Source organism: Cricetulus griseus, chromosome 2, assembly GCF_003668045.3.
Source record: "Cricetulus griseus strain 17A/GY chromosome 2, alternate assembly CriGri-PICRH-1.0, whole genome shotgun sequence".
NCBI classification, from domain to species: Eukaryota; Metazoa; Chordata; class Mammalia; order Rodentia; family Cricetidae; genus Cricetulus; species Cricetulus griseus.
This window is the reverse complement of record NC_048595.1, coordinates 341,873,609-341,983,777: the sequence shown is the minus strand read 5'-3', so window position 1 is coordinate 341,983,777 and position 110,169 is coordinate 341,873,609. Positions and strand designations below refer to the sequence as shown.

At 39.8% G+C, this 110,169-nt stretch overlaps 2 protein-coding genes across 19 annotated transcripts; both read right to left on the bottom strand.

Annotated features, from left to right (window-relative positions):
• Nucleotides 1-309: 309 nt before the first annotated feature.
• Cplane1 (ciliogenesis and planar polarity effector 1) lies at nt 310-99,543 on the bottom strand. 18 transcript variants are annotated; one of them, XM_027401317.2, is made up of 54 exons: nt 99,429-99,534; nt 99,088-99,283; nt 96,435-96,563; nt 92,956-93,091; nt 92,734-92,853; nt 91,624-91,856; nt 89,715-89,821; nt 88,208-88,364; nt 87,603-87,706; nt 86,245-86,427; nt 83,106-83,355; nt 82,814-82,966; nt 81,915-82,669; nt 80,815-81,023; nt 80,538-80,618; nt 76,405-76,569; nt 73,727-73,900; nt 71,934-72,162; nt 70,874-71,013; nt 70,114-70,331; nt 69,595-69,759; nt 64,613-64,751; nt 62,447-62,556; nt 62,139-62,297; nt 61,122-61,230; nt 58,583-58,874; nt 55,368-56,304; nt 52,734-52,879; nt 51,841-52,007; nt 51,055-51,125; nt 48,783-48,862; nt 45,910-45,987; nt 43,074-43,278; nt 32,752-33,033; nt 31,137-31,883; nt 29,070-29,227; nt 27,944-28,169; nt 27,121-27,175; nt 24,570-24,674; nt 21,819-21,890; nt 20,704-20,813; nt 20,188-20,383; nt 19,855-20,004; nt 17,297-17,550; nt 15,508-15,595; nt 14,140-14,304; nt 12,409-12,439; nt 11,022-11,153; nt 8,606-8,771; nt 6,208-6,266; nt 5,355-5,522; nt 4,263-4,387; nt 1,747-1,916; nt 310-767 (listed from the first exon to the last, which is right to left on the bottom strand). In XM_027401317.2, the coding sequence occupies exons 3-54, from the start codon at nt 96,513-96,515 to the stop codon at nt 591-593; spliced, it is 9,789 nt and encodes a 3,262-aa protein (XP_027257118.1). In that variant the 5' UTR covers nt 96,516-96,563; nt 99,088-99,283; nt 99,429-99,534; the 3' UTR covers nt 310-590. The 18 variants fall into 18 exon arrangements, 15 of the variants coding, with proteins under 15 accessions (XP_027257118.1, XP_027257117.1, XP_035296489.1 ...); XM_027401316.2 differs by having other exon boundaries at nt 99,088-99,542; XM_035440598.1 differs by having other exon boundaries at nt 28,040-28,169; nt 99,088-99,542.
• LOC103163795 (myosin light polypeptide 6) lies at nt 94,719-95,605 on the bottom strand. Its single transcript, XM_027401328.2, has one exon. The coding sequence runs from the start codon at nt 95,352-95,354 to the stop codon at nt 94,896-94,898; it is 459 nt and encodes a 152-aa protein (XP_027257129.1). The 5' UTR covers nt 95,355-95,605; the 3' UTR covers nt 94,719-94,895.
• Nucleotides 99,544-110,169: the final 10,626 nt, after the last annotated feature.

The window sequence follows — 110,169 nt, the reverse complement described above, 5'->3', positions numbered from 1 at the left end:
TGGAGAGAGAACCAATTCCTGCATGTGGTCCTGTGACCTCCACACATAATACCTAAGACTAGTGTTGGACTGCCAAGATTCCCATTCTCTGCTGCCTCTGAAGCCCATATCCTTGTCTCTACCCAGCCTATCAAGCCACAGAGCACAAGACAAAGTTCTGTTTGAAGTGGCCGACTCCTATTATGTGGCCAGAGCCTGCTCAGCTGAACTGTAGGCTAAGACTGCCCTTTCAAGAAGACAGTGATGTTCTCCCAGTGACAGGAGGTTCCTGTTAGGTCACCCACATAAGCAGTGTCTGGAAACAGAGGGTAGTAAAGGAGGAAGCAAATACAAGATTTTTTTAATTCAAAGTAATTTAAATATTGTGACAACATGGCTTTCCATGTATGTATTGTTTAAATTATATCTGAAGATGAATCACATGCAAAACATAATACTTTTCTCTAGTTAAACAACCCTTCCCTATAAGGCAATGTTACTGATACATGTTTATTTTCCCCAGGAACCCTGTGGCTGCAGGCTGTAAATTCCCATTATTTCTAGCCTTCGACCCACAAAGTTCTCAGAACCACACTAGTACTTTCCAGGCCCTACTGGTCTGAGGCCCAGTGAACGGGTAAGTTCTTGTCCTCCACGTCGGCCACCATGTCTTCAATGGCTCTCCAGTCAAGTTTACTGAGGATGCTGCCAGTGCTCTCAGACACGCTGTCCATGCCAGCCACCAAAACAGAGGACTCAGGCTCTTCCTCTTCAGCTGGTGATATGTCCTGTGGGATTGGAAAGACAGTTGTGTCTCAGTATAGAGGTAAAAGGGATGTGGGAACTGAGTGGTGGTTTCCAAGGTCTACACTGACAAGGCACTGACACCGATGTGGGCCTCGATCTGATGGACAGTCAAGATGGGTTCTGATACCTACAGTGCAGTAATCTGTTCTTCTATGCTGGTTTTTAATTAAAAACAAAAGGAGAATTCTGCTAAATGGGAGGATAGAGTTTGAAACCCTAGAAGCTGAGTGTAGGGGGTATGCCTACAATTCTAGAACTCCAGCAGTGGAGGATCAGGAGTTCAAGCAGAGCTTCAAATTGACATCAAGTTTGAACCAAGTCTGGACTTCTCAAAGGGGGCTGGGAGTGACACACCAGGGCCAGAGAGATGGCTCAGTGGTTAAAAGTGCTTGCTGTCAAGTATGAGGAACTGTGTTTCAATCCCAGTACCTGGAGAAAAACTGCATGTAGCTGCATGCACTTTTAACCCCAGCAGAGAAAGGATGAGGGAGGGGACTTGCTAGCCTGCCAATACAGCAGAGAAACTGTCTCGTAGCCTGTGTATACACACCACATATTCACAAACACACAACTAAGAAGAAACAAAAAGGAACAGGGGTTATCCAACATAGAAGGAAAATTAGACTCCCTAAAATAGTGATGAATTCAGAGGTAATAGATATATAGAGGTCTAGAGATCCAGACCAGAAGCAACAGAGGGACCAAGATACTTATTTTAAGAGGAGGAGAAAGGCACTAGAAAATGTTGGAAATTTACCACTGGGTTCAAAGAAAATGAAAAACAAAACAATAATAACAACAACAAAAACAATAGAGGTCACATGAGATCCTATCTCAAGCAAAACATAATACATACAAAGAAAGAAGAAAAATGAGACAGGCAATTTCAAAATGGCCAAAGTGATTATTTTCAAATCTTACCAAAAGGCAGGAACCCTAAAGAACTTGGTGCAGACTCACCTGGAGAAGGGTCTTGGGCCTGTCGTGAAGAATCCTGTGGATTTCTGAAGGCAGAGTCCAGGGACTCACTACCGTGTCTTCTCTCTCATACTCTATGCACACCTGCTTCTTTGGAGGAGCCACCCCACGGCTGTTCGTATGCAGCAAGCTCTGACATGAAGTATTAGAACCTTTATAAGGAAAACAAAACACACAGGACCTGACCAATTCATTCATTCATGTGTCGACTGTGACCTTGATACTTTGTGTGTCAATGAATGCTTTCCAATGTGAAAGGTAAATGACAGGCCAACAAGAAACCCCACCAAGGGACTATAGAGATGGCTCAGTGGTTAACAGCACTTGCTGCTCTTCCAAGGGACACAGGAGATCCAATGCCCTCTTCTAGAGTAGATGGATTCTCAGTACTCATACAACATAGACTGCTAAACAATGTCTGCAATCTAGCATGATCAGCCTCAACTACCCCATATCACCTCCATGTCCCCTAAAAAAACAGAAACAACAACAAACCTCTCTGTCATTTGTCCTGCTAGCTGGAGTCACCCCCAACTTCTTACTCTGAGTTGGGCTGCTGCATCCTCACAAGTGCAGTCAGTTTGATCTAGAATCCCCAATAATTAGCAGCTGATTTGAAATGAGAAAGCAGGCCTTTAAAGAAGATGGAAACCCCTTTAAACTAAGTGTCCTCTAGAGGACACCACCTCTAGCAGCTGGAAATCCAGGGACACAGAAGTCTGTTATCAGTAGAGTTCCTAGATAAAACAGCAAGCTAAATTTTATCAAGACGAGGTATAGAGCTTTGTGAGTTCAAAGATTATTAACAACCATGCTTTATGCCATACTTAAAATCCTCAGCAATGTTATGATGTGTGTATTTATGTATGTGGATGAGCTCCTGCCATAGAGAAAGACAACTTGCAGGATTGGTTCTCTTCCACATTTACAGAGGTTCCAGAGATTGAACTTAGATCACTGGGCTTGGCAGGAGCCATCCTTACCTGCTGAGCCATCTTGCCAGCAGATGATTTTAAAAATAACTTATTAGCCTGTGTATTAAGAGACAGACTCTCAGGATGTTGCTTAGGTTAGTCTTGAACTCCTGGGCTCAAGTGATCACTCTTGCCTTAACCTCCCAGTAGGTGGGACTTCCATGTGTGCCTCACCAGAAGAGCTTTACTGTTTACTTATCGGTACTTTTGAGACAGTCGAAAGTAGTCCAGCCTGGCCTGAAGCACAGTAGGTAATCAAGGATGGCCTTGAACTCTTGATCCTTCCATGTTTCTATCTCCAAATGCTAGGACTCTGACTGTATGCCTCCACACCAGTGTGAGAGTTAGGTTTTAATAATAGACCTGAAGGCCCAAAGTAGAATGTTTGAAACAAAGACAATGACCAGGCATTTGGTGGTAGTATTTGACAGGGGATGTATTTATATGCAATAATACTTCCCTGTTAATATTGTTAAAAGCAAATCTATACATTTTTTAGGCAAAAAAAAAAAAGTTAAATAGCCACATGGAACTTTCTTAGCTAGTTATTCAAGTACTTCATTTGTTCCATGTAAGAGGTAATACAAAGAAGAAGAAAAGTGGTGGTACAGTCAAAGTGTTAGTCTACTATAGACAATGGAAATTCTACAACTAACTAGAGCCTCTTTATAGCAACTATGCAAGTATTAACTTCCATTCAGAATGAGGACATAAATTTAAAACTGATTATATCATATTGGAATACCTAAAGGATAAGATTAGGGCTGAGCCAGGCATTGGTGGCACATGCCTTTAATCCCAGCACTTGGGAGGCAGAGGCACTGGGATCTCTGAGTTCGAGACCAGCCTGGTCTACAAGAGCTAGTTCCAGGACAGTCTCCAAAGCCACAGAGAAACCCTGTCTTGAAAAACCAAAAAGATTAGGGCTGTCTACAATCCTAGCTATTTATAAGGCTGATTAGAAGACTGAATTTGAGGCCACTCTGGGCTCAGTAGCAAGACCCAATCTTAAAAGGATAAGGATATAAGGATGTCTTCAAAGACACACAAGGTGGAAGAGAGGATTTCAACTAAGGAACAGAGCACAAAAAGCTGTTATACGGATAGAAAACCAGCTGTTACAAAAGCAGGGAGGTTGTAGAAGGTGCCCTGGGGCTGTGAAGAGGGTTTGAGTGCCTCTGTATGGATGTGTGAGCTACTGCAGGAGCCAGGTGAGATAGACCAAAACAGAGCAGGGATGACAGCCAATGAAGGCTTACAATGGACAATGAATAGTATTTTCCATGGACTCTAAGGCTTTTTCCTCAGACATCAAGAAGCCACAAGGCAGGAGTGGTGGCTCAGGCTAGTAATCTTAGCACTTTACTGTCCCATTTCAAAGCAAGAGAACAAAATCCTGCGATAGCTAAATGTTTCTCAATAACATGCTCTTTTGGAATTAGAGTTTCTTTTTACAAAGAAAATAACTTTGGAGACCCCAAGAGCACAGTCAAATCACAAAAGACAAGGGGCTTCAAGTCTTACCTTGACGCCGAGATGAGCCTTTGGACTGCTCCAAGGGTTTCCCCTTTTGTAAACGACTCGATCTGGAAATATGTCTGCCTCGCCCAGGCCGATTTATTAGGAAATTCTGCCCATGTGGATTCTCTCTAAAGTAGAAATCACAAGATTATTAAAAATTCCAAATAACACTGCTTATGCTGTACTGTAGTGTTACCTTAGACATAAAACACATTATTCTTTGAAAAATCTGAATTTTGACAGGCAAATTTTAATATTATCTACCCATTTCAAATTCTCCACATATGAGGCAGCTTACTTATGTACTTAATCTGTTTGAAGAAAATTCTTGGTGCCTTTGATATTCTGAATAAGAACTATATAAATAACTAACATATCTATATGTTTGTTAGCCACATGTAAGAAAATTTACACCTGGGGCATTAGCAGCATTCTCTACTTAATAAAGCTTTGGATTCATATCTAAAACCACTGCAGGCGGTTAATTTATGGAGAGCTCTGCAGTAGCTGCAGCTGGATGGGCACAACTGGACAGGGTGGAGAAGTGCAGATGGTGAGGCGGGGCTGGCTGCTCCTGCCTGAATAAAAATGGCAAGGAGAGGAATTAAGAGGCAAATTCCAGAAGCAATTCTTCATGGAAACCAAGAAGAAAAGGCTGAGTAAATACCAAACACCCCTTTTCAGGTATTCCAAAATGCTTTGTAGCTTATTTAGAATTTAACACAATTTTTGCCTTTTTCTTGGCTATTCTATAAATTTATAGGAGCTCATAAATATGACACTAATTTTTTTCTTTATTATAACTCAAGGTAGCATAGATGAAGAGACACGGACATGCTACATTTCCGGCCAGGGATGTGGCTTAGTGAGTGTCTACCATGCATAAGGCTCTGGGTTTAACGCAGCGCTGCATTAGCAGGGTGTATAGTGCACACCTGTAATCTTAGCCATCATCAGGAGGGAGAGGCTGGAGGATCAGACATTCAAGGCCAACCTGGGATACAGGATACCCTGTCTGAAAACAAACTAACCTCAATGCTATATTTTATGGGTCCTGAGGTTTTTTTGCCAAGTGACAGTCCAAACTTGTGTTACCTCCTTGGAGAAGAGCAATGTTGCTGTCTGTAATGCTGAGCGGTGGGGGGTCTGTTAGGTAAGGGCTGATCTGCAGGTGCTGTTAGCTGTACTGAGTCAGACAGCAGTTCATTCATCAGATGGTATGCTTCCGAGATCCGCTGACTATAGTGGTTAGACAGCAGCAATCTGTAGACAGGAAACTAAATGTCATTTTCCTGTTCATTTCTAGAGGGAACACAGGCTTACAAATCTTTTTGCCTTACCAGATGTCTCAATCACTGGACAGCATAGTGTGCTACTATGACCCTGTAGAGGCAAAACACTATAATAGCGCACACTTTATAATCTCTGCATTTGGGAGACTGAGGCAGGAAGATGGCGACTTTAAGGCCAGCCTGGGTACACATTGACACCCTGGCTTAAAGAATAAGCATGATGCTGATAACAAAATAAAGATGCTTGTACTTTAGGCTTTTGAGGTATTTCAGACACATACAGATATGAAACAAAGTTGGGTGGGGGAAGGCAGCAGAAAAATTGAATGCCACAAGTAATATCTGAAAGTAAATTCCTAAGCAGCTTTTTTTCTTTCTTTCTTTCTTTTTTTCAAGACAGGGATTCTCTGTGTAGCTTTGGAGCCTGTCCTGGAACTTGCTCTGAAGACCAGGCTGGCCTCGAACTCACAGAGATCCACCTGCCTCTGCCTCCCAAGAGTGCAGGGATGAAAGGCTTGCAGCACCACCGCCAAGCCACACCAAGCTTTTCTTTTAATGTTGTCTCCAATAACATTGTTTACTGACAGGAAATTTATGTAATTCCCAATGTCCCAGCACACTAGAGAGCATGGTGAGGGCACAGCTCCCAGACTTACCTATCTTTTTCATGTTTCATCTTCTGTCTTTGCCTGATCTGCCTTGAAGTCATATAAAACTGCACAGGAAATGTCCAGTTAGTTCACTATTGTTGAATCCAAACAATTACAGCACTAGACACTCTTCTGGCATTTACAAAGGTGCAAAACAGTCATATTTGAGAAAGCTTTTTCTCAGTGTAAAATGTAATCTTAGATTAAAACACCATGAACTTAGCACTTAGCTGGCTGAGGCAGGAGGATCATGAATTTCAGGACAGCCTGGACTAAAAGAGACCTTGTCTCCAAAAACCTAGTGCAATGAGTTCATTATGACTTATTTTTCAAGCTTTATGCATTAGGACCAGCTAGATGGCTGAGCAAGGAAAGGTACCTCCTGCCAAATCTGAAGACCCAAGTTTGACTCCTGGGTATCCTATGATGGGAAGAGAAAACTGACTCTCAAAAGTGGTGCGCGCGCGTGCGCGCGTGTGTATGTGTGTGTGTGTGTGTGTGTGTGTGTGTGTGTGTGTGTGTGCGCGCGTGTATTATTGATTCCCATCAAACTTTGTCTTTGAGAATGCCACAAAAGTATTTCCCATATTAGACAAGAAACTCTTGATAAGTCAAAAGTGGTTCTTATACCTTAACAACTAGTTTATTCTAAATTTATATAACGTTTGGTTTTTATATTTGACTGATAGTGAAGGTGATATTAGAGCCCATCCTTTAGTGGGAGAAAGAACACATACACACATGTATCCCTCCCTACACATGTCAAGATTCTGGTTATAAACGTCAATAGACTTGAAAGTTCCAATTCTGCCTGCCAATTTCATTAAGAAAGTGTTAGTAGGTTGGAGATGGCTCAGTGATTAAGAGCACTGGCTGGACTCCCGGAAAATCCAGGTATGGTTGTTCCAAGTACCCACACAGCAGCTTTCAACCATCAATAACTCCAGTTCTAGAGGACTCAAAGCCCTGTTCCGGCCTCAGTGGGCACCAGGCATGCACATGATGCACAGACATTGATGCAGGCAAAATGGTCATACACATAAAACAATTTAAAAAAGAAAATGTTACATTAACAGCAGTAGGTTTTCCTTATTCATTTCTAAGTATTTGTGTGTGGATATGTGCACATCGTGCTATGGGTATGGAGATCAGAAGACACCCAGTAGGAATCGGTTCTCTCTGTCCACCATGTAGGTTCTTGGGACCAAATATCTTTGTCATGTTGCTGATCCAAATTACAAATTTTAGATGTGAGTTTCACCTACTTTTGCACCATAACATTAGTTTAAACATGACAACCATCTTAAAAATTCACTTACATAATTTGCTCTAACAATGCTTTTTTATAACAATCCTTTAAAAATATTTTTTATTTGAGATTACAAAGGAATAGACTATTCACTCTAATACTGTAAATCTAATACTCAAAATTAACTAAATCCTCATGTTGCCTTCATAGTGATCTGATTATCAAAGCAATACTATTTTGTTTCACCTTCGAAGCTCTAATTTGTTTTGGTGAAGTATGAGGTGTTGAGCCCACTCATCCCTGAAATAAATTCTCCTGGATCTAGCCATTAGAACTATCAAGTGCTCAAGGCTATATTAACTAACATTGTTCAAAGAGCAGCAAAACCCCACCCCCACCCCACTGTTCTTCTAATTTTAGAAAATTCTTTGTAGAGCTGGATATAGTGGGTGTACTAAAAGTACATGCTTTTAGTTCCAACATTTGGGAGACAGAGACAGCTGCATCTGTGCATTTGAGGCCAGCCTGGCCTAAATTACAGAGTTGTAGGTTAGTTAGGGGCCATGGCTCAAAAAAAATTCTTTGTAGATAACTTACATATATAAAAATCAAGTTTAAAATATTTATTATGTGTATTTGTTTGTTTGAATGGGTACATAGGAGTGTAGGTGCCCAAAGAGTTCAGAAGAGGGTGTTGGGTCCCCTGGAGCTGAATTACCGGCAATTGTGATCTGCCTGATGAATGTTAACAACCAAACTTGAGTTTTCTGCAAGAGCAGTACCTACAGTAATTACTGAGCCATTTCTCTAGCCCCCAAAACTAAGCTTCAAAAATGTCTTTAATATGCCCATGGCTGATTCAGCTACCAATGAGTCTCACTGAAAATGAAAGAAACAATTCCAACTAGCCACCCATTCAACCTCATTTGCTTATAATGACAGAGCCTTAATAAGCCTGACAGAGAAAAACATATTTAAAGTCAATAGATAGAACATAGTTTGCACAATATCCTAACACACTTTGTTCAGGTAACTCATTAACATATGCTCAATAAAAAGGCATCCGAATTAGATTAATTTCTTTCTTGAATATCTGCCAGGAAATACCTGCACCTATCCAGTGAGAACCTCTTTCCTGGGGCAGCACAGACTTACTGGACTGTTTCTGGGGCAGAAAGGATCACGTTCCTGTCCCCTCTTTTCTGCCAGCTGATTTAAATATTCTGCCATTCTCTCTTTTCGCTTTCTTTTCATCCAGATTTTAATCTCTCTTCTCTCCTCCTCAGTTCTTTGGGGGCATCTGCCAGAAGATTGCTGAATCCTAAAAAATATGAAAGGATCACTGGCTTTTCCATATGTTTTGTAGAAGAGAAATACCTAATACTGTTGCTCTGGAAGGAGAACACTGTACCATTTTGAAGCACACTACATACTAATGCTCTCTAGTCAGCCTTCTCTGATCTGTCCCCAGAAAGGTGGTCATCAGTGGAGTATGGTGGCATCTGCCTTTAGTTACAGCATTTAGGAAGCAGAGGCAGGTGGATTTCTATAAACTGAAGGCCTGCCTGGTCTACACAATGAGTTTTAGGCCAAACAAAGATATGTAGTAAGACCTTGTCTCAAAACAAAACAAATGGGGTAGGGGAGGAAAAAAAGAAAAATTTTGAGAGTGCTCTTAGCAAATATGCATCCTGGGGCCACACTGGGAACTCCAAGAGTATGATCCATATGCTTCACATCAGCACTGTGGTTTGATAATTGGTCCCCACCTTTTACTCCTCTCTCCCAGGTATTTCTCCAAATCAAACTCTTCTCCATCTAAATCCTACTGTGGCATCTGCTTTTCAGAGGACTCAAAGTTAATGCACAGTGACAGTCTCTACAGAGTCACTGTTCTGTGGAGACACCCCATGAGCTCTCTGAAATACAGACCAGGTCTGCACCTGCTCAAGCTGCATTAGTAAACTGCCTTCCCTCCCTTGAGCTCCCTCAGCACAAAGACACAACTTATAATTTCACCATTCAAGACTAGAAATCAAATTCTATCTTTAGTTAACATTTAATAGACCACTGATGAGATGTTCATAACATACTCATTAACTTCAAGGGATACAAGAACAAATGAAGGCAATTAAGTAAGTTTGGGTTTATTCTCTTGATAGAGACAATTCTCTCTCACTCTTTTTTGTGGGGTATCTTAGTTAGGGTTTTATTGGTGTGAAGAGATACCATGACCACAGCAGCTCTCATAAGGAAAACATTGGGGTGGCTCCCTTACAGTTCAGAAGTTCAGTCCATTATCATTGTGGGGAGCATGGCAGCCTGTAGGCTGCATCTTGATCAGAAGGTAATAGAAAGTGGACTGTTGCATTGGAGTAGCTTGAGCATGAGACCTCAAAGCCCACCCCCACAGTGATACAAGGCCACAGCTCCTAATAGTGCCATCCTTTTGGGGCCATTTGCTTTCAAACCACCACAGAGGGGCTGGAGAAATGGATCCAAGATTAAGAGCATGCAGAGGACCCAAGTTTGGCTTGCAGCAACTGGGTCGGGTGGCTCACAACCATCTGTAATTCTAGTTCCAGGGGACCTGAAGGCTCTGGCCTCCTTAAGCATCTGCATGCACATACCCAACCCCCGACACCCATAATTTCAAAAATTTAAGTATTTTGTGCTTTATTTTCTGGTTCCACCTTTTTTTTGTTTGTTTTTCAAGACAGGGTTTCTCTGTGTAGCTTTGGAGCCTATCCTGGCACTCGCTCTGGAGACCAGGCTGGACTCGAACTCACAGAGATTCTGCCTGCCTCCCAATTGTTGGGATTGATTTAAAGGCGTGCGCCACCAACACCCAGTTGGTACCACCTTTTGAGTTTGATTAAAATGTACTAAATTTTCAATGAGTTAATAATGGAATTTAATTGAACTAGGAAATTTGGTTAAATTCTACTTTGTGATTGAATCTATGTAGCCCAGATTGGACTCAAGCTTGACATCTTCCTGTCTCCACCTTCCTGGTATTCTATACCACCATGCTTGACAGGCTTGCCTGTCTTATACACCCAAGTCTAGAAGTATATGTAACTAAGGGAAACATGAATGGGACAGTCAGCCTTGTAGAAAAGAAAAACTGAGAGGAAAACATACTTTAACGTTCCACAGAAATGCTATTAGGTTTCTAAGGGTTAGCAGTTAGGATAAGTACCATGAGTTAATAATTAATGATTTCTATTAGGAAACAGAATTCATCATATGTTTACCACAGTGAGTCCAGGGGAAAGCTCCCAGAACACAAATGTACTGAGTTAAATATAGCAGTGAGTATGTTGTTAGAGAAGACAAAGAGTGACGCATATATACAAGCATTTATGAGGAAAACATCTATTCTGAGTTTCAACTGTTTCATAAAACTAAATTAAAATCTGGCAAACTTTAAATATTCTTGAATCTGCATTATTTTAAGTGGATTAGATTCTTCTGAGGCTGGGAATTAATTCAATGGTAGACTGTGTACTTAGTACCAGCAAGACCCCGGATCTTGTCTCAGACGCACGCACACATTTTCAATGATTACCTGGATATATTTCTAGCTTGTTTTTTTGTTAAGCCAAGCTCTTCACTGGAAACTCCACTCTTAGTTATGAGGTCATCAATAATGTCAGCAATATCAGTCAATCCAGTCACCTGGAGTTGATCTTCTGAAACACTTGAAAATAAAATTTCAGGAATATGAGTTTGTATCTATGATTTCATCACATTAAGCAGAATATGTAACACTTTTCCTAGAACATAAACTAGGGACACCTAGTCTTTTATTTCTAAGTTCTGGGATCACTCAGCATAAAAGCCTACTTATCAATGACTTTACAGATACTCTCAGAAAATGAGCTCTAAGCGCAGGCGAAAAATTTAACAGTTCATTAGAAATAGTTTCAGACTTTAAGAAAGCAGCAAAATGGGCTGGAGAGATGGGTCAGTGGTTAAGGGTGCTCACTGCGCCAACTATCAGGTGGCTCACAGCAAACACAAGGGATCCAATGCCTCTTGCCTCAGTGGGCATCTGTGCTCATTTGCACATATCCACATTTTCTTGTAAATATTTTATTTATATGAGTCCCCTATCTGCATGTATGACTTTATGCCAGAAAAGGGCATAGATGGTTGTGAGTCACCATGTGGGTGCTGGGAATTGAACTCAGGACCTCTGAAGGAGCAGCCAGTGCTCTCAAACACTAAGCCATCTCTCCTGACCCCACAAACACATATTAAAACAAAACTTGGGCTAGAAAGATGGCTCAGCAATTAAGAGCACTGGCTGCTCTTTTAGAGGACTAGGTTCAAGTCCCAGCATCTACTCATGGCTCACAACTGTCTAACTCCAGTTCCAGGGATCTGATGCTGCCTTTGGGCTCCTGGGACACAATTTGTACATAGATACACATGCAGGCAAAAAACTCCTACACATAATTTTTAAAAAACGTTTTAAATAGCAAAACTCCAACATACCCTTACTAAGCTTCCTCAGATGTGATCATCTGACGTAATCTTCATCTTATATCAAAATTGGGGAATTGACCTATTACTAATTTATGGACTATGCCATTTTTCTAATTGTTCCACTAATGTCCTTTTTCTGCTCAGAATCCACTTTGGTATTGTATATTTAGTTGTCATGACATCTGTCTTCTCAAATCTAAAACGATGTCTACCTTTGTATTTTGTATGACCTCGATGCTTTTGAGATATCTTAGCTGGTCATTTTATAAAATATTCTTGGGTGTAACTCCATTCTGATCATGGTCAAAATCAGGCTGCATTTCGTCAAGACTGTCACAATAGAAATGCTATGCTCACACAGAGGCACATAGTATTGCTATGTCTCAGGCTAGAGAGATGGTTCAGTCATTAAAGGCTAGGTTCACAACCAAAAATATAAAACCATGAATTCTTAAATGATTTACCTTTCAAATAATTCATTGTTGTTATTCACACCTAAAAACAAAAAGAACCATTGTTAATGAAAAGATATAGGTCAATGATCAGAATATATTGCATGAAAAACTGTTAAATAAAAAACAACTTTAAGAATTTTAGGTCATTGCTAGTTGGTGGTGACGCATGCCTCTAATCCCAGCACTCGGGAGGCAGAGGCAGGCTGATCTGAGATTGAGGCCAGCCTGGTCTACAAAGCGAGTGTCAGGACAGGTTCCAAAGCTATAGAGAAACCCTATCTCGAAAAACAAACAAACCAAACAAACAAAATCTAGATCAGTAATTTTTTTTTTTTTTTTCACCAGATAGGGTTTCTCTATGTAGCCCTGGCTGTTCTGGAACCTGATCTGTACACCAGGATGGCCTCAAACTCACAGAGATCCTCCCATCCCTGCCTCCTGAGTGAAGCAATAAAGCCCATGCATCACCACCACCTGGCTTTAGGTAGGTATTTTTGTGTGTGTTCCAAAGTGGGTGCAAGTATATGCTCATATATATGTGCATGTGTAGAGGTTGACATGAAGTGCCTTCTATTACTCTCTGACTTTTTGAGACAAGGTCTCTTATTGAAGCTGGCTGATTTGACTACAGAGAGCAAGCAAGCCCCAGGAATGCTCTCATCTGTCTCCAGCACAGGTGAGCCCAGATTTTATGTGGATATCACAGATCCAAACTAGCATGATTGTAGAGCAAGCCTTATACCAACTGAGCCATTTTCCCCAGCCCCATGGTCAACTCTTTTCAAACTTCAATTATTAACCAGAGATTTAGAAATGCCTTCATGGTGTCAAGTCCCCCGGAACTGGAGTTCCAAAACCCTATTTTGGAACTCTTCCTTTGGGATGGCCTCAGGGGTAATTCAGCAGTTAGTCAGTGTAATTCTCCATTCACAATGTGAAGCAGTCATACTCAGCTCGGCATCTTTCTGCACAAACAAGAGTCTCTGGGAATCTTATGGCTGTTTCCAAGATTTAAATCCAACCTCAGCTGATCAATTATTTGCCAGTAACCTTTTTTTAAAAAAAGAAATGGAAGTTGTAGAGGAGAACGCTATTCTGACTGCAAAAGTGAGGTAATGACACTACCTACCCCTTTCCAAGAAGCCAGACTGGAAGGAGAAACCTACTTAAGGCATCAAAATTCTTATTTTGCTTAAAAAATGATTTCTTTTCACGCATACAAATTATACATTAAATACTAGAGGAAAACACTTCAATGTATCCCTGTTTACATAGGTTACACAAGAAATGCTATGCCTACTGTTCATATTTCTATATTTCCTCAGGACCCAAGAACAGCACTTGTACTAAAAATGAGTCTCCAACTGGAATCAAACAGAGGAATCTAACCTCAGTCTCAACTCTGGAGTGAGAATAATGAAGTTCCTACATAAGCCAACCTTAAAAAGGGCCCATGCATGAAATACAGCAATGTACGTGGCAGGGACCCAACAAATAACCAAAAGTACTACTACTGATTAGAATTTAAAATTCTAATAATTAGCATTTTGAATTTTTCAATTTTTATAAAAATCAAATATAATTCTAATTACTACAAATTTAATGCTAAAATGTTATAGAGGTGTAATACATGGTTGAAGTGTATTTACTTCACACACCTTCACCACTATATCCTCCCAGGTATAGTTAGTTCAGTTACACTCTAATCAACATGTAAACCTAAGAAATAAAGAGCAGTACCAGGAGAAGTGATACTCCAGTCCACGGGAGAACAGATGGCTGAGCCTGCAGAAGGGCATGCGTAGGTTTTCTGGCTAGAATGATTTTCTGTAACTGAAACTTCTGTCTCTGAAGTTTCCTCTGTATCGTTTTGATCTTCCACATCTTCATGAGTCTGGAAGCACACTAATCCAAGACATACAAGTGATTAAGAGAAAAACAAAGGGAAAGTGTAGCAACTACCCATGCTTCCGCATGAAATACTCATGTATGGATGCTTGCAATACAACCTAAAAGCTTTCTACAGTACAGTGAACTAATTTAATAAAAAAAAAAATATAGTGGAAAGAGCAATTGTGTTCAAGAAATGATAGCAAACTGTAACAGGAACAGTCAGATTTTAAAACAAAGATTTAAATATTGAAAATAGCCACCCAAGCTAAAATAGTAGTGAGTAGGTTGGAACAACAAATGACAGAAAGCAGATTTAGTAAATTAAAAGACAGATTTAAAGACACACTCATCAATATAGTACTGAGCCCTAAAGATGAAGAAATCATGAAACATTAAATACACACACATACACCCCAAACAAACAGAAAAACACAACAGCGACTGGTAAGATGGTTTAGCAGATATTTTTGCTGCCAAGACTGACAACCTCAGTTTGACCTAAAAGACTCACATAGGAGGAAGAGAACCAACTCCCTCAACTTGTCCTGTATCTTCCAGGCATGTATTGCCCTCCTCCCTGCCACCAAGCAAATAAATAAACAAACACGTAGGTTTAAAACATTACATTAACAAGGTCCAAACATACTTAATAGAACAGAGGGATAAAAAAGGGCAACGGAAACAACAAACTTCCCAATGTTAAACCTTTAAACTGGAGAATCTACTTAGGTGTAAGATAGAAATTCATACTTAAAAAATCTCTAGCTGCTTTAAAGTTTAAGACAGTAATGAGACTAACAGCATATAGGCAGGATAAACTCCATCAATAAATACTGGGATAATGTCTTTCAAATAACGAGGAAAACACTACAATCAGAAAACACAATTCTCCCACCAGCTAAACACTATGACCTGAAAATCGCAGTAAAGATATGTTATTTTTATAGACAAAGATAGCTGACCACTCACAGACTTGGAAAGAACTAATAAAGGAAAGGGAAGATGGAATAATTAAAGAAACAGATACAGGATGCACACATGTGGCACACACATATACATGCAGGAAAAATACCCATATAACATGAAAATAAAAATAAATGAAAGATTGGGAATAGGGTGGAGAGCAATGGCTTCACCTCACATGAAAAAAGTATTTCTAGTTTGTTTTTTTTTTTGAAGCCAGGCTTCAATACCAGCCAGGTACCCAACACAAACCTTCTTCAGAAATGCTAATGGCTTTTGAAGCTGGTGGTTTTTCAATTTCAGGACCAGAAGACAATTCAACGTGATGTACCTTTCCAGCCTATGAAAGAAAACAAACACAGCAAAACAATTGCTGTAAAAGTTATGCTTTTTGATAATGTCAAAATAGCAAATAATTTTATGTATATCTTAATCATTTTAAATAATACAACAAAAATGAAAGAAATAGGATAAAAGCTAGTATGAGCTTATTGTCAGGGATAATGAAAAGGAAGTTTTACAATTTGTAGCCAAACTGATAAGATTTTTCACAAGAAATAGGAAATGACTTCATGTGTTTCTGCAGTGGGGGAAAGGTTAGCCTACATTGTGACCAAGTCCTCTACATCCAGATGAGGAAGCCAGGCCCAGAGGGTAAGTGATTTCCACAGTGTCAGGTCATGGAATTCAACTCATGTTCTGAAGCTTCCAAGTTAGTACTTGTTCACAGTGTCCTGGTAGTCCTATATCTCTAGGCCTGCAAACTCTTGTTAAATTTGGCAAATGAAAGTGTTGGAAATTGGAGGTGAAGGAGGAAGGGGAGATAACATGGATATTTGAAAAAGTCCTAGGGAAAACTTTTATAGACTGTGTATGTGGGGGGGGGGGGTAGTGTTTGAAGAAAAGGCCATCAAGAATTACTTTGATGCTCAAGACTCATTTGGCCATGTCTAAGTCTGTGGTAAAAACAAACAAAAAAACCCCATAAAACAACTACCACATAAGCTGGGAGGTGGTGTCATACACATTTAATCCCAGCACTCATGAGGCAGAAGCAGGCGGATCTCTGAGTTCAAGGCCAGTCTGGTCTACAAAATGAGTTCCAGGACAGCCAGGACTATGCAGAGAAACCCTGTCTCAAAAAAAAAAAAAAAAAAAAAAAGTCTTTGGGAAGAAAATGACACTGAACACAGTGTTTTCAAGTCACATTCTGGTTTGTAGCTCACACACTTCTCTCGCTGTGGGAGCTCGGGCTCCCTACTTAAAAGCTTATGGCAGTTGTTCTCAGCTGGGGGTGATTTGAGTGTCATTTCACAATGTCTGGGAAACATCATCTGATTGTTGTAACTTGGATTGTGCTATGGGCAGGCACCTAGTGAGTAAAGACCATGATGCTGCAAATGCATGGGAAGACAAAGAATTATGTGGAGCTGGGAGTGTGACTCACTGGTAGAGCACTTGCCTAGTATGTGAAGAAAAATAATTACCTGCACCAGTTATTCTCAACTTTCCTAATGCTGCCATCCTTTAATACAGTTCCTCATGTTGTGGTGTCCCCCAAACATAAAATTATTTTCCTTGCAACTTTATTACTGTAATGTTGCTACTGTTATGAATCATAATGTAAATATTTGCATTTTCTGATGGTCTTAGGAGAACCCTGTGAAAGGGTCAGAACTGTTGATCTAGCCTATTAATAATGCTGATTTAAAAAATTCAGGCTTAAGCCAGGTGGTGGTGGCACACGTCTTTAATCCAACATTTAGGAGGCAGAGGTAGGCAGATCTCTGTGAGTTACAGACCAGCCTGGTCTACAAAAGCTAGTTCCAGGACAGCCTCCAAAGCCACAGAGAAACCCTATCTCAAAAAAACAAAACAACAACAAAATCCAAAGCTTATTTAACATTATTTAACAAAGTTGTCAGGTATCTAAAATTATTTCATACTAATCATACTATATATATACTGACTTGAGACCATCACCACAGGCTCACACACAAAACAAATAGACAAAAAACCACTAGAAAATAAGAACGGATACCTCTTCCCAGTGTAGATTCAGCACTTCTGGTGCAGGGAAGTCCTGCTCTATATTCTCTGCAATGGCCTGCACTGTTAACAGCTGCTCATCCATCTTCTGAAGCTTGGCAGTAAGATGCTCTAACTTTTGTGCAGCAGGGCTTGGAGTGGGACAATCAGTATGGACATCTTGTAGCAGTGTCCAAAGCAGAGATTGTTCCCCAGAATCCAGTTTTGTGTTCTGTTCCTTGAACTGTAAGTTTGGTTCTAGCAGATCTAAGCATTAATCAAAGAAATATCAGCATTAGTTTTACTTCAGGGAAAAGTAGATAAGGACAATCTCATTTTAAGTCAATATGCCATTAGTTTTCAAATCTCTAAATAGTTAAGAAACTTACAAATTCATTTCAGTTTCTAGATGGCTGAAATTTATCTCTGTAGTGAATTAAAGACCTGAACAATGTAGTACCACAAAGCTCTACACACATAGCAATTTGAATGTCACCTTTATCCCCTTCTTATAAACTGCTACTGCATCAAAATGCAAGTCTTGAAAACCAATGACATTACACAGTAAAAGCCAGATTCAGTGTTGGCTGCTACAGACTCCAGGCAGAATGTGAGCCAAGCAGAAAACATCAGAACACCAACTCATTGCTTCTCTTCTAGCTGGCTGCCTCTTGCTTGGTCCCCAGCTCAGGGAACAGCACTAATATTCACCATGTTTCCCAGCTAGAAGCCTGAGAGTAAGTGAGGATTGCTCTCCTTCATATTCCAAAGTAACATCAAGTATTGGTGATTCTCCCTCCTCCATGTCTCCATTTCTATGCTACTTTACTGTTGTGTTCAGAATCTAGACCTCAAATAATATCTTATTTTTCTCTGTGTAGTGTATCTTCCACAGTGCCTACTAGGAGGAGTTAGAAACACAAATTTGACATTGTTACTTTGTCTCCAAAACCTTTCCACATGTCTCTAATGCCTCACCTTCAAGGTCTAAATGTCTGAGGATGTCTAACAATGGCACAATCTTACCTCCACCTCCAAGACTTCAGCTCTTGCTACTGCTTTCAACAAATCCCAACTTCAGCCACAAAACTGCACTACTGCAGTCAATCCCCAGTCTGATTACACTTTCTCCCTTCATCCAAGTCCCCCGAAACAATCACTGTTGCTACCTCTCCTTAATGGCCTGTCTCCTCAAGTAGATTACATGCTGTGTTGCTCAGTCATCATCCAGCCCTTGTAGCATTTACAAGCTGCATCCCAATGATCCCTTTATTCATCTGTCTTCCTTTCCCCAGTCACTGCCCACAGGCTGACAACCTGCAACTACTTTTTCACTCCTAGTATTGGGTCCCTAAAAGTTTACAGAATGAGAAATCCATCAAAAATAGTTTATTTGCCTACTATACTTAGCTCATAAAAGTTGTATGAAGATCAACTAATGCCACAAAGTGCTCTGAAATATGAGAGCTTTTTGGTAGTTTCTGGTCCTGGTGAGCCTTCCCAGGAGAAGATGGTGTCAGTGTTGACACTGCCTTACCCTGTTTCAGCTTTCTCTCATATGTCTTTATGATCTGTCTATTGGTCCTGTTTCTCAGCAGCCTGAAGTGTCTCCTTTAACCACCCTCAGAAAAGGTCTGGTGCACATAGGTTTAAAGGAGCAAGTACAGTAGAAACCCAGATGGCCTTGGCATGTAAGGGAAGGAGCAAGTTGTGTTTAGGAATATATATGCTTTTACATACATACACAGGCATGAACAATTAATGAAAAAAGAAGTCATAAATTTGAAAAAGAGCCAAGAAGGGTATATGGGAGTATTTGGAGGGAGAAAAGTGATAGGAAGAAAAAGCATATAATTATAATCTCAAAAGTAAAACAGTCAGGTGTTGGTGGCGCAGACCTTTAATCCCAGCACTGGGGAGGCAGAGGCAGGTGGATCTCTGAGTTCGAGGCCAGCCTGGTCTCCAGAGCGAGTGCCAGGATAGGCTCCAAAGCTACACAGAGAAACCCTGTCTCGAAAAACCAAATAAATAAATAAATAAATACAAAACCCCAAGTTACTAGTTGGCTACCGTGCTCATGTATTTACTATGTGCTACTACAGAATTTCCCACACACACATTTTATCATCTCTGTGTGTATGTGGTGGGCAGGACAGAGTGTGTGTGTGCCACCATGTGAGTGTGGAAGTCAGAGGACAATTTCAGAGAGCTGGTTCTCTCCTATCATGGGATCTGGGATTGAACTAGGGTTATCAGGCTTAAGAGTAAAAGTGCTTTTACTGGCCCTGAATTTTCCTTCTTTTCAAAGATGAGAATTCCTTTTAGACATCAGAATACTAAAAGACTCTGACAAGACGTTTGTTTTCAGGCTTATTACCTGGGGAAAGACGTGCACAAGTAGATCTGAAGTCTTCTTGCAAACGAGTGTGGGCCCCAGGCCTGAAGCCATGGCTGTACCTCATTTATACACCTTTCCCCTTTCAAGTGCTTTTGAAATGACCAAGTAGCAACACTTCTTACACAACAGGAATCTAGGGAGGGAGTGTCAGGCAGCACATCCTGGCTGTTTACCTCTGTCCTGCTGCCTGTCCAATGATATTACTGAGGGAATCCCAGGTTCCTTCACTTCCATAGTACTTGCTCTCCTGCTCTTCCCATCCAGACAGGGCTGAGTCACTTTTGCAGGTTCCGAAATTAAACTCAGAGTAGAACCTGCAGATTCTATCAAGAGCATAAAAGATACACAAATACGTATTGTAAATGTCCAAGCCAGGCAACTGAGAGGCTAATAGAACATTTCTAAATATTAACACAAGCATTTATCTAGAGATCTAGGAGACTGTAAGGATAACAGTGCTAAATACATCGTTAGTGTGTTTATTTTAATGTAGAAAAAAATATTACCTTGAGTTTCAAAAGCATGAGGGGGAATGGCATTAACAATTGAAGCTGCCATACAATGCAACTCTGCAGATGATGGTACTTCTGGAGGATGGCTCTGTTGCTTGGTAACATTCTCATCTATAGGCTCTTCACTAGCAGGTAATTCCAATAGATCATCAGCTTCAATGTCAATCACATCTATGTAAGTGTGTCTAGCCTGAGTTAAACATATAGTAATAATTTTTCTTTAATTTTAGATGACTATAAAAGGGGTGGGGGTGTTAATTTGTCATCCTTCTTGTTACTAACAAGCAAGCATCTGCATGCCTAACTTGGAGAAAGCAGCAGCATGTCTGTGCTTTCTACTTTACAGCACTATAGGGCAGAGCACCCAAGTAACTTCTGTCCTTTCTTACAAAGCTATGTGCATCTTTACATTCATGTCACCCACAAAATGGGGTACTATATGGATGACCATAGGAAGTTTGACACAAGGTTATTATTAAAATTCAATGCACAATCCAAGGCTATTATTACCAAATGAGGTGAGGAAGGAGACAAAGGCTTCTCTGATATTTCAGTGGGAACTTTGACATTTAGATATATATCTGGAATCAAGAGCTGAGAAACAGTCAAAGGTTCATGACCTGGAAATTAAGGAAAGAAAATCAGAAATGTTAAACATGTATTAGTCATTAATTTTCTAAGAACAAGTTTGCAACAAAACAACATAAAATAAATGGAAGCATCTTAGATATAAATATATTAAATAAAATTCAACCAATTCTAGTCTAAGGGTGATTTTTCTATAGGACTACTCTTTTATGAACAGCACATGGACAATAAGGTATGCAAATTTTGTAAAAAATATTCTAATTTCCTGTTTCTATTTTAAACATATTAAAGTATTTTACTTAAGAAAAAAACACATATTAGCTACATTTTAAAAACTTTCAGTATTTAAGTTTCACTGAGATATAATTCATACTCTTAAAATGGATTTAGGATAACCACAGAGCTCACTGCTAACTTTTACAGCTTAAAATGCTGGGGCTGGAGAAGATGGCTCAGCAGTTAAGAGCACTGGCTGCTCTTCCAGAGGATTCAGTTCCCAGTACCCACATGGCAGCTCACAACTGTCTGTAACTCCAGTTCCAGGGGATCTGACACTCTCATACAGACATACATGCAGGCAAAACACCAATGCACATAGAATAAGAATAAATCATTCTTTAAAGTTAAAAATAAACAAACAAATGTTTTAGCATCTAAATTTCATTAGTTATTTGCCTCTTACTCAGCAGTAAATAACTTAGAGAGGTAAGCACACAGTTGAACTCTATGCTTTTGTTCTAGGACTCAAATCTACTTTTCTAGCATTTTGTTTTTAATAAAATATTACTCTAAAATTCATATGTAAAATATAATTCATGTCATATTGACTATACTGAGAAACTGCTAACAAAGCTTGAACTTAAATCACAGGTTAGCTTTAAAATCTGAGAGAAAAACATTTGAATTGTCATCCTGTCTCTATGAAGACACTTTCTTGGTTAAACTAATTTCTAAGGGAGAGAGTGACTTTGGCTTTCACATTATGCCAACTAGCTTTAATGAATCAAACTTAATCTCAGAGAACAAAGAACTCACACCTGAAGTTGCAGAAACGACTTGTTGATTTTTACCACTTTCAGAATCAAGTTCTTGGGAAGTACCTTCCTTATCTTGTAAATTCGAATATATGAGGGAAAAGGAAAAAATAGAAAAATAATTTTACAAACACAGGAAATTAAATATATAAATACAGATAATTAGATAGTGTATGTAAAAGGTGGAAAGAAAATAGATTACCAGCTTAATTTGATCTTTAAATAATATGACTATAGATTTTATTTTATTTAACTTTGAGACATAGTCCTGGCTGACCTGGAACTCATTATGGTGATCAGGCTGGCTTCAAACTCACAGAGATCCCCTGCCTCCTGAGCTTTGGGTTTAAAAGCATGAACCACCATGCTAGCTAAAATCCTAATCCTGAAAAAAGCAAAAAAACAACCCATCAGAGTGGTGCGTATGCCTTTAATCCCAGCACTGAAGAGGCAGAGGCAGGGGGATCTCTGAATACAAGGCTATCTGTGTCTACACAGCCAGTTCTGGGCCAGCCAGAGAAGAAAGAAAACAACTCTAAGAACTGTCTAACCCAGTGCACTCAACAATCAGAAGCTGGTTAAATATTTTATGGCAAAAATGCAAAAGGAATATCCTTATAGAATACTCTTGGTAATAGAAGGGTAATGGGGGAAGTCGTTCTGTGTGTATGTTTGTCTTACTGGTTGATAAATAAAGCACTGTTGGCCAATAAGGAAGCAAGATAGGTGGGACTAGGAGAGGATTTTTTGTTTGTTTGTTTGTCATTTTCAAAATCATTTTCTTTTAGTTTCAAATATCACACTCTTTAAGGACAGGTAGTGTATATCTTACAGACAAATTAGATGTGACAAGTTGTTTCTGAAATGTTTTGTCTCAGGAAAAACAAATCAGGTATCAAAGCTGTTACCAGAATGAACAGGATTGCCTGATAATAGGCTTTTCATTTTTTTCTTTCTGGTTTGAACGAACTTCGAGCAACATTTTAAAAAGGCAACATTTTGTTATAATGAATGTCACAATCATCACATGGGCCATCAGGACCTAAAACACATCTAGAGTGGTATTGAAACTAGGAGGAGAGAAGGATTCTGGGAAATGTAGTAGAGAGACGGTCGCCATGTGATCTTGTGAAGAGAGATAGCATGCCATCCTCAATAAGATAAGTCTTTGTAAAATATATAGATTAATGGTTATGGTTGAAACTTAAGACAGAGCTAGCAAATACGAAATCCTAGTCATTGGCCTGAAACATTGTAAATAATATAAGACTCTGTATGTTGTTTGGGGGCCCTAGTGTGTTGGCGGGGCTCAGGTGTCTGGCGGAAATAGTTATCGTTACAGAAGGGAATGTTTAATATAAGTAGAAGTCAAAGGAAATGAAAAGGACATAAACCCAATGCAGTTCTGAAAACAGACTAGTTGGTAATTTTCAGATATGAGGTAACATTTTACATGACAAAAAAAGGTGTTCCATGCCATCTAATTTTTTCAGACTTAAACAACATATTAAGGATTATTACATAATATAAAGTATTTTAAATACCACTGAACTAGCATTTATTAGTATGCATGAACTATGCAATAATATTGACTACACATAAGCATCACCTTCAACACTGCTGTAAATGTATTGTGATGTAAATACAGTATAAAGAAATAGCCGGGGGCTGGAGAGATGGCTCAGAGGTTAAGAACACTGGCTGCTCTTCCAGAGGTCCTGAGTGCAATTCCCAGCAACCACATGGTGGCTCACAACCATCCCTTATGAGATCTGGTGCCCTCTTCTTGTGTGCAGATATACATGGAAGCAGAATGTTGTATACATAATAAATAAATAAAATCTTAAAAAAAAATAGCCTGTTAAGATACATTATAAGAGTATCTAAAGATAACTGGAAAAAACAACAGTGGGACATGACAGTTAAATTCTCAGGGAAAAGCTAGGAATATGGGAATACCCAGAGACCAGGAGTTCAGATAATATGAAAGGACATTTTTACTATGCTCTGCACCTAGTTATGTGAAATGTATGCTTTCATATTTGTCATAGCTTGCTATATTATATCAATGAGTATTTGTGTATTTTGTAAGAGGACAAAATCAGAGGATGCATAATGAATACTTGGAAAAGTTCTATACACCTCTGCTCAAGGACAGTCACTTGCCCTCACAGACTAACCAAAATCTAGTCTTCTTCTCCCTTCAACTTCACTAGTTAGAACCCAAGCCTGTCACTCTAGGTCTACATTTCCAGTGAAGGAAACCCAGGGCCTAGGGAGTCTAATTCAAAACATTCTTTATACTCACTTGAGATCTTTAAAATGTTTGTAATCAAAATATCTACTTTATGTTTTACTTAAATTACAAGTTCAGGCTATCGTAAATGCTATTTTTAATTTTTCCTAGGAAGAAATTAAGGAGAATAACTTGGGATAAATAACTAATATCACCTAACTTAAAATTCCCTTTAAATCACTGCCTTAAAGAAAAAATATAAATACCTTACCAACGTTATAAAAGATGTTATTTTTTAACTATGTGTATGTGTTAGTATATATGCTAAATACAGATACCCAGAGGCCAGAAGACTACATCAGATCCCCTGCAGTTGGAATTACAGTCACTTGTGAAATTGCCAACATGGATGCTAGAAACTGAACTTGGATCTCTGGAGGATAGCAAGTACTCTTAACCACTGAGCTATGTATGTCTCAGCTATAATATATGAACTTTTTAATTTTTTAAGTATTTACCTGGGTCTGTGTTTGTACTCGCATCCTGAATTCCTACAGCTTTCTTTCGTACAGAGGCCAAGAAGTGCAGTCCAGCCGCGGTATTAACATCATCTTCTAACATTTCTTAAATATAACAAAATACTGAAAGCAATCACTGAGAGCCAACATGTTACTGGAAGCACAGTAACTAGAGGTGTGTGTTGGGTTGTTATCAAAGTGCATTTTCTACATGAGGTGCTGTATAAAGTACATCTTAAAGACACAGTGAATCAAACCTACATTTGTAGAGGACACTGTATGACAGGCCCAGAAACCTAGAACCTTCTCTAGCTAATGAAGATCCAGTGGAAGCAATATGATCAGATCAATATTGTAGAAAAACCACCCCACAAGTGGAAAGTAGAGTTGAATGAACAAAACTGAAGATAATCAGGTAAGGCTTCTGTAGCCATGTTACAAAGGAGGTAAGAAAGGCTAGGTTGGGCTAGTGGCTGGGTAAGAAGGGAGAGTAAAAGGCAGAATTTGGGGGCTGTTTTTTCATTGACATTAATATGAATGGAGAGAGATAACATAAAAGGGGGGAAAAACCAGTTTGGGCAGGAAAGACAATGACTTACAAGCGGTCTTTCCCCCAAGCAGAGAAGCTCTACGAGAGCAGAATCAAAGTCCTAAGTATTTTATGGCAGTCTGAGTTAGACTGAGATTCTACAGGAAGATGGCCTAGGAAGACTAGCTGGAATAAGAGAATAACAATTACAATTAATAAATAAGGTATAATTAGATAGACATAAAACAATTGGGCATAATAAACACATATTTGGTCTTTGGTTCCAGGCAGTTTTCTACACCTTTAGAAGTTCTTAAGTAAGATTGAGCTTTTTATTCATAGGGACCAGAGTTTATGCTAATGAGGTAACTCCTAGAAGATTCCTAAACAGCTTCAGGGTCAAGGTTGGTCACCAGAGGAACCAATTACATTGTTAAAGGGTTAGTACCTACCATACCCCCACCTGTGGGAGGTGAAGGCATTGAAGATTGAGTTCAATGAATGATTTACTAAGTATGCAGAGAATCACAGAAGTGTTGTTTGGTATAACACAATGCACACCCACTGGTATACTACATAGTCATTAAAAATAACATCATAAAGCTGGGTAGTGGTGGTACATGCCTTTAATCCCATCTCTGGGGAGGCAGAGGCAGGCAGATCTCTGTGAGTTCAAGGCCAGCCTGGTCTACAAAGCTACACACAGAGAAACCCTGTCTTGGAAAAAAAATAGCATCATACAAACAACACTGTTCTGAACTGACTCTTGCATTTTTAACAAATATGTATTTTCTATGACAAACCAAATGCTAGGCATGGTTGCCCATAATTTCTGTATTTAGACCATTTTTATTTGAAAAAATTCTAATTCACTACATCATTTTACTGCAGAGCTTGGCAAACTTTCTCTGTACAGTGCCAGGTAGGTGTACATAAGTCTTTGTAGCAACTCCTTTACTTTGCTGTGGTCTGAAAGCCTTGAGAGGTATGTTACAGTAAAACTCTATTCATAAGAGCACACATGGTCTCGATCAGACCTATGTCAACCACTACTCTACTGGATAAAAAAAAAAGTACAAAGACCCTCCACCTTCTCAAACAGAATAAGAAAGTAATTGTAGTGGTTTGACTAAGAACGGCCCCCATAGGCTTATATATTTGAATGTTTAGTCATCAGGGAGCAGAACTGTTTGAAAGGACTGGGAAGTGTGGCCTTGTTAGAGGAAGTGTGTCACCTAGGGTAGGCTTTGAGGTTTTAAAAGCCCAAGCCATGCCCAGTCTTCTCTCTTTCTCTGCCACCCTCTCTCTGCTTGTAGATCAGGATGTGGCTCTCGGTTACTGTTCCAAAACTATGTTTGCCACCATACTCCCTGCCATGATGACAATGGACTAACCCTCTGAAACTGTAAGCAAGCCCCAATTAAATACTTTTTTTCATAAGAGTTGCTTTGCCGGGTTGGTGCGAGCACATGCCTATAATCCCAGCACTTGGGAGGCATAGGCCAGCAGATATCTGATTTCAAGACCCGACTTGTCTACAGAGCCAGTTCCAGGACAGCCCCACCTCAAAAAGGGTTCTGTGGTCATAGTGTCTCTTCACAGCAATAGAACACTAACTAAGACAGTAATTTAGTCTCAGTTTTTTGTTTGTTTTTTGAGACAGGGTTTCTCTGTGGCTTTGGAGGCTGTCCTGGAAGTAGCTCTTATAGACCAGGCTGGTCTCGAACTCACAGAGATCTGCCTGCCTCTGTCTACTGAGTGCTAGGATTAAAGGCATGGGCCACCACCACCCAGCTGCTTTTCTTGTTTTTATTTCTTCCCTCTCCCATCCCAAGACAAGAATTTCTCTGCATAGCCCTGGCTATCTTGGATCTTGATTCATAAACTAGTCTCGCCTCAAACTCAGAGATCCTCCTGAGCACTGGATGAAAGGTATGCGTCACCACCACCCAGCCTTATTATATTTATTTCTAAACAGCTGACTTAACACTAAACTTAGACATTAATCCTGTATATACATACCAAAAGGAATGTCAAATTTCTCCAAAGGCTGAGAACCACAATGTTCTAGTTGTTCCTAAATGGAGCCAAACAATCAATCTATTAATAATTCAAAAGCATTTATTATTTTGGAAAAAAAATCTAAGAGCTATGAAGATTAAATTCTTAGTTACAGGTTGCATTTCCATCATTTTAGGCCTGTTTACTCTGATAAAGCAACTGTATAAGAGTTCATGAAATCCAAAAGTCAAGCAATAAAAAAGTGGTATTACCAATTTAATACCAACTTACTAGTTACTATGAACAAGTCTCCATAGCAAGGCAGACTTGACACTCAAACTGTACCCCTATCCTGCTAAAGTCTTTAATGGACTCAAAAGACATTTAGTGCCTCTAGACACATTCATGAGGACTAAATGAAAAATCAAGGCTTTAAAACATACATGAATGAAATTATGCATCTCTTTAATTTTTTTTTGCAAACGCAGAATGAATGCTTAAAGAGTTATGATTTATAATATGTTATATAGAAAATCTACCTGGATAACCCTTAACAGGAAATGACATCATGTACCATGTCATTAAGACAGAGAAAAACCCAGGGTGACTTTATACACATCAGTCAACAGGCAGATGCTCTAATCTGCAGTTTTCAATTTGCCACCCAGTGGTTTTTCACATCCATAACTGAGTGTGTCCATCTGTGGAGGGAATCAGCAGAGTTCTTGTGTCTTACAATGGCCAGACCCTCCAAACCATAGCCAGAAACTTCCAGCAACCAGGGCTTCACAGCCCAAAGTGTTCCATGAAAGTTAGGGAAGAATCTACTGTAGTTGTTCTGTACCTTGGGTTCCATGACGACTTCGGACCCATTACTAACGAGGGAATCCTCTGGTTGGAAACTAACACTTTGCTTTCTTCTTGGCTTCTGAGCTCCAACCTTGGGTTCCATGATGACTTCTGACCCATTACTAATGAGGGAATCATCTGGTCGGAAACTAACACTTTGCTTTCTTCTTGGCTTCTGAGCTCTTTCTTCTTGTAGCTCTCGTTCAGCTCGTCTGCTTTGCCTGTAGAAGACAATAGCATAGAACATGGTTTCCCTTATAGTAACTTTAGGTTCTCATTTGTGTCTTGCTACTTGAAAACAATTGCTGAAAATCCATCTCACAAGATTTAATTAACAAGATCTTCTGCTAGAATACAAACAGTTATAGGTAACACTGAATTAAGTATTCTGATTTGGTCACTAGAATGTGGGGATAGATATACCTTTCAAGCAGTTTTCAAACTCTCTCTGTTGCATATTAGAAGCTGGTGCCAGAAACCCAAGAAAACCTCCATTAAGCTCCTTGAAGAGACTAAATAAAAACCTCAGCAAGGAGACTTCAACAGTGGAAAGGATAGCACTGGTAACTTTAAACACATGCTCTATACACATAACGTACTAATCATCACGTCTTGGACACACATACACACCCCAAAGGTCAAAGGCTGTAATAATAGGTGCTCTCCAGTTAGTCTTAAGCAGTCTTGCTTCTACACTCATATTTGTTTGTGCCCTGGAACACTTCCTGTCATCACCAACTCTCCTGCTGCCTTGTAACAGTTTGGAGGATATATGGTAAAGCGAGTAAAAATAAATACTGGTTCAAAGTGTTGAACTGCTTATGGAATTTTGCCTGATCAAAAATATTAGTGCTATAGAACATAACTGTTCATTCTGTCACAGAAACATGGAGAAAAACGCTCCAGCCCACAAAAGAAAGAAAACCTTACGAAAAATGGAGAGGGGGAAAAAGATAGCATTTCTCACAACAGGAGAAATCTTTCCTCACTATGAGATTAGTTAAATACATGGTAGCAGACACGGAAACTACTAATTACATTACTATGAAGGGACCGAAGCAGAACAATCTTTACAACCTTGGCATACCACGTTAACAGATAACATTTTATTCAGAACTTGCCTCTTCTTTCCTTGTGTTATTTTGGATGGTTCCACATTGACCTTTAGAAGCTGAAGATGACCAGAATCGCCTTGTTCAAATACATCATGTGCTTGTTTTTGTTGGCGCCTTTTAAATGCCATGAGGTTTTCAAGTGGGATAAGCTGGGGCTTCTTGTACTACAGAAAGAAAGCAGAACAATTCAAATACACAACCATGTTGAAAAACCAAAGGAAATGTTTGTTTAAATTAAACTAAGACACATAAGAGACAGAACACATCAAACTCAACAAAGAATGAATATCCACAGTTTAGATAGTTAGAGAGGGCCGTTAAAGTTTCACATAGGTCTTTTTTTACTTTCTCCCCTGGAGACCGGCTCAGGGCCTTAAGCACACTAAGTCAGTACTCGACCACTCAGATGCAACCTTTGCCCTCAAATAAGTCACCTTGTTTCAAAAGTAAAGTTCCCATCTTCTAAACTCCATTTCCATATAAAATCTTCCTCCCTGTGAGGGAACTATATGTATGGCATTTAACTGACTATAAACACAAGAGGCAGGATGTGGTGGTTGAAGACTATAGTTGGAGTGAGCATTATCAGCATATATTGATAATCCCTAAACAGGATAAGGAGAACTTAGGGTTCAGCACCTTATTCTAACAAAAACAAACAAACAAACAAACAAAAACTCTAAAATTCTACATCTTCAATCCCCTCTTCTGTTTATAGTATGTTCAGAAAACGAGGCATGACTAACACTTCTGCTAATGAATAAACATTTCTCTCCATAGTAGCACCTGTGAGTAGTTAAGTATAGCAGAGAATAAGTTACTCAATTACTATCCTAATATGCTACTACAGAGTTACAAAGTTAGAAGCTAAATCTGAATTTCATACATCAAAGATAGTATCATTGAAGAGGATTTGATGTATTTATAAAGCTACTGACTTGTTACATGGAAAGCTAATGACAAACTGGCATGTGCTTAAAAACTTTTATCTGGAGCTGGAGAGATGGCCCAGAGGTTAAGAACACTGGCTGCTCTTCCAGAGATCCTGATTTCAATTCCCAGCAACCACATGGTGGCTCACAACTATCTGTAATGAGATCTGATGCCCTCTCCTGACATAAAATCATACATGTAGACAGAACACTGTATACATAATAATTAAAATAAATCTAAACAAAAGCCTTTTATCCGAAACAGATTTGAAGATGATCATATCCCAACTGCTTGAAACTTCAAGCACACCACGTGCACTTGCTACACATACAACACGCTACCTAGTAAATTTATTTATATCTTATATATGTATGATAGAGTATAAATTCTGATATTTATATAAAATACCTAAAATACTTAAAATGTAAAACCATTTTATCCCTAAATTATATGCTATTGTCGCAAGAGAATTATCCTAAGAAATAGGCTGACAAACCACTCAGCAGGCAAAGGGCTTGCTGCTGAGCTGATGATTTGGTTCCCAGAGCCCACAAGGTAGGAGAGAACTAGCCTACACAAGCTGCCCTCTAACATTCAACCGTGGTATGAATGGTATGCACATGTGTGCTGGACAGTTTTATGTCAACTTGACACAATATTAAATCATCTCAGAGAACCTCAATTAAGAAAATGCCTCTATAGGATCAGGCTGTAGGCAGGCCTGTAGGGCATTTTCTTAATTAATGATTGATGTGGAAGGGCCCAGCCCATTGTGGCTGGTGCCATCCCTGAGGAGGTGGTCCTAGCTTCTATAAGAAAGCAGATTGAGCAAGCTATAGGGAACAAGACAGGAAGCAGCACCCTTCCATGGCCTCTGCATTAGCTGCCTTCAGGTTCCTGCCCTGACTTCCTGTAATGGTGAACTTTCAGTGATAGGGAAGTGTAGGCCAAATAAAACCTTTCCTCCTTCAGTGCTTTTGGTCATGGTGTTTCATTCCAGCAATAGTAGCCCTAACAAAGACATATACCCATGTTCTTGTATATGGTCAAGACACATTCTCAAGCTGTCACAGAACATAACAGTATTTACAGCATGGGAAAACAAAACAGCTTTTCAATCACCACACAAAAAGTCATTACCATATTCTCCGGGGGCAGACATGAATGAAGTAATGATAGTTGTGGATATTTTCTTCCTTCTGTGCCAGATTGAGGAGGTACTGAGGGCAATCTACTTGCTGCTTTCGATGGTGATGAGAACATATAAGGAGGCTTAAACTGCAGGTGTAGTAAAGGAAGTCCAACAGAATTCTGAAGAGCTGTCTCAGGGGGCCCTGGTTTAACATCAAACACACTTTCTGGCTTTATAAATACTGAAGAATCCTGCTGAGGTGCCAAGTACTGTTGTCCAACATACTGACCCAAGTTCACATTCTTAGGGATGTCTCTGAGGAGAGAGTCTGCCTTTTTCATGGCTTCTACATTATGGTGGCTTGAATCTAAATGACATGAAGTGCTGTGCACTATTCTCTGAGACAGAGGAAGTTGGCAAGAATCAGATAATCCCCATGCCTCTTTTGGTTGGGCCTGAGGCCTGAAAGGAACTTCTGGAATTCTTTCTAGAGGTAAGGAAAGGGGCTTGAATTCATGCTTGGGCTGAAAATGAAGCAAAGGAAAACCACTCCCAGGAGTGATTGTTCTGGCAGGTGGGATCAGCTGAGGAGCCCTCTGGACAGCATCAGGTGGGAACAGAAGCTGCAGGCCAGGATCTCCAGCAGGAGTGTGAGAACATGAGGTGGGTGGAAAGCTTTGAGATGTTCCAGTTTGACCTCTCATCTTAGGCTGGCCATCTAATTGGCACAAAGGAATACTCCCATGTGGAATATCCTGAAAGAAAAATAGTATTATATAAATTTAGGATATATTACAAATTTCTTTTTGAAAATGATATTCAGCATGAAGTGAACAGATAGCATGTAAAAAAACTGCTAAATACATTTATTCAAACAACAAAAATCCACCAATCAACTGAGTAGGACACAAATGCTACCTATCCTGTGTGTGTGTGTGTGTGTGTGTGTGTGTGTGTGTGTGTATGTGTGTATGTGATTGGCTTTTATTGTTAACTTGACACAACCTAGAATCACAAGGGAAAACAGTTTCAATAAGAGATTGTCTATACTAGGTTGGTCTGTGACATGTGGAAGATTCTTTAAGTTAATTCACATGGGAAGACCCAGCCCATAGTGTGTGGCACCATTCTCTAGGCATGGGGGTTCCCAACTGTGCAAAAGTGGAGAAATGGCACTGAGCATAAGCAAGCAAACAAGGCTCATATTCATTTCTCTCTGCTTTTGACTATGGATGTGAGATGACTAGCTGCTTCAAGTTCCTTCTACTTTGACCTGAATAATGGACTATAGCCTGGAACTGAAAGGTGAAATAAACCCTTTCTCCTCCAAGTTGCTTTTTGTCTGGTTATTTTATGACAGGAACAGAAATAAAACCAGAGTGCATGTGCAGGTAGAGACCATAGAACCACCTTGGCTGTCAATCTTCAGGTGCCATCTACTGTTTTTTGTCTTGTTTTATTGTTTTAAAACAGGTTCTCTCATTGGCCAAGAACACACCAAGTAGGTTAAGTGAGCTTGATGGTGAGTCCAGGGATCTGTTGCTACCACCATGCCTCAAGCCTTCAAGCATTTTGCCAAATAAGCTGTTTTCTAAGTTCTATTGGTATCTTTGTGTGAATTACCTGTGTGTTTCCATTACTGTCTTGATCAGGCTGACTGATTCCTCCATGGTCCAGAAGGCTGTTCTTGCCAGGCTCCCTGCTGCACTCTCCCATGGACTCTGGGTTAGCAAAACATTTCTGTCTGCTGTTGACTTCAGTACAACTACTCCTTCTAGGCTTTGGTATTTGGCTTTCCACAGAATGCACAGGCTGAAGCTGCTGAAGAAGTCGATGCATGTCTGGGAGATTAGCAACAGATGGCCCCACTATTTGCATTAGGCTCAGGAAATTGATCTGTTGCAGCTAGAATAAAACAAACAATACCTTAAAAACAATGAAAAGGCAGGACAGTGGTGGCACATGCCTTAAATCCCAGTACTTGGGAGGCAGAGGCAGGTAGATCTCCGAGCTCAAGGCCAGCCTAGTCTATGGAGTGAGTTCGAAGACAACCTGGGCTACACAAAGAAAACAGTCTTGAAAAACCAAAAACCAAAACAAAACTCCAATGAAAGGAAGGTTAACATATCAGCAAAAGCCACATTGTCAAATGCTTTAGTGAAAAACTAAAGCAGGAAGGCTTTTTTAAAAGAGACAGAATATAACTTCCTGTCATCTTGGGACATGAATTCTAACTCAGGAAAGAGAGGGGACTATTTGCACAAGTAACTCACATAAGATATCCAGGGGGAACCTTACTGGAATGAGATGATGCTTCAGGGAAAGTATGTTTTGAAAAGAGCAGAGCAGCACAAGGGAAGAGTATGGATTGACTGGATGAAAGGTAAAGGCAGGCACCAGTGCTTCCAGACTTTTCTGAACACAACAATCACCTCAGTGGCATTAAAAATTCCTGAAGACCATGTCACATCTCATCCGGTGTCAGGAGTCTGAAGATCAGAGCTAGGGTCAGCATGTGCTGAGATGTAAGTTTTCTACGTGCAAGAAAGCTTGACAAGAACTAGCACTCATATCAGCTCAGCTGGGCAAAAGGCAGATAGCAGGTTTGCTGAGAAGCAGACTACTGCCACACTTCTCAGACTGAAGCATGTGTGTCTTTGAGGACCTGCCAAACCACTTTTCAGCTTGTCCTCCACAGTTGCTGATTCAACAGGTCTAGGCTGGAAGCCTAACTTTCTTTCTTTTAGGATTTTTTAGTTTTATTATGTGTATGGGTGTTTTGCCTACATGTATATCTGAATACCATGTGTGTGTCTGGTGCCCTCAGAAGGCAGAAGAGGACATTAGCTCCCTGCAACTGGGACTAGGGATAGTTGTGAGCTACCACTTGGGTTTTGGTTGTCAAAGCCGGGTCTTCTGAAAGAGCAGCAATTTCTTCAGCTTCTAGAATTTTTATTTCTAATATCTAAATGGTGTTCATGTTATGGTCCAAGAATCAACTCTGGAAAATACTGGACTTGCAAGAGTACAGGGGAAAAATACTAAAGAAAAAGATTGGTAGTGGGGTTTTCTAGGCCAACAGAAGAATTCCTACTTGATGAAACAAAGCAACAGGGCAGCATAACAAGTTTTAAAAATGTATGGTTTCCATCGAATTATAAACAATACTGAGCTGGACAGAACACTCACCTGGCATCCACAAAGCCCCAAGTTTGATCCCCAGTGAAGACAGGGAAGAAGAAAAAGAGGAGGAGGGGGAGGAAGCAAAAGAGGAAGGAGGAGAAAGAAAAAGCAAGCAGGCAGGCAAGCAAGATAGTTCAGCAGGTAGAGGTGCTTGTTGCCAAGCCTGACAACCTCAGTTTTATCTCTGGGACTGTCTTGTTACAGTGTCTATTGCTGTGAAGAGACACCTTGACTACAGCAACTCTTATAAAGGAAACACTTAACTGGGCTAGCTTACATTTACAGAGGTTTAACCCATTATCATCATGGCAGGGAACATGGTGGCATGCAGACAGACATGGTGCTGGAGAAGTAGTTGATAGTTCTACATCTTGTAGGCAACAGGAAGTGGTCTGAGACACTGGGTGTATCTTGAGCAAAGGAGACCTCAAAGCCCACCTCCACAGTGACACACTTTCTCCAACAAGGCCATACCTCCTAATAGTGCCACTCCTTTTGTGGATCTTTTTTTTCCAAGCCACCAAAGGGACCCACAAGGCAACCAACTCCTGCAAGCTGTCCTCTGAACTTCACATGCATAGAGATATGCGCGCGCGCGCGCGCGCACACACACACACACACACACACACACACACACACACACACACAAAGTTTAAAAAAAAAAAAAGAGGAACATATTATAAGAAAATAATTAAGTCTAAAAAGAAAATATCTGAAGCTGGGCAGTGGTGGTGCATGCATTTAATCCCAGCACTAGGAAGGCAGAGGCAGGAGGGTCTCTGTGAGTTCAAGGCCAGTCTGTTCTACAGTTAGTTCCAGGACAGCCACAGCTATTAAACAGAGAAGCTCTGTAGAGAAAAAATAAAAAGAAGAAAATATCTGATGAAATACATTATGTGGAATGCTAACTTGAAAATTAATAGAAAATAACATTTATAATCTGGTCTTCAAAGATAATAGCATTAACCTTATTGTGTATGTCTTTTCAATCTGTCTCCATACTGAGTGATCTGTCTATCCATGTACATGTGTGTGTTGTATGTGGTGTGTGCAGATGCAGGTAGACCTGTCCCTGTAAGCATGTGTAAAGGCTGAGGGTCAACATCCAGTATCTCCCTTGACCTCTCTCCACCTTTTTTGAGACAGGCTCTTTCACTGAACCTGACGCTTGTAGATTCAGATAGACTGGCTGGTCAGTGAGACCCTGGGATCTGATGGTCCTACGCCTCTGAGAGCACTGGGGTTACAGATGTGTGCTGGAGAACTAAACTTAGGTCCTCATGCTGATACAGAAGGACTTCACTCACTGAACCATCCTGGCAGGTCACATTCTTTATGCTTTTAAAACAAGACTGACAGCATATGATATTTGTAAAATTTATGTGAAAAGTGAAGATTTTAAAGTGAAACCAGGATTATATCAAAATAATGTCCTAAAAAACACACACCCATATATAAGACAATGGAAGTATGAAATCCTAAGAATCTAAGGTTGGTAATGCCGCAACCCTTTAATACAGTTCCTCATGTTGTGGTGATGCCCAACCATAAAATTATGTTTGTTACTACTTCATAACTAATTATGTTGAAAAAAAAGGAATCTAAGTTTGGCTAGAGATACAGAAATAAGAGACTATAGTCTCATATAATATGTGGGGTCAAACAATCAAGAGGATAAACACAGTGAATGAAGAACTTGTCTAAACAAGAACAAGAACAAAAGAAATTGGGGTGGGGAGATTGCGACAAAAGGACATAGAGCAGTTGAAAAAATACTTTGCATACTTGAAGCTGGTAGAGCAGGTAGCATTCCTAAATGGAGGGGTAGGAAGGAACTGGGGAGAATCTGGACCAAGTCGGCTTCATGGGACTGTGCATGTGCTAAAAGAGTATTTTCACCAAGACTCCTAAGGTTCAATGAGAGAAATTAGCGCCTAGAATTATTACTATAAAATGGCATATAAGATATAAAAATAGCATTCCGCCGCCACCGACTGACCTGGAACTAGGTGAGTGAGTTTCTGCCCGCTCCCAACCCCAGGCCAGAACAGCACACACCCTGCCCATCCCCATCCCCCCACCCCCGCCTGTGCCTGCCAGCTTGGGCCAGACACGCCCAGGCAGGGAGGAGCTCCCTGTGCCCCAAATCTGCTAGCACCCCACTCTTCCATTCTGCCGAACGACCGAGGAACTAGGAACTAGTGAGGAGACTACCAGGAGCGTCAAGATCATCTAGAGTTGTGGACATTGAATTCCTAGCCCTCACACACCACTGGGCCACAAGAGGAGATAGAGAGAACCCACCTGCACCCACTAAAAGAAGATATGGGGAGAAGACAGAATAAGATTTCACTCAACAACAGAAAGACCAATATGACACCACCAGAATCTAGGGACTCCACTCCAGCAAGAGCTGAAAAGCCCAACACAGAGCATGAAGATGAGATGGACCTCAAAAATTATCTCAGCAAGTTGATAGAGACCTTTAAAGAGGAAACAAGAAAATCCCTTAAAGAAATAGAAGAGAAAGCAAACAAAAAATTAAACGAATTGGAGGAAAAGACAAACCAAAAAATTCAAGAAATAAATAAATCTCTTAAAGAATCTAAAGAAAGCCAAGAAAAAACATCCAAGCAAGTGAAGGAAGCTCTTGAAATAGTTCAAAGCATGAAAGCTGAAATACACACAATAAAGAAAACACAGAATGAGACCATGTTGGAAATGGAAAGGTTGGATAAACGATCAGGAACTAAAGATGTAAGTATATCCAACAGGATTCAAGAGATGGAAGAGAGAATCTCAGCTACTGAAGACTCGCTAGAGGATATACATTCATCAACCAAAGAGAACCTCAAGTCCAACAAAACCCTAACACAAAATATCCAGGAAATATGGGACACCGTAAAAAGGCCAAACCTAAGAATAATAGGTGTAGAAGAAGGTGAAGAAACACTGCTCAAAGGTACAGAAAACATATTCAACAAAATCATAGAAGAAAACTTCCCCAACCTACAGAAGGATATGCCTATGAAAGTACAAGAAGCTTACAGGACACCAAACAGACTGGACCACAAAAAGAAGTCGCCCCGACACATAATAATCAAAACACCAAATCTACAGAGTAAAGAGAAAATATTAAGAGCAGCAAAGGAAAAAGGCCAAGTAACATATAAAGGCAAACCAATCAGAATCACACCCGACTTCTCAAAGGAAACTCTGAAAGCCAGAAGGTCTTGGATAGATACCCTACAAGCACTGGAATATTTTCCAATCAAATGGGCTCAAGAAACAAGCTGGGGTAGCAATCCTAATATCTAACAAATTAGACTTTAAAATCAAAAGAGATAAAGAAGGGCATTTCATACTCATCACAGGAAAAGTCCATCAAGATGAAGTCTCAATCCTGAACATCTATGCCCCTAATACGAAAGCACCCACTTTTGTAAAAGAAACATTACTAAAGCTCAAACCACACGTAAAACCGCACACACTTATAGTAGGAGACTTCAACACCCCCCTTACACCATTGGACAGAACTACTAGACAGAAACTTAACAAAGAAACAAAGGATCTGAAAGAAGTTATGACACAACTGGGTTTAACAGATATCTATAGAACATTCCATCCAAACACAAAAGAATATACCTTCTTCTCAGCGCCACATGGAACCTTCTCAAAAATTGACCACATAGTTGGCAGCAAAGCAAACCTCCACAGGTACAAAAGTATTGAAATAACCCCCTGTATCTTATCAGACCACCATGCATTAAAGCTAGAATTCAACAGCAATACGAATTGCAGAAAACCTACATTTGCGTGGAAAATGAATAACTCCCAATTGCACCATTCCTGGGTTGAGGAAGAAATAAAAAAAGAAATTAAAGACTTCCTAGAATTTAATGAGAATGTAGACACAACATACCCGAACTTATGGGACACCCTGAAAGCAGTGCTAAGAGGGAAGTTCATAGCACTAAGTGCTCACATGAAGAAACTGGAGGAAAGTCACATTAGAGAATTGACAGAACAACTGAAAGCTTTAGAGCAAAAAGAAGCAAACACACCAAGGAGGAGTAGATGCCAGGAAATAATCAACCTGAGAGCCGAAATCAACAAAGTAGAAACTAGGAAAACAGTACAAAGAATCAATGAAACAAAGAGTTGGTTCTTTGAGAAGATCAATAAGATAGACAAACCTCTAGCCAAACTAACCAAAAGGCAGAGAGAGAGCATGCTAATTAACAAAATCAGAAATGAAAAGGGAGATATAACAACGGACACTGAGGAAATCCAGAGAATCTTTAGGTCATACTTTGAAAACCTGTATTCCACAAAATTGGAAAATCTAAAGGAAATGGACAGCTTTCTGGATAAATATCACTTACCAAAATTAAATCAAGATCAGATAAACAGTTTAAATCGACCTATAACCCCTAATGAGATAGAAGCAGTAATCAAAAGCCTCCCAACCAAAAAAAGCCCAGGGCCAGATGGCTTCACTGCAGAATTCTACCAGAAATTCAAACAAGAGCTAATTCCAGTATTCCTCAAACTGTTCCACACAATAGAAGCAGATGGGATATTGCCAAACTCTTTCTACGAGGCTACAATCACTTTGATACCCAAGCCACACAAAGATATGACTAAGAAAGAGAACTACAGACCGATATCCCTCATGAACATCGATGCTAAAATACTCAATAAAATATTGGCCAACCGAATCCAAGAACATATCAGAAAAATCATCCACCATGATCAAGTAGGCTTCATCCCAGGGATGCAAGGATGGTTCAACATACGAAAATCCATCAATGTAATCCACTATATAAACAAACTGAAAAAGAAAAACCACATGATCATCTCACTAGATGCTGAAAAAGCCTTTGACAAAATCCAACATCCCTTCATGATAAAGATCTTGGAGAGAACAGGAATAACAGGAACATATCTAAACATGATCAACGCAATATACACCAAACCAATAGCCAATATCAAACTAAATGGAGAGAAACTCAAAGCGTTTCCTCTAAAATCAGGAACAGGACAAGGCTGTCCACTCTCTCCATATCTCTTCAATATTGTACTTGAAGTTCTGGCTATAGCAATAAGACAAGAAAAGGGGATCAAAGGGATACAAATTGGAAAGGATGAAGTAAAACTTTCACTATTTGCAGACGACATGATAGTCTACATTAGTGACCCGAAAAACTCTACCAGGGAACTCCTACGGCTGATAAACACCTTCAGCAAGGTAGCAGGATACAAAATTAACTCAAAAAAATCAGTAGCCCTACTATATACAGATGATAAATCCAATGAGAAAGAAATCAGGGAAACATCACCTTTCACAATATCCACAAGCAACATAAAATATCTGGGGTAACACTAACCAAAAAAGTGAAAGACCTGTACAATAAGAACTTTGAGACTTTAAAGAAAGAAATTAAAGAAGATACCAGAAAATGGAAAGATCTCCCATGCTCTTGGATAGGTAGAATTAACATAGTAAAAATGGCAATCCTGCCAAAAGCAATCTACAGATTCAATGCAATCCCCATCAAAATCCCAACACAGTTTTTCACAGACATTGAAAGAACAATACTCAACTTTATATGGAAAAATAAAAAGCCCAGGATAGCCAAAACAACTCTTTACAATAAAGGATCTTCTGGAGGCATCACCATCCCCGACTTCAAGCTCTACTATAGAGCCATAGTTCTGAAAACAGCTTGGTATTGGCACAAAAATAGACTGATAGACCAATGGAATCGAATTGAAAACCCTGATATTAACCTACACACCTACCAACACCTGATTTTTGACAAAGAAGCTAAAGTTATACAGTGGAATAAAGAAAGCATCTTCAACAAATGGTGCTGGTACAATTGGATTCAGACATGCAGAAAATTGCAGATAGATCCATACCTGTCACCATGCACAAAACTTAAGTGCAAATGGATCAAAGATCTCAGCATAAATCCAGCCACACTGAATCTTCTAGAAGAGAAAGTGGGAACTACCCTTGAACAAATTGGCACAGGAGACTGCTTCCTGAACATTACGCCAGTAGCACAGACACTGAGGTCTGCAATTAATAAATGGGACCTCCTGAAACTGAGAAGCTTCTGCAAGGCAAAGGACACAGTCAGTAGGATAAAATGACCACGCACAGAATGGGAAAAGATCTTCACCAATCCCACATCTGACAGAGGACTGATTTCCAAAATATATAAGGAGCTCAAGAAGCTAGCCACCAAAACACCAAACAATGAAATTAAAAAGTGGGGTGCAGAACTAAATAGGGAATTCTCAACAGAGGAATCTGAAATGGCTGAAAGACACTTAACAAAGTGCTCAAAATCATTGGCCATCAGAGAAATGCAACTCAAAACAACTCTGAGATACCATCTCACGCCTGTCAGAATGGCTAAAATCAAAAATACCAATGACAATCTATGCTGGAGAGGATGTGGAGAAAAAGGAACACTCCTCCATTGCTGGTGGGAGTGCGAACTTGTAAGACCACTCTGGAAATCAGTATGGCGGTTGCTCAGAAAAATGGGAATCAGTCTACCTCAAGATCCAGCCATTCCTCTCTTGGGTATATACCCAAATAGGGCATGTACTTACAACAAGGACATATGTTCAACCATGTTCATAGCAGCATTGTTTGTAATAGCCAGAACCTGGAAGCAACCTAGATGCCCCTCTACTGAAGAATGGATTGAGAAAATGTGGCACATCTATACAATGGAGTACTACTCAGCAGAAAAAAGCAATGGAATCTTGAAATTCCAGGCAAATGGATGGAACTAGAGGAAACCATCCTGAGTGAGGTAACCCAGTCACAAAAAGACAAACATGGTATGCACTCACTGATATATGAATTTTAGACATAGAGCAAAAGATTACCAGTATATAATGCTCTTCACCAAAGAAACTAGGAAACATGAAGGACTCTAAGGGATAAATGGTCCCCAGGAATGGAAGTGGCATGAACTCCTGAACTAATTGGGGGCATGAGGTTGGGGGGAAAGGAGCTGCTACAATAAGAGCAAGAGAAGAGGAGAAGAGGAGAGGAAATGGAGGGGCAGAAACTGAGTTGGGGGAAGAATAGAGGAAAGAGAGCAGGATGAGAGATATGATATCAGAGGGAGCCACTATAGGCCCGAGAAGGGATCTGGAACCAGGGAGATCTCCAGAGACCTACAAGGATGACACGATCTGACAATCCAGGCAACGGTGGAGAGGATAACCTAAAAACCCTCCCCCTAAAATGAGATTGATGACTTCTCTTTATGCCATCCTAGAGCCCTCACCCAGTGGCTGATGGAAACAGAGACAGACATCCACAGATATACAATGAGCCGAAATCGGGAATTTAGTTGAAGAGAGGGAGGAATGAAGAACGAAGGGGTCTGTACCAGGTTGGAGAAACCCACAGGAACAGTTGACCTGAACAAGGGAGAGCACATCGACCCCAGATGCTGTCTGGGAGGCCCGTACAAGACTGATCCAGACCCCTGAACATGGATGTCAATAAGGAGGCCTCTGCACTCCAGGGAGCCTCTGGTGGTGGATTAGTATTTTTCCCTGGTGCAAGAAGGGACTTTGAGAGCCCATCCCATATGAAGGGTTACACTCTGGCCCTGGACACATGGGGAAGGGCCCAGGACCAGCATAGGAAGACTTGGTGGACTTTGCAGAGCCCCAGTTGAGGGCCCTACCCTGCCTGGGGAGTGGTGGGTGGATGGGGTGGGGGGTAGACTGGGGGTGGGAGGAGGGTTGGGGTGAGGGGAGGGAGAGGGAGAAGGGACTTGAAATAAGCTTGTTCCCTAACTAGAACTAATAAAATAATTAAAAAAAAAGAAGCCCATTAAAAAAAAAAAGATATAAAAATATGTGCTGAAGAGATGGTACAATGGTCAAGAGCACTGGCTGCTCTTCCAGAGGACACAGGTCCAATAACCAGCACCCACATAGCAACTCACAACTGTCTGCAACTCCAGTTCCAGGGAATTTGATACCTTCATACCAACACACATAAAATAAAGATAAATAATTTTTTAAAAAAGATATAAAGATATCTAAGTGAACATAGACCTGAGTAGAAGATTAGGTATGAGGGAAATTAATGTTTTAAGAGGAAAAAAGGAGAGGCTGGAGAGATGGTTCAGTGGTGAAGAACATATGCTGCTCTTGCAGAGGCCCTGAGGTGGCTCCCAACACCCATGTCAGGCAACTCACAGCTGACCTATAACCCCAGCTCTAAGGGATCTGATGCTCTCTTCTGGCCTCCACAGGCAACTACACTCACATGCACATACTTCCACATAGACACACATACATACACATAATTAAAGATAAAAATAAAGATATACCATTTAAAACTATTTATTGGTTGAAAGAAAACAATGTGCACAGAAAGATAGTGAAAGTCAAAGTGAACAGGCATTTGAAATGCCACAGAAACTTTCAGTCCAAGCCAAAATTTGGTCTGAAAGCTTGTCTAGAAAATACATTTGGAGGCTTTCAGGGATCTGATTTCATCTACCCAACACCTTACCCAAAATGCCCAGAAAAATAAGTTACTGAACTATATGTATATGTAGATGTATCTAGACTATAGGTCCAGAGCAGGAATTTTGAATGACATACAATGACTCATAAGAACAGAGAAATGCATGGAATTTCATTCTGACTAGTCTGCTATTTTAAACTACGTTTCACATGTAGACTTACTTCCATAGCCATACACTCACCTGAACTAATTTAAACATCTCTTCTTGGAGCATCTGCCGAACAGAACCAGAAGAGTCTGGAAACTGAACCCCATGTTCATTTCTGTGAGGTGGCTGAGGTGTTAGAACAGGTGTTTGTGAAGTAGCATGGACTCCATGCGACAAGAGAGGTAGCACTGAGGAAGATTCATCACGTTCAGAATTCTGTGCACTGTGGGAAAACATTCTAATAAAAAACGCATTCATTAACAACAAAAAATCCCCAAACAATTAGATGCCTATCATCTAAATATGCAACACTCTGTCTTTGGATTATTCTGGGCTATCCACCCATCATCTGAATGTCTGCACGGATCCTTCCCACCAGTGATGTTACAGCCCAGAACAGCTAGCCCAACCTGGCTCCTGAAGGATCTGAGCCAGACACTGCACAATCATCCTTATTAACTGTACAGACTTAGAATAAAATGTTGACTAAAATTAACAATTGAAAATAGACTTAAGAAAACAAAAAAGGATAAAAAGTGTTTAATTCTGGCCGGGCGTTGGTGGCGCATGCCTTTAATCCCAGCACTCTGGAGGCAGAGGCATGTGGATGTCTGTGAGTAGACGATGATGTCTACAAGAGCTAGTTCCAGGACAGCCTCCAAAGCCACAGAGAAACCCTGTCTCGAAAAACTAAAAAAAAAAAAAAATTTAATTCTAAATTTATCAACACAAATGACTTATGATCATTAAGCATGAAACCACAGAACTGTGAACATTTCATTTCCAAACAAACCAGAGTTTCCATTTATAATAAATCATAACAAAATACTTATTAAGCTAAAACTTAAAGACCAAACCAAGCTCTTTGGTCTCCTTTGAACAAAACAATTACTGGAAAATGATTCCTTTATTCTCTCTTGCTCTCTGTTTCCCTCCCTCCCTCTTTCTCCTTTCTTTCAATAGGGCCTCTCTATGTAGCCCTAGCTGACAGGGAACTCATTATGTAGACCAGCCTGGTCTTGACCTCACAGAGCTCTGCCTGCCTGCCTCTGCACCAAGTGCTAGGATTAAGGAAGCATGCACCACCACACCTGGCCTTCCCAGTATTTTCTAAGCAAAGACATTTTATAAACTAAATAAGGGAATAAGTATAATATTCAAATAAATTAGTCATTCTTTCCAAACCAAAAAGAACATACAAAATTGTATGTAGATTTGAACTTACATTCATTCCCTTTCATTAATGAGCATTCTTAAAATCAAAACTTTGGGGTGGTAAGAGGGGTGGGAGGGAGAACTGTGGTTGGAATAGAAAATGAAATAAAAAAAAAGCAGAAAAAACCCCCACAAAACTGCATTTATATGATAAGTCTATGAAAACAGACATCACAATTGATGTGACAATTTTAATACAACTTCATTGGGCTGACAATTTTAATACAACTTCATTGGGCTTTACTTTCAACAACTAGCAAGATCAATCCTAATTATGTGAGTTCTTTTCTATAGCAAAATTGTACTGAAGTTTCCTTCTAATTCAGCAAAATTTCTTAAGCATTCAGTTTAACCCTTATGGAAGAATTAAAAAGACAAACTGGATAAATCTGAAGATAACTGAATCTTAAAGCCCCGAAGCCTGGTCTCTCAACTTGGTCTCAGAAGCTCATCTGGGTTGGCCCAGCATAATACTGAGCTAAAGATATAGCTCAGTAGTAGACAGCTTATCTAGCCTGCCTGAGGCTCTAGGTTAAACACCCAGTAGTGCAAAATGAAGGAAAGAATACTAAAATGAGCTAAAAGCATTTCTTATGCTATGAGGGGTCAGAAGATGAGCAGGAACAATAATATTTCAATAATATATCTAATACTGATATTTTTGTGCCTGAAATGATTGTCCCAACATAGTTCCCTATGTCTTTAAAAGACAGATGGTATAAGAAAATCTGTAATAATTAATTGATATGTCAAAACTGTGTGCCTGTAGGCCTTTTGGATGGCTCGGAATCACAGAATAAGTGTTATACAGTTTTTGGAAAGGTATCCTGGAGCTCAGGAGCCAAGGAATACCACAGGTCACAGTAAACACAGCAGCTTACAGCCCTGTTTCAAGAGGGGCTTCCCCAGTGTATCAACTCTGCTCTGGCAGAAAAGGGCTTCTCCTGCGGCTCCAGCCCCCCAGAGTGTAACAACTCTGCTCCGTCAAGGGAATGTTTTCCCTGACAGAATGTTACAACGTTGCTTGCTCTGTTCTGCCATTGTCCCTCTGCCAGTCCGCCCCCCTCTCTCTGCTGTTGCTCTGCAGCAAAGGAAGTTCTTTACTCAAAGCTCCTTCAGGGATTTTTATTCTCTCTCCTCCTAACAGTTCCAAGTGGACACAGGGTTTATAAAGTTTTTCCAGGGGGCGGGGATTGGTCAAATTTGAATCCCTGAACTGACTGGCTAGTTCTCTGTTCAGGGATTGGTTAGTTTTCTGCATGGGCTTAGGGCCAGATTGGGCTGTGGTTTCAGGGCCAAAGTGTGTTTCTTTTACTGGTCTTTTTGACTTTCTGGCTTTAGTTTTAGGACCAGGGTGTATTTCTTTCACTGGCTCTGATTCTAGGGACAAAGTATGCTTCTTTGGCACTAGTTTCAGAGTCAGGGTACATTTCTTTGGTTCTGGTTGCTGGGTCAAAGTGTGTCTCTTTGGCTCCGCTCAGAGTGTATTTCTTTGGCTAGATCCTTTTCCCTACAGTGCCTATGCTGCTCTTTGCTTATTTCCTGGGCTTTTAGTACAGTTAGTAATCATTTCAGACTGGCACAGGAGGTATCAACTCATTCTCTTATTTTTAAAACATGATTTCAAAATGGTACAGTAAATAGAAATCCTTACCTAGAAGTTTCTGAATTTGCATCTTTACAAAGTGAATGAGGAATGGTATGTTCAGAATATGACAAGGCTTCGATCATACTACAAATAAAAATAAGTGATTAGGAGCAAGAGATTCTTCACATTTCTATGGTGCAGGTGAACTACTGTTCCGCCAACTAAGAACCCAATTGTCTAATAGTGCTGCAATGCCTAGCTCATAATCACAATCTGTTTACATTGGTCTCCATAGTAATTAGATTCAAAACAATAGCAAAGACTCCATAACTCAATACACAACTTGAACAGCACTGATAGCTTAGCAACGAAATACAATTTGAACCTAGGGAACATGAGGTTAGCTATGGCCCACAGTTCTACAGAATAAGGAACACTTTACCCAGACCAAAGAATCTATTAATATACTTGAAACTGTCAAGATTAATGTTAAGAATACAAATATCTCTAATATTTATTATAATGGCATCAGAGCTCATTAAATTTATTCTTTAGTGAAGAAGAGATGGCTCATTTGTAAAGAGCTTGTCCAGCATGTATAAGGCCCTAGAAACAATCCATAGCACCTCAAGGGCAGACTGCCTCATCTGGGGGTGATGCACATGCTTTGATTCCAGCACTTGAGAGGTGGAAGCATGGAGATTGTGAATTTGAGGCTAGCATGGACCACACAATAAAGTTCTAGGACAGCAGGTATGCATAGTGAGGCCCTATCTCAAAAGCAAAAAGGTTTGTATTAACTATTCAAAAAAGAAATAAATCTGTGATCTGAGAAGAATAAAAGAGTATAATGTTACCTCTCTTGTCAAGTGTTTTAGTTAGGTTTCTACTGCTGTGATAAAAACTGACCAAACCAACTTAGCAAGGAAAAGGTTCATTTTACCTCACAGGGTTACAGTCATAGAAGAAAGCCAGGGCAGGAACTGAACAGAGATGAAGGAGTCAAACTGCTTACTGACTTGCTCCTCCTGGTCTACTCAGTTTGCTTTCTTCAGGGCCAAATGCTCAGAAGTGGTACCCTCCCACCCCCACCCCCAGGCAGTACTCTAGCCCTTCCTGCATCAAACACTGATCAATAAAATGCCCTACACATTTATCTACAAGCAATCTGATAAGAGTTTTCTCAACTGAGGTTCCTCTTCCCAGAAAGAGAGAGAGAGACAGAGACACACAGAGATATTAAGGCAATCCTAAAATTCTTTGTGTGTTTGTGTGTAGTTTGTACATCATGGTATGTGAGCAGGGGTGTGGGTATGTATGGAGGCCAAAAGTCAACCTTGGGTGTCTTCTTCAGGAGGTGTCCTGATGGGGAATGTACTTCTGTGTATGTTCATCTTATTGATTGCTGAAGAAAGTACTGTTTGGCCAATGAGGCATCAAGTTAGACGGGACTAGGAGTCAAAGAGGATTCTGGGAAATGTAGTAGGAGAAGTGGTGATCCAGGCAGGAAGTGACATAGCAAGGAAACTCATATTTAAGCAAGGACAAGCAGGAAGGGAGTCCCTTTTCCCCTCCGCTCTTCCTCCAGATTCACAATGTGATCCACCAGCAAGGAAGGATGCCAATGGAAGGTGTCCGATAAGTCTTAAAAATTTACAGATTTATGATAATTAAGACTGAACTAGCAGATGAGAAATCCTAGTCATTGGCTAAGCAGCATTTGTACCTAATAAAAGTCTCTGCTTTATTTTGTCCATCCATGTGATGGGCACAACTCTGGTGGGCGGCTGGCATAAAGCACGCACGTGGCGGTGGGGCTCGGCAGCTTTTGGCAGAAAAGATTTATCGTAACAGTGTCCCTTCTGCTTTTGGGGGCAGGGTCTCCACAATTAGGTTAGGCTGGTTGCCCACTAGATACTAGGGATCTGCCTATTTAGCCAGCACTAGTATTGTGAGCACCCACCACCATACCCTGCTTCTCACATGGCACTAGCGATGAACTTCAGGTCCTGTGCTCATATCCCCCAAGCCCCTAAATTTTCAAAAATTCTAAAAATTTAAAAGTCATGTTCAAGTTACAACTTATGAAAACTGCTATCGCTTTCACCTCTCCCTGAAACAGTCCTGTGCCAGCAGCAAAGTATGCACATCAGATCCCTAATAGACAGAATACAGTGACTAAAACCCAACAGTGAAGGTCATATGTATGAAGATGCACAATGCTTTTGTATTTAATTCAATAAAAAAAATGTAATCAGTGTGGACAAACAGTTCCCCACTTAACAGGTGAATAAACTCTTATCTATTTATAGATACAATTTATTTTGGTAAGGCTGACAGTGATAAGAGGACAAAGGTAAAAAAGAAATTACTTCTATGAGAAATGTAACATTTACCGAAAAAAACTCACTGCTATTGTAAATTAAAGCTATGATACTAACATAAAATATATATTACAAGTTATGAAAAATGTCTGAAACCTTTGTTTTTTTTTTAAAGGCGATAATCGTGTTGCTATGGTTTGAATGAGAATGGTCCCCACAGGCTGCTATGTTTGGATGATTTGTCTCCAGTCAGTGGAACTGTAAGAAGGAGTGGTCTTATTGGAGAAGTGTGGCCTTGAAGGAGGTATCTCACTGGAGGCACACTTTGAGGTTTCAAAGTCCACACCAGGCACAGTGTCTCTCTCTCTCCCTCTCCCTCTCTCTCTCTCTCTCTCTCTCTCTCTCTCTCTCTCTCTCTCTCTCTGCCTGCTGCCTGTGGATCAGGATATGAAGCTCTTACTACTGCTCCAGTGCCATGGTGATCATGGACTCTGAAACAGTAAGCAACATCCAGTTAAGTGCTTTTGTTTTTAAATAGGAGTTGCCTTGGTCATGGCATCTCTTCACAGCAATAGAACAATGACAAAAACACACATCATACTTTCTTTTCCTTACCCTTTCTGCTCTGTCAATTTTGTATCCGCATTCATCGTCAATGGTTCTCCTCTGGAACATTGAACCTCTTCTACCGAATGCTGTTAAAAATCAATAGTGCCCATACCCACAATGAAAAGAGATGAAACACATAGGCATGACCATTGGGTATTTTGAATTTCACATTAAGTATCAATCTAAAAAGCAAGTGACAAAATGAACCAGAAAAGGTTCAGTCCTGCTCTGACCAGGTCCTTATACATATGAACCGCCTTTAGTCCATCAATATGGGCTACTAAGTCTATTAAAATAGAAGATGAGTTGTTGCCTGTAGACTAAGGTTTTACAAATCACATGTAAATTAACCTGTGAAAACTACTACAAAATGAGGGAAAACTAATGCTTTTGAAACAAATGTTAAAATAGCAGAAAGAGGGCTGAAGAGATGGCTCAGAGGTTAAGAGCACTGGCTGCTCTTCCAGAGGTCCTGAGTTCAATTCCCAGCAACCACATGGTGGCTCACAACCATCCGTTATGAGATCTGGTGCCCTCTTCTGGTGTGCAGATATACATGGAAGCAGAATGCTGTATGCACAATAAATAAAAAATCTTTAAAACAAAACAACGAAAAAACACACCATAAAAAAATAGCAGAAGGAGCTCCCTTCTGCCCCGAATCTGCTAGCACCCCACTCTTCCAATATTGAGTTGGGGGAAGAATAGAGGAGAGAGAGCAGGATGAGAGATACCATATCAGAGGGAGCCACTATAGGTCCGAGAAGAATCTGGAACCAGGGAGATCTCCAGAGACCTACAAGGATGACACGATCTGACAATCCAGGCAATGGTGGAGAGGATAACCTAAAAGCCCTTCCCCTAAAATGAGATTGATGACTTCTCTTTATGCCATCCTAGAGCCCTCACCCAGTGGCTGATGGAAACAGAGACAGACATCCACAGATATACACTGAGCCGAAATCGGGAATTTAGTTGAAGAGAGGGAGGAATGAAGAACGAAGGGGTCTGTACCAGGTTGGAGAAACCCACAGGAACAGTTGACCTGAACAAGGGAGAGCACATCCACCCCAGATGCTGTCGGGGAGGCCAGTACAAGACTGATCCCTGAACATGGATGTCAATAAGGAGGCCTCTGCACTCCAGGGAGGCCTCTGGTGGTGGATTAGTATTTTTCCCTGGTGCAAGAAGGGACTTTGAGAGCCCATCCCATATGAAGGGTTACACTCTGGCCCTGGACACATGGGGAAGGGCCCAGGACCAGCACAGGAAGATTTGGTGGACTTTGCAGAGCCCCCGTTGAGGGCCCTACCCTGCCTGGGGAGTGGTGGGTGGATGGGGTGGGGGGTAGGCTGGGGTGGGGGAGGAGGGTTGGGGGTGAGGGGAGGGAGAGGGAGAAGGGACTTGAAACAAACTTGTTCCCTAACTAGAACTAATAAATAAATTTAAAAAAAAAAAAGAAAAAAAAATAGCAGAAAGACCTATGTTCCACCTTAGTTGGTTGCTTTTACTCTTTACTTTTTGGGGGGCCTGCCACCCAGCTCCCAAATAAATCACACAGAGGTTTATTCTTTCTTATGAATGCCTGGCCTTAGCTTGGCTTATTTCTTGCCATTTTTTCTACCTTTTGCCTCTGGGCTTTTACCTTTCTCTATTTCTGTATATCTTTTCTGTCCTTATCCTGTGTCCAGGTGTGTGGCTGTGTGGTTGGCCCCTTCTTTTCTCAATCCCAGATTTCTCCTCCTATTTATTCTCTCTGCCTGCCAGTCCTGCCTATCCTTTCTCCTGCCTTGCTATTGGACGCTCATCTCTTTATTAGACCAACCAGATGTTTTAGATAGATAAAGTAACACAGCTTCACAGAGTTAAACAAATGCAACATAAAAGAATGCAGCACATCTTTGCATCATTAAACAAATATTCCACAGCATAAACAAATGTAACACATCTCAAAATAATATTCTATAACATTCCACATGGAAATTTGATAATACATAGAAACTGCAAACTACACAGAACTATATTTCATAACCAAGGACACTTTCACCACTCTTGACTAACTTGCTGAAGTCCTTCAGGAAATGGAACATTTCAATGTCAGAAAGCACTGTGCACCCAATATAATCTCAGAGAAAAACAATTCAGTATATAGTCTACAAGTCGGCACACCTATGGCAGACAGCAGCTTTGCCTTACCATACTGTACAGTGGGGTAGGCAACTTAGGTGCAATTTCACCACTAAAGTTGCATGGTCATGTATGCTGTTCACTGGCTTACCTCTAGTAAGAGCTTTGACGCTGGCATGCAGATGGCAGCACTGGGACCTCTAAGACTCCCAAAAGGTTCTTCTAGAAGGATTAGAAAGGAATAGAATGCCAACCTTTAAAGATAATCTTTTCGCTTTTTCTCTCTCTAAGGTTTAGGGGATATTACAGAAAACACAATGCAACAAAACTATTTTCTAACCCCTTACAAATACATTTCAAAAAACGCCTAAAGACTAATTCCTCTTCATCAGTATGTCCCAGGAGAGCCCTGAGAGACCTTCTTTCCGAGAGAGGCTAACAGCTAGGGAGAGGCTGATGGAGAGACTCACAGCTGGGAAGAAGCTCAAGCTGGGGAGAGGTTCACAGCTGGGGAAGAGGCTCAGAGCTGGGGAGAAGGTCAGTTGGTTCACAGGTATCAAAAGGCTAAATCACTACCTAGGCATGGCAAGAGGTTCAGCTACCAACATTAAAATGTCTTGCACATTCTTGGTTTTATCTGAAAACCAAGGTACAAGTTAATATGCTCAGCATTTCAAAAAATACCACTTAAATTTTAGTTCTACCAGGGCATGGTGGCACGTGCCTTAATCTCATTATTACGAAGGCAGAGGCAGGAAGATCTCTGTGAGTTCTACAGACCCAGTTCCAGGGCAGCCAGGGCTGTTGCACAAAGAAACCCTGTCTTGAAAAATAAAATATATTTTTTAGTTCTAGCCATATTAAAACATATTAAAGAATAAAAGAGTTATTTTAGTATTAGTCACACCAAAGGAAATTATGATCTACATGAACTGACCTTCACAGTCTGAGATGTGCATATCCATTTCATCCCGTGTAAATGTGTCTACTTCTGAATGATTCTCGACAACATCTACAAACTCTTTCTCAGCCTTATGAGTGACGGGAATAATCTCATCATCAATTTCTTTCACTTCAGGATTTTCTGCTTCAGCTGGCATTCTGCTAACAAAAATGCAGTGCTGAAAATTACAACCCATTCTTGGAAACAAACAGCTTCCTTTCATTTAATTTGTTCTTCAGCAATAAACAAATGTCATTTTAATATTTTCTAAGTCTTTTTAAAAATACATGTCTTACATTTCTGCTTCCATTAGTTACTGGACGTAGGTTCTATGATGAAAATTAGAGCAGTCACTAATCTGATTATAAGGGAAGGCCCGTTCAGACACCTTCTCAACTATTGCTAAGAGTCTTAACTGGGATCATCCTTGTGAATTCCTAGGAATTTCTCTAGCACAAGGCTTCTCCCTAACCCCATAATGGCTCCCTCTATGGAGCTATCTCTTTCATTGCTCTCCTCCTCCATCCCTCCCTCAGGGCCTTTTCAGTTCCCCATGCTCCCATTCCCCATGCCCTCTCTTCTACTCCCCCCACCCCAGTTTACCCAAGAGATCTTAACTATTTTCCCTTCCTGGGGCCTTCCATGTGTGTCCCTTTTAGGGACCCAATAAGGGGTCTTTCAGGAGGAAGCCTCCCTCAGAAGATATATGCTAGGTCAATAAGGAAGAAACACAGTTAACAATGAATTAACTGCCACAGTACTTCAGGAAGCTTGCTTTCTGTTCCTCTACTTCAAAGAAATGGTTATTCCTTTCATTTTTAAGAGCCCAAGTCTTCCTCTTAAGCCAATAGACTTTGTTGAAAAGGAGGGTACACATAGTGACTTACTTCCAGATGCTTTGATAACATTCATTCTGGTCATTTCTCTCATCAGCTCCAGCCTGAACTGCTACTGCAACTGGGGAGTCAACATTATTAGCATTGCTCTCCTCCTCAGCTGCCACTTGAGACTCAGGGTAATGATTTTCTAGCACCTAAAGAAACCATTTATAGAATTATGTAAGGAGTATTGAACCACGTTTTAAAATATACTTTTAAATCATTCATATTTTATAGAGCTGATAAACTCTCTTCAACATTCATTAAGTATTTACTGCATTTGTATAGCCAATTATTTGTTTCTAGAAGCATTGGCCAATTCTTTAATCTACCTGGAAAAAGTAAATTTGACTTCCTAAATAAAGCACAGAAACCATTCTTCAGCCAGGCAGTGGTGGGGCACACCTTTAATCCTAGCACTTGGGAGGCATAAGCAGGTGGATCTCTGAATTCAAGGCCAGCCTGGTCTATAGTGAGTTCCTAGATAGCCAGGGTTACACAGAGAAACCCTATCTTGAAAACACAAAACAAAAGCAAAGAAGAAACCATTCTTCCACACATTTAAGCTATGATAACTCTGCTTTTGGTTCACAAAACAACAGTAGTTAAAGCAGGACATACTCATTTCCCTCGGTTTGCCATTATAATGACATTTGAAAACTGAGGAGGTAGCTCTGTCCTCAGATTCCTTGCCATGTAAGCACAAGGACCCAAGTGTGATCCCTAGAACTCATGAAACAAAGCCAGGTATGATGGCACACAGCTATAATCCCAGCTGTGAGCAGACAGAGAGAATCCCTGGGTTCACTGGTCAGCCAGCCAATTTTCCCAGGCCAGTGAGACATCGTCTAAAAAAACTATGTGGACAGCATTTGAGAAATGACACCTAAGGTTGACCTCAGGCCTCTGCACACATAAACACAGAGTGAAAGATATTTCATAATTACATCGTGTTAGAAACACATGCACCTAAAAATACAAGTGCTGGGGCTAAAGAAATGGCTCAGTTGTAAAGAGCATGGCTGCTCTTCCAGAAGACCTGGGACTGATGTAACTGCAGTTCAAAGATCTACCACCTTTTGGTCTCCTCGGGTGCTGCATGTATGTAGTACACAGACATATATGCAGGCAAAACAACCATACACATAAGAAAAATTAAAAAAAAATACAAGTAATGTATTTATTTTCTCTAACTCAGATATCTTACCTACAAATACAAGTTGCATGAAAAAAGTACCTTCATTTCACATAAACTTCATACCTTAAAATAACATAAACTGATATTAAAAAGGAAAGAAAAAATCCACTAAAAAACACAAAACTTAATGTATCCACATGTGTGCGCGCACACACACATTTCTTCAGCACTGTTTTAGAAATGAAGGTCTTTGCCATTAACAATCAAAAGATGAACTAATTAATTGATCAGCATCACTCCTCCACAGATGTTTTTCTAGGTCAGGTTTTCCAACCTTTTCTGTCTCAAGAATGTAAGTAAAAACATCCCCTTCAAGCACTTAATGAAAACTTCAGTAATAAATACAGGGTAACCCAGTCTTTTATCAACTAACACATGAAACCTTTTTAAAAGAAAAAATACAAATATAACTGAAGGGACTCTGGCCAGCCTGAGTGTGGCCAGCATGGCTCTAGCAGGCCTTGCTAAAAATCCCTTAGATTACATTTCTAAAGCTAGCCACTTGGCCACTTCCTCCTCCTGAGGCTGACTACTGAAGTCCAGCAATCATAAGTCCCCCTTGATTAACGCACCCAATTAAAATTTAACACCGTATCCTAAAGGGGTTTCCCCTTTACCCTTATAAACCACCATTTTCCTATGTGCCACATCTGTCTCCTCTTTATCCAGAGGAAGTCCTTTGTTCCTCCTGAACAAATAGCCCTGTCCCATTTCCCTTATCCCCTTCTCCCTTGTCATTCCCTGTCTCCTTTACAACCACATTCTAGCCCATTCTGACAGACTTCCCCTTCTTAAGAATGTCACCTGCAAGGTCATTTGCTGCTGTTTTTTGCTTGAGTCAGAAAGCTACCACTTCAACCTACCATGCTTAATAAAGGATCACTCTATGAAAACAGGTGTTTAGGTGTGGTTTTTGTGCCTAACCCGGGGTCTGGTAGTAAAGCCCTACTGTTTAGGAGTCTCCTTCAGCAATAGCATGTTACCAATAATGTCACCAAATCATTTTTTCCCCTTTATATTATGTACAAACAACATAAAACCTAAAACCTTCACAGCCTCCCTAAAAGAACTTTCATTGTCATTTTCCTTTTTTGTTGTTGTCAATGTTTTGAAGTTTTTGTTTGTTTTGTCTGTGTAGCCCTGGCTGTCCTGGAACTCATTTTGTAGACCAAGCCGGCCTCAAACTCAGAGATCTACCTGCCTCCACCTCCTAAGTGCTGGGATTAAAGGTGTGCACTGCCACTGGCCAGGCCACTGTAATTTTATTAAAGAGTGAAAGGAATCTCTTTAAGAAAAAGATACTCTGTATTACACTGGGTGATACAGAGTATAACCAATACTGTCATTAATTTTCTATTACTTTAATAGATTCTTTAAAGTACAAACAACAGTTTTAAACTAAAATGGTCCTTTCTTCATTTGTAGTAAGTGGTTAATGTAATCACCTTAATAATGCCATTTTTTGTCCTATATGCAGCACAGTAGGGTTGCTCCAGAAGCCATAATGAGGTAAGAATAGCAGCTGTCGAGGTCTTTACACGAATGACTGGACTGTATTTACAGGATGACTGAGTAACTCCAGAGTCACAGAGGAGTCTTCGGTCAGACCATCGTACCATCCACTCCACCAGTCTCCCAACATGGCGGAACATGTTCTCAAGTGCCAGAGGAACATCTTCCTGAAGGCTGGCAGCACTGTACTCAACTGCTTGGAAACGGTATCCTCCAGTGTCAATGGACTTGGGAATGGAAAAGGATTGGTTTGATGGTCTCTGCATTAAAGGTTTCTCTCTTTTATCATCCTGAATTCTATAAATTGGCTTTTGTTTTAAGCCAAACAATCCCGCCTTTCTTTCATTTCCTGTGACTTCAGGTAGAAGGTTGTCTGAAGTGCTCGCTGACTGGTTAACTAGTTCTGAAGCTGAAAGCACCTGGCTTTCTACATTTTGGGCACATGTGCTGTTTAGAGAGAACAGTTTTTCACATTCATGTGACTCAGGAATAACAGCAAAGCAAGAACCAGCTCTATACACACTCTCGCTTCTGGTTTTGCTCTGGCGTCGTTTTAATGATGTATGCATATCAAAAAGTAAGGAATTAAGTTCGTGTTCTCTGAGGTGCCCAGAAAAACTTGTCAGAAATGGAATGCCAGGATCACTGGAACAAAGATCTCTTTCAAGAACGTAACTCAAGAAGAGCTCAAGGAAGTTAATGTATTCATCATCATCACGCTCAAATTCCCAAGCACCAACTGTTGGAAGTACTTTTTTCCGTAACGTTTCATGATCTTCTTTCCTTTGGGAGCTTTCTTTCTGATTACATGTTTTCTTTTTATCACTGGGCTTACCAACCAATGTTAATTCCATATGACTTGGGGCATGTCTATGGTTTAAAAAAAAAAGAACAAGATAAATTCAGCCATTGTTTATTAAAATTGATCTTATAAAGATTTTAAAAACATTTTCTGTATTGATCAAGTCATATATTTTTTTGTGTGTTTCAATTACCTATACTTCAAATGAAGTATGATCAACTAACATAATCTCTAAGACACAGACAAATCTATAAATTCAAAAGAACAGTGGACTGGAGAGATGGCTCCACAGCTGAGAGTATTGCTGCTCCTAACACCCATATGTCAGCAGCTCAAAACTACCTGTAATTTCAGTTTCAGGAGATCAAATGCCTTATCTCCATAGGAACCAGGCACACACATGGTACACTTACATACACATGAAGTAAAAACAAATAGTTTCAAAAGTACAATATGCAAAGAGAAATTAGGCATTAAAAGAAATCAAAATATATTCATGTAAAGTTCACTAAAGAAAGAACAAGAGGGCTGGGATGATGGCTCAGTGGGTAAAAGCATTTACAACCAAATCTCATGTCCTGACTTTGATCCCTGAAATCCATACAGTGGAAGGAGAGAGCCAATTCTCTCAAGTTGTCCTCTGACCTCCACAGGAATGCCATGACATTCCCCCATACACACACACACACACACACACACAAATATAAAAAGCATAAACGTTCATTCAGAAGGTGAAAAATGGTCCTAGAACAAAATTTTAGAAAAATCAAAGTCAACAAAAATCACAAGCCACCAATATACATCTAGTGTTCCATGCTTCTCCTTCCACTGCCTGTCAACCCCTGCCCCCACCCATACAGTATGAACAAGTAGTTCAATTTCGTAAGTTCCACTACACAAATACTTGGAGACTCTCCAAACTACAACAATGAAAACAAACGGTTGCTATGAAACTTGTTGGCAGGCACCTTAGCTGTCAGTCACAACTGTCAAATGACTTTTCAGCACAGTTGCTAGATTCTCAGCTCTCTTGGTAAAAGGGAAAGCTGTGAGGTACCTGGGCTCAGGTGAATGCATGTCTGTGTACCCAGAATGCACAAAAGCAGACTGCAAAGTATGCCTATGTATTTAAGTACAGTTGCTTTGTTAAATAAGCAGTTAAAATGTTATTAGACTTCATTCATGTGTGTTTGCACTAGACATGATAATTTAACTTAAGATGAAATTTATTACTGATTATATGGTTTTTAAGTCCCAAGAGGACATATTTCATTGTAGTTACTAGAATTTTAATCAAAACAAACAAAATCCAATGGCTTAAATCACAGATTTATACAACAAGTAAAGAATTTATGAACAAGTTCTAAAGACAAGCATGCAAGGTCCCTCCTTTGGGTCCTCAAACCATTATATGGCTAACCCAATCATGTCAAACTATAGGTGAGTATCCCTTATTTGAAATTCTTGGGACTAGAAGTATTTTGACTGTGGGTAGGTTTGGGGGGGGGCACTAATATTTGCATGTATATAATGAGATATCTTGTGCCTAAGGTCCAAGTATGGTAATTTAGTGATGTAACAATTATCTGTAATGTTCAAGGGCCTGGCTTCTAGCTCCAGCACTAAAAACAAAACAAACACAAGATTCATTTACATTTCAAATAATCCCATAATTCTTACACCTAATGGCCCAAAGGAACATTTATATAGTATTCTTAGTGTGCCTCCATTTTGACTTTGGCTTGTCTTAGGAAATCAGGTGTGAATTTTCAACTTTCAGTATTTTACTGGATTTCAAAGCAGAATTCCATATTTTAGGTTTTTAAATTAAGTATGTTCAACTTGTATTTAAATCGAAAGATTAAGTTGGACACGGTGGTCAGACCTTTAATCCCAGTACTAAGGATGCAGAGGCAGGCAGATCTTTGAGTTCCAGGCCTGCTAGGGCTACATAATAAGATACTGTCTCAAACAAACAAAAAAAAAATATATATATATATATATATATATATATGTATGTATGTATGTATGTGTGTGTGTGTGTGTGTATGTATGTATGTATGTATATGTGTGTGTATACACACACATATACATACACACACACTAAATCTAAAGATTATTAAAAAATAAAGAACTCAAAATCCTCCATTGAATTTTGTCTATTCATTTGATTGTTATCTTAGATGTCAAAATCATTCAGTAATGTCAGTAATGTTTACAATAAATTCTTAAGTTTCTAAACTTGTAATACCCTTGTGAGTATAGAATCTGACACTTGTCTACTTTTTATTTTGTTGAGGTCTCTGGAATGGAGATCAGCTCATCACTTTCACTCTCAAGGTATACCTCTGATATAAGTGTATCCAAGGTTTTTCTTCAAAAGACAAGGTTTCAGAGAATGTGTCTGCGTCACTGTGTACCAAGGAACTGCCCAGTTCTGTGAGTGTACTTCTGCTCAAACTAGTCCCCAGGGAGAACCTATCAGAGGCAGGAGCAGCATCTGGTTTTTCCTCTTCATCAGGTTCCCAGATGTTCATCTCAGAAGCACCTATGTTCCTCTGCACACGTTTCAGGGCTTTCACCCTCACTTTATGGACAGAACGCATGACCACAGACATCAGTTCTTCAGTCTGAGGACCTAGGGGAAAAAGGACCAAAGACCTTAGGGGTCATTAAAATGTTTTAACTCAAGATTTAAGGCCAAGTACAGTGTAGCACATGCCTATAATCCCAGCACTTAGGGGGCAAAGACAAGAGGATCAGAACGGTCCTGGACAGCTTTGTCTACACACTAAGTTCTAGGCCATCCACAGCTACATAGCAAGCCTGTATCGAAGGAAGAAGAGGAGGAAGAGAGGGAGGAAGGAAGAGAGGGACCTAAGTCTGTCAGGGAACATGGAATCTACTAAGGCTGATTTCCACATTCTTACAGATTGGGTTTTTTTTATTATTTATTTATTTATTTATTTGTATTTGTTGGAAAGCTATGGCCCATAAAAAAAAAGAAAAAAACAAAACAGGACTTTGAAAGCTGAATAAGTTTCATTAAGGAACAAGAAAAGGCAAGGAACTAAGATTACCTCTCTACCCCTTTTTAAAAAGTATATCCTCAGGGAAAATAATTTTAGGGTAATCTTGCACCAATTCAGGAGGCAACAACAGAATGTCAGCCACATCTAAAAACCAAACAAACAAAACCCACCACAGCTGAAGAAGGTATTTCTGATGCAGGTGTAATGGATGTTCATATGACTTTCTAAAAGGTTCTGAAAAACTCATACAGCCTGATGGCCTAACTCACAAAGCTGTGGAAAGCCAGACAGGCACCAAGCCCATCTTTGTGTGCTGGCATCCCTCCATGGGAAGCTACTGTGTGAAGACAGGTGAGGCCCTTTTTACAGAGCACCAAATCATCCTACTGAAGGTTGATGACAAAGAGAAATTAAGGGATAGGTCTCTGCAAAACTGATTTAAAGGAAAAGAAAAGGCCCATAAAATGACTGGTTGCAATTGTGTAGTAGGAAAAAAAATCTCAGGCCAATGGTGTCACTGAAAAGTACCTCATTACAAGAAATGAGCAAATAAAAGCAGTCTCATCTTCTTAAAAAAGAGACATAATTATGAATAAAGAATAACAAAGATTATTTTCTATTCCTAATGAAAGGGAAAAAAGAATTAGTGCTTTCTACTACATGTAATGAGAAATAATAGCAAGGTTAAGGTTTCCAGGATTGTCTATTAAAAATTTAAGCATTAAGAAGCAGGCAGATCTCTGTGAGTTCGAGGCCAGCCTGGTCTCCAGAGCAAGTGCCAGGATAGGCTCCAAAGCTACACAGAGAAACCCTGTCTCAAAAAAAAAAAAAAAAAAAAAAATTGAGCATTATTAATACATAGAGGATATTTTAGAAGACAGAAGTATCAAGAAATTTCTAAGTACAATTGTGCAGTGCACAACTCAAAGTACACAGCATGTTGTAATTCCGAAAAAGAAGACATTTAAGATTTTCCATGACGGCTATAGTTTGTTGGTAAAGCATGAGCAAGAAACCAAGAGGCCGAGATGTTCTCCACCATGGCAAATGGAAAGAAGAAAGGTTAAATGGTAGGTTTTATGTTCTATACATGTTGCTACAATAAAAGTATCTACAAGGCTACCTTGAATGTACAGAATAAAGTCAAAACCATAAATAACTTTAAACAAGAAAAAAGGCACTAGTTTTCAATAAATACATGAAGTATGCAAAGACTATATGCTCTATTTCGTTTCATTTTTCAGGTGAAATCCTGCTGTGTTGACCAGGATGGTTTTGAATACATGGGCTCAAGTGATCCTCCCCACAGGTCACCCTAGCCTATCTGCTGTTATCTATCTCTTACCTTGTTTAATCCACTCTCAATACATATTGATCAAGGAGGAAATAGAATAACCATTTTGCTTATAAAAAAGGAAATGAGGCCTCGAGAGATTGAGCAACTTGCCTAACAGACAATTACTGACATAGTTACAACATGAAGTTGGTTCCATCTAGCAACAGACTAACATAATTAATTAGCTCTAAAGTGGGGTAATGCATCCATTTGCTCATTCTCCACCATTAGGGAAAGGCAGAAATTCAGATACTTAGGGGGCAGAAAACAGATACTTTCAAAATAAGAGCATCATGTAGCTGAAGAAGAGATGGCTCAGCAGTTAATAGCACCTGCTGTTCTTCCAGAGGACTAGGTTCAGTTCCCTGCATACACATCAGGCAGTTCACAACCGCCTGTAACTCTGGCTCTAGGGGAACTGAAGTCTCCAAAGGCACTTGAACACACATGGCATATACACATAAATAAAAATAAATCTTCAACATTATATCCATCAAACATGAGAAATAGCAAATACCTTTCACAACACCATGTCTGAGTTTCTGTTGAAGAGAGTGGTACTTTTCTCTTAAAGGAACCCTTATGGCCTCAGGATTGGGAAATGCTTTCACAAAAATTTCTGCTACCTTAAGAAAAAAAAAAATAATGTTTTATGACAAACATCAATTCTTTCTTTTCTTTTTAATACTTCAAACACTTTAAGTCAAACATAAATGTCTTCTTAATAAACTTTTGATGTTCAACCAAGCTACCAGATATCAGCATTGGTTTTCTTTCTTCCTTTTTAATTAAATTTTAAAGTATTTGATAAAATTATGTATATTCAAGGTATAGGATGTGATGATCTGATGTATAATTCATGTTGATATCTTAGCCAAATTAGGATGTCAATCACCAAGCATAACAATCCCTGCATGTGTGCACATACAGTGTAAGACACCTAAGATCTCCTTTATCAAATTTCAGGGAAATCACAGCATGTCATTAACTACAGTCACCATGCTGTACACTCACTCCTAGAACTAATTTATCTTACAAATGAAAATATGGATCTTTAAGTCAACATCTCCTCATGCCCTCCACTTAAAAGAAAAATCAAGAAATAGTTCATTTTCCTCTATGCACTTAGAAACAGCATAAAAAAAATCTCCTGTGGAAAATATTGCACTGAAATGCATCTGACAGAGATCAGTCCACTAACCTCAAGGAGCTATGGAAACGCTGTTCCAAGAAACAGAGAAGATACTAGAGGCTGAAGAAGAGAAGGATGATGACGTAGTGAGGGGTGACATGACCCCTTTTTAACCATACTCCTAACACGCCCCCCTATTTCTACACACCCCTAGCCTGGCAACTACCATTCTGCTCTCTGCTTCTATGAGCTTTAGTGGGATCATACTTGTCTCTCTGAACCTGGAGGATATTATGCAAAGTGAAATTAGTCAGACGGGAAAAGGCAACATCATCCCTAACTAAAACAGAAATCCCTTAGGATCTATGATTCAGATTTAGTTTATTTTTACCAACATATTACCTTCCTGACTGGTGGTAGTTCTCCAATGAGGCTCAAAATTATATCCTGAATAAGTTCTTCCATATTAAAAAACCGAGAGAATGGTAACATTCTATAGGCCCATTCCAGTGCATGAAAACAGTGCTCAACCACACAAGAATCAAATTCCACTTCGAGGTCCTATGTGTACATGGAGAAGATTGTCTTTTCAGTTTACATGGACAGATCAGAATGAGTTCAAAAGATACTGTATTATGAAGAGTAAACTCTTTTATTAAGCAATAAATTTCTGAGTAATGTTTATTTTCTATTCTTGAGTTGATAAATACCTTTTCCACCTTCACATTTTCTCTTGCCTTCTGATATTGCCTGCAACTATATGATAATTTATCCCGGATGTGCAACATCCAGCACAAAGCACAAAGTTCTCTGAAGCAACCTAAAAAATATGAATATAAAAGAAAATTATGTATTACATCTGCAGGTTATCTCTATTTTCAAAATAAATGACTTATTCTGATGATTATAAAAGAAAAATGTGGGGGCTGGGTAGATAGTTCAATGAGTAAAGTGCTTGCTGCTATGCAAGTATTCGGATCAGAGTTTAGGCCAAAACACCCATGTAAATTCTGGGCAAGTATGGCAGCATACTGTATAACACTTATGAGGTGGGTATGAAAAAAATAAAGAGGCAGGCATGGGCTGGTTAGTGATGGGGTAAGTCCTTCTGTGTATATGTTTGTCTTACTGGTTGACAAAGCACTGTTGGCCAATAGGAAAGCAAGATAGGTGGCGCTAGGAGTCGAGGAGGATTCTGGGAAATGTAGTAGAGACAAGGTAAGTCTTTATAAAATATATAGATTAATGGTTATGGTTGATAATTAAGACTGAGCTAGCAGATAAAAAATCCTAGTCATTGGCAAGCAGCATTATAAATAAGACTCTGTGTTATTTGTGGGCCTTAAAGTGGTGGCGGAAGTGGGCGGCTGGCAGAAAGAGTTATTGTTACAAGTAGTGGTGCCCACCTTTAATTCTAGCACTTGGGAAGCAGAGGCAGGTGGGAATCTACAGAGGGAATTCCAGGACAGCCAAGACAACACAGAGAAACCCTGTCTTGGGGAAAAAAAAAAAGAGGTGGGGACGGAGCATCCTCAGAGAAGGGTAGCTAGCTAGACTAACCAATCAACTGAGGCACCTCAATGTATCAGATGGAGAGAGATCAAGAAAGATACCTAATGTCAACCTCTGACTTCCACATGCATATACATGCTTGTAAGGACACACACACAAACACATAAATCTGAATACACACATTCACATTCCAAAACAACAAAAACAAAAATGTGTTCATTGTAGACACCTTATATAAAAGTTGAGATCCTTCCAGAATTTCAATATCTATTATTCTAGAATATTTTATAAATATCAGTTGCATGATGATATGAAAACAAATTTACAGAGTAAATGATTTACTACTAAATGGACGATACAATTAGTTCTAAGAAAGACATCTTGATTTGCCTGGCATGGCGGTACACATGTGTAACACCAGCTCTCAGAAGACTAAGGTGGGAGGATCATGAACTCAGGCTAGCATGGGATAGAGGGCATTAGAGTCTATCTCAAAACAAAAAATCAAATAACGACATATCAAAACAAAACTATCTGAGGGAGATGACACCTCAGAAACAAGGGTGAAGTAACACACAGCTGACAGTTTTTTGGTACCACATAAAATTTGGCATACTATTTCAAGAGATGAAATAACTAAATATATTAACTCAGAAATTACATTTCTGAGACTCTGAAGAAACATTTTAAAATACAAAACAGAGCCGGGTGTTGGTGGCATACGCCTTTAATCCCAGCCCTCCGGAGGCAGAGACAGGCAGATCTCTGTGAGTTCGAGACCAGCCTGGTCTAAAAGAGCTAGTTCCAGGACAGCCTCCAAAGCCACAGAGAAGCCTTGTCTCAAAAAAAAAAAAAAAAAAAACTAAAATACAAAACAGAATTAGTATGCCAGAGGCAACTTAATGTCTGCTAATAAAAGTCATAAAAATTCATACTAATGAATATAAGGGGAAAGCCCTAGGCAGAATAAGTTAAATCAAGAAAATAGGAAACAAAATTGGTTCATCTATACAGACAGGTTCAAAGCCTGCCCCCTTAACATTGTGGCAGTAAAGTATATCTTCATTGCAAAGGAATGACTATAAGAAAGGCATTCTTGAGTACTAAAATTCCAAATTTAAACAAGGAAGCACCAACAGTGTCACAATTGGCACGATTTGTCTTATATATAGTAAAATTTTAATTTACTACCATACCTATAAACCATCTACATACATACATGTCAGAGTGTCTAATAAACCCCTAAATAGAGTATCAAAAGCAAACTAGAGTCGAGAGTTTAGAAACTTTTCCAGACCAGATGAAAAGTATATTACAGTTCATATGCAGCTGAGTTCTAACCGAGTAGCTCATTTCTGACAAACCTAGTGCTTTGATGGAAACTTCATCAAGCTTGTGGTCTCCGGCTGCTCCAGGTCTAATGAACGCTATCCCTCCTTTACAGTAATTAAGTAAGGATTCGGGGAAAGAACTAAGCGAAGGAAGGGACCCTTTCACTCGAATCTGAAAAGAATGATAGAATATATTAGTCATCAGTAGCAAACAAGCTTTACAGCAAACTGCAAGGCAAGATAGTCAAGAAAACCCACACAGCACATAAGCAGCAAAGGTCCTCTGCTACAGCATAAGCAGCCTGCAGTGAGCTGCACTCTCAAAGACTCACAGATCTAATTCAACATCCATTTACCACATTGTGTCTGAAAAGTAAAGGGCGCTAAACCATTTGCATTATTTTGTCACTCATATCTCCTATAGTTATCTGTCTTTCCCTACAGTCCTAAGCAAGAAAATATTAAATCTCATCTGAAATGAACTGTGCAGTACCAAAACCAAACAAACAAAAAACCTTCTCACACTGGGCAGTGGTGGCAAATGTCTTTAATCCCAGCACTTGGAATCAGAGGCAAGCGAATCTCTCAGAGTTTGAGGCCATCCTAGCCTACAAAAAGTGAGTTTCAGGACAGTCAGGACTATACAGAGAAACCCTGTCTCAAACAAACAAGCAACGCCCCCCCAAAAAAAACCAAAACAAACAAAAACCTTACTTATATATATAACTTTTAAAAAGTGAATCTATAAATGACAGAAATGGAAAGTCATCAATAGGCAAGTCCTAAAAAGCAATGACTCTAGGAAAGGACTATTGATAAAACGTCAAGAAGTTGATGGGTTGATGGGGAACTTGATACAGGGTCTGACATGACCCACATTCCTTGAGCTAGTTCACTTTTAAAACTGTGGGGCCTCAGCGAAGTACACAGTAGTTCCAAAGGAGTCTTTTGAAGAAGATCTGAGCCTGAATCTACTCAAACCTCTGTATATCAGTGGAATGAACAAGCTAAATGGCATTAAATGAAGACATGATTACAAATGTAGTAGATAGTACAGAACAATCACACTGCTTCTCTAACAGCAAGGGCTTTTTATTTTTAAAGGGGGTACTGTTATAGATACCAAGAGAAAAGTTGAGCAGTAAATTTACAGCATCCTTCTACCTGTCACTTCAAGAAAGAGGGGATCTAATCAAATGCTCTGTAAGCACACTAAAGGCAGCCCCTCCAACAAACACTTTATCAGCAGGATAGTTCTAAGAAATAGACCCAGCAAGGAAATGGGAGCCTCAGTCCTACGGCCACATGAACAGAACTGTCAACAACTTGAATGAGTCTGGAAATGGGTTCTCCCATCAAGACATTGAAAGGCAGCACAACTCTGCTGTTACCCTTGAGTGCTTTGAGATAGAACCAGCTTGGTTTGCAGGACTTCTGGTGCACAAAAACAGTGAGATAAGTGGACAAAGTATTAAGTCACAAAATTTTGGCAATTTGATAAAATGAAATAGAAAACTAATATGGTGCAGATACTTAATTTGGTATCATTTTTTAATGGAATTAAAATTTAAAAAGCTAAAAAAATTAAAAAGTTTTATAAAGTTCATCTTTATAAGTGATGGCTACCTGGTTTTGCTATATTCAGTTAGTCAACCATAAATAATAACTGTCTAATTCAGGAACTTTTTCATCAACACCACATTCCCCCGCCTCCATACACACACACACACACACACACACACACACACACACACACACTCTCTCTCTCTCTCTCTCTCTCTCTCTCTCTCTCTCTCTCTCTCTCTCTCTCTCTCTCTCTTTCCCACTTCTCCAGACATTGGAAACCACTGTCTACTTTCTGTCTCCATTGTAATGACAATGAACAAAATGAACAAACTTTAACATACTTTTTTTTGAAGGTCTCCATTTTTTTATTTTTTATGTACAAAGACTAGCATGATCTGTTTCACTGGGTAGACAGTCATGAATAATCCATTCAAGGTTGCTCAGTCCAACTTAATGAAGCCTATGTTCTTCACAATACTGATGGAAGCACTGACGGCACATGTTCAGCCCGTATTTTCGGATCAGACCGTGGGGGGTTTGAGCAGACTCAGCAAGAGCAAGAGCCCTGGCCGAACTTCCGCGGGTGATTCCAGTAAGCTGCTGGTGACTCATCTTGCCTTCAATCAGGCAGAGAGGAAAAAAGTTTAACATACTTTTATGGGAGGTGAATTTTTAAACCTCATTTTTCTCTTTAGAAAGCTTGTTTGAGGCTGGAGAGATGGCTCAGAAGTTAAGAACACTGGCTGCTCTTTCAGAGGTCCTGAATTCAATTCCCAGCAACCACATGGTGGCTCACAACCATCTATAATGAGATCTGGCAACCTCTTCTGGAATGCAAGTATACATGGTAGAAGACTGTATACATAATAAATAAATCTTAAAAAAAAAAAAAAGCTTGTTTGGCCAGGCATCATGGTGAACATCTTTAAATCTTGGTGCTCAGGCAGGCATTGGTGGCACACGCCTTTAATCCCAGCACTCGGGAGGCAGAGGCAGGTAGATCTCTGAGTTCAAGACCAGCCTGGTCTACAAGAGCTATTTCCAGGACAGGCTCCAAAGTCACAGAGAAACCCTGTCTGGGGGTTGGGGCGGAATCTCAGTGCTCAGGAAGCAGAAGTAGTGGATCTCTCTGAGTTGGAGGATAGTCTGGTCTACATAGTAAGTACCATTTCAGTCAGGGCTGTACAGTGAAAATATGTCAAACAAATAAAAGCTAATTTGAGGCTAAGGAAATGGCTCAATTGATAAAGTGCTTGCCATGCTACTGACAGGACCTGAATTCGTTATCTCCAGGATCCACAATAAGCAGGACATAGCATGAATTTGTAATCCCAGTGCTCTAAGGGCAAGAGAATTGCTGGAAGCTTGTGAGCCAGCTAGCCTGGCATGTGCAATAGCAAATTGTCACAAATAAGGAGGAAGATGAGGACTAACACCTGAGGTGTCCTTGAACCCTCTCATGCACACACTAGCTTTCACATACACAAACCACATGCAGACATATATGTCATACCTATAAAAAGTTTTGTTTTGGTTTGGTTTGGTTTTTGTTTTTCGAGACAGGGTTTCTTTGTGCAGCCCTGGCTGTCCTGAACTAGATCTGTAGACCAGAGATCCACCTGCCTCTGCCTCCCAAGTGCTGGGATTAAAGATGTGTCCCACCACCGTTCAGCCTATATAAAGTTATTTTAAAGCTAATTTTGGTCAAGCATGGTGATACATGCCTGCTGAGGTGAATACTAGCACTCAGAAGCCTCAGTTAGAAGCTGGCCTGGGTTATACAATGAGATGCTTGTCCCCTCTTAAAAAAAAAAAAAAAAGACAAGACTGGGAAAAGATATTCACCAATCCAACATCTGACAGATGGTTGATCTCCAAAATATACAGAGAACTCAAGAAGCTTGTCTCCAAAACATCAAACAATCCAATTAAAAAGTGGGGTACTAAATAGACAATTCTCAATAGAGGAATCTAAAATGGCTGAAAGACACATAAGGAAGTGTTCAGCATCCTTAGCCATCAGGAAAATGCAAATCAAAACAACTCTGAGATACCATCTTACTCCTGTCAGAATGGCTAAAATCAAAAACACCAATTACAGTTTATGCTGGAGAGGATGTGGAGAAAGGGGAACAATTCTCCACTGCTGGTGGGAGTGCCAACTTGTATAGCCACTTTGAAAATCAGTATGGCGACTCCTCAAGAAAATGGGAATCAGTCTACCACAAGATTCAGCAATTCCACTCCTAGGAATATACCCAAAAGAAGCACATTCATACAACAAGGACATCTGTTCAACGATGTTCATAGCAGTACTATTTGTAATAGAAACTGGAAGCAGCCTAGATGCCTCTCAACTAAAGAATGGATAGAGAAAATGTGGTACATTTACACAATGGAGTACTATTCAGCAGAAAAAACAATGGAATCTTGAAATTTGCAGGAAAATGGATGGAACTAGAAGAAATCATTCTGAGCAAGGTAACCCAATCACAAAAAGACAACCATGATATGTACTCACTCATATGCGGATTTTAGTCATAGAGTAAAGGATTACCAGCCTTCAATCCACACTGCCAGAGAAACTAGTAAACAAGAAGGACCCTAAAAGAGACAAACATTGTCCCCTGGAGAAGGGGAAAGGGTCACGATCCCCTGAGCAAATTGAGAGCATGGGAAGAGGTGGGAGGGAGCTACGAGAATGAGAAGGGAAGAAGAGGAAGGATGCAGAGGGCATGAGGGAGCAGAAAGGTTGAGTCAGGTGAGGAATAGAAGAAAGGGTATGTGATAGGTAGGGTTTTAGTTGGGGAGGTGGTAGGGGAGGAAGGGAGGGAAAAGGGAACTGGGATTGTCATGTAAATCAATCTTGTTTCTAATTCAAATAAAAAAAATGATAAAAAAAGCCAATTTTCAAAAATAAGGACTTGCACATGGATAATGAGACATATCTAATACCTAGTCAGCTTGAGGACAGGTGAGTCAGCAGAAATCAGGATGGAAGGGCATGGGAGGCCCAGAATCAAACTGCACATCTCAATAGTATACAGCAAAGGAAGTCCTAGCCAGTGAAAAAGACTCCTGATAGTAACCTAGCCAAGAATTCCCCCTTAATTTTCCACACCTGGAACTACTGAGGTTATCACAGAACACAGATCTGACCTCCGGAGCAAGTAGGGGAGGAGGGGTCCTGAACAGAAGAAATCTTCTATGCTTTAGGGTGGAATGAGTAGGTACAGTCTGGAAGAATTTATGTACGTGACACTTTCTATTGCCACACAGGGTGAGATAAGCCAGAAATTCACAGAAAAAATTTACCTGAGTTGTTTACTGTAAATAAGCCCAAGATATGTAGACTCATAGGACAGGAGTCGTCAGGGAAGCACTTGGAGTGAATATGAGCATATCTCAAGAGTCTTACACAGCACCTGAATGACTAACACAGCCCGTACCTTCTGCATGACTTTTCTCGCCCACCTCAGCTGCAAGATGTACCACTGTGCTACCGCAAAAGAGCATCGAGCTGCCCGGAAAAGCAAGAGCACTCGCTGCAGGATTCCAGACAGCTTTTGGCGATTATCTTTTTCAGCTTTTAAAAGAAGATTGTCACCATGTTCCTGAGGACAACAGAACAGTTACTATTACTTAAATAGCTATTTGGTATGTTACCAAGGCCATACTTTGCTGGAAACCAGAAGTTTATCTACTGCTCTTGCGTTTGTAACAAGATCACTATTATCAGATTATTTTTTACAGAAGACAAAATCAACCGGGCATTGGTGGTGCACGCCTTTAATTCCAGCACTTGGGAGGCAGAGGCAGGTGGATCTCTGTGAGTTCCAGACCAGCCTGGTCTACAAGAGCTAGTTCCAGGACAGCCTCCAAAGCCACAGAGAAACCCTGTCTCGAAAAACCAAAAAAAAAAAAAAAAAAAAGAAATCAACTTTAAGAGAAGAGTGCACTGAGCTTACTTCACTAAGAACAGCTGGCTGGGGACAATACAACGGAGGTGCTGGAAGATACAAGTCAACAGGTACCAAGCCCCACAGCTTCTTACTGAAGTCCTTGGCAGAGTCCATCAATAGCTGCAGTGTCTCTGAAACGATATCTGCATCAGCCATGACTGATGCTTTCAGCACTTCTTGCATAGACCCAAACAGCAGATTAGCATCTTCTTCTTCAATGGGATCTATCAAACATGAACCAAGGCAACATTAGCCAAGTATGGTAGCTCATGGCCGTAGACCTAGCACTCAGAAGGAGCCCAAGGCAGGAGGAAGGGATGAATGTTCAAGGTCGCACTAGGATACATAACAAGATCCCATCTCCAAGATAATAGTAAATATAAATATATGTACAAAACAAACAGAATATAATTCCATTCAGCTGTTTTGTTTTAGGCATCGAGGGCCTCTTACATATCAAGCAATTCTACTAATGAGCTGTATCCCCAGGCCACAGTATGTTTTCCGCTGACATCAGTTTTCCTTCCTCTTGCCGTGCTCAGGATCAGACCCCAAGAGGAGCACATACCAGGCAAGTGCTCTGCCCCTGAGCTACCATGCCAGCTCGTCTGACATCAGTGCTAGGTGCTTCTATGACTAAGTATAAATAGCCTCAAATTTTTGATAATTTTGTCAAGGTATTCATATTTCTAAATATTCATAAGCTTTTATAATAGCACAGGTTCATATTAACCTGATATCCTTAGAATGTATATAAATAACACACCTGTAAATTGCTTATATCTTGAACCCTTTTCATTTTTTGCTTCGAAAGAGACTGGCTGACCTAAAAAATATTGTAGTTTTTCCTGGAAAATCTGTGCTGGTATCATATTAAATGGTAGGTTCATACCCTTTTTCTTGAACCTGAAATGACATCAAATTAAGAGAAATAAAATTTTTAGAAAAAGAAAACATTTTACATCAAGAAGTAAATGTACTTAAGAAAATAAGGAGTTACTTGCTTTGTTCACCCTGCTTACAGAAAGGGAAGGAAAAACAACCTCCAAATCCTATTTGGGACAAATTCCCCAACTATCTAATTGACTTTTATTTTTTTATTTTTTTATTTTTTGGTTTTTTCGAGACAGGGTTTCTCTGTGTAGCTTTGGAGACCAGGCTGGCCTCGAACTCACCGAGATCTACCTGCCTCTGCCTCCCGAGTGCTGTGATTAAAGGCGTGCGCCACCAACACCCAGCTCTAATTGACTTTTTAGGATATTACTAACATAAATATGCTAAGTAAATGCTTGAGCAAAAGTAAGTAAGCCACTGAGACATTGTCCAACACAGTAATCACTGTAGCAGATAGTTATTTGCTTCTACTTTAAATTGAAAAATCCAACTCCTTGGTCTCATTAGCCACATTTGAAAAGCTCAGCAGTTACTACACTACGCAGCAAAGACAAAAACATTAGAAAGAGGTCCTAACAGACAATGCAGAATGAAGGATTCCACATACACAAATATCAACAAGAAAAATACAAAAATACTTAAGATGGTATTATTATGCAATACTTGAAGCTTATCCTGAAATCCATATCTTGGGCTGGTGAGATGGCTTAGCAGGTAAAAGCGTCTGCTGCCAAGCTTTATGTCCTGACTTCAATCCCTGGAACATACATGGTAGAAGGAAAGAAGCGACTCCCACAACTTGTCCTCTGACCTCCTCATAGGCATTATGATACATATACACCCAAATGTTTGTGCAAGCACACACACACACACACACACACACACACACACACACACACACATAAATAAATAAATACTTCAAGAATTCATACCTCACAAAATTGAGATCATGCTTACAGAAAACCTGGAAGGCCACACCAATGGAAACAGATGTCTTCCAGTCTCCAAGTTTATGTGCCAACCACACAGCCTCTGGAATCAGGCCACCAATAAGTAATAATTCGAGTGCATATTCAACTGTCCATACATTTGAGAGATTCTGATCTCTAACAAAACTGGCCACTTTAGAGTGTTGTAGAGGAATAAGTCGTAGGGAATGCTCTGTGAGTGAATTAGAGAAAATGATATCATAATTGCATACATGTACTCCAACTCTCACCTCCTTACATAATTAAATTTCTTTAGTTAAAATTTCCAAAACAATAAAGAGACATACAGAATAAAAAAAATAATACCCTCTAGAAAAGTTTTAAGACTGAAATATGTGTTTCCTTAAATAAGCTATGCATAAAATATAAACATTCTTTAAAAGACAAAGAAACACAGCAGAATAGAATGAGTGCATTACACAAAATACGGTAAGCATTGTGAGATTGATAAATGGACATACATGTGTACCAGATCAGGGGCTACAGAGATGGCTCAGTGGTTAAGAGCACAGACTACTCTACCAGATCAGGGTTCAGTTGCCAGCCACATGATCAGCAGCTCACAAGCACCCTTGGGTACTGTAGTCACACGCACATACACACAAATATACACAGACACATAATTAAAAATAAAATAAATCTTTAAAAAAACATTGGATTACAATATATAATAACTGTGAACTATTCAGAAATACATTCCTATTTTTCATAGTAGATTATGAAATCTGGAAGATAGAGACTGCATTTATCTCGTTTTACATCATCCATAGAGCCCATTTTTTTTATTTCAGAAAATATTCAAAATGTATAAAATGCTTAATACATCAGTTTTCATCTTAAAAAATAAAAGGACTAGGGTCTGGAGAGAGTGTTTAGTCAATAAAGTGCTTTCCTTACACCCATGAAGATCTGAGTTTGAGCTCCAGAACCCATATTAAGGAAAAAAAAAAAAAAAAAAAAAAAAGAAAAAGAAAAAAAAAAGGCAGGCATGTTTGTGTGTGCCTGTAATCTCTGGACTGAGACAGCAGAGGTACATTGATCCTGAGTTGCAGGGCCACCAATCCAATCTATGTGGTGTATTTCAACCCAGTGAGAGACCCTGTCCTGACTCAAAAACAAACACAAAGAAAAAAATGGGTAGATAATGCCTAAGGATGACACTTGAGGTGTTTTCTGGCCGCTGCATGTGCACACACGCATGGGCACGCGCACACACATGCACGCACGTGGGCTGGCATCCAAGTACAGTACATGTCATTCACAGTACTTGGGAAGCAGAGGCAAAAGGATTAAAAAATGTTCAAGGCCTTGGCTACACAGTGAGCTTAAGGCTTACATGGGCTACATGAAACCTTGTCTCAACAAGCAACAACAGAAAAGGGGCTGATAGAGCACTTGCCATGCATGTGCTCTGCTCAAGGAAGGCGGCAGGAAGGCAGGCAGGCAGGCAGGCAGGCAGGCAGGCAGGCAGGCAGGCAGGGCAGGCAGGCAGGCAGGCAGGCAGGCTGGCTTATGGAAGGCAGAAGGAAGATGAAAGAAAAGGTAAGTAAATGTGAGCTGTGAGTAGCAGCTCACACGCATAATCTCAGCTAGTCTGGAGGCTAAAATAAATAACAATGGGTTCAGGAATAGAGACAAGCTTGAGTAACAATTTGAAACAGTGCAATCACACAGGATACTTACTTTAGATAGCATGTGTACAAAGCAAGGTAGGAAAGTATTTGTTTACCATATACCTGTTTTAATATGTAGTGGAGGAAGAACATTCACACTGTGAGGAGGCAGAATGCAGAGTGGTTCATTGGTGAAATAGGCAGCCATGAAACGGGCCATGCACTGGACAACTCTGACTGCTGCCTCAGGATGTACATTTCTAGTCACTGCAAACTCACAATGAGACTTCTCGGAATCTAAGGAATATAGCACACCAATAGGAGAGTCTCAACAAATTATAAAGATGTAAAAATTACTTGAGACAACCCCCACTCTCAGGCTCATCTAGTGTCATCACCCTGGAGTGCAAAATCACCCAGAAGAGTCTCCTAGGCCCCTCCCAGAACTGCCCCACATGCTCAGGACCATCCAGAATCACATCCTAGTGCATCCAGCTAGGTCAGCAAGTGCCCCAGATCCCTGCCCAGGTCCAGCTGGAGTTGCTGTTCACTATCCTGCTCCTTTTCAATATAGAGTTGAGGTATAGTGGTAAGCACAGCTGCCTTTCAATACAGTGCCTGAAGCCATAGCTAGAGCATTGAGACAGAGAAGGAATACAAAGGGACACTAACAGGAAAAGAAGTCAAATTATCCCTATTTGAAGAAGATAATATGATTATATACATAAAAAATACCAAAATTTCACCAGAAAACTTATAGAAACAAACAATATGTTCAACAAAGTGGCAGAAAACACACACATACAATCAACTTATAAAAAACAGTAGCCTTTTTATATACTGATTACAATACAACAGTCATTGAAGCACTCTCATTCACAATAACCTCAAAAAACCAACAAATATATAGGAATAAACCTAACCAATGAGGTAAAGAAACTGAGAAAGGCTCTGTAAGATGGAAAGATCTCCCACATTCATGGATTGGTAGAATACTGTAAAATGACAATCCTGCCAAAATCAATTTATAGATTCAACACAATTCCAATCAAAACAGTCATAATGCTCTTAACAGAAATAGAAAAAGAAAAAAGCACTAAAATTCATACAGACACACAAAAGACCTCACATAGTCAAGAAATCCTGAGCAAAAACAATGCTAGAGGGATTACCAAATCAGATTTCAAGCTGTATTAGTTACAGTAATAAAAACAACACAAAGAAGTCAAGTAGATCAACAGAACGGGATAGAAGACCCAAACCTAAGTACATACCATTACAGAGATATTAGACAGAGATGCCAAAAATACAACTTGAGGAAAAGATATCAACTTCAGTAAAGGGTGTGCCCTGGTTAGTTTTTTGTTGGCTTAACACAAGCTAGAGTTATCTAGGAGAAGGAACCTCAATTAAGAAAAATGCATCTTGGGTGGTAAAAGAAAGTATACTGAACAAGCCAGTAAGAAGCACTCCTTGTAGGAGGCGGTGGTGGTGGTGGTGGCACATGCCTTTAATCCCAGCACTCTGGAGGCAGATGCAAGGGGATCTCTGTGAGTTCAAGACCAGCCTGGTCTACAGAGTGAGTTCCAGGACAGCCAGGGCTACACATAGAAACCCTGACTTGAAAAGCAAAACACAAACAAAAAGAAGCGCTCCTCTAGGGTCTGTTTCAGTTGCTGCCTATAGTTCCTGCCGTTTTCCCTTCATGATGGGAAAGTAAAATTAACTGTAAACTGTAACATGAAATTAACCCTTTCCTATACAAGTTTCTTTGATCAGTGTTTTGGGGAGTAGTTTGTGGGGGTTACTTTTTAATTGCTTTCAGACAGGGTGTCTTGGCTGGCCTAGAACTTACTATGTAGACCAGGCTGGCCTAGAACTCAAGAGATCCGCCTGCCTCTGCCTCCTGAGTTCTGGGATTTTTTGGTCAGTGTTTTATCATAGCAATAGAAAGCAAACTAAGACAAATAATGCTAGAAAAACTGGATGTTCACATGTAGAAAAATGAAATTAAACCCACATCAATCACCCTGCTCAACAACCAGCTCAATTGGCTTAACGACCTCAATGTGAAACTGACACTGTTAGAAGACAACATAGGTAGTCTTCTACAGGATATGGGTGCAGGAAGGACTCTCTGAATACAATTCCATTCCCTCAGGAATTAAAGTCAACAACTGACAGGTGGGATTTCACAAAACTGAAAAGCTGCAGAGCAAAGGAAACAATCAAGTGAGTGACACAGAAGTTCACAAAGTGGGAGATAACCTTTGCAAGGAACTAGGAAGCAAGTGAACTTGTTTTGACTCCTTGAGAGAAGTAACTTTAATGACTTCTTAGATAAATCTCAAAGAACAGCTGTGCTGTAACTGAGACGCTGACATGTAAAACCCACATAGAATAACAGTCACTGTAAAGGCAGGACAATTTTTACGTATGAACTATTTTTTCTCTAATATTAATGCTACTAAGCCAGTGGGTTAGCACATGCCTATAATCCCAGCACTCATGAGGCTCAGGCCAGCAAGGGGCTAGTTACTGAGTACCAAGAAAATCAGAGAGAAACACAGCACGACCCTGTTTCAAAATAAAAAAAAACAAGCCAGGTAGTGGTGGCACACATCTTTAATCCCAGCATTTGAGAGCCAGAGGCAGGCAGATCTCTGTGAGTTCAAGGCCAGCCTGTTCCACAAAGTGAGTTCTAGGACAGTCAGGGCTATTTACACAAAGAAATTCTGTCTCAGAAAACCATGATAGATAGACAGACAGATTTATAGACAGACAGATTTTAAAAAGCATACCTGAGCAATCTTTATTGTCTTTTACAGGTAACTGGGACCAGCTGAGTATTTCTCTTACTAGGTGATCACATAATCCTTGAGCATCGTTCAAATTATAGCGGTAGAGGTGACAGTACAAGAGAGAGAGATAGTACCGCAACTGAAGAAAGCACATCCTTCTTCCTCCTAAAACAGCAAAGAGTTAAACTGATAAGCATGGTACCAAGGGACTGCTCTCTGGCTAGTGCCACAGACAGGTTTTTTTTTTTAAAAAAAAAAAAAAAAAAAAAAAAAAAAGACTTATTTATTATGTATTCTGTCTCCATATGTCCCTGCAGGCCAGAAGAGGGCACCAGATCTTATAACGGATGGTTGTGAGCCATCATGTGGTTGCTGGGATTTGAACTCAGGACCTCTGGAAGAGCAAGAGCAGCCAGTGCTCTTAACCTCTGAGCCATCTCTCCAGCCCCCCAGACAGATTGTTTTGTTTGTTTGTTTGTTTGTTTTTTGGTAACTGTTTTATACTTCAATAAAGGATTTATTTAAAAACAGGGCAGCAATTGGACATGGTGGTGCATGCCTTGAATCCAGTACTCAGAGGCACATGCAGGAGGATTTCTCAGTTTGAGGTCAGCCTTGTCTTCAGAGAGTTCTAGGCTAGACAGGACTACAAAGTGAGATCTGATCTCAAAAAAATAAAAATAAATAAAGCAAGTCAACAATACTTAGGTCTTTTCATTTTAAATTCTATTTTGTTTTCTTTTGGTAGATCCTGAGATGACAGCTAAAGAGATGCAAATTCTCACCATTGGACACAAAGGTCTTCTATTGATTTCTATCTCCAGTTCTGAGTGAAAGAACTTCAATTTTATTTGGGATTACTACAATAAGCCCCTCATGTGAACCAAGACATAATATTGTGCAAATATTACAGAATGCCTGCTTACAGGAGTTAACTCAGTTAGGCAGTGCACCTTCCCCCCATCCTTTTCACTTTCCACGTCAATGGTCAATTGCATAAATGTGATAGCTGGAGCACAGGCCCACAAAATGCCTTATTATTATTAGAGCAGAAGAGCTAAAGGAGCCTGAGCCCTTGGAGGTGGCCACAGGAACACCAGATCAGCTGAGTGCCAAATTCTGGTCCATTCCTAAAGCACTTTCTTTGAAGCTATTGTTAGTCCATCATTAGAAACCACACCCATGGCAATAGTTATAAAATATAAAATATATAGTTATAAAATGCCCACAGTGGACTCATTAAGGAAACTGTTTCCATCTAAAACTTCCTAACTCACTGAATCCTTCTCCTTTATCCAGTTAACCAAGTCTTAAAACTGAATTACATTAAACTTTTCTCACAAATCTACTCAACCACAATTTCCATTAATCAAACTTGCTATGTGTCTGGTAAACATAAACTACATTCCATGTGGCTTTGGTTCACTCTCTTCATCTGAGTAATGACCTTGCTTCTATGTACAAACACAACCCTCCATCTACAAATGTATCAAAGGGACGTTACTAAATGAACTATTATACATAAATATTATACATAATTATACATGAATATTATACATAATTATACATTATGTATAACTATTATACATAATGAACTATTATGCATACTATTATATATGTATATTATACATATACATAAGGTGTTCCTGATGTATACAGGGTTCGTTCCCAATCAAACCATCATAAATAGACAATATCATAAATCAAAAAAGCATTTAAGTCAGCTGAAAAGATAGGTCAACATTAAAGAGCAGTTGCTACTCTTGCAAAGGACCTTGGATGGGTTCCTATCACCCACATAAAACCTCACAACACTCTGTAACTCTAGTCCCAGGGGATCTAACACCTTCTTCTGGTCTCCATAGGTATCAGGCATATACATAGTGCACAGACATACATGTAAAACTCTCATACATATAAAATAAAAATAAATAAATCTTTTTAAAATGCAATTATATACATAACCTCCCAAACTTCACAGTACACCATGGAATATCAGTTGCTACCCTTGTGATGACACAGCTGACAAGAAGCTGAGACACTGCTGCTCTTCAGCATTGCATACAGTGGTGATTTGAATAGGAATGCTCCCCCCTCCCCCGGGCTCAAGTGTTTGAATGCTTGGCCCAGAGGGAGTGATACTATTAAGAGGTATGGCCCTGTTGGAGTAAGTGTGTCACTGTAGGAACAGGCTTTTGAGGTCTCATATGCTCAGGCTATGCCCAGTGTGGTACAGAGTATCCTTCTGCTTGCTGTGGATCAAGATGTAGAACTGTAGTCTCCTTCTCCAGCACCATGTCTGCTTGCACACCACCATGTCCCACCATGATGATCATGGACAAAACCTTGAAACTGTAAGCAAGCCCCAATTAAATGTTTCCTTTATACGAGTTGCCATGGCCATGGTATCTTCTCAGCAATAAAACCCTAAGACACATTCTTCACATAGCATTACTTCTAGTTCAGGAAAAATTGAATACATATGGCTTTCAGGCCATCACAAAGTTTAAAAGTTTAAGTTAAACTATGATAAATCAGGAACCTTCTGTATGTATTTGAATAATCTTTTCCTTATAAAATGTGTCTTGGGCCAATAAGATGGCTCTATAGGCAAAGGTGCTTGCCACCAAGCCTGACAACTTGAATTTAAGCCCCAGTTCCCACATGGAGGTGGGAGAGAGCTACAAGTCATTCTCTGACTTCCACAGGTATGCTGTAGCAAATGTGTATCCCTCCATACAAATAAATAAATGTAGTTTTAAAATACAGCCTGTAATCCCAGCACTCAGGAGGCAGAGGTAGGCAGAACTCTGAATTCAAGGGCAACCTGGTCTACATAGTAAGTTCCAGGCCAGCAAGAGCTATAAAGTGACACCATATTTTTGTTTTTGTTTGTTTGTTTGTTTTTTAATCTTACCTGATCCTACTGTCTTTTCACTCCATACAAGATCTTCCTTCATTCCTGTTCCCTGCACCATTATTGGCCTACCACCAATATTATTACATAAGCAAATCACATATTTGCACTTTGCCATTTTTTTTTTTTTACTTTTGCAGGCTTTTGGTTTCTCCAGATCCCAGAAACTTGTGACACCTTTTATGGTGTGACTCAGTTGACATAACTTATTTAGGATCTAAACACATGAAGAATGTATATCCTCTGTTAAACCAGGATTTCTCTGTGTAGCCCTGGCTGTCCTCAAACTCACAGAGATAAGTCTACCTCTGTCCCAAGTGCTGGGATTAAAGGATGTGCCACTACCACCCAGCTCCGTCCAGTTTCAACTCAACTTAAAATATCAGCCTCTCCATGGTTCTCTGGTGCTGATCCTTCAGGCTTAGACCGTGGAGAGGGGTGCTCTTCTTGTGCTCCCAGCCCACACAAGTGACTGTAACAAAAGGTCAGCTTTTGGTATCTCTAGTGCCTGTGCATAGCTGGGCTACAGCATGCACTGACAAAACACGAGTAGATGAAAAAGGGAAATGTGCAAAGCTAACAGTCAGAAAACAAATGTAAAGCCCGGGGCTCTGACCAGGCAGTAACTATACTCAGGCCAGGTACAGAGCTGCCACCTAGGAACTTTTATCATCTCAGTCACACCTGCCCTATATCATCAAAGACGTCATCAGTTTCTGGAACCTACAGTCCTATGTCATTACAAAATCCCCATCCAAATCATACTCAACTCCAACTCTCTGTTCAACCTAAAACTCTCTAATCTCTTAAAGGCCAGAAGGCTTAACTCTATGGTTCTCTTAATGTCTGTAGGAAGGAGGCAGAATATTTGATGTATAGTTTCCCATTAGTATCTGTGGTGTCTTTAAAAGGAAAACACATGTTCAAGATAAATCTCATTTCTTACCCATTTAACATTCAACTGCAGGTTTTATCATTAAACAAGGTAGGGGTGGGGTGTGTAGGAAACTTAACTAGAGATCATTGAAAAGATTTTAAAATCAAGAATAACTTAAAATACAGTACAGTGTTTCTGACAGTCAAGTTCCCTACAATCTGCATCTTACTGAACAGTAAGATAGCATGAACACTCTGAGGTTAAATATTTGTAATTTATGCAGAATATTAATTTATATTCTTACCAATATAGTGTTACTTGTTTTTAAGCATCCCTTACCTTTCTCTTGGGTTTCTTGTAGAGCTTTCTTCCAGAGATGAACTGATTTTTCATATGATCCTAACAGAAAGCACTCTTCACCTAAGGGTGATTTTACCCAACAATTAGTTACAGATGATTACATTACTTTTGTTTACTTAGTTTTAAAATTCAATAGATACAACTCTAGCCTGAAATTATTCTGAAAATCAGGTAGTGCAACTCATTTTGAAAAACCAAAGCCCAGTTAATCATTTCACATACCCAAGGAGTTAGAAACTGCTTATACAATACTGACCATTGATAGGTGTAAGTTCTAAGGCTTGATTCAAGCTATCCCCAGCCATCTGCAAGTTAGTCTGTAGATGACATAACAGAGTCTTGACAAAAGATATTTCATGTGTTATATTTTCAGTTAACTGGATGTCACCATCAGGAATTCTTTGGCTTAACTGTGCTCCATACCATAAAGTTTGTTTGTACAATAGTCTCCAAAGAGCAATCAATCTGTGCACAAAATTAGATAATTGTCAAAACCAAATTCAGTGAGTAATGACAAGTTTAGCTACATTCAGAAGCAACATACTGACCCAGTTAATAATCATAGTTCAGTGGTAAATTCATATAAGGACAAGATTTTCACAAATGTTTTATGAACCTGTATGTATTTTTCTTTTTTTTTTAGTAGTAAACCATAATAAATTTTTTTCTATGTGTTATTTTGTGTTATTTCTTTCTCTCCAACTCCTCCCTCCCCTACTCCTCCCCCCCACCCCAACCTACCCCCCACCCCATCCACTCTCCAATACTTTAATTGTGTACATTCAAGATCATTATGGCTGCCCAAGACCAAAGAAAAAAAAGTGTGTGCTTTCTAATGTTTGGGAAAAAAACCTGAAACAATTTTTGATTGACACATAAAATTAATATATAGAAAAAAATTTACATAGAGAGGCTGGAGAGATGCCTCAGGAGTTAAGAACATTTGTTCCTCTTCCAGAGAACCTGAATTTACAGCTCAGCACAACATTGGGCAGCTCACAACTGCTTCCATCTTCATCTCCAGAGCATCCAATGCCCTCTTCTGCCCTCCACGGCAGCGCCACCCCCCCATACATACACATAAATTAAAACAAAAAAATAAATGTTTAAAAATCATATAGCTATATCAGGGATAATCTATTATTCTGAATCAGACACTTATACATTTTTTAAAGTAACATTTTAATGCTGGGATCCAAATTGTTACAAAGTTTCCCTCTGGAGTGAGAAAGTATTCTGGGATTATTACTAACAGTTTAAAACCTTATAAACATACTAAAAACTACCAAATTATACACTTCTTACTATAGCATTAGAAAGTCAATGTGGTTTTAGTAATAGAATTACTATTCATACCTGTGACTTGGCTTTTGAACAAGATTTGTGACTTGAGGACAAATCTTCCAAGGTGAGTCCCAGGACCAACTTTCCCTCAAAGCTGAAAAAATAGGGACCATTAGTGAGTCCATCTCAGCTGTCTTCCTTCCATCAGCTGATGCTGAAATGGCCTCAGGCTGAAGTTTGCAGATGCCATCTAAATGGTCAGCAACCACTCGGAGTAAAGAAAGGCAGGCTAAAAGTTTCTCTGAGAAGAGCCCATTTTTTTGTTGCTGAGTCAAAAAAAGCTTTACAGTATTTGAGGTCAGCTTTATCAAATGGCCCACATCTTGTTTGTACCTCAAATCCCAATAATGGACTGATAGACACTGATGGAAAAGTTGAAAGACACAAAGGACCCACGTATTATGCTTCAGACTCTCATTTAAAAACAGGTCAGATTTCGGCAAAGGACATTTTATAAACTGAAGAACATAGAAAAAGTGAGTGATGCAAAGTACTGTGTAATTTAACATCAAGTTTTTTTCTGTTACATTTTTTGAAATTCCTATAGTCCACGCTGCAAGTAGTTTTTTCTGGATACAATGTAGTTCTGCAGTAGTTCTGTCTGTCTCCTTGGAATCATCCTTTGCATGAACTGTATCAAACATAGTTGCAAATTCCAATCTTCCTTCCTTGATAATGCTAAACCGTAGATCTTTTCTTTGGTTACAAAAAGGAAATGAGCTGTTTGGAAATTGTTCAACTTCATTAGCTTCTTCTCCTTCAGAATCCTAAACACGAGGGGAAAAATTATATTTAATACCATTCAAGCCTTATGCATAGGATCACTGTATTGTTCTCAAATTTCTATTTCCTAACAACAGCAACAAAATCAATGAATTTCTTAGATAAAATCAGTATGTACTAATAAGTACCTGAACATCTGTAGTTTCACTTAACTTCATTGTTTCTTCTTCCTGTAGAAATCTGGGGACAGTGCGATGTACTGAACCTTCCTTTCCTTGACGCTTTAACAGGCTAGACCTTAAGGAATCCAGTGATCGCAAGTTCAGCCCTTTGTGCTTTGGCTATGGGAAGAAAGACATGATTTCCAAGCACAAAATTTTATCTGTAATTCTAAAGCAATTAAAACTTCTAGTGTCAAAAGGACTAATATTACTGTTGGTACAGTTTTAACTTTGAAAGGAATACCAAAAGGCACTGTACCTTAGATAGCATCATACTTTGGTATGCTTCCTCAAGCCTCTGGGTTGAATCAATTAGCAAGGACCTCATGAGCGCTGTTGGAGTCTGGTCATCAAGGAACCGAAGGGATGTGACCATATATCCATCAGAAATAATGAGGTAAGGTAGCCGTGAGTGTGCTTTTATAGAAAACCTCTGTCTCAGAGGGTCACTATCAGAAGCTGATGAATCTACAGGATTATTTGAATCTTGAAATGTAAACTGCTGTGGTCTAGCAAACAAACATGAAAAGCCAATAATCAGCAAGAGAAGGATCTTAAAGGAAGTAATCGTATTATTCAAAATAAATGGCAAAGAAACCACATAGAATGATGAGAAAGCAAGCAGATGAAACAGACATGAAACCATTAAGTTTGTATAATTGACTTGCAGGAAATACAACAGTAACCAAAACATGTCTATACATGTTTCTATTTTTTCCTAGATTTATTTATTATGACATTTATTATGCTTTGTTTTGGTTTTTGTTTTGTTTTGGTTTGGTTTTTCGAGACAGGGTTTCTCTGTGTAGCTTTGGAGCCTATCCTGGCACTCGCTCTGGAGACAGGCTGGCCTCGAACTCACAGAGATCCACCTGCCTCTGCCTCCTGAGTGCTGGGTTTAAAGGTGTGAGCCACCAATGCCCGGCTTTGTTTTGTTTTTAATTATATGCAACCTGTTTAAGAATTATAGCATCTTACTTTTATTATTAAAGAATTGAGTAGCTGGCTTTCCTCCTAAAATATGTAAATAGAGGAATAGAATTATAAGAATTAGAATTGGTACAATTGTTACAAAGGAGTTAAAAATAGGACATTTAGAGAATATAATGGTGACATTTTATGAGTTTAAAACTAAATGTCTCTCACATAAATACGTCATAATTCTATATTGGACTCTGATCACACAATTTATAAAACATCTAATGTTTTTGTTTTGTAAATATAAAAGGAGACATATTAGTATATTACAATTTTTTAGACTATAGAACTGTTAAAATACAGATTGGGAGATCTGGTTGATAAAGCATTTGCCTACTGTGTGCAAGGCCCTTAGTCTGACCTCTAGAATTGCAGAAAAGCAATTGAGGATGCCCAATCTATAGATCTCAACTATAGATTGCTTTTCATTAGCTAAATGTCCCACAATAGGTTAATTAGAGAAATGTAAGGAACCATTAAAAAACAGTGATACTGCAGACTGCATCAGTCTATAGAAAGGAAAGTGACGTGGGTATGTCCTTGATTGTGTTTAGCAAAATAACAAGGCCTAATTTTTAGTGACAGATAAATGCTACTAGGAAACTGTAATTTTGTGCAGTGAAAGTATTTTCTTTTATTCTCTTTACCCTAAGGTTAATTGTTTTTTATTTTATGTGTATGTAGTTTTGACAGCATAAACGTCAGTGCATACAATTTCCATGAGACCAGAGGGGGGTTACCCACTGAACTCAGTGAGTAAAAACACTTGCCACACAAGCCTGACATGTTAAGGTGGAAGCACTGAATTGCTTCCACATGTACACAGGGGCATACTGGTGCCCACACACACATCATAAACACTCACTCATACACACAAAATATTAAAATAAAATAAAAATTTAAAAATTAGTTAAAAAATAAACACATTTCATGTAATTTATCATATTTGAAAGAAACTAGCATATTACTATTATTATAAATACAAAATGAGTATCTTTAATGTTTAGAAGACAATACCCTAAGATGGTAATTGTTATCCTTGAGGATTAGAAGTCTAAGAATCATTTTTATACCATTTAATAATGTGTCGTGGTTTTCAAATTTTATTTTTTGAAATAATGAACATCTATCAGAAAAGAGAAACCAGTTAGAAAAGCCTTAAAATACTAACTTTAAAGGAGAATGTGAGGAAATTCCAGTAGATACAAATTAAGGACCAAAATCCATCCTCAGCACCCACATGGAGGTTCATGATGTCTGTGTGTGACTCGAGTCCCAGAGGATCTATCACCCTCATCTGGCCTCCTTGGGCACAGAATGCACAATATTCAGATATACATGCAAGCAAATACTCATACACATAAAATAAAAGATGAAGGTCAAAAAAAAAAGAAAAAACAAACCAAAAAACCTACAACTTTGACTGCAGGAATCAACAGTTTTCTCCTAGCATTAATCCTAGTTCTTGTGGCTAGAGAGATGACTCAGCAGTTAAGAACTTTTTCCTGCCCTACCAGAAGGCTGGAGTTTGATTCCCAGCAACCATGTCAGTCACAACCATCAGCTCCAGGAGCACCTAAGGCCTCTAGCCTCCACTAGCACTGCACCCACTTCCACACACAATTTTTAAGACTAATTTTTTGTTTGTTTTTGTATTTTTGTTTTTGTTTTTTTCAAGACATGTTTTCTCTGTGTAGCCCTAGCTATCCTGGAACTAGCTCTGTAGACCAGGCTAGCCTCTAAGTCAGAGATCCACCTGCCTCTACCTCCTGAGGGCTGGGATTAAAGGTGTGAATTAATTTTTAAAATAGCTCTCTATATACATCTAGCTATATACAGTAAATAAAGTTACTCAGCACTTATTTTATATGAGAACCACATATAATAATGCAGATTTACTTCATTTCCTCATTCCTATAAGACAATTACTGTCATCTTCATTTCACAAGAAAAGAACAATGTATTCATGTATACAATTAGGAAATATAAAAACTAGTATTTGAAACTTGATTTGTCTAACTAAAATTAAAATCCAAATATGGCTAAACTTTTCATTCTATTAGTAACAGTTTTTGTCCTTTGAAAAAATATGTTAATTTTGAGTTACTAAGTGCTACACTTTTAAAATAATGTCATGTTTTATTATCTTTTATAGTAAAGATAAGTTTTCAGTACTATTAAATATTTAAATAACTTTATACTTACATAGTCACAATGTCAAATTTTCACCAGGATTAAGCCACAAAAAGAAATAGGAAGAAAACTATAAATAATTAGGAAGAGATAAGAAACAGATATTGACATGATAGACTCACAGTAAAAAAAAAAATTTGGAGATGAAATTTTTTTGTAAAAACACACAATAAAATTAATCACCAAAGAAAATAAGTTCTGTAAATAAAACAATTCAAATGTCTCACCTATATGTTATTAGTGGATGAAGAGGAATAAACTCAGCTGGCCCAAATTCTATAGAGCAACCAAGTGTAACTAGTGTTAGCAATTCACCTAAGCAGGTCAATAAAACCAGGGAGCCACGTTTTAGCACACAAGCCAGAAAAAGACTGTCATGTGTCCAGCTGATGTCACCTACCCAATATGACCTAGAAAGAGCAAATGACAGTTTTAGAAAGGACTGGTTAGTAGGCTACTGTCACATAAATTTTGTTAATTTTACTTTTTAGGGGAAAAAAGGCTTACTTATATCTACTCCAACAATATTCCAATTAGAAGTTTACTCAGATTTATAAACAATTCAGAAATGAAAAAATTCCCAAAATTCTCAAAAAGTTAGTCAGCATCTTTTTTCAAGACAGGGTTTCTCTGTGTAATAGCCCTTGCTGTCCTGGATCTTGCTTTGTAGACCAGGCCTTGAACTTACAGAGATCTGCCTGACTATCTCACCAGTGCTGGGATTAAAGGCTCTTGCACCACGGCCCCACTGTACTTGGTAAATTCTAAAAGTTGCTTTATATAAAGAAAGTATGAAATACTTTTAAAAGAAGGGTAGAGTAGAAAATATACAAATGTATTTTCTTCTTCACTGTTTTTTTCTATCTTCTTAGGAATAGAATTTGAGTAGGTAGAGCAAAATGAAGTTTTGTAAGGGAAGGTAAGATGAAAACTTGAGAGGGGAGACCATCATTCATTCAGGAAGGCTGGGGTATTCATAGATTTTTTTTTTTTTTTTTTTTTTTTTTTTTTTTTTTGGTTTTTCGAGACAGGGTTTCTCTGTGTAGCTTTGGAGCCTATCCTGGCACTCGCTCTGGAGACCAGGCTGGCCTCGAACTCACAGAGATCCGCCTGCCTCTGCCTCCCGAGTGCTGGGATTAAAGGCGTACACCACCAACGCCTGGCCGGTATTCATAGATTTTAAACACCACATTCGTGGTGATTTTTGGAAAGCAAATGAGCTATAAGATGTATACAAGTACGCAAGTGGTGGCACACGCTTTTAACACCAGCACTCGGGAGGCAGAGACAGGCAGATCTCTGTGAGTTCCAGGGCAGGCTCCAAAGCTACACAGAGAAAGAGAAACCCTGTCTCAAAACAAAACAAGAAAGTAAATGACATTCTTTATCTAAATATTATCTTTTTTTTAAATTTGTTTGTTTGTTTGTTTTTGCTTTTGTTTTTTGAGACAGGGTTTCTCTGTGACTTTGGAGGCTGTCCTGGAACTAGCTCTTATAGACCAGGTTGCTAAATATTATCTTTATGTAATTAGTAGAGCATCAAACTTCAATAACTGTCCTCAGAGATAAGCACATGAGTTCTTACCTGCTAAGTGTAGCTGGGACCACAGGATTCTTGTTACTACATCCTTTAAGACCACCACAGAGAGTAACAAAATTCAGTGTGTTTATAAATAGTAACTGAGTTGCCTAGAAGGGTGAAAACATGACATAACCAATACCATTACCTTCTGTGTGCATAATTTCCTAGAGGCTGAAAGAGCTGTCATTATACTAACAAAGGAAGTCATCGTTCTATGCCAAGCAGTACTGATGACAGCCCTTTACTCTTAAACTGTTCAGAGTAGCCATGCACTTGAAATCCTCCCACCCCAGCCCTGCCAACAGCTGGGATTAGCGCACATGCCCTCCTTTTCTTTTATCTTTTCACTTCTTACTTTGTTTTGTTGCATTTTTGACAAGGTTTTGCTATGTAACCCAGGCTGATCTTGAACTCAATTGCCCCAGTGTGCAAAATGCTGGGATTACCAGCATTTGTCACCAAGATAAGATTTTTAATTTTACATTTCTTCAAAACAGCTTTTGAAAATGATGACAGCTGATTTATATAGCTTTACCAAACCACAATGGACTGAAAATGTTACTTTAAAGAACATAAAGTAGCCCTAAGGACAGATGCTTGTTTCTGACCTTTGGGTCTCTCTGATTAAGAGTCACAGCCAGGGCAAGGCCATCTCTTGAGAAGGCCGAGATCAGAGCTCCTCTTGACTTCACAGACTCACACTTGGGAGTCAGACTGCACAGGAGATATTCCTGTTGTGCCCAGTGAACACGGAACGGCAATGACCTAAGAAAGCAATAAAATTAATGACAGCAAGATCCAACAGGTTTCTCTGGGTAGCCCTGGCTGTCCTGGAGCTAGTTCTGTACACCAGGCTAACCTCAAACTCAGAGATCTACCTCTGCCTCCCAAGTGCTAGGATTACAGGAGTGCACCACCACTGCCTGGCATGGGCTAACAACTTTATGTACATACTTATTTTTGATGTATCTGTTTTTGAGATGAGATTTCAATATACGACCCAGACTGGCCTTGAACTCCTGGGCTCAGGTGAGCCTCTTCCTCAGCCTCCTAACATACATGACCATGCCAAGCTCAAAAAGAGTCCGTCTAAACCTCAGTGGATGTACATATATGTATTACACATCAGTGACTGTTCAGTAACTGTTGGTAAATTTAGTTCAGTATTGGAGATTTCTAAGTAGAGCTATGTTCCATAATCAAACCTAAATATACCAGTTTCATCTAAATGTTTAAACATTTTTACATGACAGCAAACTACTGGAATAATAAAAATAGGGAGGAGAATGAGGACAATAGGGATATGAATATGATCAAATGAAATGTCCTAAGGAAAATTTTATTTTTTATGCAATTAATGTACATTTAAAAAACAGAAAAAAAGGGGAAACAGAACTCTTTTTAGATTATGTCAATTTCCCACATTTGTTTTAAGGGATAATTAAATAGGTGTATATAGTGATCAACCTGCTTATAAACTTGTTTTACTTTTTATAAACAATAAAGTACTGCTAACATAAAAAATTCATAAAAATCACATTACTTTCCTAAATCTTATTTAAGTAATACAAACTTTTAATATATTTTGCGCTATTTTATGGAGCCTTGGAATACAAACTATTTTACTATTAAAAACAAACAAACAACACTTGAGTATAGGCCTGGTGGCTCCAGCATTTGGGATGCAGAGACAAGAAGATCACTTGGGTCCAAGACCATCATGATCACATAGAGTTCCAGGACAGCCAGCGCTACACAGTGAGACTTTGTCCAAAAACATGAAACAAAACATAACAAATTGAGCATTTGAAGGTACATCAGTAAATCCAAATATCCTTGCCCCTTTAAAGTTTAATTCCTTTCAAAGTAATTATGTTCATTGTATCAAGACAAATATATCACACACTATACTATCTCTTTCACGGTCTCCTGTCTCAGAGAAAAACAAAAACAAGAGAAACTTGCTAGATTAAATGTTTAAAAGTGAAAGGTAGAAGGGAAGGGTCTACAAAGCTTTAAAAAACAGAAATTAAGACCTAAAAATCTTAAATATACACTGGTCAATGACAATTCTTGTTTAAAAGTAGAAAATAAATAGGGAAATATTTACCTCACCTTACAGATGTAAATACATTCTCATACCACTGAATGGCCAGAAATGTTAACTTCAAGCATTCTCCAGAATAAAAAGTAAAAGAACACAGGCAGCAGTCGCCAAATAACTGCAGATAAATTTAATAGTTTAGTATGAAACTAATCAGAAAATACATTGATATATGAAAATATGTCTCATATATTTTCATTCTTAATAAATAGTAATCTAAAGACTAATTAATTTTTTCTTTGCCAGATAACAAGGCCCAAATGGAAAATCAGCCTAAGGACATGGAAGAGTTCTTTTGGGGATGGGGAGAAAACCCAGGGCCTTGTGCATCTTGTTTACACTCAAGTCCAGTTAAGAGACACCAAAGCAGGAGGATTTGTACTGGTATTCGTATAGGACTGTGGAGTAACTACTGACCATATTATCAATATTACAATTGATAATAAAAAATATAAAAGGGGCTATAGAGCTGGCTCAGCGGTGAAGAGCACTGACTACTCTTCCAGAGGTCCTGAGTTCATTTCCCAGCATCCACATGGTGGCTCAAACCCCTCTATAGTTGGATCTGATGCCCTCTTCTGGCGTAAAGTCATATATGCAGATAGAACACTCATACACATAAAATAAATAAATCTTTGGAAAAAAAGATAATAAAAATATTATCAACGTGACTCAAAGAAATTCTCAACATGCATTTAATGCTTGAGGACATAGAAATGCTTATTTGACTATAATATACAAATGTTATAGAAGTACTACATGCCATCATAAATACATTTGAATATTAGTTTGAAAAAAAATATACTGCCATTTACTGTTGCTGGGAAGGTTCCTGTAAAATAATCCTCTTCTTTTGTAGTGTTATATTATTTATATTAGAGTATCAATACTCTGGGTACTTACTGGGTCGGACCAATAACAGTTCAAATGCAATTTTTTGGGGGGGTGGGGGGGGGATTTGAGACAGGGTTTCTCTGGGTAGCCCTGAACTCAGTTTGTAGACCAGGCTGGCCTTGAACTCACAAGAACTCTGCCTCTTGAGTGCTGGAGCTAAAGGGACCAATGATTTTTTTTTTTTTTTTTTTTTTTTTAATGAGAGGCTGTCACATAGTCCAGGCTGGTCTGAAATGATCATCTTGCCTCTATTTCCATAGTGCTGAGATGGCATGTAACACCAAGCCTAACTTCAAAATACAATTTCCAACAAAGGTGGATTGGTAATAGATGAAAGTGCATACACAGATTTAAACAATGAATCCATTATATACTTAGAATTTAAGGTCTTATAGAACATTACCAGCTCTAGCTTACTATAGAACATGCACACATTTTATTTTAACTTGATTATTTAAGGCAAAGGTCTTGCTATGCAGCCAAGACAGCCTGGAGCTCAATATGTAACCCAGGTTGGCCTTGAACTTTGTTTAGTCCTTGCACATCTATCTCCCAAATGCTTGGATTGCAGGTATATACGTACTACCATGTTAACTATCCTAATCTGCCTCCCAAGTGTTTGGATTGCAAGTACATACTACCATGTTCATTACAAGTCATATTATACTAAGGGAAAGGAAGTCTTAATTTGAAACCATTTTGTTTTGTTTTGTTTTGTTTTTTGAGATAGGGTTTCTCTGTGGCTTTGGAGGCTGACCTGGAACTAGCTCTTATAGACCAGGCTGGTCTCGAACTCACAGAGATCCGCCTGCCTCTGCCTCCCGAGTGCTGGAATTAAAGGCGTGCGCCACCACTGCCCGGCTTGAAACTATTTTTAAAAACATCTTTTCCAAACAGTAGTTTCACAACTGCTCTGACTAGGGACAAACAGGTACCCAATTATACCCCTGACTAAATAGTTTCTCAAATAGGGACAGTTCTTAAAGTCTAAAAGGTCTACTCCATAGTGTCTCATTTGGATTTTACCTCATTTTTGACAAAAACAGCATCCACTACAGCTTCTTTATCTTTAGAGGAAGGCAATAAAACGGCTTCTTCGGGTATTATTTGGAACCACTGACCGACCAATGGGAGGCTTTTAGAAGATAAGATATTCTTCAATTCCGAATACTCCCATAGAAGTATGCAGCCAGAAGATGTAATGAGCAGAACTCTTTTCCCATTTTCAGCTACATACAAGTATAGCCTTAAGGAGCTTGCTAATTAACACAAAACAAAGCAGAAAAATAAAACTTCCAAAATCTGAATTTTTCATAAAAGCACATAATTTTCTTTTCCTTTTTGACTTTTATGCAATAAGGTCTCATTCTGTAACAAGCCCAGGTTGGCCTCAAACTCTCTGAGATCCTCCTACTTCAGCATTCCAAATGCTTGCCTGGCAAGGTTAGCTACCCTTGCAATGAGAAACTCAAGCTGTGTTACCATTCAGGATGTTAAAACTAAAGCAATAATAAAAGTACAAACAACAACATTTACTACTTTAGGTTTTTTGAGACAGGATTTCTCTCTGTAGTTCTGGTTGTCCTAGAACTCACAATGTAGCCCAGGCTTGGCCTCAAACTCAGAGATCTGCCAGGCTCTGCCTCTGAGTGCTGGGATTAAAGGTGTGGGCCACCATGCCTATAATGTACTAGAGATTGAACTGAGTATATTTCATGAGCTAGGCAAGTTCTCTTAACACTGAGACCCACTCATAGCATCCTTTTTACTTTGTATTTTGAGATAGAGTCTCACTTGGCCGCTCAAGCTGACCTTCAGCTCAATCTGCAATCTAAGCAATATTTAGGCTTCTGGTCCTCTTGCCTTGGTCTCCTCAACTGTTTGGATTACAGATCTGAATCACAAAACCTGCACTGCTATATAACATTAGGAACCCATTATCACACGATAGGCATGCCAGGTTAATGAGGTGAAAAAGTTAATGAGGTGAAAAAGGCACCAACGAAATTTCAGAATGAATATTATATAGACAGAAACAATATGCATATATACATAAACAGAGATACATTATCAAAATAAGAATATGAAAAAAAGTCACTCTTTTTCCAGTCAAACAAAAATTTTTAAGATCCCTACCTATTGTAGCTTTAATAACTTCTTTAGGCTTTTCAGTCACTTGTATCATTTTCACACAGTCTTGATCTTTGTTCCACAGGAAAAGCTCTCCTGTAGTGAGAACCCCAGAGAGCCACACATCTGTTCAAAAGTGAAATGCAATTTTTAACATATTATCCCCCATTTTTTTTTCTTAAAATATCATAGTAAGCTAGCCTTTAGAACACAACAGCAATACTTAACCATTACTGGATATTGCCAGAAAAAAAACATCCTTCAACAAAGGCTGAAGACTAGGAATCTTCTTCTTTGTTCTTCCAGACAGCAAATTAATCTCATTTATGAATTTCTCATCCAAAAGAAAAACAGCTTCATTCTCCTAAGAGAAAAAAACATGTGAAGGACTTAGGTGGTTCCAAAAGTTAATTCAATCTTATCTACATAAATTACCCTAGAAAGGAAAACAAAATAACATTTAAGGACAAGAATAATTTATACAATAAATCTAAAGTAAATACTAAACTCATAACCTAAACATTTTTTATTCTGCGTTAACATTTGGGCTAGGGTGTAGCTCAAGGATAGAGTGTTTGTCTAGCAATGAGATCCTGATTCTGTATCTACATATTATATATCTAGTACTAGGAAAGTAGGAAATAATAAAATACCCGTTGCTAAAGTTACGGGGTAAGATTGATGGGGAATGTACTGTGTATATTTATCTTATAGATTGTTTAATAAAATTCTGTTTGGCCAATGAAACAGCAAGTTAGACAGGACTAGGAGTCAAAGAGGATCCTGGGAAATGTAGTTAGGCCCAAATGTGTATTCATTTGGGCCTAACTCAGGCAGGTGGCTGGCGTAAAGTGCACATGTGGCAGTGGGGCTCAGCGGTTTTTGGCGGAAAGATTTATTGTAACATAAGGTGTTCTAATGCCTGCATTTAAAGCTCTTTAAAGGCTAACACTCCAGAGCCATTTGCCAATTCTGCAAGCCAAAATTATTTAATGTCCTACTCGTGTAAGCATCTGTATGGAGAAGCTTTTTGTTTGGCTTTGGTTTTTTGAAACAGGGTTTCTCTGTGTAGCCCTGGCTATACTGGAACTTACTCTGCAGCCCAGGCTGGTTTTGAACTCAGAGATCTGCCTGCCTCAGCATCCCAACTGATGGGATTAAAGGCCATTAAACTGCCACCACAAAGCTGGAAAATTTTTTATACAGTTTGAATAGATTAAAATGAATATGGCTTTGGAAATCCATAAGCTAATGACTCAGACAGATCACTTTTCTTTTTATCTAGAAAAACTAAGGTCTTTTGGATGAAGTTTGTGGACCCAGCAACGACAAAACTTCAGAACCCGCTTAAAAAAAAAAAAACACAAATTACCAGGGCTGGAGAGATGGCTCAGTACTTAAAAGCACTGGCTATTCTTCTTGAGATCCTGTTCAATCTGTAGCACCCATATGGTGGCTCACAACCATCTATAACTGTACTCTCATGGAATTTTCATGGAATCTGATACCCTCTTTTCGTATGCAGACATACATGCAAACAAAACACTCATACACATAAAACATATAAGCAATGTTTTGAAACATTCTAAACCTTAAAAAAAGTAAACAAACAAAAAACATAAATTACTCAGCCTAGACTTATTGAGCTGGAAGTACTATGGGACTTGGCAATCTGTTTTTTCATTATTTTAGTTAGTGTACAATGTATGGGTTTCATTACGAGGTATTTTCAAACATACTTGTCACACATATTTTGCTTGACTGGGCCCATTAGCCTCCCCTGTCCCTTTCCTACATCCAAGAACTCCCCCTTCTGCTTTATTCATGTTATATACATACATATAAAGTGTAGATGGGACATGAGAAAAGACATATCATATTTATCTTTTTCCGTTTTCCCATTACCCTCTTTCGTCCTGTCCACTTCCCACTGGGCCCCTTTTTCCTCCCACATGGTCCCCTTTCTACTTTCACATCCTATACGTACTTATTTTTAAATGCAGATTTTTTTTTTTGGTGGGGGGGAGAGCATTTTATTTAGTGAAGGCAAACATCATCCAGAAGAGACCAGATGGGCAAAGGTGCTGTGATAAGGGAGCCTAGGAGGAGCCACATAGCATAGAAATCTCACTCTGGGCAAGGCACTGGCTCGCAATATGGAAATGTCCTCAGCCATTCAGCACCATCCGGACAAACTCTTCATAGTTGATGCAACCGTTGCTGTCCTCATGTCCTGCCACCAGCATCTCCACCTCCTCCTCCTCTATCATCTTCTCCCGAAGTGTGACAAGGACATGATGGATTTCTGCACCCATGACGGTACCGTTCCCTTCCTTGTCAAACACACGAAGGCCTTCAACATAATCCTCATAAGTCCCCTGATCCTTGTTCTTGGCCACAGTCTGCAGCATGGGCAGGAAGTGCTCAAAGTCCAGCACCTTCACATTTATCTCATCACTTTTGGGGTTCCCCAGGACCTTCAGCACCTCAGCGTTGGTAGGGTTCTGGCCCAGGGCCCTCATCACGTCCCCACACTGGCTGTACAGGATATTGCTATCGAGAGTTCGGTCAAACAGCTGGAAAGCCTCCTTGAATTCTGCGGTCTGGTCCTTGGTGAAGTCATACATCTTGGCCGCTCAGCTCTGCGGGACTTTTTTTTTTTTTTTAATGCAGATTTTTAATTTTGAGGAAAAGCATGCAGCATGTGTCCTTCCATGTCAGGCTTCTTTTGTTTAACAGGGTAATCTCTAGTTCACACATTATCCTTCAAATTTTTTTCTTTATAGCTGAATAAATTTCACCTAGATGATTTTGATGAGTGTAAAAGTTGAGAACTCCTGGGTGGGAGGATGGCTCAAAGGTTAAGAGTACTTGCTACTCTTCCAGGAGACCCGGGTTTGATTCCCAGAAACCATGTGGCAGCTCACAACCCTATGAAATTCCAGTTCCATGGGATCTAACACCCTCTTCTGGCCTCTTTGTGAACCAACCATGCATGTAGTATACTTACACACATGAAAGGAAAATACTCATACACAGAAGACAAAAAAAAAAAAAAAAAAAAAAAATTGAAAGAAAAACAGAGAACTCTTGTTACAGGGAAGTTAACAGTATACTTTCTCACTGAAAATTTCAGTCTTTATGTCAACAATCATTATAAATTAAAAGGGGATTCTGTAGGTTTGCCCACTCTAAGGTGTGAATTATGAATTCATATATTATGGATGACACTCCTTGATTATTACTGCCTTATGGCCCACATCTCCTGTTCCAGCCCTGAGGTTACTTTAAAGACACATTGGGAATCACTCCACTGTTTTTATAGGGCAAGTGTAGGAAATTCAACTCCCCCTATAAACATGAAATGAAAGAAAAAATTGAAAGCAAAAGCTTTTACCTAGCTAGACAGATGATTCAATTTTCTATAACTGCTAACTTGTACATTGTAACTTAACACACACACACACACACACACACACACACACACACAGAGAGAGAGAGAGAGAGACGAGAGAGAGAGAGAGAGAGAGAGAGAGAGAGAGAGAGAAACCTGTTCAGAGGACAGGTGATCTTCTGAATATGATGTGTTATTTGGGTTTTTTTTTGGGGGGGGAGGTTAAGGCCACAAAATATTCCTACATCTTACAGGAAAACACACACATTTAACAATTATAAAACCATTAATATATGAATAAAGAAAAACTCACTTGACCCAACCAGGAAACTCTGGGCCAGGGTTTTTTCTGCTTGATACTTGTTGATGTCAAAACTTCTAATCTTATCTCCATGTTTGTTGAGATACAAATGACCAGTTAAGCAAAGCCAGTCACAAGGTCCTGTGAATAGTAACAGTAATAATAAATAGCCCATACTATTTACAGAGAAAGTTACTTTTCTCAACACTGTGACAAATACCAGATTGAAACCACCTAAGGAAGCAAAGAAAGATTTACTGTGGCTCAGTTTCAGAAGGCCCAACTCACAGCTTGTTGGCCACATTCATTTGGGTACAATACATGGCTACAGGAGCAGAGAGAAGAGGAGTCTTCACCTCAAAGGAGAAAGAAAACAGGGAGTAGGGACACTGGAACATGTATAATTTTCAACGGTGCACCCCGCTGAAGTGACCTATGTCCTCTAACTAGACCTAAAGTTTCCAGAACTTCCCAAAATAGCATCAGAAGCTGGGGCCAAAGTAGTCAAGAAAATGAGTCTGTAGGGGACATTTGAAATTCAAATGATAACCCTGAACATTTTAATTTAGAATTTCAAGAACTTTTAATTATTTTCTAACAACTCATAATAATTCCTTTTTTTTTTTCCAGGTAGGAAATTTTATTGTGTATTGCATCTGAATCCTGAATAGAATCAAAACACATTTGCTTTCTTTACACAGTACTTCTCAATAACATAAAGATAAAGTAGGAAGGATATTGATGATCATGTCTCCATCTGGGTTGCATGTCTCAGTGTAGCTGACTGTATTTTAGTACAGAAGGTCAGATACCCAGTCTTGTGTTCTTATTCTGACTTTGCTACTCTTCTGCCTCTTCCCATGACATTAAGGTAGATTGTGGGACTACTTTGGCCAAGAAAGTATAAGTAAGTGATGCTATGGATTTTCAAGGCTAAATCACAACAGGTGAGAAAATAATCTCTGGAGTTATTTATGAAACCCCTGTCACCAGGTTAGCAAACTGTCTTGCTCATCTAAAATGGAGGCCACCAAGTGGTGGTGGCACATGCCTTTAATCTTAGCACTCGGGAGGCGGAGGCAGGTGGATCTCTGTGAGTTGGAGGCCAGGCTGGTATAGAGAAAGAATTCCAAGACAGGCTCCAAAGCTATACAGAGAAATCCTGTCTTGATCCACTCTGTTGGACAGTTCACCTGAGACTATACTGGAAACCAAGCAGAGGGAAATCACTCTGAAAGGGAATCTCACTGACCAAAATAAGAACACTTTGAACTTGTGATTCTCCTGTCTCCACTTCCAGATGTCTGGGATTATAGGCCTGCCTTCACAACCATACCTGATTTTGTGGTATGGCGAACAGGACATTGTATATGCCCCAACCCCGAAGGCTACCCTGGACATGGTCTCCTGTCCAAGTGAGCCTCAAACTCCTTATAAGTCAAGGTTACCTTGACTTTTTTTGTTTTTTGTTTTTTCAGACAGGGTTTCTCTGTGGCTTTGGAGGCTGTCCTGGAACTAGTTCTTGTAGACCAGGCTTACCTTGAATTTTTAATCCTCCTGAAATACATCCTGTGTATGTGTGTGTGTGTGGGGGGGGTAATATCTTAACCAATAAGCTCAGCTTCTCTCCATGATCCCTTCATGCCTTCAAATCAGTGCCAACTAGGAAATTTGCACACTACCAAATATGGTGGCCAGCACAAGGTACATACATCCTTGACCTTCTCTGAATCATAACTTCGGTGTGCTGACCCGGAGGAAACACTTGCCAAATTTGGCCTCTCTCAACCAGTTGATCCTTCAGCCCCAGCTGACCAGTATCAAATGTCCCAGCAAAGCAAATATTTCACCTGAGTGGTTCTTAATTCAAAGTGTCACTTGAATAACCCCGGTAAGAGTTTTGCTTTCTTCTGTGATTCACAAGCCAGGCCTCCATCATCTGCATTTCTTCCCAACATTCTGTCCTTCCAACAAAACAGTCCACGGAGCTCTGAGCACCTTTCCAGCCAAAAATAAAAATGCCACCACAATCCTCCCAAAAACATACAGTCAGGTCTGTCACAGCAGAACCCCATTTCCATTTTAGTTAAGATTTCTATTGCTGTGGTAAAACACCATGACCAAAAAGAACTTGGGGAAGAAAGAGTTATAGCTTGTAGTCCTTCATCCAGGGAAGTCAGAGAAGAAATTCATGATAGGAATCGGAGGCAGGAGCTGATGCAGAGACCACTCAAGATTGCTGCTTACTGACTTGCTTCCCCTAGTTCAGCCTGCTTTCTTATACACCCCCAGGACTACCCTCCACCCCAAGGGTGGTACCACCCACAGTCAGCTGAGCCCTCTCACATCAATCAAGAAAATGCCACACAGGCTTGGCCACAATTCCAATGGGGGGTGGAAGGGCAGCATTTTCTCAATTGAGATTCTTTCTTCCCAAATGATTCTAACTTGTGTTAAACTGACAGAAAACTAGCTAACCAGTGCCAACTAACAAAAGGTCAGGTGTTCCAAACTAAAGATGACTTAATTATACAAGACAACCAAAACACCGATGCTACCAAGCGCCACACGACAGGCAAGAACTGAAGGGACAAAATCGGCTCAATTACGCAAAATACATAACAGGAGTAATCTCTCATGTCTACCGGGATGGGGGAAAGGATACCTTCATTTCACACAAATCTGAGAGTGCAATTTCAAGAGAGGCATTGGCTTTATCTGGAGTTTCTGCCACTGAGGATGCTCGGGAACCGCGTCCATTCCTTGCAGCTCTGTCGCCGGCTAAGGTCGGCCCACAAGTTTTCTCGTGACAGTGTGGCCGAAGAGTCGCCCGAAGGTCTCCCCTGGAGGTGTGGGGGCCCCTGCGGGGAGGGCGGCGCCTGAGAGGCCAGGGAAAACCGGAGTGGGAGGGCGGGGAGTCCCGGCGGCCACGAGGAAAACGGGGTCCCCAAAGCGAAGCGGGACTCGCGGGAACGCACTGCCTGGGAAGGACTCCAAGGCCGTTACCTCCCGCTGAAGTCGGCAGAGCCTCCAGGAATCCCGTGCCGAGACGAAGAGGCCGCGCCCGCCTCAACCGAGCCGCTTCCTGGAGACGCGACGGCTGGAGCGCCCCCACCGCGCATGCTCTGTGCAGCCCAGTGGGCGGGCTCCTAGGGGGGCTCCTAGATTCCGCCTCCCGGGCAGCTTCGCGCCTGCGTACAAAGATCCCCCTGCCAGCCTGTGGGAATAGTCTCCCTCCGCCTAGTTTGTCCTGTACTCCCGCTCCTCCCAAGGGTCCTTCCCGCCCTGCTCCTGTCCTCTCATCAGCTCGGTAGTCCCTTCTCCATCCATCGCTTCTTTTGTAGAGGGCCCTAGTTCGAGTCCCCATCACTTACAGGGTGACCCAACCCTGAGTGACTCCAGTTCCAGGGGAACTGACACCCTTTTCTGGCTTCCATGGGCACCAGGCAGGCCCACACGTGTTGCACACACATACATGTAAGTAAAACAGTCATAAAATAACAAGTTCAAAACACAACCTAATCCTCCCTAGAGGAGCCCTCTGTAGATCTAAAAGAAAGGCGTTGACTGCCATCTGTAAAGAAGAATATTGGAGAAATGTTTTCCTAGTGGGAAACTATGGAGCATTTCTTTTTTTTTTTTGTCATTTGTACAGATTTTATTTCTTCTCTTGAGACACATCTATTTAGTTCACTTGAACAATCTTCAATGGAATTACTTGTTTGTTGTTATTATTTTTTTTTACCTTTTAGCTCTTTATAAATTCTGGATATTAGTCCCCCCCCCCTTTTTTTTTTTTTTTTTTTGGTTTTTCGAGACAGAGTTTCTCTGTGGCTTTGGAGACTGACCTGGAACTAGCTCTTGCAGACCAGGCTGGTCTCGAACTCACAAAGATCCGCCTGCCTCTGCCTCCCGAGTGCTGGGATTACAGGCGTGCGCCACCAACGCCTGACATTAGTCCTCTTTTATATAACTAGCCACCAAATATGCTCACCTATTTTTTAAGTTATCTCTTTGATCTTGTCTCCTTTGATATGCAAAAACTTTTATGTAATTCCACTTGCTAGTTTTAAATTTTTGCTTCCTGTGCATTTGGAGTCCTATCCAGAAAAAAAAATCGTTAACTATAGCATTCATTATCTTTTAATTATTGCTCACGTGTTTTCTTGTGATCCGTTTAGAGTTTGGGGTATTGCATTAACATCTTTGACTCATGGAACCTCCTGTAGAAGCCCAGTATTTATCCCTACCATAGGTGTGGACTTTGGGAGCCCATTCCATATAGAGGAATACTCCCTGAGCCAAGACACACGGGTGTGGGCCTCGGCCCTACCCAAAGGATACAATAGACACTGATGACACCCATGGAAGTCCTCACCATCCAAGGTGAGCAGAAAAGATACGTGACAGATAAGGTTTTAGTTGGGGGGGGTAGGGGAGGACGGGTGGGAGAAGGGAACTGGGATTGTCATGTAAAACAATCCTGTTTCTAATTCAAATAAAAAAAGTTGGAAAAAAATCTTTGACTCATTTTGAGGTTTTTTCACATGTGTTTATTTGTGTAAAGGTGCACATTTATGGCTCAGATATGGAGCCAACTTTCAAGCAGTAGGTTCCACCATACAGTTCCCAGTTCAACTCAGGTCATCCAACTTGGCAGCAAGTGCCTTCACCTGCTAAGCGGTCTTTCCCAGCCCTTGAATTATTGTGTAAGGCAGTGGTTAAGTGAATATCCTGTTTTCCCAGCAGCATTTGATGGAGTCTGTATTTTGTAATTTTTGGGTTTTTTTGTTGTTTTGTTTTGTTTTGTTTTTTGAGGCAAGGTTTCTCTGTGGCTTTGGAGCCTGTTCTAGAACTAGCTCTTATACACCAGGCTGGTCTCGAACTCACAGAGATCCACCTGCCTCTCCCTCCCGAGTGCTGGGATTAAAGGCATGTGCCACCACCACCCAGCTCTGCCTTTTGTATGCTTTTAGCACCTTTGTCAAAGAATCAATTGACTGTAAATGCATGGGGTTATTTCTGAGTACTCCAGTCTCCTCCATTGTTCTGTGTGTCTGTCTTTATACCAAGACAGTAACTGTTTTGTTACTATGGTTCTTTGTATGTCTAGAAATTAGGTACAGTGTGGCCTTGAGCTTTTCTCTTTTGGTCAACATTAATCTGACTATAAGGAATCTTTTTCACTCCCATATGAACTTTAGGATTATTTTCTTTCTTCCTTTCTTATTTATTTATTTATTTATTTATTTATTTATTTATTTTTGAGACAGGGTTTCTCTGGAGCCTTAGCTGTCCTAGAACTAGGTCTTGTAGACCAGGCTGGCCTTGAAACTCACAGAAGTCTGCCTGCCTCTGGCTCCTGAGTGCTTCGATTAAAGGCATGCTCTATCACCAACCAGCTAGAATTATTTTTTTTCTAGATGTATGAAAAATGTTGTTGGTATTTTGATGAGGTTGCATTAACTCTATAGATTGCTTTCTTAGTTGGAGTTTTTAATAATAATATCAATTCTTCAAACTCTTCCATTGACCTGGAGCTCAACAATTAGGCCTGACTGGCTGGCCAATGAGCCCAAGGAATCTTGTCTCCTTCTTCCCTGGAAGTACAGGGCATCACCATAGCCTGCTTTTTATGTGGGTATTAGAGGCTGAATTCACCCCCATGGTTGCATAGCAAGCCCTTTTCTCATTGATCCATACTCCCCCAACCTCATAAACAAATACATTACATACACATACACACACACAATCATTACACAAGTAGATTACCATTGATCTATATATCCAACCCGTGTGTGTGTGTGTGTGTGTGTGTGTGTGTGTGTGTGTGTGTGTAATACTTTTTTCTGTGTATGGTTGTTTTGCCTGCATGTATGTCTGTGCGTCATGTGCATGCCTGATGCAGGTGAAGGCTAGACGAGGGCATGGTATCCTCTACAACTGGAGTTACAGACAGTTGTGAGCCTCCATGACAGTGTGGGGAGTAGAATTCAGGTCCTCTGGAAGTCAGTGTTCTTAACTCTCTAGTATGTTTTTATATTTTAATCAGTGGCTAAATAGGTATGTTCACTTATTATCTTGGTTGCAGTTCTATTGCTATGAAGAGATACCTACTCCAATGTCACACCTCCTAATCCTTCTAATCTTTTCAAAAAAGTCTACTCTCTGATGACTAAAGTATTCAAAAATATGAGCCTATGAGGACTGTGGCAGTTTGAATGAAAATAGCCCAAAGGTCCATAAGGAGAGGCACTTTTAGGAGTTTTGGCCTTGTTGGAGTAGGCGAGGCTTTGTTGGTGAATGGGGTGGGATTTGAGGTATCAGACACTTAAGCCAGGCTTAGTGGCACACAATCTCCTCCTGCTGCCTGTGGATCAAGATGTAGAACTCTCAGCTTCTTCTCCTGTATCATGTCTGCCTGTGTGCTGCCACGCTTCCCACCATGACAATAATAGACTAAACATCTGAACTGTAAGCCAGTCCCATTTAAATGTTTTCCTTTATAAGAGTTGCCATGGTCGTGGTGTCTCTTCACAGCAATAGAAACCCTAAGACAGGAGTCATTCTTGTTTCTTTTTAAATGATTTATTTTATGTGCATGATGGGGAAGGTACTTCTGTGTATGTTTATCTTATTGGTTGTTGAATAAAGCTCTGTTGGCCAACATGGGAGCAAGATAGGTGGGACTAGGAGTTGAGGAGAATTCTGGGAAGTGTAGTAAAGAGAAGTCTTGTGATCCAGGCAGGAAGTGACATAGCAGGCAGACTCAGAATATAAGCAGGGACAAGCAGGAAATTGCTCTCTTCCTGCTACTCTCTTGTCTGGAGCCACCATGTGATCCCAGGAAGACAGGATGCATTCTGCCAGCATCCTCGATAAGTCTTTATAAAATATATAGATTAAGAAGTCCTAGTCATTGGCCAGCAGCATTGTACCTAATATTAATCTCTGTGTATTATTTTGGGCAACCATGTGGTGACAGGGCTCGGGCAGCTGGTGGAAAGACTTACATTACATGTGCATTTGTGTTTTGCCTGCAAGTATGTCTGCGCTCGGGTTTCAGGTCACTTGGAGCTGGATTACAGACAGTTGTGAAGTGCCATGTGGGTGCTTGGAATTGAAGCCTGGTCCTCTAGAAGAACAATCAGAGCTCTGAACCACTGAACTATCTCTCTAGCCCCCATAGGGGAGGGCATTCTTATTCAAATCACCATACTCGAAGAGAACTTACAAGTTATTTGATTACTCACCTATATGTTATGTCAATTGACAGTTTAAGTTTTTTTAAATGCTCATGTTAATATTTCCTATCATGCATTCATGTCTATGTCATTTCTAATATTTTAATCAGTTTTTCTAATTTATTTATTTTTATCTCATGTGCTTTTGTGTTTTGCCTGCATATATGTCTGTGTAAAAAGCGCCAGATCCCCTGAAACTGGAGTTACAGGCAGTTATGAGCTGCCATGTGGGTGCTGAGAATTGAACCTGGAACCTCTGGAAGAGCAACCAGTGCTCTTAAGCACTAAGCCATCTCTCCAGCCCCAGACATTTCTAAATTTTTATTATTGGTATTTAGAAGTACAGAGTTTGCTCTGTAATTTGCCCTATTCTGCTTATTTTACCACAATGTTGTGTGTGTGTTTCAATTAGTTTCATGAAGTGTTTTCATATCTTCTTTTACATTTATCCTTTTATTCTGTATTCACTTAAGAGCACATTATCTGCTTCCTGCTCTTCCAGAGGATCTGAGTTTTGTCCCCAGTAGGCGTGCTGGGTTCCCAGCCACCTGTAACTCCAGCTCCAGGGACTCCAGCGCCTTCTTCTGAATTCCTCAGGCACCAGAAGACAAACAGAAAGACATAGACATACACAAATAAAAAAATAAATCTTTTAAAACATGAAAGCCAGACATGGTGATACATGTGTACCTTTAATCCCAGCACTCAGGAGGCAGAGGCAGGCAGGATCTCTGAGTTTGAGACCAGCCGGGTCTACATTGTGAGTTGTAGGACAACCAGGTCTCCATAGAGAGAACCTGTCTCAATAAAGCAAAATAAATTAAATAAATAACAAACAACAGATAGATAAAAACAGCCTCCAACCTCTTAACAGAATGGGCTAGGGAAGTGCAGTGAGAAGCCATATGGAGTTCCTGATTAAGCTTTCTCTCTAAAGATGAGCTTCCAGTTTCCTGTTCATACTGCAGGCATTTTTATAACATGGGATAAACAATAATGAGGCCTATTGGAGATGGTTTATGTCTTAGTTTGGGTTTCTATTGCTGCAACAAAACAAATGACCAAAAAGCAAGTTGGAAGGAAAGAGTTTATTTGACTTACACTTCAACATTGCTGTTCACCTCTGAAGGAAGTCAGGACAGGAACTCAAACGGAAGGCAGGGGCTGATACACAGGCCATGCACAAGGCAAGTACTGGCTTGCTCCTTTGGCTTGCTCAGCCTGCTTTCTTATAGAAACCAAGGACCACCAGCCCAGGGATAGCACCATGGGCAGCATGGGCTGGGCCCTCCCACATTGGTCACTAATTGAGAAAAATGCCTTACAGCTGGATCTCATGGAGGCATTTCCTCAGCTGAGGCTGCTTCCTGTGACGACTCTTACTTGGGTTGACACACAAAACCAGCCATTACAGCTTTAACTTTTGTTTATTTTGTTTTGTTTTTGAGACAGGGTTTCTCTATGTAGCTCTGACTGTCCTGGAACCCTCTCTGTGGACCAGGCTAGCCTAGAACTCAGAGATCTACCTGTCTCTGCCTCCTGAATGCTAGGAGTAAAGGCATCTGCCACAACTGCCTAGCAACTTTTAACTTTTTCAAAGACATGCTTAATATCTATAGCTACTTTGCTGCCTTTCCCTCTCCATTGACACAGGACAGAGGATTTTTGAAGGAAAAAAGGAAGAGCATCCTCAATCTCAAATCTTAGTGAAATCCTGAGGACCATTAGAGAATATTTTGAAAGCTATATTCCAAAAAGAATAATTAATTAATTATGTAGGTAATTTAGAAATTAATAAATTCCCAAACATATATGATCTAAAATTACAAAATCAAGAAGATATAAACTATTTAAACAGATATATAACAAGCAACAAAATTGAAGTTGTATCCTAATACAGAAAGAGTATCCTAATACAGAAAAGAGTATCCTAATACAGTATCCTAATACAGAAAAGCCAAAGCTCTAAAGAACTAATGCCAATGTTCCTTAAACTAGTCCATAAACAAAGGGAAGGGATGCCACCAAGCTCATTCTATGAAGCCAGCATTATTATGTTTCAAATCCAGGTAATGATACAGAAAAAAAAAAAAAAGCTATAGACCAATTTCAATTTCCCTGATGAAAATAGATATGAATTTTTTTAGTAAAATACTTGTAGATGGAGTTCAACAACACATTTAAAATATCATATACTATGATCAAGTTGTTTTCATCCTATGGTTACAAAGATGACTCAACAATATGCAAAACAAAGAATATAAAATAACATGCAAATAAAGTTGGGGACAGAAGTAACACAAGTTTCAGGATACACAGAAAAGGCCATTGACAAAATTCACCATCCCTTCATGATAAAAGTTCTAAGAAACATAAATAGAAGGAACATATCTCAACATAAAGAAGGTTATATATGACTAACATATATCCAACCTTATATTAAATAAAATAAAACTGAAAGTGCTTTCTCAACAGTGAAGAATGGCACAAATGTACCTGTTGTCTCTGCTTTTGTTCAATGTAATGCTCAAAGTCTTAGCTAGAGCAATAAATCAAGAGAAAGAAAAGAAGTCAAAGTGATGTCTACACTTGGTTGTCAACTTGATTACATCTGAAATAACCAAAACCCAGATGCTGGGTACACCTGTGAGGGTTTTTCTTGATTGGATCATTCAAGATGGGAATAGCACTCTAAACCCAGATCGTTTGATGTGGGAAGACCTACCTTAAATCTGGGACAGACTTCTGGAGGCAACCTATAAAGGAAAAGAAAGAAGGAAGCACTGTTCTTTGCTGGCTGGCCCTCAGGCAATGCATTTGTTCACTGGCAAGTTCACTTGTTCACTACTACTAGAGCCTACTTCTTCATGATTCTGGCATCTACTAAAGACTAACTGAGATATCTCAGCCTCGTGGACTGAACAACTATTAGATTCTTGGACTTTCTGTCAGGAAACAGCTGTAGTTAAAATAGTTGAACCATAGCCCTTAAGTCATTCTAAAAAAAAAATCTCATTTTTTATATTCATAAATTCATCCTATTAGTTCTGTTTCTCTAAAGAACCCTGGCTAGTCCTATTCACACATGACACAATCCAATATGATCCTATGAAAAATCTCAAAGACCCCACCAGAAAACTTTTATGCCTGATAAACATTTTCAGCAAGATAGCTGGATACAAAAGCAACACAAAAAGATGAGTAGCTCGAGCCAGGTGGTGATGGCACACACCTTTAATCTCAACACTTGGGGAAGCAGAAGCAGGTGGATTTCTGTGAGTTTGAGGCCAGGCTGGTCTATAGAGCTAGTTCCAGGACAGTTAGGGCTGTAACACAGAGAAACCCTGTCTCAAAACACAACAACAAAAAAGAGTAGCTCAATTCAAAGAACCACAGAGGTTAGGTATGCAGTGTGTGTGTGTGGGGGGGGGGGGCAGATCTCCCTATAAAGGGGAAATAGAATAGGTTGTTATGGATAGATGGGGTGGGGTGGACAGATGGATAGCCTGGAACAAGAGGATCTAATGGGGAGGGGAAGGGAAAAGGAGGGTGAGGGAAGGGATGCAGGGACAGCTAAAATTAAGGGCAATTTGAAGGGCCATATGGACACCTAAAACAGTAGATGCTTCCCAAATTATATACATAGCTGAAGGCTATCTAAATGAAATTGCCAAACAGCGGGGAAGACAGAGCTGCAGATTGCACAAGTGGACAAATGGGATGACATAATTTGAAAGCAGCACAGCAAACAAAACAATTTGCAGAGTGATAACAGTCTAAAGAATGAGTAAAACTCTTTGCCAAATATATACAATAGTGGGTAGATACCTAGAATCCACAAGGAACTGGGAAAAAAAAGGAAACAATTCTTTTTTAAAAAAAAAAAACTAGAAAAAAACTTAAATGGAAATTCTTCTTTGGGAACACACCAAATGTCAGATGATACCAGTGCAGTGGGAGGATTTGGCAGCATTCTTAGGGGCCCATGGCCGTGGATTGAGGCTGCAGGGATCATGGAGGTAAAGCTGAAGACAAAGAGTGGATTCTTGTCACCAAGCTGTTAAACAGAGAAACCGTCTCAAAAACAAAAGTAAATCTTGAAATTCCATGCGTGTTTGTGTATGTGTTTGTATCCCGTGTCTGTGGGTATCTGCAGAGGCCAGAAGAGAGCACTGGTCCCCGGAACAAGGGGAACAGGCAATTGTGAGCAATGAGATGTGGGCACTGGGAACTGAACCCAGGTCCCTGGGGAGAGCAGAGTGCACTCTTAACTACTGAGCCATCTCTCCAGCCCTCAAGTTAAACTTTACTTTTGAAAACGGTTTTGGTCATTCTGCTATTTTTTTTTCTTTTAGAGATTTATTTATGAGGGCTCTATCTGCATGTAAGATATTATGGCAAAAGAGGTCATCAGATCCCACTATAGATGGCTGTGAGTCACCATGTGGTTGCTGGAAATTGAACTCAAACCCTCTGGAATGGCTGACAGTGCTCTTAACTGCCCGTTATTTTTACATATTCATTTAATTTTTATTTTTAAATTTTAATTCCCTCCCTCCCCTATGCTCCTCTCACATTCATGGCCTTTTTCTTTATAGTTACATATATGCGTAAGTAAATACAACCTGCTGAATTTGTTTAGTGTTGCTTGTAAGGATATGATTTCAGGACCGACTACTTGGTATTGGATAATCAGATAGGGGGCTCATCCTGGGGAAAGATGAATTCCCCTGCTGTCAGCATCCCTTAGTTGCCTATAGTTGTGGGGGAAGGAGAAGGGGAGTCCTATGTGATTTCTCCCTTCCAGGTTAGCATGTGTATTGGTGTTATCCTGTTTAGGTCTTATTTATGCAGCCATACTGTGGAGGTATCATGGGTATAACTTCCCTGTCATTTACATGAGACACCATCTCACAGCACAATTCCTGGTCCTCTGGTTCTTGGTATCATACTGCTCCCTCTTCTGTGTTGTTCCTTAAGCCTTAGGTGCAGAAATTATGTTGTAGATGTGTTCAGTCTTGATCAGTTGGATCTCTGCGTTTCGACTGGCTGTGCTTGTCAGTATCTATGCCATAAAGAGAGGCTTCTTTGATGATGGGCAGAAGCTACACTTACCTTAGGGGATAAGGATAATTTCTAGAATGCATTTAGGGATTATGCTGGTCTAGCAGAGTGGATGTAGGTTCTGCTCTAAGACCCATGACTTCAATAGCCCAAGGATAGATTTCCAGTTCCTGTTAGCTGTTGGTAACAGCCAGGATATTAATGCCAATTGCACCTTTAGGGCTACCTTGCCATGCTGTGCACTGTGGTGGTTCATAGGCATCAGAGCTGGGTATGACTATTGTTTCCCTTATTTGGTACCTTGCACATCACCTAGTACTATGAAAGCTAGAGCTCAGGGAAGAGGTTTTCAGGCAAGATCCAGCTTAGGTGTTCTTGGTCCTGTGTGAAGTATATGTTGTCTTCAGCAATAGGGACTTACCTTCAACTTCTGGAAAGCAACCAAGTGCAACAGTAAGAGCTTATTGTTTGGGGAGTCTCTTGGGCTACCTACATCAATAACTCAGTAGGAAAATCTTGTTACATTTTCTGTTCGTGTGTGAACACATGTGGAGGACAAAGGACAACGCAAATGCCTAGGGTACAGGTACATTGCTCTTGATTACAGGTGTTTCAATACTTGCTGCAGGTATATGGAAATCCAAATGGTTTTTGCACATTGACTTTATAACCTAGAGGTTTTGTTAAACTTAGTTCTAATAGTTCTTGTTACTGGGCTCCTTTTGTACATTGTATAATTTTTCATATAGACAATTTTACCTGTGAAGAAAGGCATCCACTTGAGCTTTTCTTTTCTATATGTGCACATGGAGCTCGGAACTAACTTCAAGGGATATTCTTCATAATCCCTCTTCAATCCACTGCTCCCAAAGTCTCTCACTGAACCTGAAGCTCACTTTATTTGCCTGCAGTGGCTGACCAGTGAGCCTGAGGAATCTGTCTCTGCCTCCCAGCTGTGGTGGGGTTGCATGTGTACAACCTGGCTTTTTATGTGGCTGCTGAAGATCCGAACTAAAGTCTTCATGTACACTGAGCCACCTGCCCTGCATAGTTTTTCTCATTCCCATATCCTGCATTTCATTTGCCATATTGCACATATTGACAAGGCAAAGACATTCTGATTTTATTCTCTGCAAAGAAGAAATCATTTAAATTTTCTCTATTGTGATTATAGCTGTTACATATGTCCTTTATTGGGCTAAGTTCTATTATTTCCCCCTTAGTCTGCTAAGAATTTGGTTATGAGTCTTGGGGTGGTCTTGTATATCCATAACTGGTTTAGATTTCTTGGATCTGAAGGTTTGCAATTTTCATTAAAACATAGGAAGTGGTGATGCAGGCAGACAGACAAATCTTGTGTGTCTGGCATCCTGTTTTTGGCAAAAGTGCCTTTTTTTTTCTGGTTTCATATGGGTTAGGTGAGAATCCTAACTCCAAGA

Bases quoted from the DNA above. Each gene is read 5' to 3' on its own strand.
- Cplane1 (XM_027401316.2), bottom strand. From the start codon at position 96,515: ATGGAGATAAGATTAGAAGTTTTGACATCAACAAGTATCAAGCAGAAA. The intron at 76,570-80,537 runs GTAAGGGATGCT...TTGCTGTTTTAG, and splicing joins ACAAGAAACCCAAGAGAAAG to GAGGAAGAAGGATGTGCTTT. The intron at 70,332-70,873 runs GTGTGTTATTTA...CATGTTTGATAG, and splicing joins AAGATATAAGCAATTTACAG to ATCCCATTGAAGAAGAAGAT.
- LOC103163795 (XM_027401328.2), bottom strand. From the start codon at position 95,354: ATGTATGACTTCACCAAGGACCAGACCGCAGAATTCAAGGAGGCTTTC.